Genomic DNA, 144,179 nt, shown 5'->3' with positions numbered 1-144,179 from the left:
ACTCCAGAGGTACGCGGAGATCAGCGCCTCCAAAGGAGACGATGCCTGACTCCTCGTGAAACTTGATAGGAGTCCCAGGATTCCTGTGGCACTTGGAAAGGGACACTTGGTCTCCCGCCTCAGCTGGAGAGGCGTCCCAATTGCCCTGCCAAGCCTCGAGGAGAATCCAGAGTTGTCCCTCGCAACTAGGCAGGAGTACTGACGTCGCTGAAGAAACACGTGGGTGGAAGGGCCATCCCCGTCGTAACTCGAGAATATACCCCAGGTTCCCGCCGCAACTCGAGAAAAACCATGAGACTTCCCACTCGCCGCGAGATGAGGCCCGATTCCCCTGCACTGCGTGCAGAGCAATTCCGTGTTGCACATCACACATGAAAGGAGCCTTGATTTCCTTGATGGCACTCCAGAGAAACCCCAAGAACACTGTTTCAAGGCTAGAGGGATCCTGAGGTCACTGTAGCAACACGAAAGAGCTCCGTGGGCCAAAAATCAACTCGAGATGAGAGGTTAGTCCCTGGCTTCGACTCCAGAGGAATACCACCTTACCACAAGCACCTCAAGAGGAGGCTTCTCTCAGCTCTAGGTATGTGAGAGGGACCCTGAGTTTGCGGCCTCAAGTGGAATGGACACCGCGATGCCCTGACTCGAAATAAGGCCGGATATCCCTGCAGTGACTTGAATGCAGGCTCGTCTTGCATCTCCCAAGAAGAAAGGATGTCTGAATCCCCTGTGGAGACCACAGAGAAACACCTAGTTCCCCACCTCATCGCGACCGGAGGCCTCACATCCTTTGAAAACTCCAGAGGTACGCGGAGATCAGTGCCTCCAAAGGAGACGATGCCTGACTCCTCGTGAAACTTGATAGGAGTCCCAGGATTCTTGTGGCACGTGGAAAGGGACCCTTGGTCTCCCGCCTCAGCTGGAGAGGCGTTCCAATTGCCGTGCCAAGCCTCGAGGAGAATCCCGAGTTGTCCCTCGCAACTAGGCAGGAGTCCTGACGTGGCTGAACAAACACGTGGGTGGAAGGGCCATCCCCGTCGTAACTCGAGAATATACCCCAGGTTCCCGCCGCAACTCGAGAAAAACCATGAGACTTCCCCCTCGATGCGAGATGAGGCCCGATTCCCCTGTACTGCGTGCAGAGCAATTCCGTCTTGCACATCACATATGAAAGGAGCCTTGATTTCCTTCATGGCACTCCAGAGAAACCCCAAGAACACTGTTTCAAGGATAGAGGGATCCTGAGGTCACTGTAGCAACACGAAAGAACTCTGTGGACCAAAAATCAAGTCGAAAAGAGAGGTTAGTCCCTGGATTCGTCTCCAGAGGAATACCACCTTACCACAAGCACCTCAAGAGGAGGCTTCTCTCAGCTCTAGGTATGTGAGAGGGACCCTGAGTTTGCGGCCTCAAGTGGAATGGACACCGCGATGCCCTGACTCGAAATAAGGACGGATATCCCTGCAGTGACTGGAATGCAGGCTCGTCTTGCATCTCCCAAGACGAAAGGATGTCTGAATCCCCTGTGGAGACCACAGAGAAACACCTAGTTCCCCACCTCATCACGACCCGATGCCTCACATCCTTTGAAAACTCCAGAGGTACGCGGAGATCAGCGCCTCCAAAGGAGACGATGCCTGACTCCTCGTGAAACTTGATAGGAGTCCCAGGATTCCTGTGGCACTTGGAAAGGGACACTTGGTCTCCCGCCTCAGCTGGAGAGGCGTCCCAATTGCCCTGCCAAGCCTCGAGGAGAATCCAGAGTTGTCCCTCGCAACTAGGCAGGAGTACTGACGTCGCTGAAGAAACACGTGGGTGGAAGGGCCATCCCCGTCGTAACTCGAGAATATACCCCAGGTTCCCGCCGCAACTCGAGAAAAACCATGAGACTTCCCACTCGCCGCGAGATGAGGCCCGATTCCCCTGCACTGCGTGCAGAGCAATTCCATGTTGCACATCACACATGAAAGGAGCCTTGATTTCCTTGATGGCACTCCAGAGAAACCCCAAGAACACTGTTTCAAGGCTAGAGGGATCCTGAGGTCACTGTAGCAACACGAAAGAGCTCCGTGGGCCAAAAATCAACTCGAGATGAGAGGTTAGTCCCTGGCTTCGACTCCAGAGGAATACCACCTTACCACAAGCACCTCAAGAGGAGGCTTCTCTCAGCTCTAGGTATGTGAGAGGGACCCTGAGTTTGCGGCCTCAAGTGGAATGGACACCGCGATGCCCTGACTCGAAATAAGGCCGGATATCCCTGCAGTGACTTGAATGCAGGCTCGTCTTGCATCTCCCAAGAAGAAAGGATGTCTGAATCCCCTGTGGAGACCACAGAGAAACACCTAGTTCCCCACCTCATCGCGACCGGAGGCCTCACTTCCTTTGAAAACTCCAGAGGTACGCGGAGATCAGTGCCTCCAAAGGAGACGATGCCTGACTCCTCGTGAAACTTGATAGGAGTCCCAGGATTCTTGTGGCACGTGGAAAGGGAACCTTGGTCTCCCGCCTCAGCTGGAGAGGCGTTCCAATTGCCGTGCCAAGCCTCGAGGAGAATCCCGAGTTGTCCCTCGCAACTAGGCAGGAGTCCTGACGTGGCTGAACAAACACGTGGGTGGAAGGGCCATCCCCGTCGTAACTCGAGAATATACCCCAGGTTCCCGCCGCAACTCGAGAAAAACCATGAGACTTCCCCCTCGATGCGAGATGAGGCCCGATTCCCCTGTACTGCGTGCAGAGCAATTCCGTCTTGCACATCACACATGAAAGGAGCCTTGATTTCCTTCATGGCACTCCAGAGAAACCCCAAGAACACTGTTTCAAGGATAGAGGGATCCTGAGGTCACTGTAGCAACACGAAAGAACTCTGTGGACCAAAAATCAAGTCGAAAAGAGAGGTTAGTCCCTGGATTCGTCTCCAGAGGTATACCACCTTACCACAAGCACCTCAAGAGGAGGCTTCTCTCAGCTCTAGGTATGTGAGAGGGACCCTGAGTTTGCGGCCTCAAGTGGAATGGACACCGCGATGCCCTGACTCGAAATAAGGCTGGATATCCCTGCAGTGACTTCAATGCAGGCTCGTCTTGCATCTCCCAAGACGAAAGGATGTCTGAATCCCCTGTGGATAGCACAGAGAAAGACTTAGTTCCCCACCTCATCGCGACCGATAGCCTCACATCCTTTGAAAACTCCAGAGGTACGCGGAGATCAGTGCCTCCAAAGGAGACGATGCCTGACTCCTCGTGAAACTTGATAGGAGTCCCAGGATTCCTGTGGCACTTGGAAAGGGACACTTGGTCTCCCGCCTCAGCTGGAGAGGCGTCCCAATTGCCCTGCCAAGCCTCGAGGAGAATCCAGAGTTGTCCCTCGCAACTAGGCAGGAGTCCTGACGTCGCTGAAGAAACACGTGGGTGGAAGGGCCATCCCCGTCGTAACTCGAGAATATACCCCAGGTTCCCGCCGCAACTCGAGAAAAACCATGAGACTTCCCACTCGCCGCGAGATGAGGCCCGATTCCCCTGCACTGCGTGCAGAGCAATTCCGTGTTGCACATCACACATGAAAGGAGCCTTGATTTCCTTGATGGCACTCCAGAGAAACCCCAAGAACACTGTTTCAAGGCTAGAGGGATCCTGAGGTCACTGTAGCAACACGAAAGAGCTCCGTGGGCCAAAAATCAACTCGAGATGAGAGGTTAGTCCCTGGCTTCGACTCCAGAGGAATACCGCCTTACCACAAGCACCTCAAGAGGAGGCTTCTCTCAGCTCTAGGTATGTGAGAGGGACCCTGAGTTTGCGGCCTCAAGTGGAATGGACACCGCGATGCCCTGACTCGAAATAAGGCCGGATATCCCTGCAGTGACTTGAATGCAGGCTCGTCTTGCATCTCCCAAGAAGAAAGGATGTCTGAATCCCCTGTGGAGACCACAGAGAAACACCTAGTTCCCCACCTCATCGCGACCGGAGGCCTCACATCCTTTGAAAACTCCAGAGGTACGCGGAGATCAGTGCCTCCAAAGGAGACGATGCCTGACTCCTCGTGAAACTTGATAGGAGTCCCAGGATTCTTGTGGCACGTGGAAAGGGACCCTTGGTCTCCCGCCTCAGCTGGAGAGGCGTTCCAATTGCCGTGCCAAGCCTCGAGGAGAATCCCGAGTTGTCCCTCGCAACTAGGCAGGAGTCCTGACGTGGCTGAACAAACACGTGGGTGGAAGGGCCATCCCCGTCGTAACTCGAGAATATACCCCAGGTTCCCGCCGCAACTCGAGAAAAACCATGAGACTTCCCCCTCGATGCGAGATGAGGCCCGATTCCACTGTACTGCGTGCAGAGCAATTCCGTCTTGCACATCACATATGAAAGGAGCCTTGATTTCCTTCATGGCACTCCAGAGAAACCCCAAGAACACTGTTTCAAGGATAGAGGGATCCTGAGGTCACTGTAGCAACACGAAAGAACTCTGTGGACCAAAAATCAAGTCGAAAAGAGAGGTTAGTCCCTGGATTCGTCTCCAGAGGAATACCACCTTACCACAAGCACCTCAAGAGGAGGCTTCTCTCAGCTCTAGGTATGTGAGAGGGACCCTGAGTTTGCGGCCTCAAGTGGAATGGACACCGCGATGCCCTGACTCGAAATAAGGACGGATATCCCTGCAGTGACTGGAATGCAGGCTCGTCTTGCATCTCCCAAGACGAAAGGATGTCTGAATCCCCTGTGGAGACCACAGAGAAACACCTAGTTCCCCACCTCATCGCGACCCGATGCCTCACATCCTTTGAAAACTCCAGAGGTACGCGGAGATCAGCGCCTCCAAAGGAGACGATGCCTGACTCCTCGTGAAACTTGATAGGAGACCCAGGATTCCTGTGGCACGTGGAAAGGGACCCTTGGTCTCCCGTCTCAGCTGGAGAGGCGTCCCAATTGCCCTGCAAAGCCTCGAGGAGAATCCCGAGTTGTCCCTCGCAACTAGGCAGGAGTCCTGACGTCGCTGAAGAAACACGTGGGTGGAAGGGCCATCCCCGTCGTAACTCGAGAATATACCCCAGGTTCCCGCCGCAACTCGAGAAAAACCATGCGACTTCCCCCTCGCCGCGAGATGAGGCCCGATTCCCCTGCACTGCGTGCAGAGCAATTCCGTGTTGCACATCACACATGAAAGGAGCCTTGATTTCCTTGATGGCACTCCAGAGAAACCCCAAGAACACTGTTTCAAGGCTAGAGGGATCCTGAGGTCACTGTAGCAACACGAAAGAGCTCCGTGGGCCAAAAATCAACTCGAGATGAGAGGTTAGTCCCTGGCTTCGACTCCAGAGGAATACCACCTTACCACAAGCACCTCAAGAGGAGGCTTCTCTCAGCTCTAGGTATGTGAGAGGGACCCTGAGTTTGCGGCCTCAAGTGGAATGGACACCGCGATGCCCTGACTCGAAATAAGGCCGGATATCCCTGCAGTGACTTGAATGCAGGCTCGTCTTGCATCTCCCAAGAAGAAAGGATGTCTGAATCCCCTGTGGAGACCACAGAGAAACACCTAGTTCCCCACCTCATCGCGACGGGGGCCTCACATCCTTTGAAAACTCCAGAGGTACGCGGAGATCAGTGCCTCCAAAGGAGACGATACCTGACTCCTCGTGAAACTTGATAGGAGTCCCAGGATTCTTGTGGCACGTGGAAAGGGACCCTTGGTCTCCCGCCTCAGCTGGAGAGGCGTTCCAATTGCCGTGCCAAGCCTCGAGGAGAATCCCGAGTTGTCCCTCGCAACTAGGCAGGAGTCCTGACGTGGCTGAACAAACACGTGGGTGGAAGGGCCATCCCCGTCGTAACTCGAGAATATACCCCAGGTTCCCGCCGCAACTCGAGAAAAACCATGAGACTTCCCCCTCGATGCGAGATGAGGCCCGATTCCCCTGTACTGCGTGCAGAGCAATTCCGTCTTGCACATCACACATGAAAGGAGCCTTGATTTCCTTCATGGCACTCCAGAGAAACCCCAAGAACACTGTTTCAAGGATAGAGGGATCCTGAGGTCACTGTAGCAACACGAAAGAACTCTGTGGACCAAAAATCAAGTCGAAAAGAGAGGTTAGTCCCTGGATTCGTCTCCAGAGGTATACCACCTTACCACAAGCACCTCAAGAGGAGGCTTCTCTCAGCTCTAGGTATGTGAGAGGGACCCTGAGTTTGCGGCCTCAAGTGGAATGGACACCGCGATGCCCTGACTCGAAATAAGGCTGGATATCCCTGCAGTGACTTCAATGCAGGCTCGTCTTGCATCTCCCAAGACGAAAGGATGTCTGAATCCCCTGTGGAGACCACAGAGAAACACCTAGTTCCCCACCTCATCGCGACCCGATGCCTCACATCCTTTGAAAACTCCAGAGGTACGCGGAGATCAGCGCCTCCAAAGGAGACGATGCCTGACTCCTCGTGAAACTTGATAGGAGTCCCAGGATTCCTGTGGCACTTGGAAAGGGACACTTGGTCTCCCGCCTCAGCTGGAGAGGCGTCCCAATTGCCCTGCCAAGCCTCGAGGAGAATCCAGAGTTGTCCCTCGCAACTAGGCAGGAGTACTGACGTCGCTGAAGAAACACGTGGGTGGAAGGGCCATCCCCGTCGTAACTCGAGAATATACCCCAGGTTCCCGCCGCAACTCGAGAAAAACCATGAGACTTCCCACTCGCCGCGAGATGAGGCCCGATTCCCCTGCACTGCGTGCAGAGCAATTCCGTGTTGCACATCACACATGAAAGGAGCCTTGATTTCCTTGATGGCACTCCAGAGAAACCCCAAGAACACTGTTTCAAGGCTAGAGGGATCCTGAGGTCACTGTAGCAACACGAAAGAGCTCCGTGGGCCAAAAATCAACTCGAGATGAGAGGTTAGTCCCTGGCTTCGACTCCAGAGGAATACCACCTTACCACAAGCACCTCAAGAGGAGGCTTCTCTCAGCTCTAGGTATGTGAGAGGGACCCTGAGTTTGCGGCCTCAAGTGGAATGGACACCGCGATGCCCTGACTCGAAATAAGGCCGGATATCCCTGCAGTGACTTGAATGCAGGCTCGTCTTGCATCTCCCAAGAAGAAAGGATGTCTGAATCCCCTGTGGAGACCACAGAGAAACACCTAGTTCCCCACCTCATCGCGACCGGAGGCCTCACATCCTTTGAAAACTCCAGAGGTACGCGGAGATCAGTGCCTCCAAAGGAGACGATGCCTGACTCCTCGTGAAACTTGATAGGAGTCCCAGGATTCTTGTGGCACGTGGAAAGGGACCCTTGGTCTCCCGCCTCAGCTGGAGAGGCGTTCCAATTGCCGTGCCAAGCCTCGAGGAGAATCCCGAGTTGTCCCTCGCAACTAGGCAGGAGTCCTGACGTGGCTGAACAAACACGTGGGTGGAAGGGCCATCCCCGTCGTAACTCGAGAATATACCCCAGGTTCCCGCCGCAACTCGAGAAAAACCATGAGACTTCCCCCTCGATGCGAGATGAGGCCCGATTCCCCTGTACTGCGTGCAGAGCAATTCCGTCTTGCACATCACATATGAAAGGAGCCTTGATTTCCTTCATGGCACTCCAGAGAAACCCCAAGAACACTGTTTCAAGGATAGAGGGATCCTGAGGTCACTGTAGCAACACGAAAGAACTCTGTGGACCAAAAATCAAGTCGAAAAGAGAGGTTAGTCCCTGGATTCGTCTCCAGAGGAATACCACCTTACCACAAGCACCTCAAGAGGAGGCTTCTCTCAGCTCTAGGTATGTGAGAGGGACCCTGAGTTTGCGGCCTCAAGTGGAATGGACACCGCGATGCCCTGACTCGAAATAAGGACGGATATCCCTGCAGTGACTGGAATGCAGGCTCGTCTTGCATCTCCCAAGACGAAAGGATGTCTGAATCCCCTGTGGAGACCACAGAGAAACACCTAGTTCCCCACCTCATCACGACCCGATGCCTCACATCCTTTGAAAACTCCAGAGGTACGCGGAGATCAGCGCCTCCAAAGGAGACGATGCCTGACTCCTCGTGAAACTTGATAGGAGTCCCAGGATTCCTGTGGCACTTGGAAAGGGACACTTGGTCTCCCGCCTCAGCTGGAGAGGCGTCCCAATTGCCCTGCCAAGCCTCGAGGAGAATCCAGAGTTGTCCCTCGCAACTAGGCAGGAGTACTGACGTCGCTGAAGAAACACGTGGGTGGAAGGGCCATCCCCGTCGTAACTCGAGAATATACCCCAGGTTCCCGCCGCAACTCGAGAAAAACCATGAGACTTCCCACTCGCCGCGAGATGAGGCCCGATTCCCCTGCACTGCGTGCAGAGCAATTCCATGTTGCACATCACACATGAAAGGAGCCTTGATTTCCTTGATGGCACTCCAGAGAAACCCCAAGAACACTGTTTCAAGGCTAGAGGGATCCTGAGGTCACTGTAGCAACACGAAAGAGCTCCGTGGGCCAAAAATCAACTCGAGATGAGAGGTTAGTCCCTGGCTTCGACTCCAGAGGAATACCACCTTACCACAAGCACCTCAAGAGGAGGCTTCTCTCAGCTCTAGGTATGTGAGAGGGACCCTGAGTTTGCGGCCTCAAGTGGAATGGACACCGCGATGCCCTGACTCGAAATAAGGCCGGATATCCCTGCAGTGACTTGAATGCAGGCTCGTCTTGCATCTCCCAAGAAGAAAGGATGTCTGAATCCCCTGTGGAGACCACAGAGAAACACCTAGTTCCCCACCTCATCGCGACCGGAGGCCTCACATCCTTTGAAAACTCCAGAGGTACGCGGAGATCAGTGCCTCCAAAGGAGACGATGCCTGACTCCTCGTGAAACTTGATAGGAGTCCCAGGATTCTTGTGGCACGTGGAAAGGGAACCTTGGTCTCCCGCCTCAGCTGGAGAGGCGTTCCAATTGCCGTGCCAAGCCTCGAGGAGAATCCCGAGTTGTCCCTCGCAACTAGGCAGGAGTCCTGACGTGGCTGAACAAACACGTGGGTGGAAGGGCCATCCCCGTCGTAACTCGAGAATATACCCCAGGTTCCCGCCGCAACTCGAGAAAAACCATGAGACTTCCCCCTCGATGCGAGATGAGGCCCGATTCCCCTGTACTGCATGCAGAGCAATTCCGTCTTGCACATCACATATGAAAGGAGCCTTGATTTCCTTCATGGCACTCCAGAGAAACCCCAAGAACACTGTTTCAAGGATAGAGGGATCCTGAGGTCACTGTAGCAACACGAAAGAACTCTGTGGACCAAAAATCAAGTCGAAAAGAGAGGTTAGTCCCTGGATTCGTCTCCAGAGGAATACCACCTTACCACAAGCACCTCAAGAGGAGGCTTCTCTCAGCTCTAGGTATGTGAGAGGGACCCTGAGTTTGCGGCCTCAAGTGGAATGGACACCGCGATGCCCTGACTCGAAATAAGGACGGATATCCCTGCAGTGACTTCAATGCAGGCTCGTCTTGCATCTCCCAAGACGAAAGGATGTCTGAATCCCCTGTGGAGACCACAGAGAAACACCTAGTTCCCCACCTCATCACGACCCGATGCCTCACATCCTTTGAAAACTCCAGAGGTACGCGGAGATCAGCGCCTCCAAAGGAGACGATGCCTGACTCCTCGTGAAACTTGATAGGAGACCCAGGATTCCTGTGGCACGTGGAAAGGGACCCTTGGTCTCCCGTCTCAGCTGGAGAGGCGTCCCAATTGCCCTGCAAAGCCTCGAGGAGAATCCCGAGTTGTCCCTCGCAACTAGGCAGGAGTCCTGAAGTCGCTGAAGAAACACGTGGGTGGAAGGGCCATCCCCGTCGTAACTCGAGAATATACCCCAGGTTCCCGCCGCAACTCGAGAAAAACCATGAGACTTCCCCCTCGCCGCGAGATGAGGCCCGATTCCCCTGCACTGCGTGCAGAGCAATTCCGTGTTGCACATCACACATGAAAGGAGCCTTGATTTCCTTGATGGCACTCCAGAGAAACCCCAAGAACACTGTTTCAAGGCTAGAGGGATCCTGAGGTCACTGTAGCAACACGAAAGAGCTCCGTGGGCCAAAAATCAACTCGAGATGAGAGGTTAGTCCCTGGCTTCGACTCCAGAGGAATACCACCTTACCACAAGCACCTCAAGAGGAGGCTTCTCTCAGCTCTAGGTATGTGAGAGGGACCCTGAGTTTGCGGCCTCAAGTGGAATGGACACCGCGATGCCCTGACTCGAAATAAGGCCGGATATCCCTGCAGTGACTTGAATGCAGGCTCGTCTTGCATCTCCCAAGAAGAAAGGATGTCTGAATCCCCTGTGGAGACCACAGAGAAACACCTAGTTCCCCACCTCATCGCGACCGGAGGCCTCACATCCTTTGAAAACTCCAGAGGTACGCGGAGATCAGTGCCTCCAAAGGAGACGATGCCTGACTCCTCGTGAAACTTGATAGGAGTCCCAGGATTCTTGTGGCACGTGGAAAGGGACCCTTGGTCTCCCGCCTCAGCTGGAGAGGCGTTCCAATTGCCGTGCCAAGCCTCGAGGAGAATCCCGAGTTGTCCCTCGCAACTAGGCAGGAGTCCTGACGTGGCTGAACAAACACGTGGGTGGAAGGGCCATCCCCGTCGTAACTCGAGAATATACCCCAGGTTCCCGCCGCAACTCGAGAAAAACCATGAGACTTCCCCCTCGATGCGAGATGAGGCCCGATTCCACTGTACTGCATGCAGAGCAATTCCGTCTTGCACATCACATATGAAAGGAGCCTTGATTTCCTTGATGGCACTCCAGAGAAACCCCAAGAACACTGTTTCAAGGATAGAGGGATCCTGAGGTCACTGTAGCAACACGAAAGAACTCTGTGGACCAAAAATCAAGTCGAAAAGAGAGGTTAGTCCCTGGATTCGTCTCCAGAGGAATACCACCTTACCACAAGCACCTCAAGAGGAGGCTTCTCTCAGCTCTAGGTATGTGAGAGGGACCCTGAGTTTGCGGCCTCAAGTGGAATGGACACCGCGATGCCCTGACTCGAAATAAGGACGGATATCCCTGCAGTGACTGGAATGCAGGCTCGTCTTGCATCTCCCAAGACGAAAGGATGTCTGAATCCCCTGTGGAGACCACAGAGAAACACCTAGTTCCCCACCTCATCACGACCCGATGCCTCACATCCTTTGAAAACTCCAGAGGTACGCGGAGATCAGCGCCTCCAAAGGAGACGATGCCTGACTCCTCGTGAAACTTGATAGGAGACCCAGGATTCCTGTGGCACGTGGAAAGGGACCCTTGGTCTCCCGTCTCAGCTGGAGAGGCGTCCCAATTGCCCTGCAAAGCCTCGAGGAGAATCCCGAGTTGTCCCTCGCAACTAGGCAGGAGTACTGACGTCGCTGAAGAAACACGTGGGTGGAAGGGCCATCCCCGTCGTAACTCGAGAATATACCCCAGGTTCCCGCCGCAACTCGAGAAAAACCATGAGACTTCCCCCTCGCCGCGAGATGAGGCCCGATTCCCCTGCACTGCGTGCAGAGCAATTCCGTGTTGCACATCACACATGAAAGGAGCCTTGATTTCCTTGATGGCACTCCAGAGAAACCCCAAGAACACTGTTTCAAGGCTAGAGGGATCCTGAGGTCACTGTAGCAACACGAAAGAGCTCCGTGGGCCAAAAATCAACTCGAGATGAGAGGTTAGTCCCTGGCTTCGACTCCAGAGGAATACCACCTTACCACAAGCACCTCAAGAGGAGGCTTCTCTCAGCTCTAGGTATGTGAGAGGGACCCTGAGTTTGCGGCCTCAAGTGGAATGGACACCGCGATGCCCTGACTCGAAATAAGGCCGGATATCCCTGCAGTGACTTGAATGCAGGCTCGTCTTGCATCTCCCAAGAAGAAAGGATGTCTGAATCCCCTGTGGAGACCACAGAGAAACACCTAGTTCCCCACCTCATCGCGACGGGGGCCTCACATCCTTTGAAAACTCCAGAGGTACGCGGAGATCAGTGCCTCCAAAGGAGACGATGCCTGACTCCTCGTGAAACTTGATAGGAGTCCCAGGATTCTTGTGGCACGTGGAAAGGGACCCTTGGTCTCCCGCCTCAGCTGGAGAGGCGTTCCAATTGCCGTGCCAAGCCTCGAGGAGAATCCCGAGTTGTCCCTCGCAACTAGGCAGGAGTCCTGACGTGGCTGAACAAACACGTGGGTGGAAGGGCCATCCCCGTCGTAACTCGAGAATATACCCCAGGTTCCCGCCGCAACTCGAGAAAAACCATGAGACTTCCCCCTCGATGTGAGATGAGGCCCGATTCCACTGTACTGCGTGCAGAGCAATTCCGTCTTGCACATCACATATGAAAGGAGCCTTGATTTCCTTCATGGCACTCCAGAGAAACCCCAAGAACACTGTTTCAAGGATAGAGGGATCCTGAGGTCACTGTAGCAACACGAAAGAACTCTGTGGACCAAAAATCAAGTCGAAAAGAGAGGTTAGTCCCTGGATTTGTCTCCAGAGGAATACCACCTTACCACAAGCACCTCAAGAGGAGGCTTCTCTCAGCTCTAGGTATGTGAGAGGGACCCTGAGTTTGCGGCCTCAAGTGGAATGGACACCGCGATGCCCTGACTCGAAATAAGGACGGATATCCCTGCAGTGACTGGAATGCAGGCTCGTCTTGCATTTCCCAAGACGAAAGGATGTCTGAATCCCCTGTGGAGACCACAGAGAAACACCTAGTTCCCCACCTCATCGCGACCCGATGCCTCACATCCTTTGAAAACTCCAGAGGTACGCGGAGATCAGCGCCTCCAAAGGAGACGATGCCTGACTCCTCGTGAAACTTGATAGGAGACCCAGGATTCCTGTGGCACGTGGAAAGGGACCCTTGGTCTCCCGTCTCAGCTGGAGAGGCGTCCCAATTGCCCTGCAAAGCCTCGAGGAGAATCCCGAGTTGTCCCTCGCAACTAGGCAGGAGTCCTGACGTCGCTGAAGAAACACGTGGGTGGAAGGGCCATCCCCGTCGTAACTCGAGAATATACCCCAGGTTCCCGCCGCAACTCGAGAAAAACCATGAGACTTCCCCCTCGCCGCGAGATGAGGCCCGATTCCCCTGCACTGCGTGCAGAGCAATTCCGTGTTGCACATCACACATGAAAGGAGCCTTGATTTCCTTGATGGCACTCCAGAGAAACCCCAAGAACACTGTTTCAAGGCTAGAGGGATCCTGAGGTCACTGTAGTAACACGAAAGAGCTCCGTGGGCCAAAAATCAACTCGAGATGAGAGGTTAGTCCCTGGCTTCGACTCCAGAGGAATACCACCTTACCACAAGCACCTCAAGAGGAGGCTTCTCTCAGCTCTAGGTATGTGAGAGGGACCCTGAGTTTGCGGCCTCAAGTGGAATGGACACCGCGATGCCCTGACTCGAAATAAGGCCGGATATCCCTGCAGTGACTTGAATGCAGGCTCGTCTTGCATCTCCCAAGAAGAAAGGATGTCTGAATCCCCTGTGGAGACCACAGAGAAACACCTAGTTCCCCACCTCATCGCGACGGGGGCCTCACATCCTTTGAAAACTCCAGAGGTACGCGGAGATCAGTGCCTCCAAAGGAGATGATACCTGACTCCTCGTGAAACTTGATAGGAGTCCCAGGATTCTTGTGGCACGTGGAAAGGGACCCTTGGTCTCCCGCCTCAGCTGGAGAGGCGTTCCAATTGCCGTGCCAAGCCTCGAGGAGAATCCCGAGTTGTCCCTCGCAACTAGGCAGGAGTCCTGACGTGGCTGAACAAACACGTGGGTGGAAGGGCCATCCCCGTCGTAACTCGAGAATATACCCCAGGTTCCCGCCGCAACTCGAGAAAAACCATGAGACTTCCCCCTCGATGCGAGATGAGGCCCGATTCCCCTGTACTGCGTGCAGAGCAATTCCGTCTTGCACATCACACATGAAAGGAGCCTTGATTTCCTTCATGGCACTCCAGAGAAACCCCAAGAACACTGTTTCAAGGATAGAGGGATCCTGAGGTCACTGTAGCAACACGAAAGAACTCTGTGGACCAAAAATCAAGTCGAAAAGAGAGGTTAGTCCCTGGATTCGTCTCCAAAGGTATACCACCTTACCACAAGCACCTCAAGAGGAGGCTTCTCTCAGCTCTAGGTATGTGAGAGGGACCCTGAGTTTGCGGCCTCAAGTGGAATGGACACCGCGATGCCCTGACTCGAAATAAGGCTGGATATCCCTGCAGTGACTTCAATGCAGGCTCGTCTTGCATTTCCCAGGACGAAAGGATGTCTGAATCCCCTGTGGATAGCACAGAGAAAGACTTAGTTCCCCACCTCATCGCGACCGATAGCCTCACATCCTTTGAAAACTCCAGAGGTACGCGGAGATCAGTGCCTCCAAAGGAGACGATGCCTGACTCCTCGTGAAATTTGATAGGAGTCCCAGGATTCCTGTGGCACTTGGAAAGGGACACTTGGTCTCCCGCCTCAGCTGGAGAGGCGTCCCAATTGCCCTGCCAAGCCTCGAGGAGAATCCAGAGTTGTCCCTCGCAACTAGGCAGGAGTCCTGACGTCGCTGAAGAAACACGTGGGTGGAAGGGCCATCCCGGTCGTATCTCGAGAATATACCCCAGGTTCCCGCCGCAACTCGAGAAAAACCATGAGACTTCCCCCTCGCCGCGAGATGAGGCCCGATTCCCCTGCACTGCGTGCAGAGCAATTCCGTGTTGCACATCACACATGAAAGGAGCCTTGATTTCCTTGATGGCACTCCAGAGAAACCCCAAGAACACTGTTTCAAGGCTAGAGGTATCCTGAGGTCACTGTAGCAACACGAAAGAGCTCCGTGGGCCAAAAATCAACTCGAGATGAGAGGTTAGTCCCTGGCTTCGACTCCAGAGGAATACCACCTTACCACAAGCACCTCAAGAGGAGGCTTCTCTCAGCTCTAGGTATGTGAGAGGGACCCTGAGTTTGCGGCCTCAAGTGGAATGGACACCGCGATGCCCTGACTCGAAATAAGGACGGATATACCTGCAGTGACTGGAATGCAGGCTCGTCTTGCATCTCCCAAGAAGAAAGGATGTCTGAATCCCCTGTGGAGACAACAGAGAAACACCTAGTTCCCCACCTCATCGCGACCGGAGGCCTCACATCCTTTGAAAACTCCAGAGGTACGCGGAGATCAGTGCCTCCAAAGGAGACGATGCCTGACTCCTCGTGAAACTTGATAGGAGTCCCAGGATTCTTGTGGCACGTGGAAAGGGACACTTGGTCTCCCGCCTCAGCTGGAGAGGCGTTCCAATTGCCGTGCCAAGCCTCGAGGAGAATCCCGAGTTGTCCCTCGCAACTAGGCAGGAGTCCTGACGTGGCTGAACAAACACGTGGGTGGAAGGGCCATCCCCGTCGTAACTCGAGAATATACCCCAGGTTCCCGCCGCAACTCGAGAAAAACCATGAGACTTCCCCCTCGATGCGAGATGAGGCCCGATTCACCTGCACTGCGTGCAGAGCAATTCCGTCTTGCACATCACATATGAAAGGAGCCTTGATTTCCTTCATGGCACTCCAGAGAAACCCCAAGAACACTGTTTCAAGGCTAGAGGGATCCTGAGGTCCCTGTAGCAACACGAAAGAGCTCCGTGGACCAAAAATCAACGCGAGATGAGAGGTTAGTCCCTGGCTTCGACTACAGAGGAATACCACCTTACCATAAGCACCTCAAGAGGAGGCTTCTCTCAGCTCTAGGTATGTGAGAGGGACCCTGAGTTTGCGGCCTCAAGTGGAATGGACACCGCGATGACCTGACTCGAAATAAGGCTGGATATCCCTGCAGTGACTGGAATGCAGGCTCGTCTTGCATCTCCCAAGATGAAAGGATGTCTGAATCCCCTGTGGAGACCACAGAGAAAGACCTAGTTCCCCACCTCATCGCGACCGGAGGCCTCACATCCTTTGAAAACTCCAGAGGTAGGCGGAGATCAGAGCCTCCAAAGGAGACGATGCCTGACTCCTCGTGAAACTTGATAGGAGTCCCAGGATTCCTGTGGCACGTGGAAAGGGACCCTTGGTCTCCCGTCTCAGCTGGAGAGGCGTCCCAATTGCCCTGCAAAGCCTCGAGGAGAATCCCGAGTTGTCCCTCGCAACTAGGCAGGAGTCCTGACATGGCTGAACACACACGTGTGTGGAAGGGCCATCCCCGTTGTAACTCGAGAATATACCCCAGGTTCCCGCCGCAACTCGAGAAAAACCATGAGACTTCCCCCTCGCCGCGAGATGAGGCCCGATTCCCCTGCACTGCGTGCAGAGCAATTCCGTGTTGCACATCACACATGAAAGTAGCCTTGATTTCCTTGATGGCACTCCAGAGAAACCCCAAGAACACTGTTTCAAGGCTAGAGGGATCCTGAAGTCACTGTAGCAACACGAAAGAGCTCCGTGAACCAAGAATCAACACGAGATGAGAGGTTAGTCCCTGGCTTCGACTCCTGAGGAATACCACCTTACCACAAGCACCTCAAGAGGAGGCTTCTCTCAGCTCTAGGTATGTGAGAGGGACCCTGAGTTTGCGGCCTCAAATGGAATGGACACCGCGATGCCCTGACTCGAAATAAGGCCGGATATCCCTGCAGTGACTTCAATGCAGGCTCGTCTTGCATCTTCCAGGACGAAAGGATGTCTGAATCCCCTGTGGAAAGCACAGAGATAGACTTAGTTCCCCACCTCATCGCGACCGATAGCCTCACATCCTTTGAAAACTCCAGAGGTACGCGGAGATCAGTGCCTCCAAAGGAGACGATGCCTGACTCCTCGTGAAACTTGATAGGAGACCAAGGATACCTGTGGCACTTGGAAAGGGACACTTGGTCTCCCGCCTCAGCTGGAGAGGCGTCCCAATTGCCCTGCCAAGCCTCGAGGAGAATCCAGAGTTGTTCCTCGCAACTAGGCAGGAGTCCTGACGTCGCTGAAGAAACACGTGGGTGGAAGGGCCATCCCCGTCGTAACTCGAGAATATACCCCAGGTTCCCGCCGCAACTCGAGAAAAACCATGAGACTTCCCCCTCGCCGCGAGATGAGGCCCGATTCCCCTGCACTGCGTGCCGAGCAATTCCGTGTTGCACATCACACATGAAAGGAGCCTTGATTTCCTTGATGGCACTCCAGAGAAACCCCAAGAACACTGTTTCAAGGATAGAGGGATCCTGAGGTCACTGTAGCAACACCAAAGAACTCTGTGGACCAAAAATCAACTCGAAAGGAGAGGTTAGTCCCTGGATTCGTCTCCAGAGGAATACCACCTTACCACAAGCACCTCAAGAGGAGGCTTCTCTCAGCTCTAGGTATGTGAGAGGGACCCTGAGTTTGCGGCCTCAAGTGGAATGGACACCGCGATGCCCTGACTCGAAATAAGGCCGGTTATCCCTGCAGTGACTTCAATGCAGGCTCGTCTTGCATCTCCCAGGACGAAAGGATGTCTGAATCCCCTGTGGAAAGCATAGAGAAAGACTTAGTTCCCCACCTCATCGCGACCGATAGCCTCACATCCTTTGAAAACTCCAGAGGTACGCGGAGATCAGTGCCTCCAAAGGAGACGATGCCTGACTCCTCGTGAAACTTGATAGGAGTCCCAGGATTCCTGTGGCACGTGGAAAGGGACACCTGGTCTCCCGCCTCAGCTGGAGAGGCGTCCCAATTGCCTTGCCAAGCCTCGAGGAGAATCCCGAGTTGTGTCTCGCAACTAGGCAAGAGTCCTGACGTGGCTGAACAAACACGTGTGTGGAAGGGCCATCCCCGTCGTAACTCGAGAATATACCCCAGGTTCCCGCCGCAACTCGAGAAAAACCATGAGACTTCCCCCTCGCCGCGAGATGAGGCCCGATTTCCCTGCATTGCGTGCAGAGCAATTCTGTGTTGCACATCACACATGAAAGGAGCCTTGATTTCCTTCATGGCACTCCAGAGAAACCCCAAGAACACTGTTTCAAGGCTAGAGGGATCCTGAGGTCACTGTAGCAACACGAAAGAGCTCCGTGGGCCAAAAATCAACTCGAGATGAGAGGTTAGTCCCTGGCTTCGACTCCAGAGGAATACCACCTTACCACAAGCACCTCAAGAGGAGGCTTCTCTCAGCTCTAGGTATGTGAGAGGGACCCTGAGTTTGCGGCCTCAAGTGGAATGGACACCGCGATGCCCTGACTCGAAATAAGGCTGGATATCCCTGCACTGACTTGAATGCAGGCTCGTCTTGCATCTACCAAGATGAAAGGATGTCTGAATCCCCTGTGGAGACCACAGAGAAAGACCTAGTTCCCCACCTCATCGCGACCGGAGGCCTCACATCCTTTGAAAACTCCAGATGTACGCGGAGATCAGTGCCTCCAAAGGAGACGATGCCTGACTCCTCGTGAAACTTGATAGGAGTCCCAGGATTCCTGTGGCACGTGGAAAGGGACCCTTGGTCACACGCCTCAGCTGGAGAGGCGTCCCAATTGCCTTGCCAAGCCTCGAGGAGAATCCCGAGTTGTGTCTCGCAACTAGGCAAGAGTCCTGACGTGGCTGAACAAACACGTGTGTGGAAAGGCCATCCCCGTCGTAACTCGAGAATATACCCCAGGTTCCCGCCGCAACTCGAGAAAAACCATGAGATTTCCCCTCGCGCGAGATGAGGCCCGATTCCCCTGCACTGCGAGCAGACCAATTCTGTGTTGCACATCACACATGAAAGGAGCCTTGATTTCCTTCATGGCACTCCAGAGAAACCCCAAGAACACTGTTTCAAGGATAGAGGGATCCTGAGGTCACTGTAGCAACACGAAAGAGCTCCGTGGACCAAGAATCAAAACGAGATGAGAGGTTAGTCCCTGGCTTCGACTCCAGAGGAATACCACCTTACCACAAGCACCTCAAGAGGAGGCTTCTCTCAGCTGTAGGTATGTGAGAGGGATCCTGAGTTTGCGGCCTCAAGAGGAATGGACACCGCGATGCCCTGACGCGAAATAAGGCCGGATATCCCTGCAGTGACTTGAATACAGGCTCGTCTTGCATCTCCCAAGAAGAAAGGATGTCTGAATCCCCTGTGGAGACCACAGAGAAACACCTAGTTCCCCACCTCATCGCGACCGGAGGCCTCACATCCTTTGAAAACTCCAGAGGTACGCGGAGATCAGTGCCTCCAAAGGAGACGATGCCTGACTCCTCGTGAAACTTGATAGGAGTCCCAGGATTCTTGTGGCACGTGGAAAGGGACCCTTGGTCTCCCGCCTCAGCTGGAGAGGCGTTCCAATTGCCCTGCCAAGCCTCGAGGAGAATCCCGAGTTGTCCGTCGCAACTAGGCAGGAGTCCTGACGAGGCTGAACAAACACGTGGGTGGAAGGGCCATCCCCGTCGTAACTCGAGAATATACCCCAGGTTCCCGCCGCAACTCTAGAAAAACCATGAGACTTCCCCCTCGATGCGAGATGAGGCCCGATTCCCCTGTACTGCGTGCAGAGCAATTCCGTCTTGCACATCACACATGAAAGGAGCCTTGATTTCCTTGATGGCACTCCAGAGAAACCCCAAGAACACTGTTTCAAGGCTAGAGGGATCCTGAGGTCACTGTAGCAACACGAAAGAGCTCCGTGGACCAAAAATCAACTCGAGATGAGAGGTTAGTCCCTGGCTTCGACTCCAGAGGAATACCACCTTACCACAAGCACCTCAAGAGGAGGCTTCTCTCAGCTCTAGGTATGTGAGAGGGACCCTGAGCTTGCGGCCTCAAGTGGAATGGACACCGCGATGCCCTGACTCGAAATAAGGCCGGATATCCCTGCAGTGACTTCAATGCAGGCTCGTCTTGCATCTCCCAAGACGAAAGGGTGTCTGAATCCCCTGTGGAGACCACAGAGAAAGACCTAGTTGCCCACCTCATCGCGACCGCAGGCCTCACATCCTTTGAAAACTCCAGAGGTACGCGGAGATCAGTGCCTCCAAAGGAGACGATGCCTGACTCCTCGTGAAACTTGATAGGAGTCCCAGGATTCTTGTGGCACTTGGAAAGGGACCCTTGGTCTCCCGCCTCAGCTGGAGAGGCGTTCCAATTGCCCTGCCAAGCCTCGAGGAGAATCCCGAGTTGTCCCTCGCAACTAGGCAGGAGTCCTGACGTGGCTGAACAAACACGTGGGTGGAAGGGCCATCCCCGTCGTAACTCGAGAATATACCCCCGTTTCCCGCCGCAACTTGAGAAAAACCATGAGACTTCCCCCTCGATGCGAGATGAGGCCCGATTCCCCTGTACTGCGTGCAGAGCAATTCCGTGTTGCACATCACACATGAAAGGACCCTTGATTTCCTTGATGGCACTCCAGAGAAACCCCAAGAACACTGTTTCAAGGATAGAGGGATCCTGAGGTCACTGTAGCAACACGAAAGAACTCTGTGGACCAAAAATCAACTCGAAAAGAGAGGTTAGTCCCTGGATTCGTCTCCAGAGGAATACCACCTTACCACAAGCACCTCAAGAGGAGGCTTCTCTCAGCTCTAGGTATGTGAGAGGGACCCTGAGTTTGCGGCCTCAAGTGGAATGGACACCACGATGCCCTGACTCGAAATAAGGCCGGATATCCCTGCAGTGACTTGAATGCAGGCTCGTCTTGCATCTCCCAAGACGAAAGGGTGTCTGAATCCCCTGTGGAGACCACAGAGAAAGACCTAGTTCCCCACCTCATCGCGACAGGAGGCCTCCAATCCTTTGAAAACTCCAGAGGTATGCGGAGATCAGTGCCTCCAAAGGAGACGATGCCTGACTCCTCGCGAAACTTGATAGGAGACCCAGGATTCCTGTGACAAGTGGAAAGGGACCCTTGGTCTCCCGTCTCAGCTGGAGGGGCGTCCCAATTGCCCTGCAAAGCCTCGAGGAGAATCCCGAGATGTCCCTCGCAACTAGGCAGGAGTCCTGACGTGGCTGAACAAACACGTGGGTGGAAGGGCCATCCCCGTCGTAACTCGAGAATATACCCCAGGTTCCCGCCGCAACTCGAGAAAAACCATGAGACTTCCCCCTCGCCGCGAGATGAGGCCCGATTCCCCTGCACTGCGTGCAGAGCAATTCCGTGTTGCACATCACACATGAAAGTAGCCTTGATTTCCTTGATGGCACTCCAGAGAAACCCCAAGAACACTGTTTCAAGGCTAGAGGGATCCTGAAGTCACTGTAGCAACACGAAAGAGCTCCGTGGACCAAGAATCAACACGAGATGAGAGGTTAGTCCCTGGCTTCGACTCCTGAGGAATACCACCTTACCACAAGCACCTCAAGAGGAGGCTTCTCTCAGCTCTAGGTATGTGAGAGGGACCCTGAGTTTGCGGCCTCAAATGGAATGGACACCGCGATGCCCTGACTCGAAATAAGGCCGGATATCCCTGCAGTGACTTCAATGCAGGCTCGTCTTGCATCTCCCAGGACGAAAGGATGTCTGAATCCCCTGTGGAAAGCACAGAGATAGACTTAGTTCCCCACCTCATCGCGACCGATAGCCTCACATCCTTTGAAAACTCCAGAGGTACGCGGAGATCAGTGCCTCCAAAGGAGACGATGCCTGACTCCTCGTGAAACTTGATAGGAGACCAAGGATACCTGTGGCACTTGGAAAGGGACACTTGGTCTCCCGCCTCAGCTGGAGAGGCGTCCCAATTGCCCTGCCAAGCCTCGAGGAGAATCCAGAGTTGTTCCTCGCAACTAGGCAGGAGTCCTGACGTCGCTGAAGAAACACGTGGGTGGAAGGGCCATCCCCGTCGTAACTCGAGAATATACCCCAGGTTCCCGCCGCAACTCGAGAAAAACCATGAGACTTCCCCCTCGCCGCGAGATGAGGCCCGATTCCCCTGCACTGCGTGCCGAGCAATTCCGTGTTGCACATCACACATGAAAGGAGCCTTGATTTCCTTGATGGCACTCCAGAGAAACCCCAAGAACACTGTTTCAAGGATAGAGGGATCCTGAGGTCACTGTAGCAACACGAAAGAACTCTGTGGACCAAAAATCAACTCGAAAAGAGAGGTTAGTCCCTGGATTCGTCTCCAGAGGAATACCACCTTACCACAAGCACCTCAAGAGGAGGCTTCTCTCAGCTCTAGGTATGTGAGAGGGACCCTGAGTTTGCGGCCTCAAGTGGAATGGACACCGCGATGCCCTGACTCGAAATAAGGCCGGTTATCCCTGCAGTGACTTCAATGCAGGCTCGTCTTGCATCTCCCAGGACGAAAGGATGTCTGAATCCCCTGTGGAAAGCACAGAGAAAGACTTAGTTCCCCACCTCATCGCGACCGATAGCCTCACATCCTTTGAAAACTCCAGAGGTACGCGGAGATCAGTGCCTCCAAAGGAGACGATGCCTGACTCCTCGTGAAACTTGATAGGAGTCCCAGGATTCCTGTGGCACGTGGAAAGGGACACCTGGTCTCCCGCCTCAGCTGGAGAGGCGTCCCAATTGCCTTGCCAAGCCTCGAGGAGAATCCCGAGTTGTGTCTCGCAACTAGGCAAGAGTCCTGACGTGGCTGAACAAACACGTGTGTGGAAGGGCCATCCCCGTCGTAACTCGAGAATATACCCCAGGTTCCCGCCGCAACTCGAGAAAAACCATGAGACTTCCCCCTCGCCGCGAGATGAGGCCCGATTTCCCTGCATTGCGTGCAGAGCAATTCTGTGTTGCACATCACACATGAAAGGAGCCTTGATTTCCTTCATGGCACTCCAGAGAAACCCCAAGAACACTGTTTCAAGGCTAGAGGGATCCTGAGGTCACTGTAGCAACACGAAAGAGCTCCGTGGGCCAAAAATCAACTCGAGATGAGAGGTTAGTCCCTGGCTTCGACTCCAGAGGAATACCACCTTACCACAAGCACCTCAAGAGGAGGCTTCTCTCAGCTCTAGGTATGTGAGAGGGACCCTGAGTTTGCGGCCTCAAGTGGAATGGACACCGCGATGCCCTGACTCGAAATAAGGCTGGATATCCCTGCACTGACTTGAATGCAGGCTCGTCTTGCATCTACCAAGATGAAAGGATGTCTGAATCCCCTGTGGAGACCACAGAGAAAGACCTAGTTCCCCACCTCATCGCGACCGGAGGCCTCACATCCTTTGAAAACTCCAGATGTACGCGGAGATCAGTGCCTCCAAAGGAGACGATGCCTGACTCCTCGTGAAACTTGATAGGAGTCCCAGGATTCCTGTGGCACGTGGAAAGGGACCCTTGGTCACACGCCTCAGCTGGAGAGGCTTCCCAATTGCCTTGCCAAGCCTCGAGGAGAATCCCGAGTTGTGTCTCGCAACTAGGCAAGAGTCCTGACGTGGCTGAACAAACACGTGTGTGGAAAGGCCATCCCCGTCGTAACTCGAGAATATACCCCAGGTTCCCGCCGCAACTCGAGAAAAACCATGAGATTTCCCCTCGCGCGAGATGAGGCCCGATTCCCCTGCACTGCGAGCAGACCAATTCTGTGTTGCACATCACACATGAAAGGAGCCTTGATTTCCTTCATGGCACTCCAGAGAAACCCCAAGAACACTGTTTCAAGGATAGAGGGATCCTGAGGTCACTGTAGCAACACGAAAGAGCTCCGTGGACCAAGAATCAAAACGAGATGAGAGGTTAGTCCCTGGCTTCGACTCCAGAGGAATACCACCTTACCACAAGCACCTCAAGAGGAGGCTTCTCTCAGCTGTAGGTATGTGAGAGGGATCCTGAGTTTGCGGCCTCAAGAGGAATGGACACCGCGATGCCCTGACGCGAAATAAGGCCGGATATCCCTGCAGTGACTTGAATACAGGCTCGTCTTGCATCTCCCAAGAAGAAAGGATGTCTGAATCCCCTGTGGAGACCACAGAGAAACACCTAGTTCCCCACCTCATCGCGACCGCAGGCCTCACATCCTTTGAAATCTCCAGAGGTACGCGGAGATCAGTGCCTCCAAAGGAGACGATGCCTGACTCCTCGTGAAACTTGATAGGAGTCCCAGGATTCTTGTGGCACGTGGAAAGGGACCCTTGGTCTCCCGCCTCAGCTGGAGAGGCGTTCCAATTGCCCTGCCAAGCCTCGAGGAGAATCCCGAGTTGTCCGTCGCAACTAGGCAGGAGTCCTGACGAGGCTGAACAAACACGTGGGTGGAAGGGCCATCCCCGTCGTAACTCGAGAATATACCCCAGGTTCCCGCCGCAACTCGAGAAAAACCATGAGACTTCCCCCTCGATGCGAGATGAGGCCCGATTCCCCTGTACTGCGTGCAGAGCAATTCCGTCTTGCACATCACACATGAAAGGAGCCTTGATTTCCTTGATGGCACTCCAGAGAAACCCCAAGAACACTGTTTCAAGGCTAGAGGGATCCTGAGGTCACTGTAGCAACACGAAAGAGCTCCGTGGACCAAAAATCAACTCGAGATGAGAGGTTAGTCCCTGGCTTCGACTCCAGAGGAATACCACCTTACCACAAGCACCTCAAGAGGAGGCTTCTCTCAGCTCTAGGTATGTGAGAGGGACCCTGAGCTTGCGGCCTCAAGTGGAATGGACACCGCGATGCCCTGACTCGAAATAAGGCCGGATATCCCTGCAGTGACTGGAATGCAGGCTCGTCTTGCATCTCCCAAGACGAAAGGGTGTCTGAATCCCCTGTGGAGACCACAGAGAAAGACCTAGTTGCCCACCTCATCGCGACCGCAGGCCTCACATCCTTTGAAAACTCCAGAGGTACGCGGAGATCAGTGCCTCCAAAGGAGACGATGCCTGACTCCTCGTGAAACTTGATAGGAGTCCCAGGATTCTTGTGGCACTTGGAAAGGGACCCTTGGTCTCCCGCCTCAGCTGGAGAGGCGTTCCAATTGCCCTGCCAAGCCTCGAGGAGAATCCCGAGTTGTCCCTCGCAACTAGGCAGGAGTCCTGACGTGGCTGAACAAACACGTGGGTGGAAGGGCCATCCCCGTCGTAACTCGAGAATATACCCCCGTTTCCCGCCGCAACTTGAGAAAAACCATGAGACTTCCCCCTCGATGCGAGATGAGGCCCGATTCCCCTGTACTGCGTGCAGAGCAATTCCGTGTTGCACATCACACATGAAAGGAGCCTTGATTTCCTTGATGGCACTCCAGAGAAACCCCAAGAACACTGTTTCAAGGATAGAGGGATCCTGAGGTCACTGTAGCAACACGAAAGAACTCTGTGGACCAAAAATCAACTCGAAAAGAGAGGTTAGTCCCTGGATTCGTCTCCAGAGGAATACCACCTGACCACAAGCACCTCAAGAGGAGGCTTCTCTCAGCTCTAGGTATGTGAGAGGGACCCTGAGTTTGCGGCCTCAAGTGGAATGGACACCACGATGCCCTGACTCGAAATAAGGCCGGATATCCCTGCAGTGACTTGAATGCAGGCTCGTCTTGCATCTCCCAAGACGAAAGGGTGTCTGAATCCCCTGTGGAGACCACAGAGAAAGACCTAGTTCCCCACCTCATCGCGACAGGAGGCCTCCAATCCTTTGAAAACTCCAGAGGTATGCGGAGATCAGTGCCTCCAAAGGAGACGATGCCTGACTCCTCGCGAAACTTGATAGGAGACCCAGGATTCCTGTGACAAGTGGAAAGGGACCCTTGGTCTCCCGTCTCAGCTGGAGGGGCGTCCCAATTGCCCTGCAAAGCCTCGAGGAGAATCCCGAGATGTCCCTCGCAACTAGGCAGGAGTCCTGACGTGGCTGAACAAACACGTGGGTGGAAGGGCCATCCCCGTCGTAACTCGAGAATATACCCCAGGTTCCCGCCGCAACTCGAGAAAAACCATGAGACTTCCCCCTCGCCGCGAGATGAGGCCCGATTCCCCTGCACTGCGTGCAGAGCAATTCTGTGTTGCACATCACACATGAAAGGAGCCTTGATTTCCTTCATGGCACTCCAGAGAAACCCCAAGAACACTGTTTCAAGGCTAGAGGGATCCTGAGGTCACTGTAGCAACACGAAAGAGCTCCGTGGACCAAAAATCAACTCGAGATGAGAGGTTAGTCCCTGGCTTCAACTCCAGAGGAATACCACCTTACCACAAGCACCTCAAGAGGAGGCTTCTCTCAGCTCTAGGTATGTGAGAGGGACCCTGAGTTTGCGGCCTCAAGTGGAATGGACACCGCGATGCCCTGACTCGAAATAAGGCCGGATATCCCTGCAGTGACTTCAATGCAGGCTCGTCTTGCATCTCCCAGGACGAAAGGATGTCTGAATCCCCTGTGGAAAGCACAGAGAAAGATTTAGTTCCCCACCTCATCGCGACCGGAGGCCTCACATCCTTTGAAAACTCCAGAGGTACGCGGAGATCAGTGCCTCCAAAGGAGCCGACGCCTGACTCCTCGTGAAACTTGATAGGAGTCCCAGGATTCCTGTGGCACTTGGAAAGGGACCCTTTGTCTCCCGCCTCAGCTGGAGAGGCGTCCCAATTGCCCTGCCAAGCCTCGAGGAGAATCCAGAGTTGTCCCTCGCAACTAGGCAGGAGTCCTGACGTCACTGAAGAAACACGTGGGTGGAAGGGCCATCCCCGTCGTAACTCGAGAATATACCCCAGGTTCCCGCCGCAACTCGAGAAAAACCATGAGACTTCCCCCTCGCCACGAGATGAGGCCCGATTCCCCTGCACTGCGTGCAGAGCAATTCCGTGTTGCACATCACACATGAAAGGAGCCTTGATTTCCTTGATGGCACTCCAGAGAAACCCCAAGAACACTGTTTCAAGGCTAGAGGGATCCTGAGGTCACTGTAGCAACACGAAAGAGCTCCGTGGGCCAAAAATCAACTCGAGATGAGAGGTTAGTCCCTGGCTTCGACTCCAGAGGAATACCACCTTACCACAAGCACCTCAAGAGGAGGCTTCTCTCAGCTCTAGGTATGTGAGAGGGACCCTGAGTTTGCGGCCTCAAGTGGAATGGACACCGCGATGCCCTGACGCGAAATAAGGCTGGATATCCCTGCAGTGACTTGAATGCAGGCTCGTCTTGCATCTCCCAAGAAGAAAGGATGTCTGAATCCCCTGTGGAGACCACAGAGAGACACCTAGTTCCCCACCTCATCGCGACCGGAGGCCTCACATCCTTTGAAAACTCCAGAGGTACGCGGAGATCAGTTCCTCCAAAGGAGACGATGCCTGACTCCTCGTGAAACTTGATAGGAGTCCCAGGATTCTTGTGGCACGTGGAAAGGGACCCTTGGTCTCCCGCCTCAGCTGGAGAGGCGTTCCAATTGCCCTGCCAAGCCTCGAGGAGAATCCCGAGTTGTCCCTCGCAACTAGGCAGAAGTCCTGACATGGCTGAACAAACACGTGGGTGGAAGGGCCATCCCCGTCGTAACTCGAGAATATACCCCAGGTTCCCGCCGCAACTCGAGAAAAACCATGAGACTTCCCCATCTCCGCGAGATTAGGCCCGATTCCCCTGTACTGCGTGCAGAGCAATTCCGTCTTGCACATCACACATGAAAGGAGCCTTGATTTCCTTGATGGCACTCCAGAGAAACCCCAAGAACACTGTTTCAAGGCTAGAGGGATCCTGAGGTCACTGTATCAACATGAAAGAGCTCCGTGGACCAAAATTCAACTCGAGATGAGAGGTTAGTCCCTGGCTTCGACTCCAGAGGAATACCACCTTACCACAAGCACCTCAAGAGGAGGCTTCTCTCAGCTCTAGGTATGTGAGAGGGACCCTGAGTTTGCGGCCTCAAGTGGAATGGACACCGCGATGCCCTGACTCGAAATAAGGCCGGATATCCCTGCAGTGACTGGAATGCAGGCTCGTCTTGCATCTCCCAAGACAAAAGGGTGTCTGAATCCCCTATGGAGACCACAGAGAAAGACCTAGTTCCCCACCTAATCGCGACAGGAGGCCTCAAATCCTTTGAAAACTCCAGAGGTATGCGGAGATCAGTGCCTCCAAAGGAGACGATGCCTGACTCCTCGTGAAACTTGATAGGAGACCCAGGATTCCTGTGGCACGTGGAAAGGGACCCTTGGTCTCCCGTCTCAGCTGGAGAGGCGTCCCAATTGCCCTGCAAAGCCTCGAGGAGAATCCCGAGTTGTCCCTCGCAACTAGGCAGGAGTCCTGACATGGCTGAACATACACGTGGGTGGAAGGGCCATCCCCGTCGTAACTCGAGAATATACCCCAGGTTCCCGCCGCAACTCGAGAAAAAACATGAGACTTCCCCCTCGCCGCGAGATGAGGCCCGATTCCCCTGCACTGCGTGCAGAGCAATTCTGTGTTGCACATCACACATGAAAGGAGCCTTGATTTCCTTCATGGCACTCCAGAGAAACCCCAAGAACACTGTTTCAAGGCTAGAGGGATCCTGAGGTCACTGTAGCAACACGAAAGAGCTCCGTGGACCAAGAATCAACACGAGATGAGAGGTTAGTCCCTGGCTTCGACTCCTGAGGAATACCACCTTACCACAAGCACCTCAAGAGGAGGCTTCTCTCAGCTCTAGGTATGTGAGAGGGATCCTGAGTTTGCGGCCTCAAGTTGAATGGACACCGCGATGCCCTGACTCGAAATAAGGCCGGATATCCCTGCAGTGACTTGAATGCAGGCTCGTCTTGCATCTCCCAAGAAGAAAGGATGTCTGAATCCCCTGTGGAGACCACAGAGAGACACCTAGTTCCCCACCTCATCGCGACCGGAGGCCTCACATCCTTTGAAAACTCCAGAGGTACGCGGAGATCAGTGCCTCCAAAGGAGACGATGCCTGACTCCTCGTGAAACTTGATAGGAGTCCCAGGATTCTTGTGGCACGTGGAAAGGGACACTTGGTCTCCCGCCTCAGCTGGAGAGGCGTTCCAATTGCCCTGCCAAGCCTCGAGGAGAATCCCGAGTTGTCCCTCGCAACTAGGCAGAAGTCCTGACATGGCTGAACAAACACGTGGGTGGAAGGGCCATCCCCGTCGTAACTCGAGAATATACCCCAGGTTCCCGCCGTAACTCGAGAAAAACCATGAGACTTCCCCATCGCCGCGAGATGAGGCCCGATTCCCCTCTACTGCGTGCAGAGCAATTCCGTCTTGCACATCACACATGAAAAGAGCCTTGATTTCCTTGATAGCACTCCAGAGAAACCCCAAGAACACTGTTTCAAGGATAGAGGGATCCTGAGGTCACTGTAGCAACACGAAAGAACTCTGTGGACCAAAAATTAACTCGAAAAGAGAGGTGAGTCCCTGTATTCGTCTCCAGAGGAATACCACCTTACCACAAGCACCTCAAGAGGAGGCTTCTCTCAGCTCTAGGTATGTGAGAGGGACCCTGAGTTTGCGGCCTCAAGTGGAATGGACACCGCGATGCCCTGACTCGAAATAAGGCCGGATATCCCTGCAGTGACTTCAATGCAGGCTCGTCTTGCATCTCCCAGGACGAAAGGATGTCTGAATCCCCTGTGCAAAGCACAGAGAAAGACTTAGTTCCCCACCTAATCGCGACCGATAGCCTCACATCCTTTGAAAACTCCAGAGGTACGCGGAGATCAGTGCCTCCAAAGGAGACGATGCCTGACTCCTCGTGAAACTTGATAGGAGTCCCAGGATTCCTGTGGCACTTGGAAAGGGACACTTGGTCTCCCGCCTCAGCTGGAGAGGCGTCCCAATTGCCCTGCCAAGCCTCGAGGAGAATCCAGAGTTGTCCCTCGCAACTAGGCAGGAGTCCTGACGTGGCTGAACAAACACGTGGGTGGAAGGGCCATGCCCGTCGTAACTCGAGAATATACCCTAGGTTCCCGCCGCAACTCGAGAAAAACCATGAGACTTCCCCCTCGCCGCGAGATGAGGCCCGATTCCCCTGCACTCCGTGCAGAGCAATTCCGTGTTGCACATCACACATGAAAGGAGCCTTGATTTCCTTCATGGCACTCCAGAGAAACCCCAAGAACACTGTTTCAAGGCTAGAGGGATCCTGAGGTCACTGTAGCAACAAGAAAGAGCTCCGTGGACCAAAAATCAACTCGAGATGAGAGGTTAGTCCCTGGCTTCGACTCCAGAGGAATACCACCTTACCACAAGCACCTCAAGAGGAGGCTTCTCTCAGCTCTAGGTATGTGAGAGGGACCCTGAGTTTGCGGCCTCAAGTGGAATGGACACCGCGATGCCCTGACTCGAAATAAGGACGGATATCCCTGCAGTGACTTGAATGCAGGCTCGTCTTGCATCTCCCAAGACGAAAGGGTGTCTGAATCCCCTGTGGAGACCACAGAGAAAGACCTAGTTCCCCACCTCATCGCGACAGGAGGCCTCAAATCCGTTGAAAACTCCAGAGGTATGCGGAGATCAGTGCCTCCAAAGGAAACGATGCCTGACTCCTCGTGAAACTTGATAGGAGACCCAGGATTCCTGTGGCACGTGGAAAGGGACCCTTGGTCTCCCGTCTCAGCTGGAGAGGCGTCCCAATTGCCCTGCAAAGCCTCGAGGAGAATCCCGAGTTGTCCCTCGCAACTAGGCAGGAGTCCTGACATGGCTGAACACACACGTGTGTGCAAGGGCCATCCCCGTCGTAACTCGAGAATATACCCCAGGTTCTCGCCGCAACTCGAGAAAAACCATGAGACTTCCCCCTCGCCGCGAGATGAGGCCCGATTCCCCTGCACTGCGTGCAGAGCAATTCCGTGTTGCCCCTCACACATGAAAGGAGCCTTGATTTCCTTGATGGCACTTCAGAGAAACCCGAAGAACACTGTTTCAAGGCTAGAGGGATCCTGAGGTCACTGTAGCAACACGAAAGAGCTCCGTGGACCAAAAATCAACTCGAGATGAGAGGTTAGTCCCTGGCTTCGACTCCAGAGGAATACCACCTTACCACAAGCACCTCAAGAGGAGGCTTCTCTCAGCTCTAGGTATGTGAGAGGGACCCTGAGTTTGCGGCCTCAAGTGGAATGGACACCGCGATGCCCTGACTCGAAATAAGGCCGGATATCCCTGCAGTGACTGGAATGCAGGCTCGTCTTGCATCTCCCAAGACAAAAGGGTGTCTGAATCCCCTGTGGAGACCACAGAGAAAGACCTAGTTCCCCACCTAATCGCGACAGGAGGCCTCAAATCCTTTGAAAACTCCAGAGGTATGCGGAGATCAGTGCCTCCAAAGGAGACGATGCCTGACTCCTCGTGAAACTTGATAGGAGACCCAGGATTCCTGTGGCACGTGGAAAGGGACCCTTGGTCTCCCGCCTCAGCTGGAGAGGCGTTCCAATTGCCCTGCCAAGCCTCGAGGAGAATCCCGAGTTGTCCCTCGCAACTAGGCAGAGGTCCTGACGTGGCTGAACAAACACGTGGGTGGAAGGGCCATCCCCGTCGTAACTCGAGAATATACCCCAGGTTCCCGCCGCAACTCGAGAAAAACCATGAGACTTCCCCCTCGCCGCGAGATGAGGCCCGATTCCCCTGCACTGCGTGCAGAGCAATTCCGTGTTGCACATCACACATGAAAGGAGCCTTGATTTCCTTGATGGCACTCCAGAGAAACCCCAAGAACACTGTTTCAAGGCTAGAGGGATCCTGAGGTCACTGTAGCAACACGAAAGAGCTCCGTGGGCCAAAAATCAACTCGAGATGAGAGGTTAGTCCCTGGCTTCGACTCCAGAGGAATACCACCTTACCACAAGCACCTCAAGAGGAGGCTTCTCTCAGCTCTAGGTATGTGAGAGGGACCCTGAGTTTGCGGCCTCAAGTGGAATGGACACCGCGATGCCCTGACGCGAAATAAGGCTGGATATCCCTGCAGTGACTTGAATGCAGGCTCGTCTTGCATCTCCCAAGATGAAAGGATGTCTGAATCCCCTATGGAGACCACAGAGAAAGACCTAGTTCCCCACCACATCGCGACCGGAGGCCTCACATCCTTTGAAAACTCCAGAGGTACGCGGAGATCAGTGCCTCCAAAGGAGACGATGCCTGACTCCTCGTGAAACTTGATAGGAGTCCCAGGATTCCTGTGGCACGTGGAAAGGGACCCTTGGTCTCTCGCCTCAGCTGGAGAGGCGTCCCAATTGCCTTGCCAAGCCTCGAGGAGAATCCCGAGTTGTGTCTCGCAACTAGGCAGGAGTCCTGACGTGGCTGAACAAACACGTGTGTGGAAGGGCCATCCCCGTCGTAACTCGAGAATATACCCCAGGTTCCCGCCGCAACTCGAGAAAAACCATGAGACTTCCCCCTCGCCGCGAGATGAGGCCCGATTCCCCTGCACTGCGTGCACAGCAATTCTGTGTTGCACATCACACATGAAAGGAGCCTTGATTTCCTTCATGGCACTCCAGAGAAACCCCAAGAAAACTGTTTCAAGGCTAGAGGGATCCTGAGGTCACTGTAGCAACACGAAAGAACTCTGTGGACCAAAAATCAACTCGAGATGAGAGGTAAGTCCCTGGCTTCGACTGCAGAGGAATACCACCTTACCAGAAGCACCTCAAGAGGAGGCTTCTCTCAGCTCTAGGTATGTGAGAGGGACCCTGAGTTTGCGGCCTCGAGTGGAATGGACACCGCGATGCTCTGACTCGAAATAAGGCCGGATATCCCTGCAGTGACTGGAATGCAGGCTCGTCTTGCATCTCCCAAGACGAAAGGGTGTCTGAATCCCCTGTGGAGACCACAGAGAAAGACCTAGTTCCACACCTCATCGCGACAGGAGGCCTCAAATCCTTTGAAAACTCCAGAGGTATGCGGAGATCAGTGCCTCCAAAGGAGACGATGCCTGACTCCTCGTGAAACTTGATAGGAGACCCAGGATTGCTGTGGCACGTGGAAAGGGACCCTTGGTCTCCCGCCTCAGCTGGAGAGGCGTTCCAATTGCCCTGCCAAGCCTCGAGGAGAATCCCGAGTTGTCCCTCACAACTAGGCAGAGGTCCTGACGTGGCTGAACAAACACGTGGGTGGAAGGCCCATCCCCGTCGTAACTCGAGAATATACCCCAGGTTCCCGCCGCAACTCGAGAAAAACCATGAGACTTCCCCCTCGCCGCGAGATGTGGCCCGTTTCCCCTGCACTGCGTGCAGAGCAATTCCGTGTTGCACATCACACATGAAAGGAGCCTTGATTTCCTTGATGGCACTCCAGAGAAACCCCAAGAACACTGTTTCAAGGCTAGAGGGATCCTGAGGTCACTGTAGAAACACGAAAGAGCTCCGTGGACCAAGAATCAACACGAGATGAGAGGTTAGTCCCTGGCTTCGACTCCTGAGGAATACCACCTTAGCACAAGCACCTCAAGAGGAGGCTTCTCTCAGCTCTAGGTATGTGAGAGGGATCCTGAGTTTGCGGCCTCAAGTGGAATGGACACCGCGATGCCCTTGAGAGGGTAACAGGCAGGAAGGCCAGGGGTCTCCAAATGGAGGAAAGAGGCTGTAAGTGCCAGACATTTTTATCTCTCTTAAATGGCAAGAAGAAACAAACCAGCGATCTGTTTTTCATTCTCTATACAAATTTAAAAGTAGGTTTCTCTTAACATTCTGTGTTGCCATGACACCTGGTCTCACCTAAAGCTAACTACTCTCAAACTTTGAGTTAACCAATACATTCCTTTTTCGTATGGAAATGTTGTCTTAAGCTATGTTAATGAACCCCAGACTCAATCTTCAAGTTGGTTCCGCCAAACGGCCTAACTTACTTCCTCAGGTATTGTTCTCCTAATCTATGTAATCGGAACTATTTGTTGGTATTCTGCCCTTCTAAAAGATTCAAGTCAATCGTTTTATGGCCTGGGATAAATTATCTGATGCCATTCTAAATTTTATGACATTCCTTTCATTTCATTAACAGACTGTGAGTGACTATATAACATACAGCTAAAGACTAGGAGGGGGGTACTCTTTTGCCCCCTTCTGATGCCTATGTCAGAAGCTTTCCCTATCTCCTTTATACTTTAATAAAACTTTATTACACAAAAGCTCTGAGCGATCCAGCCTCGTCTCTGGCCCCGGATTGAATTCGTCTCCTCCGGAGGCCAAGAATCCCGCGTCTTATCGTTCAGCAACAACCTTTCATCTTGGGGGCTCGTCCGGGATCCTTCAGGACAAGGTAAGGATGCTTGGAGCTCTAGTTCTTTGTTCTCCTAGCGAACACGTTTTCCGCTGTACTTTACTAACTCTATGGTGTGCTTGTGTGAATAAATGAAACGCCCTGCGCGAAGCAAGTGAGGAGCCCTGCTCTGTGGTCCCGCGGTGACCTCATAAGGCTATGGCAAAAACCTGTCGGGGGTTTATACCGACCTGCCAATGCCAAGAGGCAACCAATGTCTCCTTCGGGAACTAACCAGAAACGGGCAAAGCGTGTGGACCGAACTCTCCTTTCTCGGTCAAACTTTTCGGTCTCTTTGACCATTTCATAGCTCCTTGGGAATTAGAAGTACTAACCTTATCTATCGGATCATAGACTTTCAAGGGACTTGTGACCTGTGTTGCTGCTATACTGTGGTATAGGTCTCAAACTTGGATTGGTAGTCTGGAAGCTCCTAGCCTCGCTAGGCATGGAAAGTTCGGAAGCTAGATGGAGCTCTAACTCCCAGAGCATCTCTGAGGTTAAAGGTTACTTGGATTGGAACTGCAATGGTTTTTTCCTTTGGTAACACTGGCTCTTAGTGGACCAGAGGAGGCTCTTATACTGGTGTGGTGACGCTTGGAAGGAACATCTCAGTTTCATGTTTGTATCGGTCTTATTGCAGTCAGAAATGTACTCAGGGTCGTGCACAGGCACTCAGGTGATGAATGTGTCCCCCAGAGGTCTTAGCTTGGGAAGCATTCCGGAAGGTTACTCTGATTGCGCCCCGGGTGGCATCAGAGGCAAGCGAGGTGAAGAGCTGGACGTCAGTCAGGGATGCCATCAGGTCTACCCCTGGTGCATCCCCACCCCGTCTCGGTGGTAGAACCGGGAGGGACGAATGTGACGCCTGCGTCGGTAAGAGACAGACTAAGTCCGACCAGGAAGGAAAAGCTTTTGGTGTAACGTCTGTCTACACCCCCATCTAGAGCAGGGAGGGACGCCTCCGGTAGAAAAAATGGCGCTGGTCGCTTTTTTTCTCTCTTACAGATGGGAGCTAACAATTCCAGCCTCACTCCTTTGAACTGTATCCTGAAAAACTGGGATAGATTTGATCCCCAGGGCTTAAAGAAGACACACCTGGTCTTCCTATGTGATACTGCATGGCCGCGGTACCCACTGGAGGACGGCGAACGGTGGCCAGTTGGAGGGTCTCTTAAGTATAACACTGTTTTACAATTAGACCGGTTCTGTAAAAAGCAAGGGAAATGGGTAGAAGTAGCGTATGTGTTGCCCTTTTTCTCTCTGCGAAATATGCCAGACTTATGTCCTAAGGGTGTAGATTTGGGTGTGAAACCTTCCGCTCCCCCCTGTCCTCCTACTTTGCCCCCGTATCCGGGTCTCCAAGCTGAGGCTCAAACTGCTTTGGTCTCAGTGGAAACACAAACTGAGACTCAAACTGCCTCGGTCTCAGTGGAAACACAAACTGAGACTCAAACTGCTTTGGTCTCAGTAGAAACACAAACTGAGACTCAAACTGCCTCGGTCTCAGTGGGAACCCAAATTGAGATTCGAATTGCTCACGTAGAGGTCCAAACAACTCCTGTCTCAGTACGACTTCAGACTACTCTGGTTTCAGTAGAAACTCAGACCATCGAAGTAAGAGATGAGATGGAAGACAGGAGGCAAAGAGATAAAGAAAAGCAGGTTTCTCCAATCTACCCCTGGGATATGTCCAGAGCAGCCAGAGAGACTGAGGGACAGCCACTCATGCTGTTGCCTCTTCACGAAGTACCCACCGGGAGAAATTATCAGTCTATGAGAGTTAATAAGCCTTTTTCTTATCAAGAGATACAAAGAATTAAAGAGGACCTGGGAGACTATTTAGAGGACCCAGAAAAATATATTAGAGCTTTTAAAGGTGTTACTCTGCATTATGACCTCACTTGGAAGGATGTGATGTATATCTTGGGACAAACGCTGACTCCCGACTCAAAGGCTCGAGTTTTGGGGAAAGCGGTTGCTTATGGTGATGAGTGGCTTGGTAATGAATCAGTGGGAAAGAGGGAGGACGAGATAACTGCCCTCCCCACTGGGAGTCAGGCGGTCCCAGCTACAGAACCAGACTGGGACTATAACACTGCTAAAGGAAGATGGGATCAGAGTCATTTTGTCAGATGTATTCTTGAAGGACTCAGACAGGCGCGTTCTAAGCCTTTAAACTATGGCAAACTGGCAGACATAGAACAAGAGGAGAAGGAAGCTCCTGGTAAATTCCTAGATAGACTGAGAGAAGCCCTTCGCAGATTCACTGAGATTGATCCCGAAAGTGAAGAAGGCAAAGTGATCTTAAAAGATAAATTTCTCACTCAGTCGGCTCCAGATATTCGCCGTAAGTTATCAAAACGGGCGTATGGACCAAATCAGTCTTTAGATAATCTGTTACAACTGGCTCAGACAGTCTATTATGGTAGGGAATATGAGGAAAAGAAAGAAAGGCAGAGAAAGACGAAGGAAAAGGCGGAAGCCCTCGCAATGGCTATGAAAACCGTTCTTAAGCAGCCTGAGAAAAATGCCCAGAGGGACCCAGGTGAAAAGGGATGGGCTTGCTATTGCTGTGGAAAGGAGGGGCATCTCAAGCGGGATTGCCCTCAGGCATCTAAGCCGCCCCCGGCTCCATGTCCGGTCTGCAAGGGACCACACTGGAGGAGAGACTGCCCCCAGAGGCGTAGGTCTCAGGGGTCTGACTCTCAAGACAATCAGGACTGAAGGTGCCCGGGGGTCCCCACACAAGCTCCCGTCCTAATTACACCTGAGGAACCCCGGGTATTAATAACAGTGGGAGGCCAATCCGTCAATTTCCTTTTAGATACTGGGGCAACTTACTCCGTGCTTACTGAAGCCCCTGGCCCACTTTCTTCCCGATCCGCTTCCATAATGGGACTGTCTGGACGAGCCAAAAGGTATTACTTCAGTTATTCTCTATCATGCAACTGGGATTCTGTGCTATTTTCACACGAGTTTCTTATCGTGCCAGAATCACCCTCACCCCTTTTGGGGAGGGATATACTGAGCAAGGTCCATGCCTCTGTTTTCATGAATATGGAGCCTTCCCTTTCTCTCCCTTTAGTTGAACAAAATGTGAATCCTAGAGTATGGGCTGATGGAAAATCTGTGGGTCGAGCACAAAATGCTATTCCTGTGGTTGTCAAGCTCAAAGACCCACACTTATTCCCACATAAGAAGCAGTATCCACTGAAACCTGAGGTTAAGGAAGGGTTAAAACCCATCATTGAAAATTTAAAGGAACAGGGACTATTAGTTCCCTGTAACAGTCCATGCAACACTCCTATTTTGGGTGTAAAAAAATCAAATGATAAATGGAGATTAGTTCAAGATTTACGAATAATAAATGAGGCTGTGGTTCCTTTACACCCCGTGGTGCCTAATCCTTATACTCTATTGTCTGAAATTCCTGAACGAGCCAAATATTTTTCAGTAATTGATTTGAAAGATGCCTTCTATTCAGTGCCTTTGGCAGAGGAAAGTCAATTTCTATTTGCCTTTGAAGACCCTACACAGCCAGCTTCCCAGTTAACCTGGACAGTTTTGCCGCAGGGATTTCGTGACAGTCCTCACTTATTTGGACAGAGTTTGTCACGAGATCTACAAAACTTTAATAGCTCTGAAGCGGTAGTGTTACAATATGTAGATGATATTTTGCTCTGTGCTGAGACAGAGGAAGCTTGTTCACGAGCCTCAGAAGATTTCTTAAACTTTCTGGCAGGCTGCGGTTACAAGGCATCAAGAAAAAAGGCTCAGCTTTGTCAACAATCTGTTAGATATCTGGGCCTAATCATCTCAGAAGGGACTAGGGCCATAGGCCCTGAGAGAATTAAACCTATACTAAACCATCCCCTACCTATGACTTTAAGACAATTGAGAGGATTTTTGGGAATCACAGGCTACTGTCGTATTTGGATTCCGAGCTATGGGGAACTTGCCCGGCCTTTATATAAACTTATAGCTGAAACTCAGCAAGCCCAAACCAACAAACTGGTTTGGTCTCCAGATACTCAAAAGGCTTTTGAGGTTCTTCAGACTGCTCTCCTGCAAGCTCCGGCTTTGAGTTTGCCCACAGGGTCAGAATTTAACCTGTTTGTCACTGAAAGAAAAGGTATGGCCTTGGGAGTTTTGACACAACCCCGGGGGCCTCACCAGCAACCTATTGCTTATCTAAGCAAAGAATTAGATGTAATTGCACGTGGGTGGCCCCACTGCCTAAGAGTAATTGGGGCAACGGCTTTATTAGCACCTGAAGCTTTAAAAATAATTAATGGGCGAAACCTTACCGTACTGACTTCTCATGATGTGAGTGGAATCTTAAATTCTAAGGTTAATATTTGGATGACAGACAGTAGACTTCTTAAATATCAGTCACTGTTGTTAGAAGGACCAGTAACTAAGCTTAAAGTTTGTGGAAATTTAAATCCTGCCACTTTCCTTCCTGAGAAGGAAGATGAAACACCTGATCACGATTGTTCCCAATTCCTAACTTTAAACTATGCAGCTCGGGAGGATCTAATGGATACCCCATTAGACAATCCTGACATGGAAATATTTACAGACGGCAGTTCTTTTGTTCGGGATGGAAAGCGCAAAGCAGGTTACGCTGTGGTGACTGCTGAACAGGTTTTAGAAGCAAAATCTCTCCCCCAGGGAACCAGTGCTCAGTTAGCGGAGCTTGTGGCTCTGACCCGAGCTCTAGAGTTAAGCAAAGGGCAACGAGTGAATATCTACACTGATTCTAAGTATGCTTATTTGATTTTACATGCTCATGCTGCAATATGGAAAGAAAGACAGTTTAAAACAGCAACAGGAGAACCTATTAAGCATTTCAGAGAGATTGAGAGACTTTTAACTGCTATCTATTGTCCTAAAGAAGTAGCGGTTATGCATTGCAAAGGGCACAACAGGGATGGGAGTAAAGTAGCTGCCGGTAACCTGCTGGCTGATTCTCAAGCCAAAAAAGCGGCACTTTACGAAACCCCCTCCCTACAGACGCCTTTGATCTGGACAGGTCCTGTGGAACAGGAAAAACCACAATATACTGAGGAAGAATTAGAAAGATATGAGAAAAGAGGAGCAAAGATTACTGATAAAGGATGGTTACAGTCCGAGGATGGACGATTAATAATTCCTGAAAATGCTCAGTGGAAAATTCTTAAGGGTTTACACCAGAGTTTTCATTTGGGTGTAGAAAGTACTTACCAGATGGCTTCTCGTTTGTTTGAAGGTAAAAATATAATGAAAACTTTAAAGAACATTATCAAACGGTGTGAGGTATGTCAGAAAAATAACCCAAAGACTGAAAAGCTAGCAAAATCTGGATTACAACGAAAGGGAAAGTATCCTGGAGAAGACTGGGAAATTGATTTTACTCATATGCCAAAAGCTAATGGATATTCTTGCTTACAAGTTTGGGTGGATACTTTTACTGGATGGATTGAGGCGTTCCCCTGTCGTAGTGAACAAGCTAAAGAGGTTATAAAGATTTTAATCCATGAAATTATCCCCAGGTTTGGGCTGCCACGGAGCCTTCAGAGTGACAATGGCTCCGCCTTTAAAGCTGCTGTAACTCAGGGGGTGTCTAAAGCTCTAGAAATAGAGTATCACTTACACTGTTCCTGGAGACCCCAATCCTCAGGAAAGGTTGAAAAAGCTAATGACATTATCAAAAGACATCTGCGAAAATTAACTCAAGAAACGCAGGACAACTGGATTAAAGTCCTACCCATAGCTTTAATGAGGGCTCGAACTGCCCCAAAAAAGGAGGGACTGTCCCCCTTTAAATGTATTTATGGAAGGCCTTTCTTACGCACAGACATTGTTATAGATCCTGAGGCCTTAGAGTTAACTAATTATGTAACTCAACTCTCAGCTTTTCAACAGGCATTAAAAGAACTCCGGGAGACGACTCCTGACCCAGCCTCTGAATCCAGCAAGCCTCTATTTGAGCCAGGAACCGAGGTCCTCATAAAAACATTGGGATCTGGGGGCTCATCCCTCGAGCCCCTCTGGGAAGGCCCTTACCAGGTTATTCTTTCTTCTCCCACAGCTGTCAAAGTCCCAGGAATTGATTCATGGGTACATCACACTCGAGTCAAGAGGTGGCACCCTGACCAGAACTAAGTGATGTCATTTTATGTTTTTACTTTCTATGCTCTGACTTTGTATGTTTCAGATGGGCCTGATAATCTATGTGAGCCTACTTCTGCTGACTCCAGAAATCCTGAGTCTGCCCTTTGATCCTCAAGACAATGCCTTCCTGTCCTGGGCTCACTCCTATGCTGCATTCCACAATCGGTCTAACTGCTGGGTCTGCGGAGCACTCCCCTCTTCATCAGTGGAAGGCTTCCCGTGGTGGACATCTCCACTTCAAGGAAAAGACTTTCTCCAAGTCTGCAAATACCTTCGACAACAATCACATGTGATGCCTCTTCTTCGTCTGATGACATCTAACAACCCTAGAATGGACTGGTGCAATACTTTGTACCTTAACTATGGACATAACGTGACTTTTAATTCTGATTGTTTTGTTTTTGCTGTTTGCTCCCTGCATCTGTAACTGTGTAACTGGATTTGTTTCTAGTCGCATGAAAGCTTTTAAGTTACAAATGGTTGCTCAAACTCCTGCTATCACTGCAGCTTCTTCCGACTACTATTTGGGGCCCCTGGATCAGACATCCTCATTATGAGGATTAGGATAATATGTTGCCTCACCAATTTAGAGACAACGCCCCTTGTCAGCTCGGAAGCAGTTATGGAATGGAAACGACGCCCCTTTTCCCTAGGCAACATAATTCTCCTAAAAGAAAAGGGGGGAATGAGAGGGTAACAGGCAGGAAGGCCAGGGGTCTCCAAATGGAGGAAAGAGGCTGTAAGTGCCAGACATTTTTATCTCTCTTAAATGGCAAGAAGAAACAAACCAGCGATCTGTTTTTCATTCTCTATACAAATTTAAAAGTAGGTTTCTCTTAACATTCTGTGTTGCCATGACACCTGGTCTCACCTAAAGCTAACTACTCTCAAACTTTGAGTTAACCAATACATTCCTTTTTCGTATGGAAATGTTGTCTTAAGCTATGTTAATGAACCCCAGACTCAATCTTCAAGTTGGTTCCGCCAAACGGCCTAACTTACTTCCTCAGGTATTGTTCTCCTAATCTATGTAATCGGAACTATTTGTTGGTATTCTGCCCTTCTAAAAGATTCAAGTCAATCGTTTTATGGCCTGGGATAAATTATCTGATGCCATTCTAAATTTTATGACATTCCTTTCATTTCATTAACAGACTGTGAGTGACTATATAACATACAGCTAAAGACTAGGAGGGGGGTACTCTTTTGCCCCCTTCTGATGCCTATGTCAGAAGCTTTCCCTATCTCCTTTATACTTTAATAAAACTTTATTACACAAAAGCTCTGAGCGATCCAGCCTCGTCTCTGGCCCCGGATTGAATTCGTCTCCTCCGGAGGCCAAGAATCCCGCGTCTTATCGTTCAGCAACAACCTTTCACCCTGACTAGAAATAAGGCCTGATATCCCTGCAGTGACTTGAATGCAGGCTCGCCTTGCATCTCCCAAGAAGAAAGGATGTCTGAATCCCCTGTGGAGACCACAGAGAAACACCTAGTTCCCCACCTCATCGCGACCGGAGGCCTCACATCCTTTGAAAACTCCAGAGGTACGTGGAGATCAGTGCCTGCAAAGGAGACGATGCCTGACTCCTCGTGAAACTTGATAGGAGTCCCAGGATTCTTGTGGCACGTGGAAAGGGACCCTTGGTCTCCCGCCTCAGCTGGAGAGGCGTTCCAAATGCCCTGCCAAGCCTCGAGGAGAATCCCGAGTTGTCCCTCGCAACTAGGCAGGAGTCCTGACGTGGCTGAACAAACACGTGGGTGGAAGGGCCATCCCTGTCGTAACTCGAGAATATACCCCAGGTTCCCGCCGCAACTCGAGAAAAACCATGAGACTTCCCCCTCGATGCGAGATGAGGCCCGATTCCCCTGTACTGCGTGCAGAGCAATTCCGTCTTGCACATCACACATGAAAGGAGCCTTGATTTCCTTGATGGCACTCCAGAGAAACCCCAAGAACACTGTTTCAAGGCTAGAGGGATCCTGAGGTCACTGTAGCAACACGAAAGAGCTCCGTGGGCCAAAAATCAACTCGAGATGAGAGGTTAGTCCCTGGCTTCGACTCCTGAGGAATACCACCTTACCACAAGCACCTCAAGAGGAGGCTTCTCTCAGCTCTAGGTATGTGAGAGGGACCCTGAGTTTGCGGCCTCAAGTGGAATGGACACCGCGATGCCCTGACGCGAAATAAGGCTGGATATCCCTGCAGTGACTTGAATGCAGGCTCGTCTTGCATCTCCCAAGATGAAAGGATGTCTGAATCCCCTGTGGAGACCACAGAGAAAGAACTAGTTCCCCACCTCATCGCGACCGGAGGCCTCACATCCTTTGAAAACTTCAGAGGTACGCGGAGATCAGTGCCTCCAAAGGAGACGATGCCTGACTCCTCGTGAAACTTGATAGGAGTCCCAGGATTCCTGTGGCACGTGGAAAGGGACCCTTGGTCTCCCGCCTCAGCTGGAGAGGCGTCCCAATTGCCTTGCCAAGCCTCGAGGAGAATCCCGAGTTGTGTCTCGCAACTAGGCAAGAGTCCTGACGTGGCTGAACAAACACGTGTGTGGAAGGGCCATCCCCGTCGTAACTCGAGAATATACCCCAGGTTCCCGCCGCAACTCGAGAAAAACCATGAGACTTCCCCCTCGCCGCGAGATGAGGCACGATTGCCCTGCACTGCGTGCAGAGCAATTCTGTGTTGCACATCACACATGAAAGGAGCCTTGATTTCCTTCATGGCACTCCAGAGAAACCCCAAGAACACTGTTTCAAGGCTAGAGGGATCCTGAGGTCACTGTAGCAACATGAAAGAGCTCCGTGGACCAAAAATCAACTCGAGATGAGAGGTTAGTCCCTGGTTTCGACTCCAGAGGAATACCACCTTACCACAAGCACCTCAAGAGGAGCCTTCTCTCAGCTCTAGGTATGTGAGAGGGATCCTGAGTATGTGGCCTCAAGTGGAATGGACACCGTGATGCCCTGACTCGAAATAAGGCCGGATATCCCTGCAGTGACTGGAATGCAGGCTCGTCTTGCATCTCCCAAGAAAAGGGTGTCTGAATCCCCTGTGGAGACCACAGAGAAAGACCTAGTTCCCCACCTCATCGCGACAGGAGGCCTCACATCCTTTGAAAATTCCAGAGGTACGCGGAGATCAGTGCCTCCAAAGGAGACGATGCCTGACTCCTCGTGAAACTTGATAGGAGTCCCAGGATTCTTGTGGCACGTGGAAAGGGACCCTTGGTCTCCCGCCTCAGCTGGAGAGGCGTTCCAAATGCCCTGCCAAGCCTCGAGGAGAATCCCGAGTTGTCCCTCGCAACTAGGCAGGAGTCCTGACATCGCTGAAGAAACACGTGGGTGGAAGGGCCATCCCTGTCGTAACTCGAGAATATACCCCAGGTTCCCGCCGCAACTCGAGAAAAACCATGAGACTTCCCCCTCGATGCGAGATGAGGCCCGATTCCCCTGCACTGCGTGCAGAGCAATTCCGTCTTGCACATCACACATGAAAGGAGCCTTGATTTCCTTCATGGCACTCCAGAGAAACCCCAAGAACACTGTTTCAAGGCTAGAGGGATCGTGAAGTCACTGTAGCAACACGAAAGAGCTCCGTGGGCCAAAAATCAACTCGAGATGAGAGGTTAGTCCCTGGCTTCGACTCCTGAGGAATACCACCTTACCACAAGCACCTCAAGAGGAGGCTTCTCTCAGCTCTAGGTATGTGAGAGGGACCCTGAGTTTGCGGCCTCAAGTGGAATGGACACCGCGATGCCCTGACGCGAAATAAGGCTGGATATCCCTGCAGTGACTTGAATGCAGGCTCGTCTTGCATCTCCCAAGATGAAAGGATGTCTGAATCCCCTGTGGAGACCACAGAGAAAGAACTAGTTCCCCACCTCATCGCGACCGGAGGCCTCACATCCTTTGAAAACTCCAGAGGTACGCGGAGATCAGTGCCTCCAAAGGAGACGATGCCTGACTCCTCGTGAAACTTGATAGGAGTCCCAGGATTCCTGTGGCACGTGGAAAGGGACCCTTGGTCTCCCGCCTCAGCTGGAGAGGCGTCCCAATTGCCTTGCCAAGCCTCGAGGAGAATCCCGAGTTGTGTCTCGCAACTAGGCAAGAGTCCTGACGTGGCTGAACAAACACGTGTGTGGAAGGGCCATCCCCGTCGGAACTCGAGAATATACCCCAGGTTCCCGCCGCAACTCGAGAAAAACCATGAGACTTCCCCCTCGCCGCGAGATGAGGCCCGATTGCCCTGCACTGCGTGCAGAGCAATTCTGTGTTGCACATCACACATGAAAGGAGCCTTGATTTCCTTCATGGCACTCCAGAGAAACCCCAAGAACACTGTTTCAAGGCTAGAGGGATCCTGAGGTCACTGTAGCAACATGAAAGAGCTCCGTGGACCAAAAATCAACTCGAGATGAGAGGTTAGTCCCTGGTTTCGACTCCAGAGGAATACCACCTTACCACAAGCACCTCAAGAGGAGCCTTCTCTCAGCTCTAGGTATGTGAGAGGGATCCTGAGTATGTGGCCTCAAGTGGAATGGACACCGTGATGCCCTGACTCGAAATAAGGCCGGATATCCCTGCAGTGACTGGAATGCAGGCTCGTCTTGCATCTCCCAAGAAAAGGGTGTCTGAATCCCCTGTGGAGACCACAGAGAAAGACCTAGTTCCCCACCTCATCGCGACAGGAGGCCTCAAATCCTTTGAAAACTCCAGAGGTATGCGGAGATCAGTGCCTCCAAAGGAGACGATGCCTGACTCCTCGTGAAACTTGATAGGAGACCCAGGATTCCTGTGGCACGTGGAAAGGGACACTTGGTCTCCCGTCTCAGCTGGAGAGGCGTCCCAATTGCCCTGCAAAGCCTCGAGGAGAATCCCGAGTTGTCCCTCGCAACTAGGCAGGAGTCCTGACGTCGCTGAAGAAACACGTGGGTGGAAGGGCCATTCCCGTCGTAACTCGAGAATATACCCTAGGTTCCCGCTGCAACTCGAGAAAAACCATGAGACTTCCCCCTCGCCGCGAGATGAGGCCCGATTCCCCTGCACTGCGTGCAGAGCAATTCCGTGTTGCACATCACACATGAAAGGAGCCTTGATTTCCTTCATGGCACTCCAGAGAAACCCCAAGAACACTGTTTCAAGGCTAGAGGGATCCTGAGGTCACTGTAGCAACACGAAAGAGCTCCGTGGGCCACAAATCAACTCGAGATGAGAGGTTAGTCCCTGGATTCGTCTCCAGAGGAATACCACCTTACCACAAGCACCTCAAGAGAAGGCTTCTCTCATCTCTAGGTATGTGAGAGGGATCCTGAGTTTGCGGCCTCAAGTGGAATGGACACCGCGATGCCCTGACTCGAAATAAGGCCGGATATCCCTGCAGTGACTGGAATGCAGGCTCGTCTTGGATCTCCCAAGAAGAGAGGATGTCTGAATCCCCTGTGGAGACCACAGAGAAAGACCTAGTTCCCCACCTCATCGCGACCGGAGGCCTCACATCCTTTGAAAACTCCAGAGGTACGCGGAGATCAGTGCCTCCAAAGGAGACGATGCCTGACTCCTCGTGAATCTTGATAGGAGTCCCAGGATTCTTGTGGCACGTGGAAAGGGACCCTTGGTCTCCCGCCTCAGCTGGAGAGGCGTTCCAATTGCCCTGCCAAGCCTCGAGGAGAATCCCGAGTTGTCCCTCGCAACTAGGCAGGAGTCCTGACGTGGCTGAACAAACACGTGGGTGGAAGGGCCATCCCCGTCGTAACTCGAGAATATACCCCAGGTTCCCGCCGCAACTCGAGAAAAACCATGAGACTTCCCCCTCGATGCGAGATGAGGCCCGATTCCTCTGTACTGCGTGCAGAGCAATTCCGTGTTGCACATCACACATGACAGGAGCCTTGATTTCCTTGATGGCACTCCAGAGAAACCCCAAGAACACTGTTTCAAGGCTAGAGGGATCCTGAGGTCACTGTAGCAACACAAAAGAACTCTGTGGACCAAAAATCAACACGAAAAGAGAGGTTAGTCCCTGGATTCGTCTCGAGAGGAATACCACCTTACCACAAGCACCTCAAGAGGAGGCTTCTCTCAGCTCTAGGTATGTGAGAGGGACCCTGAGTTTGCGGCCTCAAGTGGAATGGACACCGTGATGCCCTGACTCGAAACAAGGCCGGATATATCTGCAGTGACTTCAATGCAGGCTCGTCTTGCATCTCCCAAGACGAAAGGATGTCTGAATCCCCTGTGGAAAGCACAGAGAAAGACTTAGTTCCCCACCTCATCGCGGCCGGAGGCCTCACATCCTTTGAAAACTCCAGAGGTACGCGGAGATCAGTGCCTCCAAAGGAGACGATGCCTGACTTCTCGTGAAACTTGATAGGAGTCCCACGTTTCCTGTGGCACTTGGAAAGGGACACTTGGTCTCCTGCCTCAGCTGGAGAGGCGTCCCAATTGCCCTGCCAAGCCTCGAGGAGAATCCCGAGTTGTCCCTCGCAACTAGGCAGGAGTCCTGACGTCGCTGAAGAAACATGTGGGTGGAAAGGCCATCCCCGTCGTTACTCGAGAATATACCCCAGGTTCCCGCCGCAACTCGAGAAAAACCATGAGACTTCCCCCTCGCTGCGAGATGAGGCCCGATTCCCCTGCACTGTGTGCAGAGCAATTCCGTGTTGCACATCACACATGAAAGGAGCCTTGATTTCCTTGATGGCACTCCAGAGAAACCCCAAGAACACTGTTTCAAGGCTAGAGGGATCCTGAGGTCACTGTAGCAACACGAAAGAGCTCCATGGGCCAAAAATCAACTCGAGATGAGAGGTTAGTCCCTGGCTTCGACTCCCGAGGAATACCACCTTACCACAAGCACCTCAAGAGGAGGCTTCTCTCAGCTCTAGGTATGTGAGAGGGACCCAGAGTTTGCGGCCTCAAGTGGAATGGACACCGCGATGCCCTGACGCGAAATAAGGCTGGATATCCCTGCAGTGACTTGAATGCAGGCTCGTCTTGCATCTCCCAAGATGAAAGGATGTCTGAATCCCCTGTGGAGACCACAGAGAAAGACCTAGTTCCCCACCTCATCGCGACCGGAGGCCTCACATCCTTTGAAAACTCCAGAGGTACGCGGAGATCAGTGCCTCCAAAGGAGACGATGCCTGACTCCTCGTGAAACTTGATAGGAGACCCAGGATTCCTGTGGCACGTGGAAAGGGACCCTTAGTCTCCCGCCTCAGCTGGAGAGGCGTCCCAATTGCCTTGCCAAGCCTCGAGGAGAATCCCGAGTTGTGTCTCGCAACTAGGCAAGAGTCCTGACGTGGCTGAACAAACACGTGTGTGGAAGGGCCATCCCCGTCGTAACTCGAGAATATACCCCAGGTTCCCGCCGCAACTCGAGAAAAACCATGAGACTTCCCCCTCGACGCCAGATGAGGCCCGATTCCCCTGCACTGCGTGCACAGCAATTCTCTGTTGCACATCACACATGACAGGAGCCTTGATTTCCTTCATGGCACTCCAGAGAAACCCCAAGAACACTGTTTCAAGGCTAGAGGGATCCTGAGGTCACTGTAGCAACATGAAAGAGCTCCGTGGACCAAAAATCAACTCGAGATGAGAGGTTAGTCCCTGGTTTCGACTCCAGAGGAATACCACCTTACCACAAGCACCTCAAGAGGAGCCTTCTCTCAGCTCTAGGTATGTGAGAGGGACCCTGAGTATGTGGCCTCAAGTGGAATGGACACCGTGATGCCCTGACTCGAAATAAGGCCGGATATCCCTGCAGTGACTGGAATGCAGGCTCGTCTTGCATCTCCCAAGAAAAGGGTGTCTGAATCCCCTGTGGAGACCACAGAGAAAGACCTAGTTCCCCACCTCATCGCGACAGGAGGCCTCAAATCCTTTGAAAACTCCAGAGGTATGCGCAGATCAGTGCCTCCAAAGGAGACGATGCCTGACTCCTCTTGAAACTTGATAGGAGACCCAGGATTCTTGTGGCACGTGGAAAGGGACACTTGGTCTCCCGTCTCAGCTGGAGAGTCGTCCCAATTGCCCTGCAAAGCCTCGAGGAGAATCCCGAGTTGTCCCTCGCAACTAGGCAGGAGTCCTGACGTCGCTGAAGAAACACGTGGGTGGAAGGGCCATTCCCGTCGTAACTCGAGAATATAACCTAGGTTCCCGCCGCAACTCGAGAAAAACCATGAGACTTCCCCCTCGCCGCTAGATGAGGCCCGATTCCCCTGCACTGCGTGCAGAGCAATTCCGTGTTGCACATCACACATGAAAGGAGCCTTGATTTCCTTCATGGCACTCCAGAGAAACCCCAAGAACACTGTTTCAAGGCTAGAGGGATCCTGAGGTCACTGTAGCAACACGAAAGAGCTCCGTGGACCAAGAATCAACACGAGATGAGAGGTTAGTCCCTGGCTTCGACTCCTGAGGAATACCACCTTACCACAAGCACCTCAAGAGGAGGCTTCTCTCAGCTCTAGGTATGTGAGAGGGATCCTGAGTTTGCGGCCTCAAGTGGAATGGACACCGCGATGCCCTGACTCGAAATAAGGCCGGATATCCCTGCAGTGACTGGAATGCAGGCTCGTCTTGCATCTCCCAAGAAGAAAGGATGTCTGAATCCCCTGTGGAGACCACAGAGAAAGACCTAGTTCCCCACCTCCTCGCGACCGGAGGCCTCCCATCCTTTGAAAACTCCAGAGGTACGCGGAGATCAGTGCCTCCAAAGGAGACGATGCCTGACTCCTCGTGAATCTTGATAGGAGTCCCAGGATTCTTGTGGCACGTGGAAAGGGACACTTGGTCTCCCGCCTCAGATGGAGAGGCGTTCCAATTGCCCTGCCAAGCCTCGAGGAGAATCCCGAGTTGTCCCTCGCAACTAGGCAGGAGTCCTGACGTGGCTGAACAAACACGTGGGTGGAAGGGCCATCCCCGTCGTAACTCGAGAATATACCCCAGGTTCCCGCCGCAACTCGAGAAAAACCATGAGACTTCCCCCTCGATGCGAGATGAGGCCCGATTCCCCTGTACTGCGTGCAGAGCAATTCCGTGTTGCACATCACACATGAAAGGAGCCTTGATTTCCTTGATGGCACTCCAGAGAAACCCCAAGAACACTGTTTCAAGGCTAGAGGGATCCTGAGGTCACTGTAGCAACACAAAAGAACTCTGTGGACCAAAAATCAACACGAAAAGAGAGGTTAGTCCCTGGATTCGTCTCGAGAGGAATACCACCTTACCACAAGCACCTCAAGAGGAGGCTTCTCTCAGCTCTAGGTATGTGAGAGGGACCCTGAGTTTGCGGCCTCAAGTGGAATGGACACCGTGATGCCCTGACTCGAAATAAGGCCGGATATCCCTGCAGTGACTTCAATGCAGGCTCGTCTTGCATCTCCCAAGACGAAAGGATGTCTGAATCCCCTGTGGAAAGCACAGAGAAAGACTTAGTTCCCCACCTCATCACGGCCGGAGGCCTCACATCCTTTGAAAACTCCAGAGGTATGCGGAGATCAGTGCCTCCAAAGGAGACGATGCCTGACTTCTCGTGAAACTTGATAGGAGTCCCACGTTTCCTGTGGCACTTGGAAAGGGACACTTGGTCTCCCGCCTCAGCTGAAGAGGCGTCCCAATTGCCCTGCCAAGCGTCGAGGAGAATCCCGAGTTGTCCCTCGCAACTAGGCAGGAGTCCTGACGTCGCTGAAGAAACATGTGGGTGGAAAGGCCATCCCCGTCGTAACTCGAGAATATACCCCAGGTTCCCGCCGCAACTCGAGAAAAACCATGAGACTTCCCCCTCGCTGCGAGATGAGGCCCGATTCCCCTGCACTGCGTGCAGAGCAATTCCGTGTTGCACATCACACATGAAAGGAGCCTTGATTTCCTTGATGGCACTCCAGAGAAACCCCAAGAACACTGTTTCAAGGATAGAGGGATCCTGAGGTCACTGTAGCAACACGAAAGAGCTCCATGGGCCAAAAATCAACTTGAGATGAGAGGTTAGTCCCTGGCTTCGACTCCAGAGGAATACCACCTTACCACAAGCACCTCAAGAGGAGGCTTCTCTCAGCTCTAGGTATGTGAGAGGGACCCTGAGTTTGCGGCCTCAAGTGGAATGGACACCGCGATGCCCTGACGCGAAATAAGGCTGGATATCCCTGCAGTGACTTGAATGCAGGCTCGTCTTGCATCTCCCAAGATGAAAGGATGTCTGAATCCCCTGTGGAGACCACAGAGAAAGACCTAGTTCCCCACCTCATCGCGACCGGAGGCCTCACATCCTTTGAAAACTCCAGAGGTACGCGGAGATCAGTGCCTCCAAAGGAGACGATGCCTGACTCCTCGTGAAACTTGATAGGAGTCCCAGGATTCCTGTGGCACGTGGAAAGGGACCCTTGGTCTCCCGCCTCAGCTGGAGAGGCGTCCCAATTGCCTTGCCAAGCCTCAAGGAGAATCCCGAGTTGTGTCTCGCAACTAGGCAAGAGTCCTGACGTGGCTGAACAAACACGTGTGTGGAAGGGCCATCCCCGTCGTAACTCGAGAATATACCCCAGGTTCCCGCCGCAACTCGAGAAAAACCATGAGACTTCCCCCTCGCCGCCAGATGAGGCCCGATTCCCCTGCACTGCGTGCACAGCAATTCTCTGTTGCACATCACACATGACAGGAGCCTTGATTTCCTTCATGGCACTCCAGAGAAACCCCAAGAACACTGTTTCAAGGCTAGAGGGATCCTGAGGTCACTGTAGCAACACGAAAGAGCTCCGTGGACCAAGAATCAACACGAGATGAGAGGTTAGTCCCTGGCTTCGACTCCTGAGCAATACCACCTTACCACAAGCTCCTCAAGAGGAGGCTTCTCTCAGCTCTAGGTATGTGAGAGGGATCCTGAGTTTGCGGCCTCAAGTGGAATGGACACCGCGGTGCCCTGACTCGAAATAAGGCCGGATATCCCTGCAGTGACTTGAATGCAGGCTCGTCTTGCATCTCCCAAGAAGAAAGGATGTCTGAATCCCCTGTGGAGACCACAGAGAAACACCTAGGTCCCCACCTCATCGCGACCGCAGGCCTCACATCCTTTGAAAACTCCAGAGGTACGCGGAGATCAGTGCCTCCAAAGGAGACGATGCCTGACTCCTCGTGAAACTTGATAGGAGTCCCAGGATTCTTGTGGCACGTGGAAAGGGACCCTTGGTCTCCCGCCTCAGCTGGAGAGGCGTTCCAATTGCCCTGCCAAGCCTCGAGGAGAATCCCGAGTTGTCCCTCGCAACTAGGCAGGAGTCCTGACGTGGCTGAACAAACACGTGGGTGGAAAGGCCATCCCCGTCGTAACTCGAGAATATACCCCAGGTTCCCGCCGCAACTCGAGAAAAACCATGAGACTTCCCACTCGACGGGAGATGAGGCCCGATTCCCCTGTACTGCGTGCAGAGCAATTCCGTCTTGCACATCACACATGAAAGGAGCCTTGATTTCCTTGATGGCACTCCAGAGAAACCCCAAGAACACTGTTTCAAGGCTAGAGGGATCCTGAGGTCACTGTAGCAACACGAAAGAACTCTGTGGACCAAAAATCAACTCGAAAAGAGAGGTTAGTCTCTGGATTCGTCTCCAGAGGAATACCACCTTACCACAAGCACCTCAAGAGGAGGCTTCTCTCAGCTCTAGGTATGTGAGAGGGATCCTGAGTTTGCGGCCTCAAGTGGAATGGACACCGTGATGCCCTGACTCGAAATAAGGCCGGATATCCCTGCAGTGACTTGAATGCAGGCTCGTCTTGCATCTCCCAAGAAGAAAGGATGTCTGAATCCCCTGTGGAGACCACAGAGAAACACCTAGTTCCCCACCTCATCGCGACCGGAGGCCTCACATCCTTTGAAAACTCCAGAGGTACGCGGAGATCATTGCCTCCAATGGAGACGACGCCTGACTCCTCGTGAATCTTGATAGGAGTCCCAGGATTCCTGTGGCACTTGGAAAGGGACACTTGGTCTCCCGCCTCAGCTGGAGAGGCGTCCCAATTGCCCTGCCAAGCCTCGAGGAGAATCCCGAGTTGTCCCTCGCAACTAGGCAGGAGTCCTGACGTCGCTGAAGAAACACGTGGGTGGAAGGGCCATCCCCGTCGTAACTCGAGAATATACCCCAGGTTCCCGCCGCAACTCGAGGAAAACCATGAGACTTCCCCCTTGCCGCGAGATGAGGCCCGATTCCCCTGCACTGCGTGCAGAGCAATTCTGTGTTGCACATCACACATGAAAGGAGCCTTGATTTCCTTGATGGCACTCCAGAGAAACCCCAAGAACACTGTTTCAATGCTAGAGGGATCCTGAGGTCACTGTAGCAACACGAAAGAGCTCCGTGGACCAAGAATCAACACGAGATGAGAGGTTAGTCCCTGGCTTCGACTCCTGAGGAATACCACCTTACCACAAGCACCTCAAGAGGAGGCTTCTCTCAGCTCTAGGTATGTGAGAGGGACCCTGAGTTTGCGGCCTCAAGTGGAAAGGACACCGCGATGCCCTGACTCGAAATAAGGCCGGATATCCCTGCAGTGACTTCAATGGAGGCTCGTCTTGCATCTCCCAGGACGAAAGGATGTCTGAATCCCCTGTGGAAAGCACAGAGAAAGACTTAGTTCCCCACCTCATCGCGACCGGAGGCCTCACATCCTTTGAAAACTCCAGAGGTACGCGGAGATCATTGCCTCCAAAGGAGACGACGCCTGACTCCTCGTGAATCTTGATAGGAGTCCCAGGATTCCTGTGGCACTTGGAAAGGGACACTTGGTCTCCCGCCTCAGCTGGAGAGGCGTCCCAATTGCCCTGCCAAGCCTCGAGGAGAATCCCGAGTTGTCCGTCGCAACTAGGCAGGAGTCCTGACGTCGCTGAAGAAACACGTGGGTGGAAGGGCCATCCCCGGCGTAACTCGAGAATATACCCCAGGTTCCCGCCGCAACTCGGGAAAAACCATGAGATTTCCCCCTCGCCGCGAGATGAGGCCCGATTCCCCTGCACTGCGTGCAGAGCAATTCCGTGTTGCACATCACACATGAAAGGAGCCTTGATTTCCTTCATGGCACTCCAGAGAAACCCCAAGAATACTGTTTCAAGGCTAGAGGGATCCTGAGGTCACTGTAGCAACACGAAAGAGCTCCGTGGGCCAAAAATCAACTCGAGATGAGAGGTTAGTCCCTGGTTTCGACTCCAGAGGAATACCACCTTACCACAAGCACCTCAAGAGGAGGCTTCTCTCAGCTCTAGGTATGTGAGAGGGACCCTGAGTTTGCGGCCTCAAGTGGAATGGACACCGCGATGCCCTGACGCGAAATAAGGCTGGATATCCCTGCAGTGACTTGAATGCAGGCTCGTCTTGCATCTCCCAAGATGAAAGGATGTCTGAATCCCCTGTGGAGACCACAGAGAAAGACCTAGTTCCCCACCTCATCGCGACCTGAGGCCTCACATCCTTTGAAAACTCCAGAGGTACGCGGAGATCAGTGCCTCCAAAGGAGACGATGCCTGACTCCTCGTGAAAATTGATAGGAGTCCCAGGATTCCTGTGGCACGTGGAAAGGGACCCTTGGTCTCCCGCCTCAGCTGGAGAGGCGTCCCAATTGCCTTGTCAAGCCTCGAGGAGAATCCCGAGTTGTGTCTCGCAACTAGGCAGGAGTCCTGACGTGGCTGAACAAACACGTGGGTGGAAGGGCCATCCCCGTCGTAACTCGAGAACATACCCCAGGTTCCCGCCGCAACTCGAGAAAAACCATGAGACTTCCCACTCGACGCGAGATGAGGCCCGATTCCCCTGTACTGCGTGCAGAGCAATTCCGTCTTGCACATCACACATGAAAGGAGCCTTGATTTCCTTGATGGCACTCCAGAGAAACCCCAAGAACACTGTTTCAAGGCTAGAGGGATCCTGAGGTCACTGTAGCAACACGAAAGAATTCTGTGGACCAAAAATCAACTCGAAAAGAGAGGTTAGTCCCTGGATTCGTCTCCAGAGGAATACCACCTTACCACAAGCACCTCAAGAGGAGGCTTCTCTCAGCTCTAGGTATGTGAGAGGGACCCTGAATTTGCGGCCTCAAGTGGAATGGACACCGCGATGCCCTGACTCGAAATAAGGCCGGATATCCCTGCAGTGACTTCAATGCAGGCTCGTCTTGCATCTACCAGGACGAAAGGATGTCTGAATCCCCTGTGGAAAGCACAGAGAAAGACTTTGTTCCCCTCCTCATTGCGACCGATAGCCTCACATCCTTTGAAAACTCCAGAGGTACGCGAAGATCAGTGCCTCCAAAGGAGAAGATGCCTGACTCCTCGTGCAACTTGATAGGAGTCCCAGGATTCCTGTGGCACTTGGAAAGGGACACTTGGTCTCCCGCCTCAGCTGGAGAGGCGTCCCAATTGCCCTGCCAAGCCTCGAGGAGAATCCAGAGTTGTCCCTCGCAACTAGGCAGGAGTCCTGACGTCGCTGAAGAAACACGTGGGTGGAAGGGCCATCCCCGTCGTAACTCGAGAATATACCCCAGGTTCCCGCCGCAACTCGAGAAAAACCATGAGACTTCCCCCTCGCCGCCAGATGAGGCCCGATTCCCCTGCACTGCGTGCAGAGCAATTCCATGTTGCACATCACACATGAAAGGAGCCTTGATTTCCTTGATGGCACTCCAGAGAAACCCCAAGAACACTGTTTCAAGGCTAGAGGGATCCTGAGGTCACTGTAGCAACACGAAAGAGCTCCATGGGCCAAAAATCAACTCGAGATGAGAGGTTAGTCCCTGGCTTCGACTCCAGAGGAATACCACCTTACCACAAGCACCTCAAGAGGAGGCTTCTCTCAGCTCTAGGTATGTGAGAGGGACCCTGAGTTTGCGGCCTCAAGTGGAATGGACACCGCGATGCCCTGACGCGAAATAAGGCTGGATATCCCTGCAGTGACTTGAATGCAGGCTCGTCTTGCATCTCCCAAGATGAAAGGATGTCTGAATCCCCTGTGGAGACCACAGAGAAAGACCTAGTTCCCCACCTCATCGCGACCGGAGGCCTCACATCCTTTGAAAACTCCAGAGGTACGCGGAGATCAGTGCCTCCAAAGGAGACGATGCCTGACTCCTCGTGAAACTTGATAGGAGTCCCAGGATTCCTGTGGCACGTGGAAAGGGACCCTTGGTCTCCCGCCTCAGCTGGAGAGGCGTCCCAATTGCCTTGCCAAGCCTCGAGGAGAATCCCGAGTTGTGTCTCGCAACTAGGCAAGAGTCCTGACGTGGCTGAACAAACACGTGTGTGGAAGGGCCATCCCCGTCGTAACTCGAGAATATACCCCAGGTTCCCGCCGCAACTCGAGAAAAACCATGAGACTTCCCCCTCGCCGCCAGATGAGGCCCGATTCCCCTGCACTGCGTGCACAGCAATTCTCTGTTGCACATCACACATGACAGGAGCCTTGATTTCCTTCATGGCACTCCAGAGAAACCCCAAGAACACTGTTTCAAGGCTAGAGGGATCCTGAGGTCACTGTAGCAACACGAAAGAGCTCCGTGGACCAAAAATCAACTCGAGATGAGAGGTTAGTCCCTGGCTTCGACTCCAGAGGAATACCACCTTACCACAAGCACCTCAAGAGGAGGCTTCTCTCAGCTCTAGGTATGTGAGAGGGACCCTGAGTTTGCGGCCTCAAGTGGAATGGACACCGCGATGCCCTGACTCGAAATAAGGCCGGATATCCCTGCAGTGACTGGAATGCAGGCTCGTCTTGCATCTCCCAAGACGAAAGGGTGTCTGAATCCCCTGTGGAGACCACAGCGAAAGACCTAGTTCCCGACCTCATCGCGACAGGAGGCCTCACATCCTTTGAAAACTCCAGAGGTATGCGGAGATCAGTGCCTCCAAAGGAGACGATGCCTGACTCCTCGTGAAACTTGATAGGAGTCCGAGGATTCCTGTGGCACTTGGAAAGGGACCCTTGGTCTCCCGTCTCAGCTGGAGAGGCGTCCCAATTGCCCTGCAAAGCTTCGAGGAGAATCCCGAGTTGTCCCTAGCAACTAGGCAGGAGTCCTGACATGGCTGAACACACACGTGTGTGGAAGGGCCATCCCCGTCGTAACTCGAGAATATACCCCAGGTTCCCGCCGCAACTCTAGAAAAACCATGAGACTTCCCCCTCGCCGCGAGATGAGGCCCGATTCCCCTGCACTGCGTGCAGAGCAATTCCGTGTTGCACATCACACATGAAAGGAGCCTTGATTTCCTTCATGGCACTCCAGAGAAACCCCAAGAACACTGTTTCAAGGCTAGAGGGATCCTGAGGTCACTGTAGCAACACGAAAGAGCTCCGTGGATCAAGAATCAACACGAGATGAGAAGTTAGTCCCTGGCTTCCACTCCTGAGGAATACCACTTTACCACAAGCACCTCAAGAGGAGGCTTCTCTCAGCTCTAGGTATGTGAGAGGGATCCTGAGTTTGCGGCCTCAAGTGGAATGGACACCGCGATGCCCTGACTCGAAATAAGGCCGGATATCCCTGCAGTGACTTGAATGCAGGCTCGTCTTGCATCTCCCAAGAAGAAAGGATGTCTGAATCCCCTGTGGAGACCACAGAGAAACACCTAGTTCCCCACCTCATCGCGACCGCAGGCCTCACATCCTTTGAAAACTCCAGAGGTACGCGGAGATCAGTGCCTCCAAAGGAGACGATGCCTGACTCCTCGTGAAACTTGATAGGAGTCCCAGGATTCCTGTGGCACGTGGAAAGGGACCCTTGGTCTCCCGCCTCAGCTGGAGAGGCGTTCCAATTGCCCTGCCAAGCCTCGAGGAGAATCCCGAGTTGTCCCTCGCAACTAGGCAGGAGTCCTGACGTGGCTGAACATACACGTGGGTGGAAGGGCCATCCCCGTCGTAACTCGAGAATATACCCCAGGTTCCCGCCGCAACTCGAGAAAAACCATGAGACTTCCCCCTCGCCGCGAGATGAGGCCCGATTCCCCTGCACTGCGTGCAGAGCAATTCCGTGTTGCACATCACACATGAAAGGAGCCTTGATTTCCTTGATGGCACTCCAGAGAAACCCCAAGAACACTGTTTCAAGGCTAGAGGGATCCTGAGGTCACTGTAGCAACACGAAAGAGCTCCGTGGACCAAAAATCAACTCGAGATGAGAGGTTAGTCCCTGGCTTCGACTCCAGAGGAATACCACCTTACCACAAGCACCTCAAGAGGAGGCTTCTCTCAGATCTAGGTATGTGAGAGGGACCCTGAGTTTGCGACCTCAAGTGGGATGGACACCGCGATGCCCTGACTCGAAATAAGGCTGGATATCCCTGCAGTGACTTGAATGCAGGCTCGTCTTGCATCTCCCAAGATGAAAGGATGTCTGAATCCCCTGTGGAGACCACAGAGAAAGACCTAGTTCCCCACCTCATCGCGACCGGAGGCCTCACATCCTTTGAAAACTCCAGAGGTACGCGGAGATCAGTGCCTCCAAAGGAGACGATGCCTGACTCCTCGTGAAAATTGATAGGAGTCCCAGGATTCCTGTGGCACGTGGAAAGGGACCCTTGGTCTCCCGCCTCAGCTGAAGAGGCGTCCCAATTGCCTTGCCAAGCCTCGAGGAGAATCCCGAGTTGTGTCTCGCAACTAGGCAGGAGTCCTGACGTGGCTGAACAAACACGTGTGTGGAAGGGCCATCCCCGTCGTTACTCGAGAATATAACCCAGGTTCCCGCCGCAACTCTAGAAAAACCATGAGACTTCCCCCTCGCCGCGAGATGAGGCCCGATTCCCCTGCACTGCGTGCAGAGCAATTCCGTGTTGCACATCACACATGAAAGGAGCCTTGATTTCCTTGATGGCACTCCAGAGAAACCCCAAGAACACTGTTTCAAGGCTAGAGGGATCCTGAGGTCACTGTAGCAACACGAAAGAGCTCCGTGGACCAAGAATCAACACGAGATGAGAGGTTAGTCCCTGGCTTCGACTCCTGAGGAATACCACCTTACCACAAGCACCTCAAGAGGAGGCTTCTCTCAGCTCTAGGTATGTGAGAGGGATCCTGAGTTTGCGGCCTCAAGTGGAATGGACACCGCGGTGCCCTGACTCGAAATAAGGCCGGATATCCCTGCAGTGACTTGAATGCAGGCTCGTCTTGCATCTCCCAAGAAGAAAGGATGTCTGAATCCCCTGTGGAGACCACAGAGAAACACCTAGGTCCCCACCTCATCGCGACCGGAGGCCTCACATCCTTTGAAAACTCCAGAGGTACGCGGAGATCAGTGCCTCCAAAGGAGACGATGCCTGACTCCTCGTGAAACTTGATAGGAGTCCCAGGATTCTTGTGGCACGTGGAAAGGGACCCTTGGTCTCCCGCCTCAGCTGGAGAGGCGTTCCAATTGCCCTGCCAAGCCTCGAGGAGAATCCCGAGTTGTCCCTCGCAACTAGGCAGGAGTCCTGACGTGGCTGAACAAACACGTGGGTGGAAAGGCCATCCCCGTCGTAACTCGAGAATATACCCCAGGTTCCCGCCGCAACTCGAGAAAAACCATGAGACTTCCCACTCGACGGGAGATGAGGCCCGATTCCCCTGTACTGCGTGCAGAGCAATTCCGTCTTGCACATCACACATGAAAGGAGCATTGATTTCCTTGATGGCACTCCAGAGAAACCCCAAGAACACTGTTTCAAGGCTAGAGCGATCCTGAGGTCACTGTAGCAACACGAAAGAACTCTGTGGACCAAAAATCAACTCGAAAAGAGAGGTTAGTCCCTGGATTCGTCTCCAGAGGAATACCACCTTACCACAAGCACCTCAAGAGGAGGCTTCTCTCAGCTCTAGGTATGTGAGAGGGATCCTGAGTTTGCGGCCTCAAGTGGAATGGACACCGTGATGCCCTGACTCGAAATAAGGCCGGATATCCCTGCAGTGACTTGAATGCAGGCTCGTCTTGCATCTCCCAAGAAGAAAGGATGTCTGAATCCGCTGTGGAGACCACAGAGAAACACCTAGTTCCCCACCTCATCGCGACCGGAGGCCTCACATCCTTTGAAAACTCCAGAGGTACGCGGAGATCATTGCCTCCAAAGGAGACGACGCCTGACTCCTCGTGAATCTTGATAGGAGTCCCAGGATTCCTGTGGCACTTGGAAAGGGACACTTGGTCTCCCGCCTCAGCTGGAGAGGCGTCCCAATTGCCCTGCCAAGCCTCGAGGAGAATCCCGAGTTGTCCCTCGCAACTAGGCAGGAGTCCTGACGTCGCTGAAGAAACACGTGGGTGGAAGGGCCATCCCCGTCGTAACTCGAGAATATACCCCAGGTTCCCGCCGCAACTCGAGGAAAACCATGAGACTTCCCCCTCGCCGCGAGATGAGGCCCGATTCCCCTGCACTGCGTGCAGAGCAATTCTGTGTTGCACATCACACATGAAAGGAGCCTTGATTTCCTTGATGGCACTCCAGAGAAACCCCAAGAACACTGTTTCAATGCTAGAGGGATCCTGAGGTCACTGTAGCAACACGAAAGAGCTCCGTGGACCAAGAATCAACACGAGATGAGAGGTTAGTCCCTGGCTTCGACTCCTGAGGAATACCACCTTACCACAAGCACCTCAAGAGGAGGCTTCTCTCAGCTCTAGGTATGTGAGAGGGACCCTGAGTTTGCGGCCTCAAGTGGAATGGACACCGCGATGCCCTGACTCGAAATAAGGCCGGATATCCCTGCAGTGACTTCAATGGAGGCTCGTCTTGCATCTCCCAGGACGAAAGGATGTCTGAATCCCCTGTGGAAAGCACAGAGAAAGACTTAGTTCCCCACCTCCTCGCGACCGGAGGCCTCACATCCTTTGAAAACTCCAGAGGTACGCGGAGATCATTGCCTCCAAAGGAGACGATGCCTGACTCCTCGTGAATCTTGATAGGAGTCCCAGGATTCCTGTGGCACTTGGAAAGGGACACTTGGTCTCCCGCCTCAGCTGGAGAGGCGTCCCAATTGCCCTGCCAAGCCTCGAGGAGAATCCCGAGTTGTTCGTCGCAACTAGGCAGGAGTCCTGACGTCGCTGAAGAAACACGTGGGTGGAAGGGCCATCCCCGGCGTAACTCGAGAATATACCCCAGGTTCCCGCCGCAACTCGGGAAAAACCATGAGATTTCCCCCTCGCCGCGAGATGAGGCCCGATTCCCCTGCACTGCGTGCAGAGCAATTCCGTGTTGCACATCACACATGAAAGGAGCCTTGATTTCCTTCATGGCACTCCAGAGAAACCCCAAGAATACTGTTTCAAGGCTAGAGGGATCCTGAGGTCACTGTAGCAACACGAAAGAGCTCCGTGGGCCAAAAATCAACTCGAGATGAGAGGTTAGTCCCTGGCTTCGACTCCAGAGGAATACCACCTTACCACAAGCACCTCAAGAGGAGGCTTCTCTCAGCTCTAGGTATGTGAGAGGGACCCTGAGTTTGCGGCCTCAAGTGGAATGGACACCGCGATGCCCTGACGCGAAATAAGGCTGGATATCCCTGCAGTGACTTGAATGCAGGCTCGTCTTGCATCTCCCAAGATGAAAGGATGTCTGAATCCCCTGTGGAGACCACAGAGAAAGACCTAGTTCCCCACCTCATCGCGACCGGAGGCCTCACATCCTTTGAAAACTCCAGAGGTACGCGGAGATCAGTGCCTCCAAAGGAGACGATGCCTGACTCCTCGTGAAAATTGATAGGAGTCCCAGGATTCCTGTGGCACGTGGAAAGGGACCCTTGGTCTCCCGCCTCAGCTGGAGAGGCGTCCCAATTGCCTTGTCAAGCCTCGAGGAGAATCCCGAGTTGTGTCTCGCAACTAGGCAGGAGTCCTGACGTGGCTGAACAAACACGTGGGTGGAAGGGCCATCCCCGTCGTAACTCGAGAACATACCCCAGGTTCCCGCCGCAACTCGAGAAAAACCATGAGACTTCCCACTCGACGCGAGATGAGGCCCGATTCCCCTGTACTGCGTGCAGAGCAATTCCGTCTTGCACATCACACATGAAAGGAGCCTTGATTTCCTTGGTGGCACTCCAGAGAAACCCCAAGAACACTGTTTCAAGGCTAGAGGGATCCTGAGGTCACTGTAGCAACACGAAAGAATTCTGTGGACCAAAAATCAACTCGAAAAGAGAGGTTAGTCCCTGGATTCGTCTCCAGAGGAATACCACCTTACCACAAGCACCTCAAGAGGAGGCTTCTCTCAGCTCTAGGTATGTGAGAGGGACCCTGAATTTGCGGCCTCAAGTGGAATGGACACCGCGATGCCCTGACTCGAAATAAGGCCGGATATCCCTGCAGTGACTTCAATGCAGGCTCGTCTTGCATCTACCAGGACGAAAGGATGTCTGAATCCCCTGTGGAAAGCACAGAGAAAGACTTTGTTCCCCTCCTCATTGCGACCGATAGCCTCACCTCCTTTGAAAACTCCAGAGGTACGCGAAGATCAGTGCCTCCAAAGGAGACGATGCCTGACTCCTCGTGCAACTTGATAGGAGTCCCAGGATTCCTGTGGCACTTGGAAAGGGACACTTGGTCTCCCGCCTCAGCTGGAGAGGCGTCCCAATTGCCCTGCCAAGCCTCGAGGAGAATCCAGAGTTGTCCCTCGCAACTAGGCAGGAGTCCTGACGTCGCTGAAGAAACACGTGGGTGGAAGGGCCATCCCCGTCGTAACTCGAGAATATACCCCAGGTTCCCGCCGCAACTCGAGAAAAACCATGAGACTTCCCCCTCGCCGCCAGATGAGGCCCGATTCCCCTGCACTGCGTGCAGAGCAATTCCATGTTGCACATCACACATGAAAGGAGCCTTGATTTCCTTGATGGCACTCCAGAGAAAACCCAAGAACACTGTTTCAAGGCTAGAGGGATCCTGAGGTCACTGTAGCAACACGAAAGAGCTCCATGGGCCAAAAATCAACTCGAGATGAGAGGTTAGTCCCTGGCTTCGACTCCAGAGGAATACCACCTTACCACAAGCACCTCAAGAGGAGGCTTCTCTCAGCTCTAGGTATGTGAGAGGGACCCTGAGTTTGCGGCCTCAAGTGGAATGGACACCGCGATGCCCTGACGCGAAATAAGGCTGGATATCCCTGCAGTGACTTGAATGCAGGCTCGTCTTGCATCTCCCAAGATGAAAGGATGTCTGAATCCCCTGTGGAGACCACAGAGAAAGACCTAGTTCCCCACCTCATCGCGACCGGAGGCCTCACATCCTTTGAAAACTCCAGAGGTACGCGGAGATCAGTGCCTCCAAAGGAGACGATGCCTGACTCCTCGTGAAACTTGATAGGAGTCCCAGGATTCCTGTGGCACGTGGAAAGGGACCCTTGGTCTCCCGCCTCAGCTGGAGAGGCGTCCCAATTGCCTTGCCAAGCCTCGAGGAGAATCCCGAGTTGTGTCTCGCAACTAGGCAAGAGTCCTGACGTGGCTGAACAAACACGTGTGTGGAAGGGCCATCCCCGTCGTAACTCGAGAATATACCCCAGGTTCCCGCCGCAACTCGAGAAAAACCATGAGACTTCCCCCTCGCCGCCAGATGAGGCCCGATTCCCCTGCACTGCGTGCACAGCAATTCTCTGTTGCACATCACACATGACAGGAGCCTTGATTTCCTTCATGGCACTCCAGAGAAACCCCAAGAACACTGTTTCAAGGCTAGAGGGATCCTGAGGTCACTGTAGCAACACGAAAGAGCTCCGTGGACCAAAAATCAACTCGAGATGAGAGGTTAGTCCCTGGCTTCGACTCCAGAGGAATACCACCTTACCACAAGCACCTCAAGAGGAGGCTTCTCTCAGCTCTAGGTATGTGAGAGGGACCCTGAGTTTGCGGCCTCAAGTGGAATGGACACCGCGATGCCCTGACTCGAAATAAGGCCGGATATCCCTGCAGTGACTGGAATGCAGGCTCGTCTTGCATCTCCCAAGACGAAAGGGTGTCTGAATCCCCTGTGGAGACCACAGCGAAAGACCTAGTTCCCGACCTCATCGCGACAGGAGGCCTCACATCCTTTGAAAACTCCAGAGGTATGCGGAGATCAGTGCCTCCAAAGGAGACGATGCCTGACTCCTCGTGAAACTTGATAGGAGTCCGAGGATTCCTGTGGCACTTGGAAAGGGACCCTTGGTCTCCCGTCTCAGCTCGAGAGGCGTCCCAATTGCCCTGCAAAGCTTCGAGGAGAATCCCGAGTTGTCCCTAGCAACTAGCCAGGAGTCCTGACATGGCTGAACACACACGTGTGTGGAAGGGCCATCCCCGTCGTAACTCGAGAATATACCCCAGGTTCCCGCCGCAACTCTAGAAAAACCATGAGACTTCCCCCTCGCCGCGAGATGAGGCCCGATTCCCCTGCACTGCGTGCAGAGCAATTCCGTGTTGCACATCACACATGAAAGGAGCCTTGATTTCCTTCATGGCACTCCAGAGAAACCCCAAGAACACTGTTTCAAGGCTAGAGGGATCCTGAGGTCACTGTAGCAACACGAAAGAGCTCCGTGGGCCAAGAATCAACACGAGATGAGAAGTTAGTCCCTGGCTTCCACTCCTGAGGAATACCACTTTACCACAAGCACCTCAAGAGGAGGCTTCTCTCAGCTCTAGGTATGTGAGAGGGATCCTGAGTTTGCGGCCTCAAGTGGAATGGACACCGCGATGCCCTGACTCGAAATAAGGCCGGATATCCCTGCAGTGACTTGAATGCAGGCTCGTCTTGCATCTCCCAAGAAGAAAGGATGTCTGAATCCCCTGTGGAGACGACAGAGAAACACCTAGTTCCCCACCTCATCGCGACCGCAGGCCTCACATCCTTTGAAAACTCCAGAGGTACGCGGAGATCAGTGCCTCCAAAGGAGACGATGCCTGACTCCTCGTGAAACTTGATAGGAGTCCCAGGATTCCTGTGGCACGTGGAAAGGGACCCTTGGTCTCCCGCCTCAGCTGGAGAGGCGTTCCAATTGCCCTGCCAAGCCTCGAGGAGAATCCCGAGTTGTCCCTCGCAACTAGGCAGGAGTCCTGACGTGGCTGAACAAACACGTGGGTGGAAGGGCCATCCCCGTCGTAACTCGAGAATATACCCCAGGTTCCCGCCGCAACTCGAGAAAAACCATGAGACTTCCCCCTCGCCGCGAGATGAGGCCCGATTCCCCTGCACTGCGTGCAGAGCAATTCCGTGTTGCACATCACACATGAAAGGAGCCTTGATTTCCTTGATGGCACTCCAGAGAAACCCCAAGAACACTGTTTCAAGGCTAGAGGGATCCTGAGGTCACTGTAGCAACACGAAAGAGCTCCGTGGACCAAAAATCAACTCGAGATGAGAGGTTAGTCCCTGGCTTCGACTCCAGAGGAATACCACCTTACCACAAGCACCTCAAGAGGAGGCTTCTCTCAGCTCTAGGTATGTGAGAGGGACCCTGAGTTTGCGACCTCAAGTGGAATGGACACCGCGATGCCCTGACTCGAAATAAGGCTGGATATCCCTGCAGTGACTTGAATGCAGGCTCGTCTTGCATCTCCCAAGATGAAAGGATGTCTGAATCCCCTGTGGAGACCACAGAGAAAGACCTAGTTCCCCACCTCATCGCGACCGGAGGCCTCACATCCTTTGAAAACTCCAGAGGTACGCGGAGATCAGTGCCTCCAAAGGAGACGATGCCTGACTCCTCGTGAAAATTGATAGGAGTCCCAGGATTCCTGTGGCACGTGGAAAGGGACCCTTGGTCTCCCGCCTCAGCTGAAGAGGCGTCCCAATTGCCTTGCCAAGCCTCGAGGAGAATCCCGAGTTGTGTCTCGCAACTAGGCAGGAGTCCTGACGTGGCTGAACAAACACGTGTGTGGAAGCGCCATCCCCGTCGTTACTCGAGAATATAACCCAGGTTCCCGCCGCAACTCGAGAAAAACCATGAGACTTCCCCCTCGCCGCGAGATGAGGCCCGATTCCCCTGCACTGCGTGCAGAGCAATTCCGTGTTGCACATCACACATGAAAGGAGCCTTGATTTCCTTGATGGCACTCCAGAGAAACCCCAAGAACACTGTTTCAAGGCTAGAGGGATCCTGAGGTCACTGTAGCAACACGAAAGAGCTCCGTGGACCAAGAATCAACACGAGATGAGAGGTTAGTCCCTGGCTTCGACTCCTGAGGAATACCACCTTACCACAAGCACCTCAAGAGGAGGCTTCTCTCAGCTCTAGGTATGTGAGAGGGATCCTGAGTTTGCGGCCTCAAGTGGAATGGACACCGCGGTGCCCTGACTCGAAATAAGGCCGGATATCCCTGCAGTGACTTGAATGCAGGCTCGTCTTGCATCTCCCAAGAAGAAAGGATGTCTGAATCCCCTGTGGAGACCACAGAGAAACACCTAGGTCCCCACCTCATCGCGACCGCAGGCCTCACATCCTTTGAAAACTCCAGAGGTACGCGGAGATCAGTGCCTCCAAAGGAGACGATGCCTGACTCCTCGTGAAACTTGATAGGAGTCCCAGGATTCTTGTGGCACGTGGAAAGGGACCCTTGGTATCCCGCCTCAGCTGGAGAGGCGTTCCAATTGCCCTGCCAAGCCTCGAGGAGAATCCCGAGTTGTCCCTCGCAACTAGGCAGGAGTCCTGACGTGGCTGAACAAACACGTGGGTGGAAAGGCCATCCCCGTCGTAACTCGAGAATATACCCCAGGTTCCCGCCGCAACTCGAGAAAAACCATGAGACTTCCCACTCGACGGGAGATGAGGCCCGATTCCCCTGTACTGCGTGCAGAGCAATTCCGTCTTGCACATCACACATGAAAGGAGCCTTGATTTCCTTGATGGCACTCCAGAGAAACCCCAAGAACACTGTTTCAAGGCTAGAGGGATCCTGAGGTCACTGTAGCAACACGAAAGAACTCTGTGGACCAAAAATCAACTCGAAAAGAGAGGTTAGTCCCTGGATTCCTCTCCAGAGGAATACCACCTTACCACAAGCACCTCAAGAGGAGGCTTCTCTCAGCTCTAGGTATGTGAGAGGGATCCTGAGTTTGCGGCCTCAAGTGGAATGTACACCGTGATGCCCTGACTCGAAATAAGGCCGGATATCCCTGCAGTGACTTGAATGCAGGCTCGTCTTGCATCTCCCAAGAAGAAAGGATGTCTGAATCCCCTGTGGAGACCACAGAGAAACACCTAGTTCCCCACCTCATCGCGACCGGAGGCCTCACATCCTTTGAAAACTCCAGAGGTACGCGGAGATCATTGCCTCCAAAGGAGACGACGCCTGACTCCTCGTGAATCTTGATAGGAGTCCCAGGATTCCTGTGGCACTTGGAAAGGGACACTTGGTCTCCCGCCTCAGCTGGAGAGGCGTCCCAATTGCCCTGCCAAGCCTCGAGGAGAATCCCGAGTTGTCCCTCGCAACTAGGCAGGAGTCCTGACGTCGCTGAAGAAACACGTGGGTGGAAGGGCCATCCCCGTCGTAACTCGAGAATATACCCCAGGTTCCCGCCGCAACTCGAGGAAAACCATGAGACTTCCCCCTCGCCGCGAGATGAGGCCCGATTCCCCTGCACTGCGTGCACAGCAATTCTCTGTTGCACATCACACATGAAAGGAGCCTTGATTTCCTTCATGGCACTCCAGAGAAACCCCAAGAACACTGTTTCAAGGCTAGAGGGATCCTGAGGTCACTGTAGCAACACGAAAGAGCTCCGTGGACCAAAAATCAACTCGAGATGAGAGGTTAGTCCCTGGCTTCGACTCCAGAGGAATACCACCTTACCACAAGCACCTCAAGAGGAGGCTTCTCTCAGCTCTAGGTATGTGAGAGGGACCCTGAGTTTGCGGCCTCAAGTGGAATGGACACCGCGATGCCCTGACTCGAAATAAGGCCGGATATCCCTGCAGTGACTGGAATGCAGGCTCGTCTTGCATCTCCCAAGACGAAAGGGTGTCTGAATCCCCTGTGGAGACCACAGCGAAAGACCTAGTTCCCGACCTCATCGCGACAGGAGGCTTCACATCCTTTGAAAACTCCAGAGGTATGCGGAGATTAGTGCCTCCAAAGGAGACGATGCCTGACTCCTCGTGAAACTTGATAGGAGTCCGAGGATTCCTGTGGCACTTGGAAAGGGACCCTTGGTCTCCCGTCTCAGCTGGAGAGGCGTCCCAATTGCCCTGCAAAGCTTCGAGGAGAATCCCGAGTTGTCCCTAGCAACTAGGCAGGAGTCCTGACATGGCTGAACACACACGTGTGTGGAAGGGCCATCCCCGTCGTAACTCGAGAATATACCCCAGGTTCCCGCCGCAACTCTAGAAAAACCATGAGACTTCCCCCTCGCCGCGAGATGAGGCCCGATTCCCCTGCACTGCGTGCAGAGCAATTCCGTGTTGCACATCACACATGAAAGGAGCCTTGATTTCCTTCATGGCACTCCAGAGAAACCCCAAGAACACTGTTTCAAGGATAGAGGGATCCTGAGGTCACTGTAGCAACACGAAAGAGCTCCGTGGACCAAGAATCAACACGAGATGAGAGGTTAGTCCCTGGCTTCGACTCCTGAGGAATACCACTTTACCACAAGCACCTCAAGAGGAGGCTTCTCTCAGCTCTAGGTATGTGAGAGGGATCCTGAGTTTGCGGCCTCAAGTGGAATGGACACCGCGATGCCCTGACTCGAAATAAGGCCGGATATCCCTGCAGTGACTGGAATGCAGGCTCGTCTTGCATCTCCCTAGAAGAAAGGATGTCTGAATCCCCTGTGGAGACCACAGAGAAAAACCTAGTTCCCCACCTCCTCGCGACCGGAGGCCTCACATCCTTTGAAAACTCCAGAGGTACGCGGAGATCAGTGCCTCCAAAGGAGACGATGCCTGACTCCTCGTGAATCTTGATAGGAGTCCCAGGATTCTTGTGGCACGTGGAAAGGGACACTTGGTCTCCCGCCTCAGCTGGAGAGGCGTTCCAATTGCCCTGCCAAGCCTCGAGGAGAATCCCGAGTTGTCCCTCGCAACTAGGCAGGAGTCCTGACGTGGCTGAACAAACACGTGGGTGGAAGGGCCATCCCCGTCGTAACTCGAGAATATACCCCAGGTTCCCGCCGCAACTCGAGAAAAACCATGAGACTTCCCCCTCGATGCGAGATGAGGCCCGATTCCCCTGTACTGCGTGCAGAGCAATTCCGTGTTGCACATCGCACATGAAAGGAGCCTTGATTTCCTTGATGGCACTCCAGAGAAACCCCAAGAACACTGTTTCAAGGCTAGAGGGATCCTGAGGTCACTGTAGCAACACAAAATAACTCTGTGGACCAAAAATCAACACGAAAAGAGAGGTTAGTCCCTGGATTCGTCTCGAGAGGAATACCACCTTACCACAAGCACCTCAAGAGGAGGCTTCTCTCAGCTCTAGGTATGTGAGAGGGACCCTGAGTTTGCGGCCTCAAGTGGAATGGACACCGTGATGCCCTGACTCGAAATAAGGCCGGATATCCCTGCAGTGACTTCAATGCAGGCTCGTCTTGCATCTCCCAAGACGAAAGGATGTCTGAATCCCCTGTGGAAAGCACAGAGAAAGACTTAGTTCCCCACCTCATCGCGACCGGAGGCCTCACATCCTTTGAAAACTCCAGAGGTACGCGGAGATCAGTGCCTCCAAAGGAGACGATGCCTGACTTCTCGTGAAACTTGATAGGAGTCCCACGTTTCCTGTGGCACTTGGAAAGGGACACTTGGTCTCCCGCCTCAGCTGAAGAGGCGTCCCAATTGCCCTGCCAAGCGTCGAGGAGAATCCCGAGTTGTCCCTCGCAACTAGGCAGGAGTCCTGACGTCGCTGAAGAAACATGTGGGTGGAAAGGCCATCCTCGTCGTAACTCGAGAATATACCCCAGGTTCCCGCCGCAACTCGAGAAAAACCATGAGACTTCCCCCTCGCTGCGAGATGAGGCCCGATTCCCCTGCACTGTGTGCAGAGCAATTCCGTGTTGCACATCACACATGAAAGGAGCCTTGATTTCCTTGATGGCACTCCAGAGAAACCCCAAGAACACTGTTTCAAGGCTAGAGGGATCCTGAGGTCACTGTAGCAACACGAAAGAGCTCCATGGGCCAAAAATCAACTCGAGATGAGAGGTTAGTCCCTGGCTTCGACTCCAGAGGAATACCACCTTACCACAAGCACCTCAAGAGGAGGCTTCTCTCAGCTCTAGGTATGTGAGAGGGACCCTGAGTTTGCCGCCTCAAGTGGAATGGACACCGCGATGCCCTGACGCGAAATAAGGCTGGATATCCCTGCAGTGACTTGAATGCAGGCTCGTCTTGCATCTCCCAAGATGAAAGGATGTCTGAATCCCCTGTGGAGACCACAGAGAAAGACCTAGTTCCCCACCTCATCGCGACCGGAGGCCTCAAATCCTTTGAAAACTCCAGAGGTACGCGGAGATCAGTGCCTCCAAAGGAGACGATGCCTGACTCCTCGTGAAACTTGATAGGAGTCCCAGGATTCCTGTGGCACGTGGAAAGGGACCCTTGGTCTCCCGCCTCAGCTGGAGAGGCGTCCCAATTGCCTTGCCAAGCCTCGAGGAGAATCACGAGTTGTGTCTCGCAACTAGGCAAGAGTCCTGACGTGGCTGAACAAACACGTGTGTGGAAGGGCCATCCCCGTCGTAACTCGAGAATATACCCCAGGTTCCCGCCGCAACTCGAGAAAAACCATGAGACTTCCCCCTCGCCGCCAGATGAGGCCCGATTCCCCTGCACTGCGTGCACAGCAATTCTCTGTTGCACATCACACATGACAGGAGCCTTGATTTCCTTCATGGCACTCCAGAGAAACCCCAAGAACACTGTTTCAAGGCTAGAGCGATCCTGAGGTCACTGTAGCAACACGAAAGAACTCTGTGGACCAAAAATCAACTCGAAAAGAGAGGTTAGTCCCTGGATTCGTCTCCAGAGGAATACCACCTTACCACAAGCACCTCAAGAGGAGGCTTCTCTCAGCTCTAGGTATGTGAGAGGGATCCTGAGTTTGCGGCCTCAAGTGGAATGGACACCGTGATGCCCTGACTCGAAATAAGGCCGGATATCCCTGCAGTGACTTGAATGCAGGCTCGTCTTGCATCTCCCAAGAAGAAAGGATGTCTGAATCCGCTGTGGAGACCACAGAGAAACACCTAGTTCCCCACCTCATCGCGACCGGAGGCCTCACATCCTTTGAAAACTCCAGAGGTACGCGGAGATCATTGCCTCCAAAGGAGACGACGCCTGACTCCTCGTGAATCTTGATAGGAGTCCCAGGATTCCTGTGGCACTTGGAAAGGGACACTTGGTCTCCCGCCTCAGCTGGAGAGGCGTCCCAATTGCCCTGCCAAGCCTCGAGGAGAATCCCGAGTTGTCCCTCGCAACTAGGCAGGAGTCCTGACGTCGCTGAAGAAACACGTGGGTGGAAGGGCCATCCCCGTCGTAACTCGAGAATATACCCCAGGTTCCCGCCGCAACTCGAGGAAAACCATGAGACTTCCCCCTCGCCGCGAGATGAGGCCCGATTCCCCTGCACTGCGTGCAGAGCAATTCTGTGTTGCACATCACACATGAAAGGAGCCTTGATTTCCTTGATGGCACTCCAGAGAAACCCCAAGAACACTGTTTCAATGCTAGAGGGATCCTGAGGTCACTGTAGCAACACGAAAGAGCTCCGTGGACCAAGAATCAACACGAGATGAGACGTTAGTCCCTGGCTTCGACTCCTGAGGAATACCACCTTACCACAAGCACCTCAAGAGGAGGCTTCTCTCAGCTCTAGGTATGTGAGAGGGACCCTGAGTTTGCGGCCTCAAGTGGAATGGACACCGCGATGCCCTGACTCGAAATAAGGCCGGATATCCCTGCAGTGACTTCAATGGAGGCTCGTCTTGCATCTCCCAGGACGAAAGGATGTCTGAATCCCCTGTGGAAAGCACAGAGAAAGACTTAGTTCCCCACCTCCTCGCGACCGGAGGCCTCACATCCTTTGAAAACTCCAGAGGTACGCGGAGATCATTGCCTCCAAAGGAGACGATGCCTGACTCCTCGTGAATCTTGATAGGAGTCCCAGGATTCCTGTGGCACTTGGAAAGGGACACTTGGTCTCCCGCCTCAGCTGGAGAGGCGTCCCAATTGCCCTGCCAAGCCTCGAGGAGAATCCCGAGTTGTTCGTCGCAACTAGGCAGGAGTCCTGACGTCGCTGAAGAAACACGTGGGTGGAAGGGCCATCCCCGGCGTAACTCGAGAATATACCCCAGGTTCCCGCCGCAACTCGGGAAAAACCATGAGATTTCCCCCTCGCCGCGAGATGAGGCCCGATTCCCCTGCACTGCGTGCAGAGCAATTCCGTGTTGCACATCACACATGAAAGGAGCCTTGATTTCCTTCATGGCACTCCAGAGAAACCCCAAGAATACTGTTTCAAGGCTAGAGGGATCCTGAGGTCACTGTAGCAACACGAAAGAGCTCCGTGGGCCAAAAATCAACTCGAGATGAGAGGTTAGTCCCTGGCTTCGACTCCAGAGGAATACCACCTTACCACAAGCACCTCAAGAGGAGGCTTCTCTCAGCTCTAGGTATGTGAGAGGGATCCTGAGTTTGCGGCCTCAAGTGGAATGGACACCGCGATGCCCTGACTCGAAATAAGGCCGGATATCCCTGCAGTGACTGGAATGCAGGCTCGTCTTGCATCTCCCTAGAAGAAAGGATGTCTGAATCCCCTGTGGAGACCACAGAGAAAAACCTAGTTCCCCACCTCCTCGCGACCGGAGGCCTCACATCCTTTGAAAACTCCAGAGGTACGCGGAGATCAGTGCCTCCAAAGGAGACGATGCCTGACTCCTCGTGAATCTTGATAGGAGTCCCAGGATTCTTGTGGCACGTGGAAAGGGACACTTGGTCTCCCGCCTCAGCTGGAGAGGCGTTCCAATTGCCCTGCCAAGCCTCGAGGAGAATCCCGAGTTGTCCCTCGCAACTAGGCAGGAGTCCTGACGTGGCTGAACAAACACGTGGGTGGAAGGGCCATCCCCGTCGTAACTCGAGAATATACCCCAGGTTCCCGCCGCAACTCGAGAAAAACCATGAGACTTCCCCCTCGATGCGAGATGAGGCCCGATTCCCCTGTACTGCGTGCAGAGCAATTCCGTGTTGCACATCGCACATGAAAGGAGCCTTGATTTCCTTGATGGCACTCCAGAGAAACCCCAAGAACACTGTTTCAAGGCTAGAGGGATCCTGAGGTCACTGTAGCAACACAAAATAACTCTGTGGACCAAAAATCAACACGAAAAGAGAGGTTAGTCCCTGGATTCGTCTCGAGAGGAATACCACCTTACCACAAGCACCTCAAGAGGAGGCTTCTCTCAGCTCTAGGTATGTGAGAGGGACCCTGAGTTTGCGGCCTCAAGTGGAATGGACACCGTGATGCCCTGACTCGAAATAAGGCCGGATATCCCTGCAGTGACTTCAATGCAGGCTCGTCTTGCATCTCCCAAGACGAAAGGATGTCTGAATCCCCTGTGGAAAGCACAGAGAAAGACTTAGTTCCCCACCTCATCGCGACCGGAGGCCTCACATCCTTTGAAAACTCCAGAGGTACGCGGAGATCAGTGCCTCCAAAGGAGACGATGCCTGACTTCTCGTGAAACTTGATAGGAGTCCCACGTTTCCTGTGGCACTTGGAAAGGGACACTTGGTCTCCCGCCTCAGCTGAAGAGGCGTCCCAATTGCCCTGCCAAGCGTCGAGGAGAATCCCGAGTTGTCCCTCGCAACTAGGCAGGAGTCCTGACGTCGCTGAAGAAACATGTGGGTGGAAAGGCCATCCTCGTCGTAACTCGAGAATATACCCCAGGTTCCCGCCGCAACTCGAGAAAAACCATGAGACTTCCCCCTCGCTGCGAGATGAGGCCCGATTCCCCTGCACTGTGTGCAGAGCAATTCCGTGTTGCACATCACACATGAAAGGAGCCTTGATTTCCTTCATGGCACTCCAGAGAAACCCCAAGAACACTGTTTCAAGGCTAGAGGGATCCTGAGGTCACTGTAGCAACACGAAAGAGCTCCATGGGCCAAAAATCAACTCGAGATGAGAGGTTAGTCCCTGGCTTCGACTCCAGAGGAATACCACCTTACCACAAGCACCTCAAGAGGAGGCTTCTCTCAGCTCTAGGTATGTGAGAGGGACCCTGAGTTTGCCGCCTCAAGTGGAATGGACACCGCGATGCCCTGACGCGAAATAAGGCTGGATATCCCTGCAGTGACTTGAATGCAGGCTCGTCTTGCATCTCCCAAGATGAAAGGATGTCTGAATCCCCTGTGGAGACCACAGAGAAAGACCTAGTTCCCCACCTCATCGCGACCGGAGGCCTCAAATCCTTTGAAAACTCCAGAGGTACGCGGAGATCAGTGCCTCCAAAGGAGACGATGCCTGACTCCTCGTGAAACTTGATAGGAGTCCCAGGATTCCTGTGGCACGTGGAAAGGGACCCTTGGTCTCCCGCCTCAGCTGGAGAGGCGTCCCAATTGCCTTGCCAAGCCTCGAGGAGAATCACGAGTTGTGTCTCGCAACTAGGCAAGAGTCCTGACGTGGCTGAACAAACACGTGTGTGGAAGGGCCATCCCCGTCGTAACTCGAGAATATACCCCAGGTTCCCGCCGCAACTCGAGAAAAACCATGAGACTTCCCCCTCGCCGCCAGATGAGGCCCGATTCCCCTGCACTGCGTGCACAGCAATTCTCTGTTGCACATCACACATGACAGGAGCCTTGATTTCCTTCATGGCACTCCAGAGAAACCCCAAGAACACTGTTTCAAGGCTAGAGCGATCCTGAGGTCACTGTAGCAACACGAAAGAACTCTGTGGACCAAAAATCAACTCGAAAAGAGAGGTTAGTCCCTGGATTCGTCTCCAGAGGAATACCACCTTACCACAAGCACCTCAAGAGGAGGCTTCTCTCAGCTCTAGGTATGTGAGAGGGATCCTGAGTTTGCGGCCTCAAGTGGAATGGACACCGTGATGCCCTGACTCGAAATAAGGCCGGATATCCCTGCAGTGACTTGAATGCAGGCTCGTCTTGCATCTCCCAAGAAGAAAGGATGTCTGAATCCGCTGTGGAGACCACAGAGAAACACCTAGTTCCCCACCTCATCGCGACCGGAGGCCTCACATCCTTTGAAAACTCCAGAGGTACGCGGAGATCATTGCCTCCAAAGGAGACGACGCCTGACTCCTCGTGAATCTTGATAGGAGTCCCAGGATTCCTGTGGCACTTGGAAAGGGACACTTGGTCTCCCGCCTCAGCTGGAGAGGCGTCCCAATTGCCCTGCCAAGCCTCGAGGAGAATCCCGAGTTGTCCCTCGCAACTAGGCAGGAGTCCTGACGTCGCTGAAGAAACACGTGGGTGGAAGGGCCATCCCCGTCGTAACTCGAGAATATACCCCAGGTTCCCGCCGCAACTCGAGGAAAACCATGAGACTTCCCCCTCGCCGCGAGATGAGGCCCGATTCCCCTGCACTGCGTGCAGAGCAATTCTGTGTTGCACATCACACATGAAAGGAGCCTTGATTTCCTTGATGGCACTCCAGAGAAACCCCAAGAACACTGTTTCAATGCTAGAGGGATCCTGAGGTCACTGTAGCAACACGAAAGAGCTCCGTGGACCAAGAATCAACACGAGATGAGACGTTAGTCCCTGGCTTCGACTCCTGAGGAATACCACCTTACCACAAGCACCTCAAGAGGAGGCTTCTCTCAGCTCTAGGTATGTGAGAGGGACCCTGAGTTTGCGGCCTCAAGTGGAATGGACACCGCGATGCCCTGACTCGAAATAAGGCCGGATATCCCTGCAGTGACTTCAATGGAGGCTCGTCTTGCATCTCCCAGGACGAAAGGATGTCTGAATCCCCTGTGGAAAGCACAGAGAAAGACTTAGTTCCCCACCTCCTCGCGACCGGAGGCCTCACATCCTTTGAAAACTCCAGAGGTACGCGGAGATCAGTGCCTCCAAAGGAGACGATGCCTGACTCCTCGTGAATCTTGATAGGAGTCCCAGGATTCCTGTGGCACTTGGAAAGGGACACTTGGTCTCCCGCCTCAGCTGGAGAGGCGTCCCAATTGCCCTGCCAAGCCTCGAGGAGAATCCCGAGTTGTTCGTCGCAACTAGGCAGGAGTCCTGACGTCGCTGAAGAAACACGTGGGTGGAAGGGCCATCCCCGGCGTAACTCGAGAATATACCCCAGGTTCCCGCCGCAACTCGGGAAAAACCATGAGATTTCCCCCTCGCCGCGAGATGAGGCCCGATTCCCCTGCACTGCGTGCAGAGCAATTCCGTGTTGCACATCACACATGAAAGGAGCCTTGATTTCCTTCATGGCACTCCAGAGAAACCCCAAGAATACTGTTTCAAGGCTAGAGGGATCCTGAGGTCACTGTAGCAACACGAAAGAGCTCCGTGGGCCAAAAATCAACTCGAGATGAGAGGTTAGTCCCTGGCTTCGACTCCAGAGGAATACCACCTTACCACAAGCACCTCAAGAGGAGGCTTCTCTCAGCTCTAGGTATGTGAGAGGGACCCTGAGTTTGCGGCCTCAAGTGGAATGGACACCGCGATGCCCTGACGCGAAATAAGGCTGGATATCCCTGCAGTGACTTGAATGCAGGCTCGTCTTGCATCTCCCAAGATGAAAGGATGTCTGAATCCCCTGTGGAGACCACAGAGAAAGACCTAGTTCCCCACCTCATCGCGACCGGAGGCCTCACATCCTTTGAAAACTCCAGAGGTACGCGGAGATCAGTGCCTCCAAAGGAGACGATGCCTGACTCCTCGTGAAAATTGATAGGAGTCCCAGGATTCCTGTGGCACGTGGAAAGGGACCCTTGGTCTCCCGCCTCAGCTGGAGAGGCGTCCCAATTGCCTTGTCAAGCCTCGAGGAGAATCCCGAGTTGTGTCTCGCAACTAGGCAGGAGTCCTGACGTGGCTGAACAAACACGTGGGTGGAAGGGCCATCCCCGTCGTAACTCGAGAACATACCCCAGGTTCCCGCCGCAACTCGAGAAAAACCATGAGACTTCCCCCTCGCCGCCAGATGAGGCCCGATTCCCCTGTACTGCGTGCAGAGCAATTCCGTCTTGCACATCACACATGAAAGGAGCCTTGATTTCCTTGGTGGCACTCCAGAGAAACCCCAAGAACACTGTTTCAAGGCTAGAGGGATCCTGAGGTCACTGTAGCAACACGAAAGAATTCTGTGGACCAAAAATCAACTCGAAAAGAGAGGTTAGTCCCTGGATTCGTCTCCAGAGGAATACCACCTTACCACAAGCACCTCAAGAGGAGGCTTCTCTCAGCTCTAGGTATGTGAGAGGGACCCTGAATTTGCGGCCTCAAGTGGAATGGACACCGCGATGCCCTGACTCGAAATAAGGCCGGATATCCCTGCAGTGACTTCAATGCAGGCTCGTCTTGCATCTACCAGGACGAAAGGATGTCTGAATCCCCTGTGGAAAGCACAGAGAAAGACTTTGTTCCCCTCCTCATTGCGACCGATAGCCTCACATCCTTTGAAAACTCCAGAGGTACGCGAAGATCAGTGCCTCCAAAGGAGACGATGCCTGACTCCTCGTGCAACTTGATAGGAGTCCCAGGATTCCTGTGGCACTTGGAAAGGGACACTTGGTCTCCCGCCTCAGCTGGAGAGGCGTCCCAATTGCCCTGCCAAGCCTCGAGGAGAATCCAGAGTTGTCCCTCGCAACTAGGCAGGAGTCCTGACGTCGCTGAAGAAACACGTGGGTGGAAGGGCCATCCCCGTCGTAACTCGAGAATATACCCCAGGTTCCCGCCGCAACTCGAGAAAAACCATGAGACTTCCCCCTCGCCGCCAGATGAGGCCCGATTCCCCTGCACTGCGTGCAGAGCAATTCCATGTTGCACATCACACATGAAAGGAGCCTTGATTTCCTTGATGGCACTCCAGAGAAAACCCAAGAACACTGTTTCAAGGCTAGAGGGATCCTGAGGTCACTGTAGCAACACGAAAGAGCTCCATGGGCCAAAAATCAACTCGAGATGAGAGGTTAGTCCCTGGCTTCGACTCCAGAGGAATACCACCTTACCACAAGCACCTCAAGAGGAGGCTTCTCTCAGCTCTAGGTATGTGAGAGGGACCCTGAGTTTGCGGCCTCAAGTGGAATGGACACCGCGATGCCCTGACGCGAAATAAGGCTGGATATCCCTGCAGTGACTTGAATGCAGGCTCGTCTTGCATCTCCCAAGATGAAAGGATGTCTGAATCCCCTGTGGAGACCACAGAGAAAGACCTAGTTCCCCACCTCATCGCGACCGGAGGCCTCACATCCTTTGAAAACTCCAGAGGTACGCGGAGATCAGTGCCTCCAAAGGAGACGATGCCTGACTCCTCGTGAAACTTGATAGGAGTCCCAGGATTCCTGTGGCACGTGGAAAGGGACCCTTGGTCTCCCGCCTCAGCTGGAGAGGCGTCCCAATTGCCTTGCCAAGCCTCGAGGAGAATCCCGAGTTGTGTCTCGCAACTAGGCAAGAGTCCTGACGTGGCTGAACAAACACGTGTGTGGAAGGGCCATCCCCGTCGTAACTCGAGAATATACCCCAGGTTCCCGCCGCAACTCGAGAAAAACCATGAGACTTCCCCCTCGCCGCCAGATGAGGCCCGATTCCCCTGCACTGCGTGCACAGCAATTCTCTGTTGCACATCACACATGACAGGAGCCTTGATTTCCTTCATGGCACTCCAGAGAAACCCCAAGAACACTGTTTCAAGGCTAGAGGGATCCTGAGGTCACTGTAGCAACACGAAAGAGCTCCGTGGACCAAAAATCAACTCGAGATGAGAGGTTAGTCCCTGGCTTCGACTCCAGAGGAATACCACCTTACCACAAGCACCTCAAGAGGAGGCTTCTCTCAGCTCTAGGTATGTGAGAGGGACCCTGAGTTTGCGGCCTCAAGTGGAATGGACACCGCGATGCCCTGACTCGAAATAAGGCCGGATATCCCTGCAGTGACTGGAATGCAGGCTCGTCTTGCATCTCCCAAGACGAAAGGGTGTCTGAATCCCCTGTGGAGACCACAGCGAAAGACCTAGTTCCCGACCTCATCGCGACAGGAGGCCTCACATCCTTTGAAAACTCCAGAGGTATGCGGAGATCAGTGCCTCCAAAGGAGACGATGCCTGACTCCTCGTGAAACTTGATAGGAGTCCGAGGATTCCTGTGGCACTTGGAAAGGGACCCTTGGTCTCCCGTCTCAGCTCGAGAGGCGTCCCAATTGCCCTGCAAAGCTTCGAGGAGAATCCCGAGTTGTCCCTAGCAACTAGCCAGGAGTCCTGACATGGCTGAACACACACGTGTGTGGAAGGGCCATCCCCGTCGTAACTCGAGAATATACCCCAGGTTCCCGCCGCAACTCTAGAAAAACCATGAGACTTCCCCCTCGCCGCGAGATGAGGCCCGATTCCCCTGCACTGCGTGCAGAGCAATTCCGTGTTGCACATCACACATGAAAGGAGCCTTGATTTCCTTCATGGCACTCCAGAGAAACCCCAAGAACACTGTTTCAAGGCTAGAGGGATCCTGAGGTCACTGTAGCAACACGAAAGAGCTCCGTGGGCCAAGAATCAACACGAGATGAGAAGTTAGTCCCTGGCTTCCACTCCTGAGGAATACCACTTTACCACAAGCACCTCAAGAGGAGGCTTCTCTCAGCTCTAGGTATGTGAGAGGGATCCTGAGTTTGCGGCCTCAAGTGGAATGGACACCGCGATGCCCTGACTCGAAATAAGGCCGGATATCCCTGCAGTGACTTGAATGCAGGCTCGTCTTGCATCTCCCAAGAAGAAAGGATGTCTGAATCCCCTGTGGAGACGACAGAGAAACACCTAGTTCCCCACCTCATCGCGACCGCAGGCCTCACATCCTTTGAAAACTCCAGAGGTACGCGGAGATCAGTGCCTCCAAAGGAGACGATGCCTGACTCCTCGTGAAACTTGATAGGAGTCCCAGGATTCCTGTGGCACGTGGAAAGGGACCCTTGGTCTCCCGCCTCAGCTGGAGAGGCGTTCCAATTGCCCTGCCAAGCCTCGAGGAGAATCCCGAGTTGTCCCTCGCAACTAGGCAGGAGTCCTGACGTGGCTGAACAAACACGTGGGTGGAAGGGCCATCCCCGTCGTAACTCGAGAATATACCCCAGGTTCCCGCCGCAACTCGAGAAAAACCATGAGACTTCCCCCTCGCCGCGAGATGAGGCCCGATTCCCCTGCACTGCGTGCAGAGCAATTCCGTGTTGCACATCACACATGAAAGGAGCCTTGATTTCCTTGATGGCACTCCAGAGAAACCCCAAGAACACTGTTTCAAGGCTAGAGGGATCCTGAGGTCACTGTAGCAACACGAAAGAGCTCCGTGGACCAAAAATCAACTCGAGATGAGAGGTTAGTCCCTGGCTTCGACTCCAGAGGAATACCACCTTACCACAAGCACCTCAAGAGGAGGCTTCTCTCAGCTCTAGGTATGTGAGAGGGACCCTGAGTTTGCGACCTCAAGTGGAATGGACACCGCGATGCCCTGACTCGAAATAAGGCTGGATATCCCTGCAGTGACTTGAATGCAGGCTCGTCTTGCATCTCCCAAGATGAAAGGATGTCTGAATCCCCTGTGGAGACCACAGAGAAAGACCTAGTTCCCCACCTCATCGCGACCGGAGGCCTCACATCCTTTGAAAACTCCAGAGGTACGCGGAGATCAGTGCCTCCAAAGGAGACGATGCCTGACTCCTCGTGAAAATTGATAGGAGTCCCAGGATTCCTGTGGCACGTGGAAAGGGACCCTTGGTCTCCCGCCTCAGCTGAAGAGGCGTCCCAATTGCCTTGCCAAGCCTCGAGGAGAATCCCGAGTTGTGTCTCGCAACTAGGCAGGAGTCCTGACGTGGCTGAACAAACACGTGTGTGGAAGCGCCATCCCCGTCGTTACTCGAGAATATAACCCAGGTTCCCGCCGCAACTCGAGAAAAACCATGAGACTTCCCCCTCGCCGCGAGATGAGGCCCGATTCCCCTGCACTGCGTGCAGAGCAATTCCGTGTTGCACATCACACATGAAAGGAGCCTTGATTTCCTTGATGGCACTCCAGAGAAACCCCAAGAACACTGTTTCAAGGCTAGAGGGATCCTGAGGTCACTGTAGCAACACGAAAGAGCTCCGTGGACCAAGAATCAACACGAGATGAGAGGTTAGTCCCTGGCTTCGACTCCTGAGGAATACCACCTTACCACAAGCACCTCAAGAGGAGGCTTCTCTCAGCTCTAGGTATGTGAGAGGGATCCTGAGTTTGCGGCCTCAAGTGGAATGGACACCGCGGTGCCCTGACTCGAAATAAGGCCGGATATCCCTGCAGTGACTTGAATGCAGGCTCGTCTTGCATCTCCCAAGAAGAAAGGATGTCTGAATCCCCTGTGGAGACCACAGAGAAACACCTAGGTCCCCACCTCATCGCGACCGCAGGCCTCACATCCTTTGAAAACTCCAGAGGTACGCGGAGATCAGTGCCTCCAAAGGAGACGATGCCTGACTCCTCGTGAAACTTGATAGGAGTCCCAGGATTCTTGTGGCACGTGGAAAGGGACCCTTGGTATCCCGCCTCAGCTGGAGAGGCGTTCCAATTGCCCTGCCAAGCCTCGAGGAGAATCCCGAGTTGTCCCTCGCAACTAGGCAGGAGTCCTGACGTGGCTGAACAAACACGTGGGTGGAAAGGCCATCCCCGTCGTAACTCGAGAATATACCCCAGGTTCCCGCCGCAACTCGAGAAAAACCATGAGACTTCCCACTCGACGGGAGATGAGGCCCGATTCCCCTGTACTGCGTGCAGAGCAATTCCGTCTTGCACATCACACATGAAAGGAGCCTTGATTTCCTTGATGGCACTCCAGAGAAACCCCAAGAACACTGTTTCAAGGCTAGAGGGATCCTGAGGTCACTGTAGCAACACGAAAGAACTCTGTGGACCAAAAATCAACTCGAAAAGAGAGGTTAGTCCCTGGATTCCTCTCCAGAGGAATACCACCTTACCACAAGCACCTCAAGAGGAGGCTTCTCTCAGCTCTAGGTATGTGAGAGGGATCCTGAGTTTGCGGCCTCAAGTGGAATGTACACCGTGATGCCCTGACTCGAAATAAGGCCGGATATCCCTGCAGTGACTTGAATGCAGGCTCGTCTTGCATCTCCCAAGAAGAAAGGATGTCTGAATCCCCTGTGGAGACCACAGAGAAACACCTAGTTCCCCACCTCATCGCGACCGGAGGCCTCACATCCTTTGAAAACTCCAGAGGTACGCGGAGATCATTGCCTCCAAAGGAGACGACGCCTGACTCCTCGTGAATCTTGATAGGAGTCCCAGGATTCCTGTGGCACTTGGAAAGGGACACTTGGTCTCCCGCCTCAGCTGGAGAGGCGTCCCAATTGCCCTGCCAAGCCTCGAGGAGAATCCCGAGTTGTCCCTCGCAACTAGGCAGGAGTCCTGACGTCGCTGAAGAAACACGTGGGTGGAAGGGCCATCCCCGTCGTAACTCGAGAATATACCCCAGGTTCCCGCCGCAACTCGAGGAAAACCATGAGACTTCCCCCTCGCCGCGAGATGAGGCCCGATTCCCCTGCACTGCGTGCACAGCAATTCTCTGTTGCACATCACACATGAAAGGAGCCTTGATTTCCTTCATGGCACTCCAGAGAAACCCCAAGAACACTGTTTCAAGGCTAGAGGGATCCTGAGGTCACTGTAGCAACACGAAAGAGCTCCGTGGACCAAAAATCAACTCGAGATGAGAGGTTAGTCCCTGGCTTCGACTCCAGAGGAATACCACCTTACCACAAGCACCTCAAGAGGAGGCTTCTCTCAGCTCTAGGTATGTGAGAGGGACCCTGAGTTTGCGGCCTCAAGTGGAATGGACACCGCGATGCCCTGACTCGAAATAAGGCCGGATATCCCTGCAGTGACTGGAATGCAGGCTCGTCTTGCATCTCCCAAGACGAAAGGGTGTCTGAATCCCCTGTGGAGACCACAGCGAAAGACCTAGTTCCCGACCTCATCGCGACAGGAGGCTTCACATCCTTTGAAAACTCCAGAGGTATGCGGAGATTAGTGCCTCCAAAGGAGACGATGCCTGACTCCTCGTGAAACTTGATAGGAGTCCGAGGATTCCTGTGGCACTTGGAAAGGGACCCTTGGTCTCCCGTCTCAGCTGGAGAGGCGTCCCAATTGCCCTGCAAAGCTTCGAGGAGAATCCCGAGTTGTCCCTAGCAACTAGGCAGGAGTCCTGACATGGCTGAACACACACGTGTGTGGAAGGGCCATCCCCGTCGTAACTCGAGAATATACCCCAGGTTCCCGCCGCAACTCTAGAAAAACCATGAGACTTCCCCCTCGCCGCGAGATGAGGCCCGATTCCCCTGCACTGCGTGCAGAGCAATTCCGTGTTGCACATCACACATGAAAGGAGCCTTGATTTCCTTCATGGCACTCCAGAGAAACCCCAAGAACACTGTTTCAAGGATAGAGGGATCCTGAGGTCACTGTAGCAACACGAAAGAGCTCCGTGGACCAAGAATCAACACGAGATGAGAGGTTAGTCCCTGGCTTCGACTCCTGAGGAATACCACTTTACCACAAGCACCTCAAGAGGAGGCTTCTCTCAGCTCTAGGTATGTGAGAGGGATCCTGAGTTTGCGGCCTCAAGTGGAATGGACACCGCGATGCCCTGACTCGAAATAAGGCCGGATATCCCTGCAGTGACTGGAATGCAGGCTCGTCTTGCATCTCCCTAGAAGAAAGGATGTCTGAATCCCCTGTGGAGACCACAGAGAAAAACCTAGTTCCCCACCTCCTCGCGACCGGAGGCCTCACATCCTTTGAAAACTCCAGAGGTACGCGGAGATCAGTGCCTCCAAAGGAGACGATGCCTGACTCCTCGTGAATCTTGATAGGAGTCCCAGGATTCTTGTGGCACGTGGAAAGGGACACTTGGTCTCCCGCCTCAGCTGGAGAGGCGTTCCAATTGCCCTGCCAAGCCTCGAGGAGAATCCCGAGTTGTCCCTCGCAACTAGGCAGGAGTCCTGACGTGGCTGAACAAACACGTGGGTGGAAGGGCCATCCCCGTCGTAACTCGAGAATATACCCCAGGTTCCCGCCGCAACTCGAGAAAAACCATGAGACTTCCCCCTCGATGCGAGATGAGGCCCGATTCCCCTGTACTGCGTGCAGAGCAATTCCGTGTTGCACATCGCACATGAAAGGAGCCTTGATTTCCTTGATGGCACTCCAGAGAAACCCCAAGAACACTGTTTCAAGGCTAGAGGGATCCTGAGGTCACTGTAGCAACACAAAATAACTCTGTGGACCAAAAATCAACACGAAAAGAGAGGTTAGTCCCTGGATTCGTCTCGAGAGGAATACCACCTTACCACAAGCACCTCAAGAGGAGGCTTCTCTCAGCTCTAGGTATGTGAGAGGGACCCTGAGTTTGCGGCCTCAAGTGGAATGGACACCGTGATGCCCTGACTCGAAATAAGGCCGGATATCCCTGCAGTGACTTCAATGCAGGCTCGTCTTGCATCTCCCAAGACGAAAGGATGTCTGAATCCCCTGTGGAAAGCACAGAGAAAGACTTAGTTCCCCACCTCATCGCGACCGGAGGCCTCACATCCTTTGAAAACTCCAGAGGTACGCGGAGATCAGTGCCTCCAAAGGAGACGATGCCTGACTTCTCGTGAAACTTGATAGGAGTCCCACGTTTCCTGTGGCACTTGGAAAGGGACACTTGGTCTCCCGCCTCAGCTGAAGAGGCGTCCCAATTGCCCTGCCAAGCGTCGAGGAGAATCCCGAGTTGTCCCTCGCAACTAGGCAGGAGTCCTGACGTCGCTGAAGAAACATGTGGGTGGAAAGGCCATCCTCGTCGTAACTCGAGAATATACCCCAGGTTCCCGCCGCAACTCGAGAAAAACCATGAGACTTCCCCCTCGCTGCGAGATGAGGCCCGATTCCCCTGCACTGTGTGCAGAGCAATTCCGTGTTGCACATCACACATGAAAGGAGCCTTGATTTCCTTGATGGCACTCCAGAGAAACCCCAAGAACACTGTTTCAAGGCTAGAGGGATCCTGAGGTCACTGTAGCAACACGAAAGAGCTCCATGGGCCAAAAATCAACTCGAGATGAGAGGTTAGTCCCTGGCTTCGACTCCAGAGGAATACCACCTTACCACAAGCACCTCAAGAGGAGGCTTCTCTCAGCTCTAGGTATGTGAGAGGGACCCTGAGTTTGCCGCCTCAAGTGGAATGGACACCGCGATGCCCTGACGCGAAATAAGGCTGGATATCCCTGCAGTGACTTGAATGCAGGCTCGTCTTGCATCTCCCAAGATGAAAGGATGTCTGAATCCCCTGTGGAGACCACAGAGAAAGACCTAGTTCCCCACCTCATCGCGACCGGAGGCCTCAAATCCTTTGAAAACTCCAGAGGTACGCGGAGATCAGTGCCTCCAAAGGAGACGATGCCTGACTCCTCGTGAAACTTGATAGGAGTCCCAGGATTCCTGTGGCACGTGGAAAGGGACCCTTGGTCTCCCGCCTCAGCTGGAGAGGCGTCCCAATTGCCTTGCCAAGCCTCGAGGAGAATCACGAGTTGTGTCTCGCAACTAGGCAAGAGTCCTGACGTGGCTGAACAAACACGTGTGTGGAAGGGCCATCCCCGTCGTAACTCGAGAATATACCCCAGGTTCCCGCCGCAACTCGAGAAAAACCATGAGACTTCCCCCTCGCCGCCAGATGAGGCCCGATTCCCCTGCACTGCGTGCACAGCAATTCTCTGTTGCACATCACACATGACAGGAGCCTTGATTTCCTTCATGGCACTCCAGAGAAACCCCAAGAACACTGTTTCAAGGCTAGAGGGATCCTGAGGTCACTGTAGCAACACGAAAGAGCTCCGTGGACCAAAAATCAACTCGAGATGAGAGGTTAGTCCCTGGCTTCGACTCCAGAGGAATACCACCTTACCACAAGCACCTCAAGAGGAGGCTTCTCTCAGCTCTAGGTATGTGAGAGGGACCCTGAGTTTGCGGCCTCAAGTGGAATGGACACCGCGATGCCCTGACTCGAAATAAGGCCGGATATCCCTGCAGTGACTGGAATGCAGGCTCGTCTTGCATCTCCCAAGACGAAAGGGTGTCTGAATCCCCTGTGGAGACCACAGCGAAAGACCTAGTTCCCGACCTCATCGCGACAGGAGGCCTCACATCCTTTGAAAACTCCAGAGGTATGCGGAGATCAGTGCCTCCAAAGGAGACGATGCCTGACTCCTCGTGAAACTTGATAGGAGTCCGAGGATTCCTGTGGCACTTGGAAAGGGACCCTTGGTCTCCCGTCTCAGCTCGAGAGGCGTCCCAATTGCCCTGCAAAGCTTCGAGGAGAATCCCGAGTTGTCCCTAGCAACTAGCCAGGAGTCCTGACATGGCTGAACACACACGTGTGTGGAAGGGCCATCCCCGTCGTAACTCGAGAATATACCCCAGGTTCCCGCCGCAACTCTAGAAAAACCATGAGACTTCCCCCTCGCCGCGAGATGAGGCCCGATTCCCCTGCACTGCGTGCAGAGCAATTCCGTGTTGCACATCACACATGAAAGGAGCCTTGATTTCCTTCATGGCACTCCAGAGAAACCCCAAGAACACTGTTTCAAGGCTAGAGGGATCCTGAGGTCACTGTAGCAACACGAAAGAGCTCCGTGGACCAAGAATCAACACGAGATGAGAAGTTAGTCCCTGGCTTCCACTCCTGAGGAATACCACTTTACCACAAGCACCTCAAGAGGAGGCTTCTCTCAGCTCTAGGTATGTGAGAGGGATCCTGAGTTTGCGGCCTCAAGTGGAATGGACACCGCGATGCCCTGACTCGAAATAAGGCCGGATATCCCTGCAGTGACTTGAATGCAGGCTCGTCTTGCATCTCCCAAGAAGAAAGGATGTCTGAATCCCCTGTGGAGACGACAGAGAAACACCTAGTTCCCCACCTCATCGCGACCGCAGGCCTCACATCCTTTGAAAACTCCAGAGGTACGCGGAGATCAGTGCCTCCAAAGGAGACGATGCCTGACTCCTCGTGAAAATTGATAGGAGTCCCAGGATTCCTGTGGCACGTGGAAAGGGACCCTTGGTCTCCCGCCTCAGCTGGAGAGGCGTCCCAATTGCCTTGCCAAGCCTCGAGGAGAATCCCGAGTTGTGTCTCGCAACTAGGCAGGAGTCCTGACGTGGCTGAACAAACACGTGTGTGGAAGGGCCATCCCCGTCGTTACTCGAGAATATAACCCAGGTTCCCGCCGCAACTCGAGAAAAACCATGAGACTTCCCCCTCGCCGCCAGATGAGGCCCGATTACCCTGCACTGCGTGCAGAGCAATTCCGTGTTGCACATCACACATGAAAGGAGCCTTGATTTCCTTGATGGCACTCCAGAGAAACCCCAAGAACACTGTTTCAAGGCTAGAGGGATCCTGAGGTCACTGTAGCAACACGAAAGAGCTCCGTGGACCAAGAATCAACACGAGATGAGAGGTTAGTCCCTGGCTTCGACTCCTGAGGAATACCACCTTACCACAAGCACCTCAAGAGGAGGCTTCTCTCAGCTCTAGGTATGTGAGAGGGATCCTGAGTTTGCGGCCTCAAGTGGAATGGACACCGCGGTGCCCTGACTCGAAATAAGGCCGGATATCCCTGCAGTGACTTGAATGCAGGCTCGTCTTGCATCTCCCAAGAAGAAAGGATGTCTGAATCCCCTGTGGAGACCACAGAGAAACACCTAGGTCCCCACCTCATCGCGACCGGAGGCCTCAAATCCTTTGAAAACTCCAGAGGTACGCGGAGATCAGTGCCTCCAAAGGAGACGATGCCTGACTCCTCGTGAAACTTGATAGGAGTCCCAGGATTCCTGTGGCACGTGGAAAGGGACCCTTGGTCTCCCGCCTCAGCTGGAGAGGCGTCCCAATTGCCTTGCCAAGCCTCGAGGAGAATCCCGAGTTGTGTCTCGCAACTAGGAAAGAGTCCTGACGTGGCTGAACAAACACGTGTGTGGAAGGGCCATCCCCGTCGTAACTCGAGAATATACCCCAGGTTCCCGCCGCAACTCGAGAAAAACCATGAGACTTCCCCCTCGCCGCCAGATGAGGCCCGATTCCCCTGCACTGCGTGCACAGCAATTCTCTGTTGCACATCACACATGACAGGAGCCTTGATTTCCTTCATGGCACTCCAGAGAAACCCCAAGAACACTGTTTCAAGGCTAGAGGGATCCTGAGGTCACTGTAGCAACACGAAAGAGCTCCGTGGACCAAAAATCAACTCGAGATGAGAGGTTAGTCCCTGGCTTCGACTCCAGAGGAATACCACCTTACCACAAGCACCTCAAGAGGAGGCTTCTCTCAGCTCTAGGTATGTGAGAGGGACCCTGAGTTTGCGGCCTCAAGTGGAATGGACACCGCGATGCCCTGACTCGAAATAAGGCCGGATATCCCTGCAGTGACTGGAATGCAGGCTCGTCTTGCATCTCCCAAGACGAAAGGGTGTCTGAATCCCCTGTGGAGACCACAGCGAAAGACCTAGTTCCCGACCTCATCGCGACAGGAGGCCTCACATCCTTTGAAAACTCCAGAGGTATGCGGAGATCAGTGCCTCCAAAGGAGACGATGCCTGACTCCTCGTGAAACTTGATAGGAGTCCGAGGATTCCTGTGGCACTTGGAAAGGGACCCTTGGTCTCCCGTCTCAGCTCGAGAGGCGTCCCAATTGCCCTGCAAAGCTTCGAGGAGAATCCCGAGTTGTCCCTAGCAACTAGCCAGGAGTCCTGACATGGCTGAACACACACGTGTGTGGAAGGGCCATCCCCGTCGTAACTCGAGAATATACCCCAGGTTCCCGCCGCAACTCTAGAAAAACCATGAGACTTCCCCCTCGCCGCGAGATGAGGCCCGATTCCCCTGCACTGCGTGCAGAGCAATTCCGTGTTGCACATCACACATGAAAGGAGCCTTGATTTCCTTCATGGCACTCCAGAGAAACCCCAAGAACACTGTTTCAAGGCTAGAGGGATCCTGAGGTCACTGTAGCAACACGAAAGAGCTCCGTGGACCAAGAATCAACACGAGATGAGAAGTTAGTCCCTGGCTTCCACTCCTGAGGAATACCACTTTACCACAAGCACCTCAAGAGGAGGCTTCTCTCAGCTCTAGGTATGTAAGAGGGATCCTGAGTTTGCGGCCTCAAGTGGAATGGACACCGCGATGCCCTGACTCGAAATAAGGCCGGATATCCCTGCAGTGACTTGAATGCAGGCTCGTCTTGCATCTCCCAAGAAGAAAGGATGTCTGAATCCCCTGTGGAGACGACAGAGAAACACCTAGTTCCCCACCTCATCGCGACCGCAGGCCTCACATCCTTTGAAAACTCCAGAGGTACGCGGAGATCAGTGCCTCCAAAGGAGACGATGCCTGACTCCTCGTGAAAATTGATAGGAGTCCCAGGATTCCTGTGGCACGTGGAAAGGGACCCTTGGTCTCCCGCCTCAGCTGGAGAGGCGTCCCAATTGCCTTGCCAAGCCTCGAGGAGAATCCCGAGTTGTGTCTCGCAACTAGGCAGGAGTCCTGACGTGGCTGAACAAACACGTGTGTGGAAGGGCCATCCCCGTCGTTACTCGAGAATATAACCCAGGTTCCCGCCGCAACTCGAGAAAAACCATGAGACTTCCCCCTCGCCGCCAGATGAGGCCCGATTACCCTGCACTGCGTGCAGAGCAATTCCGTGTTGCACATCACACATGAAAGGAGCCTTGATTTCCTTGATGGCACTCCAGAGAAACCCCAAGAACACTGTTTCAAGGCTAGAGGGATCCTGAGGTCACTGTAGCAACACGAAAGAGCTCCGTGGACCAAGAATCAACACGAGATGAGAGGTTAGTCCCTGGCTTCGACTCCTGAGGAATACCACCTTACCACAAGCACCTCAAGAGGAGGCTTCTCTCAGCTCTAGGTATGTGAGAGGGATCCTGAGTTTGCGGCCTCAAGTGGAATGGACACCGCGGTGCCCTGACTCGAAATAAGGCCGGATATCCCTGCAGTGACTTGAATGCAGGCTCGTCTTGCATCTCCCAAGAAGAAAGGATGTCTGAATCCCCTGTGGAGACCACAGAGAAACACCTAGGTCCCCACCTCATCGCGACCGCAGGCCTCACATCCTTTGAAAACTCCAGAGGTACGCGGAAATCAGTGCCTCCAAAGGAGACGATGCCTGACTCCTCGTGAAACTTGATAGGAGTCCCAGGATTCTTGTGGCACGTGGAAAGGGACCCTTGGTCTCCCGCCTCAGCTGGAGAGGCGTTCCAATTGCCCTGCCAAGCCTCGAGGAGAATCCCGAGTTGTCCCTCGCAACTAGGCAGGAGTCCTGACGTGGCTGAACAAACACGTGGGTGGAAAGGCCATCCCCGTCGTAACTCGATAATATACCCCAGGTTCCCGCCGCAACTCGAGAAAAACCATGAGACTTCCCACTCGACGGGAGATGAGGCCCGATTCCCCTGTACTGCGTGCAGAGCAATTCCGTCTTGCACATCACACATGAAAGGAGCCTTGATTTCCTTGATGGCACTCCAGAGAAACCCCAAGAACACTGTTTCAAGGCTAGAGGGATCCTGAGGTCACTGTAGCAACACGAAAGAACTCTGTGGACCAAAAATCAACTCGAAAAGAGAGGTTAGTCCCTGGATTCGTCTCCAGAGGAATACCACCTTACCACAAGCACCTCAAGAGGAGGCTTCTCTCAGCTCTAGGTATGTGAGAGGGATCCTGAGTTTGCGGCCTCAAGTGGAATGGACACCGTGATGCCCTGACTCGAAATAAGGCCGGATATCCCTGCAGTGACTTGAATGCAGGCTCGTCTTGCATCTCCCAAGAAGAAAGGATGTCTGAATCCCCTGTGGAGACCACAGAGAAACACCTAGTTCCCCACCTCATCGCGACCGGAGGCCTCACATCCTTTGAAAACTCCAGAGGTACGCGGAGATCATTGCCTCCAAAGGAGACGACGCCTGACTCCTCGTGAATCTTGATAGGAGTCCCAGGATTCCTGTGGCACTTGGAAAGGGACACTTGGTCTCCCGCCTCAGCTGGAGAGGCGTCCCAATTGCCCTGCCAAGCCTCGAGGAGAATCCCGAGTTGTCCCTCGCAACTAGGCAGGAGTCCTGACGTCGCTGAAGAAACACGTGGGTGGAAGGGCCATCCCCGTCGTAACTCGAGAATATACCCCAGGTTCCCGCCGCAACTCGAGAAAAACCATGAGACTTCCCCCTCGCCGCGAGATGAGGCCCGATTCCCCTGCACTGCGTGCAGAGCAATTCTGTGTTGCACATCACACATGAAAGGAGCCTTGATTTCCTTGATGGCACTCCAGAGAAACCCCAAGAACACTGTTTCAATGCTAGAGGGATCCTGAGGTCACTGTAGCAACACGAAAGAGCTCCGTGGACCAAGAATCAACACGAGATGAGAGGTTAGTCCCTGGCTTCGACTCCTGAGGAATACCACCTTACCACAAGCACCTCAAGAGGAGGCTTCTCTCAGCTCTAGGTATGTGAGAGGGACCCTGAGTTTGCGGCCTCAAGTGGAATGGACACCGCGATGCCCTGACTCGAAATAAGGCCGGATATCCCTGCAGTGACTTCAATGGAGGCTCGTCTTGCATCTCCCAGGACGAAAGGATGTCTGAATCCCCTGTGGAAAGCACAGAGAAAGACTTAGTTCCCCACCTCATCGCGACCGGAGGCCTCACATCCTTTGAAAACTCCAGAGGTACGCGGAGATCATTGCCTCCAAAGGAGACGACGCCTGACTCCTCGTGAATCTTGATAGGAGTCCCAGGATTTCTGTGGCACTTGGAAAGGGACACTTGGTCTCCCGCCTCAGCTGGAGAGGCGTCCCAATTGCCCTGCCAAGCCTCGAGTAGAATCCCGAGTTGTCCCTCGCAACTAGGCAGGAGTCCTGACGTCGCTGAAGAAACACGTGGGTGGAAGGGCCATCCCCGGCGTAACTCGAGAATATACCCCAGGTTCCCGCCGCAACTCGGGAAAAACCATGAGATTTCCCCCTCGCCGCGAGATGAGGCCCGATTCCCCTGCACTGCGTGCAGAGCAATTCCGTGTTGCACATCACACATGAAAGGAGCCTTGATTTCCTTGATGGCACTCCAGAGAAACCCCAAGAATACTGTTTCAAGGCTAGAGGGATCCTGAGGTCACTGTAGCAACACGAAAGAGCTCCGTGGGCCAAAAATCAACTCGAGATGAGAGGTTAGTCCCTGGCTTCGACTCCAGAGGAATACCACCTTACCACAAGCACCTCAAGAGGAGGCTTCTCTCAGCTCTAGGTATGTGAGAGGGACCCTGAGTTTGCGGCCTCAAGTGGAATGGACACCGCGATGCCCTGACGCGAAATAAGGCTGGATATCCCTGCAGTGACTTGAATGCAGGCTCGTCTTGCATCTCCCAAGATGAAAGGATGTCTGAATCCCCTGTGGAGACCACAGAGAAAGACCTAGTTCCCCACCTCATCGCGACCGGAGGCCTCACATCCTTTGAAAACTCCAGAGGTACGCGGAGATCAGTGCCTCCAAAGGAGACGATGCCTGACTCCTCGTGAAAATTGATAGGAGTCCCAGGATTCCTGTGGCACGTGGAAAGGGACCCTTGGTCTCCCGCCTCAGCTGGAGAGGCGTCCCAATTGCCTTGTCAAGCCTCGAGGAGAATCCCGAGTTGTGTCTCGCAACTAGGCAGGAGTCCTGACGTGGCTGAACAAACACGTGGGTGGAAGGGCCATCCCCGTCGTAACTCGAGAACATACCCCAGGTTCCCGCCGCAACTCGAGAAAAACCATGAGACTTCCCACTCGACGCGAGATGAGGCCCGATTCCCCTGCACTGCGTGCAGAACAATTCCGTCTTGCACATCACACATGAAAGGAGCCTTGATTTCCTTGATGGCACTCCAGAGAAACCCCAAGAACACTGTTTCAAGGCTAGAGGGATCCTGAGGTCACTGTAGCAACACGAAAGAATTCTGTGGACCAAAAATCAACTCGAAAAGAGAGGTTAGTCCCTGGATTCGTCTCCAGAGGAATACCACCTTACCACAAGCACCTCAAGAGGAGGCTTCTCCCAGCTCTAGGTATGTGAGAGGGACCCTGAATTTGCGGCCTCAAGTGGAATGGACACCGCGATGCCCTGACTCGAAATAAGGCCGGATATCCCTGCAGTGACTTCAATGCAGGCTCGTCTTGCATCTACCAGGACGAAAGGATGTCTGAATCCCCTGTGGAAAGCACAGAGAAAGACTTTGTTCCCCTCCTCATCGCGACCGATAGCCTCACATCCTTTGAAAACTCCAGAGGTACGCGAAGATCAGTGCCTCCAAAGGAGACGATGCCTGACTCCTCGTGCAACTTGATAGGAGTCCCAGGATTCCTGTGGCACTTGGAAAGGGACACTTGGTCTCCCGCCTCAGCTGGAGAGGCGTCCCAATTGCCTTGCCAAGCCTCGAGGAGAATCCAGAGTTGTCCCTCGCAACTAGGCAGGAGTCCTGACGTCGCTGAAGAAACACGTGGGTGGAAGGGCCATCCCCGTCGTAACTCGAGAATATACCCCAGGTTCCCGCCACAACTCGAGAAAAACCATGAGACTTCCCCCTCGCCGCCAGATGAGGCCCGATTCCCCTGCACTGCGTGCAGAGCAATTCCATGTTGCACATCACACATGAAAGGAGCCTTGATTTCCTTGATGGCACTCCAGAGAAACCCCAAGAACACTGTTTCAAGGCTAGAGGGATCCTGAGGTCACTGTAGCAACACGAAAGAGCTCCATGGGCCAAAAATCAACTCGAGATGAGAGGTTAGTCCCTGGCTTCGACTCCAGAGGAATACCACTTTACCACAAGCACCTCAAGAGGAGGCTTCTCTCAGCTCTAGGTATCTGAGAGGGACCCTGAGTTTGCGGCCTCAAGTGGAATGGACACCGTGAGGCCCTGACGCGAAATAAGGCTGGATATCCCTGCAGTGACTTGAATGCAGGCTCGTCTTGCATCTCCGAAGATGAAAGGATGTCTGAATCCCCTGTGGAAACCACAGAGAAAGACCTAGTTCCCCACCTCATCGCGACCGGAGGCCTCACATCCTTTGAAAACTTCAGAGGTACGCGGAGATCAGTGCCTTCAAAGGAGACGATGCCTCACTCCTCGTGAAACTTGATAGGAGACCCAGGATTCCTGTGGCACGTGGAAAGGGACCCTTGGTCTCCCGCCTCAGCTGGAGAGGCGTCCCAATTGCCCTGCAAAGCCTCGAGGAGAATCCCGAGTTGTCCCTCGCAACTAGGCAGGAGTCCTGACATGGCTGAACACACACGTGTGTGGAAGGGCCATCCCCGTCGTAACTCGAGAATATACCCCAGGTTCCCGCCGCAACTCGAGAAAAACCATAAGACTTCCCCCTCGCCGCGAGATGAGGCTCGATTCCCCTGCACTGCGTGCAGAGCAATTCTGTGTTGCACATCACACATGAAAGGAGCCTTGATTTCCTTGATGGCACTCCAGAGAAACCCCAAGAACACTGTTTCAAGGCTAGAGGGATCCTGAGGTCACTGTAGCAACACGAAAGAGCTCCGTGGACCAAGAATCAACACGAGATGAGAGGTTAGTCCCTGGCTTCGACTCCTGAGGAATACCACCTTACCACAAGCACCTCAAGAGGAGGCTTCTCTCAGCTCTAGGTATGTGAGAGGGATCCTGAGTTTGCGGCCTCAAGTGGAATGGACACCGCGATGCCCTGACTCGAAATAAGGCCGGATATCCCTGCAGTGACTTGAATGCAGGCTCGTCTTGCATCTCCCAAGAAGAAAGGATGTCTGAATCCCCTGTGGAGACCACAGAGAAACACCTAGTTCCCCACCTCATCGCGACCGGAGGCCTCACATCCTTTGAAAACTCCAGAGGTACGCGGAGATCAGTGCCTCCAAAGGAGACGATGCCTGACTCCTCGTGAAACTTGATACGAGTCCCAGGATTCTTGTGGCACGTGGAAAGGGACCCTTGGTCTCCCGCCTCAGCTGGAGAGGCGTTCCAATTGCCCTGCCAAGCCTCGAGTAGAATCCCGAGTTGTCCCTCGCAACTAGGCAGGAGTCCTGACGTCGCTGAAGAAACACGTGGGTGGAAGGGCCATCCCCGTCGTAACTCGAGAATATACCCCAGGTTCCCGCCGCAACTCGAGAAAAACCATGAGATTTCCCCCTCACCGCGAGATGAGGCCCGATTCCCCTGCACTGCGTGCAGAGCAATTCCGTGTTGCACATCACACATGAAAGGAGCCTTGATTTCCTTGATGGCACTCCAGAGAAACCCCAAGAACACTGTTTCAAGGCTAGAGGGATCCTGAGGTCACTGTAGCAACACGAAAGATCTCCGTGGGCCAAAAATCAACTCGAGATGAGAGGTTAGTCCCTGGCTTCGACTCCAGAGGAATACCACCTTACCACAAGCACCTCAAGAGGAGGCTTCTCTCAGCTCTAGGTATGTGAGAGGGACCCTGAGTTTGCGGCCTCAAGTGGAATGGACACCACGATGCCCTGACTCGAAATAAGGCAGGATATCCCTGCAGTGACTGGAATGCAGGCTCGTCTTGCATCTCCCAAGACGAAAGGGTGTCTGAATCCCCTGTGGAGACCACAGAGAAAGACCTAGTTCCCCACCTCATCGCGACAGGAGGCCTCAAATACTTTGAAAACTCCAGAGGTATGCGTAGATCAGTGCCTCCAAAGGAGACGATGCCTGACTCCTCGTGAAACTTGATAGGAGACCCAGGATTCCTGTGGCACGTGGAAAGGGACCCTTGGTCTCCCGTCTCAGCTGGAGAGGCGTCCCAATTGCCCTGCAAAGCCTCGAGGAGAATCCCGAGTTGTCCCTCGCAACTAGGCAGGAGTCCTGACGTCGCTGAAGAAACACGTGGGTGGAAGGGCCATCCCCGCCGTAACTCGAGAATATACCCCAGGTTCCCGCCGCAACTCGAGAAAAACCATGAGACTTCCCCCTCGCCGTGAGATGAGGCCCGATTCCCCTGCACTGCGTGCAGAGCAATTCCGTGTTACACATCACACATGAAAGGAGCCTTGATTTCCTTGATGGCACTCCAGAGAAAACCCAAGAACACTGTTTCAAGGCTAGAGGGATCCTGAGGTCACTGTAGCAACACAAAAGAGCTGCGTGGACCAAGAATCAACACGAGATGAGAGGTTAGTCCTTGGCTTCGATTCCTGAGGAATACCACCTTACCACAAGCACCTCAAGAGGAGGCTTCTCTCAGCTCTAGGTATGTGAGAGGGATCCTGAGTTTGCGGCCTCAAGTGGAATGGACACCGCGATGCCCTGACTCGAAATAAGGCCGGATATCCCTGCAGTGACTTGAATGCAGGCTCGTCTTGCATCTCCCAAGAAGAAAGGATGTCTGAATCCCCTGTGGAGACCACAGAGAAACACCTAGTTCCCCACCTCATCGCGACCGGAGGCCTCACATCCTTTGAAAACCCCAGAGGTACGCGGAGATCAGTGCCTCCAAATGAGACGATGCCTGACTCCTCGTGAAACTTGATAGGAGTCCCAGGATTCTTGTGGCACGTGGAAAGGGACCCTTGGTCTCCCGCCTCAGCTGGAGAGGCGTTCCAATTGCCATGCCAAGCCTCGAGGAGAATCCCGAGTTGTCCCTCGCAACTAGGCAGGAGTCCTGATGTGGCTGAACAAACACGTGGGTGGAAGAGCCATCCCCGTCGTAACCCGAAAATATACCCCAGGTTCCCGCCGCAACTCGAGAAAAACCATGAGACTTCCCCCTCGATGCGAGATGAGGCCCGATTCCCCTGTACTGCGTGCAGAGCAATTCCGTCTTGCAAATCACACATGAAAGGAGCCTTGATTTCCTTGATGGCACTCCAGAGAAACCCCAAGAACACTGTTTCAAGGCTAGAGGGATCCTGAGGTCACTGTAGCAACACGAAAGAACTCTGTGGACCAAAAATCAACTCGAAAAGAGAGGTTAGTCCCTGGATTCGTCTCCAGAGGAATACCACCTTACCACAAGCACCTCAAGAGGAGGCTTCTCTCAGCTCTAGGTATGTGAGAGGGACCCTGAGTTTGCGGCCTCAAGTGGAATGGACACCGCGATGCCCTGACTCGAAATAAGGCCGGATATCCCTGCAGTGACTTCAATGCAGGCTCGTCTTGCATCTCCCAGGACGAAAGGATGTCTGAATCCCCTGTGGAAAGCACAGAGAAAGACTTAGTTCCCCACCTCATCGCGACCGATAGCCTCACATCCTTTGAAAACTCCAGAGGTACGCGGAGATCAGTGCCTCCAAAGGAGACGATGCCTGACTCCTCGTGAAACTTGATAGGAGTCCCAGGATTCCTGTGGCACGTGGAAAGGGACCCTTGGTCTCCCGCCTCAGCTGGAGAGGCGTCCCAATTGCCCTGCCAAGCCTCGAGGAGAATCCAGAGTTGTCCCTCGCAACTAGGCAGGAGTCCTGACGTCGCTGAAGAAACACGTGGGTGGAAGGGCCATCCCCGTCGTAACTCGAGAATATACCCCAGGTTCCCGCCGCAACTCGAGAAAAACCATGAGACTTCCCCCTCGCCGTGAGATGAGGCCCGATTCCCCTGCACTGCGTGCAGAGCAATTCCGTGTTGCACATCACACATGAAAGGAGCCTTGATTTCCTTGATGGCACTCCAGAGAAACCCCAAGAACACTGTTTCAAGGCTAGAGGGATCCTGAGGTCACTGTAGCAACACGAAAGAGCTCCGTGGACCACGAATCAACACGAGATGAGAGGTTAGTCCCTGGCTTCGACTCCTGAGGAATACCACCTTACCACAAGCACCTCAAGAGGAGGCTTCTCTCAGCTCTAGGTATGTGAGAGGGATCCTGAGTTTGCGGCCTCAAGTGGAATGGACACCGCGATGCCCTGACTCGAAATAAGGCCGGATATCCCTGCAGTGACTTGAATGCAGGCTCGTCTTGCATCTCCCAAGAAGAAAGGATGTCTGAATCCCCTGTGGAGACCACAGAGAAACACCTAGTTCCCCACCTTATCGCGACCGGAGGCCTCACATCCTTTGAAAACTCCAGAGGTACGCGGAGATCAGTGCCTCCAAAGGAGACGATGCCTGACTCCTCGTGAAACTTGATACGAGTCCCAGGATTCTTGTGGCACGTGGAAAGGGACCCTTGGTCTCCCGCCTCAGCTGGAGAGGCGTTCCAATTGCCCTGCCAAACCTCGAGTAGAATCCCGAGTTGTCCCTCGCAACTAGGCAGGAGTCCTGACGTCGCTGAAGAAACACGTGGGTTGAAGGGCCATCCCTGTCGTAACTCGAGAATATACCCCAGGTTCCCGCCGCAACTCGAGAAAAACCATGAGATTTCCCCCTCGCCGCGAGATGAGGCCCGATTCCCCTGCACTGCGTGCAGAGCAATTCCGTGTTGCACATCACACATGAAAGGAGCCTTGATTTCCTTGATGGCACTCCAGAGAAACCCCAAGAACACTGTTTCAAGGCTAGAGGGATCCTGAGGTCACTGTAGCAACACGAAAGAGCTCCGTGGGCCACAAATCAACTCGAGATGAGAGGTTAGTCCCTGGCTTCGACTCCAGAGGAATACCACCTTACCACAAGCACCTCAAGAGGAGGCTTCTCTCAGCTCTAGGTATGTGAGAGGGACCCTGAGTTTGCGGCCTCAAGTGGAATGGACACCGCGATGCCCTGACGCGAAATAAGGCTGGATATCCCTGCAGTGACTTGAATGCAGGCTCGTCTTGCATCTCCCAAGATGAAAGGATGTCTGAATCCCCTGTGGAGACCACAGAGAAAGACCTAGTTCCCCACCTCATCGCGACCGGAGGCCTCACATCCTTTGAAAATTCCAGAGGTACGCGGAGATCAGTGGCTCCAAAGGAGACGATGCCTGACTCCTCGTGAAAATTGATAGGAGTCCCAGGATTCCTGTGGCACTTGGAAAGGGACCCTTGGTCTCCCGCCTCAGCTGGAGAGGCGTCCAAATTGCCTTGCCAAGCCTCGAGGAGAATCCCGAGTTGTGTCTCGCAACTAGGCAGGAGTCCTGACGTGGCTGAACACACACGTGTGTGGAAGGGCCATCCCCGTCGTTACTCGAGAATATACCCCAGGTTCCCGCCGCAACTCGAGAAAAACTATGAGACTTCCCCCTCGCCGCGAGATGAGGCCCGATTCCCCTGCACTGCGTGCAGAGCAATTCCGTGTTGCACATCACACATGAAAGGAGCCTTGATTTCCTTGATGGCACTCCAGAGAAACCCCAAGAACACTGTTTCAATGCTAGAGGGATCCTGAGGTCACTGTAGCAACACGAAAGAGCTCCGTGGACCAAGAATCAACACGAAATGAGAGGTTAGTCCCTGGCTTCGACTCCTGAGGAATACCACCTTACCACAAGCACCTCAAGAGGAGGCTTCTCTCAGCTCTAGGTATGTGAGAGGGATCCTGAGTTTGCGGCCTCAAGTGGAATGGACACCGCGGTGCCCTGACTCGAAATAAGGCCGGATATCCCTGCAGTGACTTGAATGCAGGCTCGTCTTGCATCTCCCAAGAAGAAAGGATGTCTGAATCCCCTGTGGAGACCACAGAGAAACACCTAGTTCCCCACCTCATCGCGACCGGAGGCCTCACATCCTTTGAAAACTGCAGAGGTACGCGGAGATCGGTGCCTCCAAAGGAGACGATGCCTGACTCCTCGTGAAACTTGATAGGAGTCCCAGGATTCTTGTGGCACGTGGAAAGGGACCCTTGGTCTCCCGCCTCAGCTGGAGAGGCGTTCCAATTGCCCTGCCAAGCCTCGAGGAGAATCCCGAGTTGTCCCTCGCAACTAGACAGGAGTCCTGACGTGGCTGAACAAACACGTGGGTGGAAAGGCCATCCCCGTCGTAACTCGAGAATATACCCCAGGTTCCCGCCGCAACTCGAGAAAAACCATGAGACTTCCCACTCGACGGGAGATGAGGCCCGATTCCTCTGTACTGCGTGCAGAGCAATTCCGTCTTGCACATCACACATGAAAGGAGCCTTGATTTCCTTGATGGCACTCCAGAGAAACCCCAAGAACACTGTTTCAAGGCTAGAGGGTCCTGAGGTCACTGTAGCAACACGAAAGAACTCTGTGGACCAAAAATCAACTCGAAAAGAGAGGTTATTCCCTGAATTCGTCTCCAGAGGAATACCACCTTACCACAAGCACCTCAAGAGGAGGCTTCTCTCAGCTCTAGGTATGTGAGAGGGATCCTGAGTTTGCGGCCTCAAGTGGAATGGACACCGCGATGCCCTGACTCGAAATAAGGCCGGATATCCCTGCAGTAACTTCAATGCAGGCTCGTCTTGCATCTCCCAGGACGAAAGGATGTCTGAATCCCCTGTGGAAAGCACAGAGAAAGACTTAGTTCCCCTCCTCATCGCGACCGATAGCCTCACATCCTTTGAAAACTCCAGAGGTACGCGGAGATCAGTGCCTCCAAAGGAGACGATGCCTGACTCCTCGTGCAACTTGATTGGAGTCCCAGGATTCCTGTGGCACTTGGAAAGGGACACTTGGTCTCCCGCCTCAGCTGGAGAGGCGTCCCAATTGCCCTGCCAAGCCTCGAGGAGAATCCAGAGTTGTCCCTCGCAACTAGGCAGGAGTCCTGACGTCGCTGAAGAAACACGTGTGTGGAAGGGCCATCCCCGTCGTAACTCGAGAATATACCCCAGGTTCCCGCCGCAACTCGAGAAAAACCATGAGACTTCCCCCTCGCCGCGAGATGAGGCCCGATTCCCCTGCACTGCGTGCAGAGCAATTCCTTGTTGCACATCACACATGAAAGGAGCCTTGATTTCCTTGATGGCACTCCAGAGAAACACCAAGAACACTGTTTCAAGGCTAGAGGGATCCTGAGGTCACTGTAGCAACACGAAAGAGCTCCGTGGGCCAAAAATCAACTCGAGATGAGAGGTTAGTCCCTGGTTTCGACTCCTGAGGAATACCACCTTACCACAAGCACCTCAAGAGGAGGCTTCTCTCAGCTCTAGGTATGTGAGAGGGACCCTGAGTTTGCGGCCTCAAGTGGAATGGACACCGTGATGCCCTGACTCGAAATAAGGCCGGATATCCCTGCAGTGACTTGAATGCAGGCTCGTCTTGCATCTCCCAAGACGAAAGGGTGTCTGAATCCCCTGTGGAGACCACAGAGAAAGACCTAGTTCCCCACCTCATCGCGACCGGAGGCCTCACATCCTTTGAAAACTCCAGAGGTACGCGGAGATCAGTGCCTCCAAAGGAGACGATGCCTGACTCCTCGTGAAACTTGACAGGAGTCCCAGGATTCCTGTGGCACGTGGAAATGGACCCTTGGTCTCCCGCCTCAGCTAGAGAGGCGTCCCAATTGCCTTGCCAAGCCTCGAAGAGAATCCCGAGTTGTGTCTCGCAACTAGGCAGGAGTCCTGACGTGGCTGAACAAACACGTGGGTGGAAGGGCCATCCCCGTCGTAACTCGAGAATATACCCCAGGTTCCCGCCGCAACTCGAGAAAAACCATGAGACTTCCCCCTCGCCGCGAGATGAGGCCCGATTCCCCTGCACTGCGTGCAGAGCAATTCTGTGTTGCACATCACACATGAAAGGAGCCTTGATTTCCTTGATGGCACTCCAGAGAAACCCCAAGAACACTGTTTCAATGCTAGAGGGATCCTGAGGTCACTGTAGCAACACGAAAGAGCTCCGTGGACCAAGAATCAACACGAGATGAGAGGTTAGTCCCTGGCTTCGACTCCTGAGGAATACCACCTTACCACAAGCACCTCAAGAGGAGGCTTCTCTCAGCTCTAGGTATGTGAGAGGGATCCTGAGTTTGCGGCCTCAAGTGGAATGGACACCGCGATGCCCTGACTCGAAATAAGGCCGGATATCCCTGCAGTGACTTGAATGCAGGCTCGTCTTGCATCTCCCAAGAAGAAAGGATGTCTGAATCCCCTGTGGAGACCACAGAGAAACACCTAGTTCCCCACCTCATCGCGACCGGAGGCCTCACATCCTTTGAAAACTCCAGAGGTACGCGGAGATCAGTGCCTCCAAATGAGACGATGCCTGACTCCTCGTGAAACTTGATAGGAGTCCCAGGATTCTTGTGGCACGTGGAAAGGGACCCTTGGTCTCCCGCCTCAGCTGGAGAGGCGTTCCAATTGCCATACCAAGCCTCGAGGAGAATCCCGAGTTGTCCCTCGCAACTAGGCAGGAGTCCTGATGTGGCTGAACAAACACGTGGGTGGAGGAGCCATCCCCGTCGTAACCCGAAAATATACCCCAGGTTCCCGCCGCAACTCGAGAAAAACCATGAGACTTCCCCCTCGATGCGAGATGAGGCCCGATTCCCCTGTACTGCGTGCAGAGCAATTCCGTCTTGCAAATCACACATGAAAGGAGCCTTGATTTCCTTGATGGCACTCCAGAGAAACCCCAAGAACACTGTTTCAAGGCTAGAGGGATCCTGAGGTCACTGTAACAACAGGAAAGAACTCTGTGGACCAAAAATCAACTCGAAAAGAGAGGTTAGTCCCTGGATTCGTCTCCAGAGGAATACCACCTTACCACAAGCACCTCAAGAGGAGGCTTCTCTCAGCTCTAGGTATGTGAGAGGGACCCTGAGTTTGCGGCCTCAAGTGGAATGGACACCGCGATGCCCTGACTCGAAATAAGGCCGGATATCCCTGCAGTGACTTCAATGCAGGCTCGTCTTGCATCTCCCAGGACGAAAGGATGTCTGAATCCCCTGTGCAAAGCACAGAGAAAGACTTAGTTCCGCACCTCATCGCGACCGATAGCCTCACATCCTTTGAAAACTCCAGAGGTACGCGGAGATCAGTGCCTCCAAAGGAGACGATGCCTGACTCCTCGTGAAACTTGATAGGAGTCCCAGGATTCCTGTGGCACGTGGAAAGGGACACTTGGTCTCCCGCCTCAGCTGGAGAGGCGTCCCAATTGCCCTGCCAAGCCTCGAGGAGAATGCAGAGTTGTCCCTCGCAACTAGGCAGGAGTCCTGAAGTCGCTGAACAAACACGTGGGTGGAAGGGCCATCCCCGTCGTAACTCGAGAATATACCCCAGGTTCCCGCCGCAACTTGAGAAAAACCATGAGACTTCCCCCTCGCCGCGAGATGAGGCCCGATTCCCCTGCACTGCGTGCAGAGCAATTCCGTGTTGCACATCACACATGAAAGGAGCCTTGATTTCCTTGATGGCACTCCAGAGAAACCCCAAGAACACTGTTTCAAGGCTAGAGGGATCCTGAGGTCACTGTAGCAACACGAAAGAGCTCCGTGGACCAAAAATCAACTCGAGATGAGAGGTTAGTCCCTGGCTTCGACTCCAGAGGAATACCACCTTACCACAAGCACCTCAAGAGGAGGCTTCTCTCAGCTCTAGGTATGTGAGAGGGACCCTGAGTTTGCGGCCTCAAGTGGAATGGACACCGCGATGCCCTGACGTGAAATAAGGCTGGATATCCCTGCAGTGACTTGAATGCAGGCTCGTCTTGCATCTCCCAAGATGAAAGGATGTCTGAATCCCCTGTAGAGACCACAGAGAAAGACCTAGTTCCCCACCTCATCGCGACCGGAGGCCTCACATCCTTTGAAAACTCCAGAGGTACGCGGAGATCAGTGCCTCCAAAGGAGACGATGCCTGACTCCTCGTGAAACTTGATAGGAGTCCCAGGATTCCTGTGGCACGTGGAAAGGGACCCTTGGTCTCCCGCCTCAGCTGGAGAGGCGTCCCAATTGCCTTGTCAAGCCTCGAGGAGAATCCCCAGTTGTGTCTCGCAACTAGGCAGGAGTCCTGACGTGGCTGAACAAACACGTGTGTGGAAGGGCCATCCCCGTCGTAACTCGAGAATATACCCCAGGTTCCCGCCGCAACTCGAGAAAAACCATGAGACTTCCCCCTCGCCGCGAGATGAGGCCCGATTCCCCTGCACTGCGTGCAGAGCAATTCCGTGTTGCACATCACACATGAAAGTAGCCTTGATTTCCTTGATGGCACTCCAGAGAAACCCCAAGAACACTGTTTCAAGGATAGAGGGATCCTGAGGTCACTGTAGCAACACGAAAGAGCTCCGTGGGCCAAAAATCAACTCGAGATGAGAGGTTAGTCCCTGGCTTCGACTCCAGAGGAATACCACCTTACCACAAGCACCTCAAGAGGAGGCTTCTCTCAGCTCTAGGTATGTGAGAGGGACCCTGAGTTTGCGGCCTCAAGTGGAATGGACACCGCGATGCCCTGACGTGAAATAAGGCTGGATATCCCTGCAGTGACTTGAATGCAATCTCGTCTTGCATCTCCCAAGATGAAAGGATGTCTGAATCCCCTGTGGAGACCACAGAGAAAGACCTAGTTCCCCACCTCATCGCGACCGGAGGCCTCACATCCTTTGAAAACTCCAGAGGTACGCGGAGATCAGTGGCTCCAAAGGAGACGATGCCTGACTCCTCGTGAAAATTGATAGGAGTCCCAGGATTCCTGTGGCACTTGGAAAGGGACCCTTGGTCTCCCGCCTCAGCTGGAGAGGCGTCCCAATTGCCTTGCCAAGCCTCGAGGAGAATCCCGAGTTGTGTCTCGCAACTAGGCAGGAGTCCTGACGTGGCTGAACACACACGTGTGTGGAAGGGCCATCCCCGTCGTTAATCGAGAATATAACCCAGGTTCCCGCCGCAACTCGAGAAAAACCATGAGACTTCCCCCTCGCCGCGAGATGAGGCCCGATTCCCCTGCACTGCGTGCAGAGCAATTCCGTGTTGCACATCACACATGAAAGGAGCCTTGATTTCCTTGATGGCACTCCAGAGAAACCCCAAGAACACTGTTTCAATGCTAGAGGGATCCTGAGGTCACTGTAGCAACACGAAAGAGCTCCGTGGACCAAGAATCAACACGAGATGAGAGGTTAGTCCCTGGCTTCGACTCCTGAGGAATACCACCTTACAACAAGCACCTCAAGAGGAGGCTTCTCTCAGCTCTAGGTATGTGAGAGGGATCCTGAGTTTGCGGCCTCAAGTGGAATGGACACCGCGGTGCCCTGACTCGAAATAAGGCCGGATATCCCTGCAGTGACTTGAATGCAGGCTCGTCTTGCATCTCCCAAGAAGAAAGGATGTCTGAATCCCCTGTGGAGAACACAGAGAAACACCTAGGTCCCCACCTCATCGAGACCGGAGGCCTCACATCCTTTGAAAACTCCAGAGGTACGCGGAGATCAGTGCCTCCAAAGGAGACGATGCCTGACTCCTCGTGAAACTTGATAGGAGTCCCAGGATTCCTGTGGCACGTGGAAAGGGACCCTTGGTCTCCCGCCTCAGCTGGAGAGGCGTCCCAATTGCCCTGCCAAGCCTCGAGGCGAATCCAGAGTTGTCCCTCGCAACTAGGCAAGAGTCCTGACGTCGCTGAAGAAACACGTGGGTGGAAAGGATATCCCCGTCGTAACTCGAGAATATACCCCAGGTTCCCGCCGCAACTCGAGAAAAACCATGAGACTTCCCCCTCGCCGCGAGATGAGGCCCGATTCCCCTGCACTGCGTGCAGAGCAATTCCGTGTTGCACATCACACATGAAAGGAGCCTTGATTTCCTTGATGGCACTCCAGAGAAACCCCAAGAACACTGTTTCAAGGATAGAGGGATCCTGAGGTCACTGTAGCAACACGAAAGAACTCTGTGGACCAAAAATCAACTCGAAAAGAGAGGTTAGTCCCTGGATTCGTCTCCAGAGGAATACCACCTTACAACAAGCACCTCAAGAGGAGGCTTCTCTCAGCTCTAGGTATGTGAGAGGGATCCTGAGTTTGCGGCCTCAAGTGGAATGGACACCGCGATGCCCTGACTCGAAATAAGGCCGGATATCCCTGCAGTGACTTCAATGCAGGCTCGTCTTGCATCTCCCAGGACGAAAGGATGTCTGAATCCCCTGTGGAAAGCACAGAGAAAGACTTAGTTCCCCTCCTCATCGCGACCGATAGCCTCACATCCTTTGAAAACTCCAGAGGAACGCGGAGATCAGTGCCTCCAAAGGAGACGATGCCTGACTCCTCGTGCAACTTGATAGGAGTCCCAGGATTCCTGTGGCACTTGGAAAAGGACACTTGGTCTCCCGCCTCAGCTGGAGAGGCGTCCCAATTGCCCTGCCAAGCCTCGAGGAGAATCCAGAGTTGTCCCTCGCAACTAGGCAGGAGTCCTGACGTCGCTGAAGAAACACGTGGGTGGAAGGGCCATCCCCGTCGTAACTCGAGAATATACCCCAGGTTCCCGCCGCAACTCGAGAAAAACCATGAGACTTCCCCCTCGATGCGAGATGAGGCCCGATTCCCCTGCACTGCATGCAGAGCAATTCCGTGTTGCACATCACACATGAAAGGAGCCTTGATTTCCTTGATGGCACTCCAGAGAAACCCCAAGAACACTGTTTCAAGGCTAGAGGGATCCTGAGGTCACTGTAGCAACACGAAAGAGCTCCGTGGGCCAAAAATCAACTCGAGATGAGAGGTTAGTCCCTGGTTTCGACTCCTGAGGAATACCACCTTACCACAAGCACCTCAAGAGGAGGCTTCTCTCAGCTCTAGGTATGTGAGAGGGACCCTGAGTTTGCGGCCTCAAGTGGAATGGACACCACGATGCCCTGACTCGAAATAAGGCCGGATATCCCTGCAGTGACTGGAATGCAGGCTCGTCTTGCATCTCCCAAGACGAAAGGGTGTCTGAATCCCCTGTGGAGACCACAGAGAAAGACCTAGTTCCCCACCTTATCGCGACCGGAGGCCTCACATCTTTTGAAAACTCCAGAGGTACGCGGAGATCAGTGCCTCCAAAGGAGACGATGCCTGACTCCTCGTGAAACTTGATAGGAGTCCCAGGATTCTTGTGGCACGTGGAAAGGGACCCTTGGTCTCCCGCCTCAGCTGGAGAGGCGTTCCAATTGCCATGCCAAGCCTCGAGGAGAATCCCGAGTTGTCCCTCGCAACTAGGCAGGAGTCCTGATGTGGCTGAACAAACACGTGGGTGGAAGAGCCATCCCCGTCGTAACCCGAAAATATACCCCAGGTTCCCGCCGCAACTCGAGAAAAACCATGAGACTTCCCCCTCGATGCGAGATGAGGCCCGATTCCCCTGTACTGCGTGCAGAGCAATTCCGTCTTGCACATCACACATGAAAGGAGCCTTGATTTCCTTGATGGCACTCCAGAGAAACCCCAAGAACACTGTTTCAAGGATAGAGGGATCCTGAGGTCACTGTAGCAACACGAAAGAACTCTGTGGACCAAAAATCACCTCGAAAAGAGAGGTTAGTCCCTGGATTCGTCTCCAGAGGAATACCACCTTACCACAAGCACCTCAAGAGGAGGCTTCTCTCAGCTCTAGGTATGTGAGAGGGACCCTGAGTTTGCGGCCTCAAGTGGAATGGACACCGCGATTCCCTGACTCAAAATAAGGCCTGATATCCCTGCAGTGACTTCAATGCAGGCTCGTCTTGCATCTCCCAGGACGAAAGGATGTCTGAATCCCCTGTGGAAAGCACAGAGAAAGACTTAGTTCCCCACCTCCTCGCGACCGATAGCCTCACATCCTTTGAAAACTCCAGAGGTACGCGGAGATCAGTGCCTCCAAAGGAGACGATGCCTGACTCCTCGTGAAACTTGATAGGAGTCCCAGGATTCCTGTGGCACGTGGAAAGGGACACTTGGTCTCCCGCCTCAGCTGGAGAGGCGTCCCAATTGCCCTGCCACGCCTCGAGGAGAATCCAGAGTTGTCCCTCACAACTAGGCAGGAGTCCTGACGTCGCTGAAGAAACACGTGGGTGGAAGGGCCATCCCCGTCGTAACTCGAGAATATACCCCAGGTTCCCGCCGCAACTCGAGAAAAACCATGAGACTTCCCCCTCGCCGCGAGATGAGGCCCGATTCCCCTGCACTGCGTGCAGAGCAATTCCGTGTTGCACATCACACATGAAAGGAGCCTTGATTTCCTTGATGGCACTCCAGAGAAACCCCAAGAACACTGTTTCAAGGATAGAGGGATCCTGAGGTCACTGTAGCAACACGAAAGAACTCTGTGGACCAAAAATCAACTCGAAAAGAGAGGTTAGTCCCTGGATTCGTCTCCAGAGGAATACCACCTTACCACAAGCACCTCAAGAGGAGGCTTCTCTCAGCTCTAGGTATGTGAGAGGGACCCTGAGTTTGCGGCCTCAAGTGGAATGGACACCGCGATGCCCTGACTCGAAATAAGGCCGGATATCCCTGCAGTGACTGGAATGCAGGCTCGTCTTGCATCTCCCAAGACAAAAGGGTGTCTGAATCCCCTGTGGAGACCACAGAGAAAGACCTAGTTCCCCACCTCATCGCGACAGGAGGCCTCAAATCCTTTGAAAACTCCAGAGGTATGCGGAGATCAGTGCCTCCAAAGGAGACGATGCCTGACTCCTCGTGAAACTTGATAGGAGACCCAGGATTCCTGTGGCACGTGGAAAGGGACCCTTGGTCTCCCGCCTCAGTTGGAGAGGCGTCACAATTGCCCTGCCAAGCCTCGAGGAGAATCCCGAGTTGTCCCTCGCAACTAGGCAGAGGTCCTGACGTGGCTGAACAAACACGTGGGTGGAAGGGCCATCCCCGTCGTAACTCGAGAATATACCCCAGGTTCCCGCCGCAACTCGAGAAAATCCATGAGACTTCCCCCTCGATGCGAGATGAGGCCCGATTCCCCTGTACTGCGTGCAGAGCAATTCCGTGTTGCACATCACACATGAAAGGAGCCTTGATTTCCTTGATGGCACTCCAGAGAAACCCCAAGAACACTGTTTCAAGGATAGAGGGATCCTGAGGTCACTGTAGCAACACGAAAGAACTCTGTGGACCAAAAATCAACTCGAAAAGAGAGGTTAGTCCCTGGATTCGTCTCCAGAGGAATACCACCTTACCACAAGCACCTCAAGAGGAGGCTTCTCTCAGCTCTAGGTATGTGAGAGGGACCCTGAGTTTGCGGCCTCAAGTGGAATGGACACGGCGATGCCCTGACTCGAAATAAGGCCGGATATCCCTGCAGTGACTTCAATGCAGGCTCGTCTTGCATCTCCCAGGACGAAAGGATGTCTGAATCCCCTGTGGAAAGCACAGAGAAAGACTTAGTTCCCCACCTCATCGCGACCGATAGCCTCACATCCTTTGAAAACTCCAGAGGTACGCGGAGATCAGTGCCTCCAAAGGAGACGATGCCTGGCTCCTCGTGAAACTTGATAGGAGTCCCAGGATTCCTGTGGCACTTGGAAAGGGACACTTGGTCTCCCGCCTCAGCTGGAGAGGCGTCCCAATTGCCCTGCCAAGCCTCGAGGAGAATCCAGAGTTGTCCCTCGCAACTAAGCAGGAGTCCTGACGTCGCTGAAAAAAAACGTGGGTGGAAGGGCCATCCCGGTCGGAACTCGAGAATATACCCCAGGTTCCCGCCGCATCTCGAGAAAAACCATGAGACTTCCCCCTCGCCCCGAGATGAGGCCCGATTCCCCTGCACTGCGTGCAGAGCAATTCCGTGTTGCACATCACACATGAAAGGAGCCTTGATTTCCTTGATGGCACTCAAGAGAAACCCCAAGAACACTGTTTCAAGGCTAGAGGGATCCTGAGGTCACTGTAGCAACACGAAAGAGCTCCGTGGACCAAGAATCAACACGAGATGAGAGGTTAGTCCCTGGCTTCGACTCCTGAGGAATACCACCTTACCACAAGCACCTCAAGGGGAGGCTTCTCTCAGCTCTAGGTATGTGAGAGGGATCCTGAGTTTGCGGCCTCAAGTGGAATGGACACCGCGATGCCCTGACTCGAAATAAGGCCGGATATCCCTGCAGTGACTTCAATGCAGGCTCGTCTTGCATCTCCCAGGACGAAAGGATGTCTGAATCCCCTGTGGAAAGCACAGAGAAAGACTTAGTTCCCCACCTCATCGCGACCGATAGCCTCACATCCTTTGAAAACTCCAGAGGTACGCGGAGATCAGTGCCTCCAAAGGAGACGATGCCTGACTCCTCGTGAAACTTGATAGGAGTCCCAGGATTCCTGTGGCACTTGGAAAGGGACACTTGGTCTCCCGCCTCAGCTGGAGAGGCGTCCCAATTGCCTTGCCAAGCCTCGAGGAGAATCCCGAGTTGTGTCTCGCAACTAGGCAAGAGTCCTGACGTGGCTGAACAAACACGTGTGTGGAAGGGCCATCCCCGTCGTAACTCGAGAATATACCCCAGGTTCCCGCCGCAACTCGAGAAAAACCATGAGACTTCCCCCTCGATGCGAGATGAGGCCCGATTCCCCTGCACTGCGTGCAGAGCAATTCCGTGTTGCACATCACACATGAAAGGAGCCTTGATTTCCTTGATGGCACTCCAGAGAAACCCCAAGAACACTGTTTCAAGGCTAGAGGGAGTCTGAGGTCACTGTAGCAACATGAAAGAGCTCCGTGGACCGAAAATCAACTCGAGATGAGAGGTTAGTCCCTGGCTTCGACTCCAGAGGAATACCACCTTACCACAAGCACCTCAAGAGGAGGCTTCTCTCAGCTCTAGGTATGTGAGAGGGACCCTGAGTTTGCGGCCTCAAGTGGAATGGACACGGCGATGCCCTGACTCGAAATAAGGCCGGATATCCCTGCAGTGACTGGAATGCAGGCTCGTCTTGCATCTCCCAAGACGAAAGGGTGTCTGAATCCCCTGTGGAGACCACAGAGAAAGACCTAGTTTCCCACCTCATCGCGACAGGAGGCCTCATATCCTTTGAAAACTCCAGAGGTACGCGGAGATCAGTGCCTCCAAAGGAGACGATGCCTGACTCCTCGTGAAACTTGATAGGAGTCCCAGGATTCTTGTGGCACGTGGAAAGGGACCCTTGGTCTCCCGCCTCAGCTGGAGAGGCGTTCCAATTGCCCTGCCAAGCCTCGAGGAGAATCCCGAGTTGTCCCTCGCAACTAGGCAGGAGTCCTGACGTGGCTGAGCAAACACGTGGGTGGAAGGGCCATCCTCGTCGAAACTCGAGAATATACCCCAGGTTCCCGCCGCAACTCGAGAAAAACCATGAGACTTCCCCCTCGCCGCGAGATGAGGCCCGATTCCCCTGCACTGCGTGCAGAGCAGTTCCGTGTTGCACATCACACATGAAAGGAGCCTTGATTTCCTTGATGGCACTCCAGAGAAACCCCAAGAACACTGTTTCAAGGATAGAGGGATCCTGAGGTCACTGTAGCAACACGACAAAGCTCCGTAGGCCAAAAATCAACTCGAGATGAGAGGTTAGTCCCTGGCTTCAACTCCAGAGGAATACCACCTTACCACAAGCACCTCAAGAGGAGGCTTCTCTCAGCTGTAGGTATGTGACAGGGACCCTGAGTTTGCGGCCTCAAGTGGAATGGACACGGCGATGCCCTGATGCGAAATAAGGCTGGATATCCATGCAGTGACTTGAATGCAGGCTCGTCTTGCATCTCCCAAGATGAAAGGGTGTCTGAATCGCCTGTGGAGACCACAGAGAAAGACCTAGTTCCCCACCTCATCGCGACCGGAGGCCTCACATCCTTTGAAAACTCCAGAGGTACGCGGAGATCAGTGCCTCCAAAGGAGACGATGCCTGACTCCTCGTGAAACTTGATAGGAGTCCCAGGATTCCTGTGGCACGTGGAAAGGGTCCCTTGGTCTCCCGCCTCAGCTGGAGAGGCGTCCCAATTGCCTTGCCAAGCCTCGAGAAGAATCCCAAGTTGTGTCTCGCAACTAGGCAAGAGTCCTGACGTGGCTGAACAAACACGTGTGTGGAAGGGCCATCCCCGTCGTAACTCGAGAATATACCCCAGGTTCCCGCCGCAACTCGAGAAAAACCATGAGACTTCCCCCTCGCCGCGAGATGAGGCCCGATTCCCCTGCACTGCGTGCAGAGCAATTCTGTGTTGCACATCACACATGAAAGGAGCCTTGATTTCCTTCATGGCACTCCAGAGAAACCCCAAGAACACTGTTTCAAGGCTAGAGGGATCCTGAGGTCACCGTAGCAACACGAAAGAGCTCCGTGGACCCAAAATCAACTCGAGATGAGAGGTTAGTCCCTGGCTTCGACTCCAGAGGAATACCACCTTACCACAAGCACCTCAAGCGGAGGCTTCTCTCAGCTCTAGGTATGTGAGAGGGACCCTGAGTTTGCGGCCTCAAGTGGAATGGACACCGCGATGCCCTGACTCGAAATAAGGCCGGATATCCCTGCAGTGACTGGAATGCAGGCTCGTCTTGCATCTCCCAAGACGAAAGGGTGTCTGAATCCCCTGTGGAGACCACAGAGAAAGACCTAGTTCCCCACCTCATCGCGACAGGAGGCCTCAAATCCTTTGAAAACTCCAGAGGTATGCGGAGATCAGTGCCTCCAAAGGAGACGATGCCTGACTCCTCGTGAAACTTGATAGGAGACCCAGGATTCCTGTGGCACGTGGAAAGGGACCCTTGGTCTCCCGTCTCAGCTGGAGAGGCGTCCCAATTGCCCTGCAAAGCCTCGAGGAGAATCCCGAGTTGTCCCTCGCAACTAGGCAGGAGTCCTGACGTCGCTGAAGAAACACGTGGGTGGAAGGGCCATCCCCGTCGTAACTCGAGAATATACCCCAGGTTCCCGCCGCACCTCGAGAAAAACCATGAGACTTCCCCCTCTCCGCGAGATGAGGCCCTATTCCCCTGTACTGCGTGCAGAGCAATTCCGTCTTGCACATCACACATGAAAGGAGCCTTGATTTCCTTGATGGCACTCCAGAGAAACCCCAAGAACACTGTTTCAAGGCTAGAGGGATCCTGAGGTCACTGTAGCAACACGAAAGAGCTCCGTGGACCAAAAATCAACTCGAGATGAGAGGTTAGTCCCTGGCTTCGACTCCTGAGGAATACCACCTTACCACAAGCACCACAAGAGGAGGCTTCTCTCAGCTCTAGGTATGTGAGAGGGACCCTGAGTTTGCGGCCTCAATTGGAATGGACACCGCGATGCCCTGACTCGAAATAAGGCCGGATATCCTTGCAGTGACTGGAATGCAGGCTCGTCTTGCATCTCACAAGACGAAACGGTGTCTGAATCCCCTGTGGAGACCACAGAGAAAGACCTAGTTCCCAACCTCATCGCGACTGGAGGCCTCACATCCTTTGAAAACTCCAGAGGTACGCGGAGATCAGTGCCTCCAAAGGAGACGATGCCTGACTCCTCGTGAAACTTGATAGGAGTCCCAGGATTCTTGTGGCACGTGGGAAGGGACCCTTGGTCTCCCGCCTCAGCTGGAGAGGCGTTCCAATTGCCCTGCCAAGCCTCGAGGAGAATCCCGAGTTGTCCCTCGCAACTAGGCAAGAGTCCTGACGTGGCTGAACAAACACGTGGGTGGAAGGGCCATCCCCGTCGTAACTCGAGAATATACCCCAGGTTCCCGCCGCAACTCGAGAAAAACCATGAGACTTCCCCCTCGATGCGAGATGAGGCCCGATTCCCCTGTACTGCGTGCAGAGCAATTCCGTCTTGCACATCACACATGAAAGGAGCCTTGATTTCCTTGATGGCACTCCAGAGAAACCCCAAGAACACTGTTTCAAGGATAGAGGGATCCTGAGGTCACTGTAGCAACACGAAAGACCTCTGTGGGCCAAAAATCAACTCGAAAAGAGAGGTTAGTCCCTGGATTCGTCTCCAGAGGAATACCACCTTACCACAAGCACCACAAGAGGAGGCTTCTCTCAGCTCTAGGTATGTGAGAGGGATCCTGAGTTTGCGGCCTCAAGTGGAATGGACACCGCGATGCCCTGACTCGAAATAAGGCCGGATATCCCTGCAGTGACTTCAATGCAGGCTCGTCTTGCCTCTCCCAGGACGAAAGGATGTCTGAATCCCCTGTGGAAAGCACAGAGAAAGACTTAGTTCCCCACCTCATCGCGACCCAAAGCCTCACATCCTTTGAAAACTCCAGAGGTACGCGGAGATCAGTGCCTCCAAAGGAGACGATGCCTGACTCCTCGTGAAACTTGATAGGAGTCCCAGGATTCCTGTGGCACTTGGAAAGGGACACTTGGTCTCCCGCCTCAGCTGGAGAGGCGTCCCAATTGCCCTGCCAAGCCTCGAGGAGAATCCAGAGTTGTCCCTCGCAACTAGGCAGGAGTCCTGACGTTGCTGAAGAAACACGTGGGTGGAAGGGCCATCCCCGTCGTAACTCGAGAATATACCCCAGGTTCCCGCCGCAACTCGAGAAAAACCATGAGACTTCCCCCTCGCCGCGAGATGAGGCCCGATTCCCCTGCACTGCGTGCAGAGCAATTCCGTCTTGCACATCACACATGAAAGGAGCCTTGATTTCCTTTATGGCACTCCAGAGAAACCCCAAGAACACTGTTTCAAGGCTAGAGGGATCCTGAGGTCACTGTAGCAACACGAAAGAGCTCCGTGGGCCAAAAATCAACTCGAGATGAGAGGTTAGTCCCTGGCTTCAACTCCAGAGGAATACCACCTTACCACAAGCACCTCAAGAGGAGGCTTCTCTCAGCTCTAGGTATGTGAGAGGGACCCTGAGTTTGCGGCCTCAAGTGGAATGGACACCGCGATGCCCTGACGCGAAATAAGGCTGGATATCCCTGCAGTGACTTGAATGCAGGCTCGTCTTGCATCTCCCGAGATGAAAGGATGTCTGAATCCCCTGTGGAGACCACAGAGAAAGACCTAGTTCCCCACCTCATGGCGACCGGGGGCCTCACATCCTTTGAAAACTCCAGAGGTACGCGGAGATCAGTGCCTCCAAAGGAGACGATGCCTGACTCCTCGTGAAACTTGATAGGAGTCCCAGGATTCCTGTGGCACTTGGAAAGGGACCCTTGGTCTCCCGCCTCAGCTGGAGAGGCATCCCAATTGCCCTGCCAAGCCTCGAGGAGAATCCCGAGTTGTGTCTCGCAACTAGGCAAGAGTCCTGACGTGGCTGAACACACACGTGTGTGGAAGGGCCATCCCCGTCGTAACTCGAGAATATACCCCAGGTTCCCGCCGCAACTCGAGAAAAACCATGAGACTTCCCCCTCGCCGCGAGATGAGGCCCGATTCCCCTGCACTGCGTGCAGAGCAATTCCGTCTTGCACATCACACATGAAAGGAGCCTTGATTTCCTTCATGGCACTCCAGAGAAAACCCAAGAACACTGTTTCAAGGCTAGAGGGATCCTGAGGTCACTGTAGCAACAGGAAAGAACTCTGTGGGCCAAAAATCAACTCGAGATGAGAGGTTAGTCCCTGGCTTCGACTCCAGAGGAATACCACCTTACCACAAGCACCTCAAGAGGAGGCTTCTCTCAGCTCTAGGTATGTGAGAGGGACCCTGAGTTTGCGGCCTCAAGTGGAATGGACACCGCGATGCCCTGACTCGAAATAAGGCCGAATATCCCTGCAGTGACTTGAATGCAGACTCGTCTTGCATCTCCCAAGACGAAAGGGTGTCTGAATCCCCTGTGGAGACCACAGAGAAAGACCTAGTTCCCCACCTCATCGCGACAGGAGGCCTCAAATCCTTTGAAAACTCCAGAGGTATGCAGAGATCAGTGCCTCCAAAGGAGACGATGCCTGACTCCTCGTGAAACTTGATAGGAGACCCAGGATTCCTGTGGCACGTGGAAAGGGACCCTTGGTCTCCCGTCTCACCTGGAGAGGCGTCCCAATTGCCCTGCAAAGCCTCGAGGAGAATCCCGAGTTGTCCCTCGCAACTAGGCAGGAGTCCTGACATGGCTGAACACACACGTGTGTGGAAGGGCCATCCCCGTCGTAACTCGAGAATATAACCCAGGTTCCCGCCGCAACTCGAGAAAAACCATGAGACTTCCCCCTCGCTGCGAGATGAGGCCCGATTCCCCTGCACTGCGTGCAGAGCAATTCTGTGTTGCACATCACACATGAAAGGAGCCTTGATTTCCTTGATGGCACTCCAGAGAAACCCCAAGATCACTGTTTCAAGGATAGAGGGATCCTGAGGTCACTGTAGCAACACGAAAGAACTCTGTGGACCAAAAATCAACTCGAAAAGAGAGGTTAGTCCCTGGATTCGTCTCCAGAGGAATACCACCTTACCACAAGCACCTCAAGAGGAGGCTTCTCTCAGCTCTAGGTATGTGAGAGGGACCCTGAGTTTGCGGCCTCAAGTGGAATGGACACCGCGATGCCCTGACTCGAAATAAGGCCGGATATCCCTGCAGTGACTGGAATGCAGGCTCGTCTTGCATCTCACAAGACGAAACGGTGTCTGAATCCCCTGTGGAGACCACATAGAAAGACCTAGTTCCCAACCTCATCGCGACAGGAGGCCTTAAATCCTTTGAGAACTCCAGAGGTATGCGGAGATCAGTGTCTCCGAAGGAGACGATGCCTGACTCCTCGTGAAACTTGATAGGAGACCCAGGATTCCTGTGGCACGTGGAAAGGGACCCTTGGTCTCCCGTCTCAGCTGGAGAGGCGTCCCAATTGCCCTGCAAAGCCTCGAGGAGAATCCCGAGTTGTCCCTCGCAACTAGGCAGAAGTCCTGACATGGCTGAACACACACGTGGGTGGAAGGGCCATCCCCGTCGTAACTCGAGAATATACCCCAGGTTCTCGCCGCAACTCGAGAAAAACCATGAGACTTCCCCCTCGCCGCGAGATGAGGCCCGATTCCCCTGCACTGCGTGCAGAGCAATTCCGTGTTGCACATCACACATGAAAGGAGCCTTGATTTCCTTCACGGCACTCCAGAGAAACCCCAAGAACACTGTTTCAAGGATAGAGGGATCCTGAGGTCACTGTAGCAACACGAAAGAACTCTGTGGACCAAAAATCAACTCGAAAAGAGAGGTTAGTCCCTGGATTCGTCTCCAGAGGAATACCACCTTACCACAAGCACCTCAAGAGGAGGCTTCTCTCAGCTCTAGGTATGTGAGAGGGATCCTGAGTTTGTGGCCTCAAGTGGAATGGACACCGCGATGCCCTGACTCGAAATAAGGCCGGATATCCCTGCAGTGACTTCAATGCAGGCTCGTCTTGCATCTCCCAGGACAAAAGGATGTCTGAATCCCCTGTGGAAAGCACAGAGAAAGACTTAGTTCCCCACCTCATCGCGACCGATAGCCTCACATCCTTTGAAAACTCCAGAGGTACGCGGAGATCAGTGCTTCTAAAGGAGACGATGCCTGACTCCTCGTGAAACTTGATAGGAGTCCCAGGATTCCTGTGGCACTTGGAAAGGGACACTTGGTCTCCCGCCTCAGCTGGAGAGGCGTCCCAATTGCCCTGCCAAGCCTCGAGGAGAATCCAGAGTTGTCCCTCGCAACTAGGCAGGAGTCCTGACGTTGCTGAAGAAACACGTGTGTGGAAGGGCCATCCCCGTCGTAACTCGAGAATATACCCCAGGTTCCCGCCGCAACTCGAGAAAAACCATGAGACTTCCCCCTCGCCGCGAGATGAGGCCCGATTCCCCTGCACTGCGTGCAGAGCAATTCCGTCTTGCACATCACACATGAAAGGAGCCTTGATTTCCTTCATGGCACTCCAGAGAAACCCCAAGAACACTGTTTCAAGGCTAGAGGGATCCTGAGGTCACTGTAGCAACACGAAAGAGCTCCGTGGGCCAAAAATCAACTCGAGATGAGAGGTTAGTCCCTGGCTTCAACTCCAGAGGAATACCACCTTACCACAAGCACCTCAAGAGGAGGCTTCTCTCAGCTCTAGGTATGTGAGAGGGACCCTGAGTTTGCGGCCTCAAGTGGAATGGACACCGCGATGCCCTGACGCGAAATAAGGCTGGATATCCCTGCAGTGACTTGAATGCAGGCTCGTCTTGCATCTCCGGATATGAAAGGATGTCTGAATCCCCTGTGGAGACCACAGAGAAAGACCTAGTTCCCCACCTCATCGCGACCGGAGGCCTCACATCCTTTGAAAACTCCAGAGGTACGCGGAGATCAGTGCCTCCAAAGGAGACGATGCCTGACTCCTCGTGAAACTTGATAGGAGTCCCAGGATTCCTGTGGCACGTGGAAAGGGACCCTTGGTCTCCCGCCTCAGCTGGAGAGGCGTCTCAATTGCCTTGCCAAGCCTCGAGGAGAATCCCGAGTTGTCCCTCGCAACTAGGCAGGAGTCCTGACGTGGCTGAACAAACACGTGGGTGGAAGGGCCATCCCCGTCGTAACTCGAGAATATACCCCAGGTTCCCGCCGCAACTCGAGCAAAACCATGAGACTTCCCCCTCGCCGCGAGATGAGGCCCGATTCCCCTGCACTGCATGCAGAGCAATTCTGTGTTGCATATCACACATGAAAGGAGCATTGATTTCCTTCATGCCACTCCAGAGAAACCCCAAGAACACTGTTTCAAGGCTAGAGGGATCCTGAGGTCACTGTAGCAACACGAAAGAGCTCCGTGAACCAAAAATCAACTCGAGATGAGAGGTTAGTCCCTGGCTTCGACTCCACAGGAATACCACCTTACCACAAGCACCTCAAGAGGAGGCTTCTCTCAGCTCTAGGTATGTGAGAGGGACCCTGAGTTTGCGGCCTCAAGTGGAATGGACACCGCGATGCCCTGACTCGAAATAAGGCCGGATATTCCTGCAGTGACTTCAATGCAGGCTCGTCTTGCATCTCCCAGGACGAAAGGATGTCTGAATCCCCTGTGGATAGCACAGAGAAAGAATTAGTTCCCCACCTCATCGCGACCGATAGCCTCACATCCTTTGAAAACTCCTGAGGTACGCGGAGATCAGTGCCTCCAAAGGAGACGATGCCTGACACCTCGGGAAACTTGATAGGAGACCCAGGATTCCTGTGGCACGTGGAAAGGGACCCTTGGTCTCCCGTCTCAGCTGGAGAGGCGTCCCAATTGCCCTGCAAAGCCTCGAGGAGAATCCCGAGTTGTCCCTCGCAACTAGGCAGGAGTCCTGACGTCGCTGAACACACACGTGTGTGGAAGGGCCATCCCCGTCGTAACTCGAGAATATACCCCAGGTTCCCGCCGCAACTCGAGAAAAACCATGAGACTTCCCCCTCGCCGCGAGATGAGGCCCGATTCCCCTGCACTGCGTGCAGAGCAATTCCGTGTTGCACATCACACATGAAAGTAGCCTTGATTTCCTTGATGGCACTCCAGAGAAACCCCAAGAACACTGTTTCAAGGCTAGAGGGATCCTGAGGTCACTGTAGCAACACAAAAGAGCTCCGTGGACCAAGAATCAACACGAGATGAGAGGTTATTCCCTGGCTTCGACTCCTGAGGAATACCACCTTACCACAAGCACCTCAAGAGGAGGCTTCTCTCAGCTCTAGGTATGTGAGAGGGACCCTGAGTTTGCGGCCTCAAGTGGAATGGACACCGCAATGCCCTGACGCGAAATAAGGCTGGATATCCCTGCAGTGACTTGAATGCAGGCTCGTCTTGCATCTCCCAAGATGAAAGGATGTCTGAATCCCCTGTGGAGACCACAGAGAAAGACTTAGTTCCCCACCTCATCGCGACCGGAGGCCTCACATCCTTTGAAAACTCCAGAGGTACGCGGAGATCAGTGCCTCCAAAGGAGACGATGCCTGACTCCTCGTGAAACTTGATAGGAGCCCCAGGATTCCTGTGGCACGTGGAAAGGGACACTTGGTCTCCCGCCTCAGCTGGAGAGGCGTCCCAATTGCCCTGCCAAGCCTCGAGGAGAATCCCGAGTAGTGTCTCGCAACTAGGCAAGAGTCCTGACGTGGCTGAACAAACACGTGTGTGGAAGGGCCATCCCCGTCGTAACTCGAAAATATACCCCAGGTTCCCGCCGCAACTCGAGAAAAACCATGAGACTTCCCCCTCGCCGCGAGATGAGGCCCGATTCCCCTGCACTGCGTGCAGAGCAATTCCGTCTTGCACATCACACATGAAAGGAGCCTTGATTTCCTTTATGGCACTCCAGAGAAACCCCAAGAACACTGTTTCAAGGCTAGAGGGATCCTGAGGTCACTGTAGCAACACGAAAGAGCTCCGTGGGCCAAAAATCAACTCGAGATGAGAGGTTAGTCCCTGGCTTCAACTCCAGAGGAATACCACCTTACCACAAGCACCTCAAGAGGAGGCTTCTCTCAGCTCTAGGTATGTGAGAGGGACCCTGAGTTTGCGGCCTCAAGTGGAATGGACACCGCGATGCCCTGACGCGAAATAAGGCTGGATATCCCTGCAGTGACTTGAATGCAGGCTCGTCTTGCATCTCCCGAGATGAAAGGATGTCTGAATCCCCTGTGGAGACCACAGAGAAAGACCTAGTTCCCCACCTCATGGCGACCGGGGGCCTCACATCCTTTGAAAACTCCAGAGGTACGCGGAGATCAGTGCCTCCAAAGGAGACGATGCCTGACTCCTCGTGAAACTTGATAGGAGTCCCAGGATTCCTGTGGCACTTGGAAAGGGACCCTTGGTCTCCCGCCTCAGCTGGAGAGGCATCCCAATTGCCCTGCCAAGCCTCGAGGAGAATCCCGAGTTGTGTCTCGCAACTAGGCAAGAGTCCTGACGTGGCTGAACACACACGTGTGTGGAAGGGCCATCCCCGTCGTAACTCGAGAATATACCCCAGGTTCCCGCCGCAACTCGAGAAAAACCATGAGACTTCCCCCTCGCCGCGAGATGAGGCCCGATTCCCCTGCACTGCGTGCAGAGCAATTCCGTCTTGCACATCACACATGAAAGGAGCCTTGATTTCCTTCATGGCACTCCAGAGAAAACCCAAGAACACTGTTTCAAGGCTAGAGGGATCCTGAGGTCACTGTAGCAACAGGAAAGAACTCTGTGGGCCAAAAATCAACTCGAGATGAGAGGTTAGTCCCTGGCTTCGACTCCAGAGGAATACCACCTTACCACAAGCACCTCAAGAGGAGGCTTCTCTCAGCTCTAGGTATGTGAGAGGGACCCTGAGTTTGCGGCCTCAAGTGGAATGGACACCGCGATGCCCTGACTCGAAATAAGGCCGAATATCCCTGCAGTGACTTGAATGCAGACTCGTCTTGCATCTCCCAAGACGAAAGGGTGTCTGAATCCCCTGTGGAGACCACAGAGAAAGACCTAGTTCCCCACCTCATCGCGACAGGAGGCCTCAAATCCTTTGAAAACTCCAGAGGTATGCAGAGATCAGTGCCTCCAAAGGAGACGATGCCTGACTCCTCGTGAAACTTGATAGGAGACCCAGGATTCCTGTGGCACGTGGAAAGGGACCCTTGGTCTCCCGTCTCACCTGGAGAGGCGTCCCAATTGCCCTGCAAAGCCTCGAGGAGAATCCCGAGTTGTCCCTCGCAACTAGGCAGGAGTCCTGACATGGCTGAACACACACGTGTGTGGAAGGGCCATCCCCGTCGTAACTCGAGAATATAACCCAGGTTCCCGCCGCAACTCGAGAAAAACCATGAGACTTCCCCCTCTCCGCGAGATGAGGCCCGATTCCCCTGCACTGCGTGCAGAGCAATTCTGTGTTGCACATCACACATGAAAGGAGCCTTGATTTCCTTGATGGCACTCCAGAGAAACCCCAAGATCACTGTTTCAAGGATAGAGGGATCCTGAGGTCACTGTAGCAACACGAAAGAACTCTGTGGACCAAAAATCAACTCGAAAAGAGAGGTTAGTCCCTGGATTCGTCTCCAGAGGAATACCACCTTACCACAAGCACCTCAAGAGGAGGCTTCTCTCAGCTCTAGGTATGTGAGAGGGACCCTGAGTTTGCGGCCTCAAGTGGAATGGACACCGCGATGCCCTGACTCGAAATAAGGCCGGATATCCCTGCAGTGACTGGAATGCAGGCTCGTCTTGCATCTCACAAGACGAAACGGTGTCTGAATCCCCTGTGGAGACCACATAGAAAGACCTAGTTCCCAACCTCATCGCGACAGGAGGCCTTAAATCCTTTGAGAACTCCAGAGGTATGCGGAGATCAGTGTCTCCGAAGGAGACGATGCCTGACTCCTCGTGAAACTTGATAGGAGACCCAGGATTCCTGTGGCACGTGGAAAGGGACCCTTGGTCTCCCGTCTCAGCTGGAGAGGCGTCCCAATTGCCCTGCAAAGCCTCGAGGAGAATCCCGAGTTGTCCCTCGCAACTAGGCAGAAGTCCTGACATGGCTGAACACACACGTGGGTGGAAGGGCCATCCCCGTCGTAACTCGAGAATATACCCCAGGTTCTCGCCGCAACTCGAGAAAAACCATGAGACTTCCCCCTCGCCGCGAGATGAGGCCCGATTCCCCTGCACTGCGTGCAGAGCAATTCCGTGTTGCACATCACACATGAAAGGAGCCTTGATTTCCTTCACGGCACTCCAGAGAAACCCCAAGAACACTGTTTCAAGGATAGAGGGATCCTGAGGTCACTGTAGCAACACGAAAGAACTCTGTGGACCAAAAATCAACTCGAAAAGAGAGGTTAGTCCCTGGATTCGTCTCCAGAGGAATACCACCTTACCACAAGCACCTCAAGAGGAGGCTTCTCTCAGCTCTAGGTATGTGAGAGGGATCCTGAGTTTGTGGCCTCAAGTGGAATGGACACCGCGATGCCCTGACTCGAAATAAAGCCGGATATCCCTGCAGTGACTTCAATGCAGGCTCGTCTTGCATCTCCCAGGACAAAAGGATGTCTGAATCCCCTGTGGAAAGCACAGAGAAAGACTTAGTTCCCCACCTCATCGCGACCGATAGCCTCACATCCTTTGAAAACTCCAGAGGTACGCGGAGATCAGTGCTTCTAAAGGAGACGATGCCTGACTCCTCGTGAAACTTGATAGGAGTCCCAGGATTCCTGTGGCACTTGGAAAGGGACACTTGGTCTCCCGCCTCAGCTGGAGAGGCGTCCCAATTGCCCTGCCAAGCCTCGAGGAGAATCCAGAGTTGTCCCTCGCAACTAGGCAGGAGTCCTGACGTTGCTGAAGAAACACGTGTGTGGAAGGGCCATCCCCGTCGTAACTCGAGAATATACCCCAGGTTCCCGCCGCAACTCGAGAAAAACCATGAGACTTCCCCCTCGCCGCGAGATGAGGCCCGATTCCCCTGCACTGCGTGCAGAGCAATTCCGTCTTGCACATCACACATGAAAGGAGCCTTGATTTCCTTCATGGCACTCCAGAGAAACCCCAAGAACACTGTTTCAAGGCTAGAGGGATCCTGAGGTCACTGTAGCAACACGAAAGAGCTCCGTGGGCCAAAAATCAACTCGAGATGAGAGGTTAGTCCCTGGCTTCAACTCCAGAGGAATACCACCTTACCACAAGCACCTCAAGAGGAGGCTTCTCTCAGCTCTAGGTATGTGAGAGGGACCCTGAGTTTGCGGCCTCAAGTGGAATGGACACCGCGATGCCCTGACGCGAAATAAGGCTGGATATCCCTGCAGTGACTTGAATGCAGGCTCGTCTTGCATCTCCGGATATGAAAGGATGTCTGAATCCCCTGTGGAGACCACAGAGAAAGACCTAGTTCCCCACCTCATCGCGACCGGAGGCCTCACATCCTTTGAAAACTCCAGAGGTACGCGGAGATCAGTGCCTCCAAAGGAGACGATGCCTGACTCCTCGTGAAACTTGATAGGAGTCCCAGGATTCCTGTGGCACGTGGAAAGGGACCCTTGGTCTCCCGCCTCAGCTGGAGAGGCGTCTCAATTGCCTTGCCAAGCCTCGAGGAGAATCCCGAGTTGTCCCTCGCAACTAGGCAGGAGTCCTGACGTGGCTGAACAAACACGTGGGTGGAAGGGCCATCCCCGTCGTAACTCGAGAATATACCCCAGGTTCCCGCCGCAACTCGAGCAAAACCATGAGACTTCCCCCTCGCCGCGAGATGAGGCCCGATTCCCCTGCACTGCATGCAGAGCAATTCTGTGTTGCACATCACACATGAAAGGAGCATTGATTTCCTTCATGCCACTCCAGAGAAACCCCAAGAACACTGTTTCAAGGCTAGAGGGATCCTGAGGTCACTGTAGCAACACGAAAGAGCTCCGTGAACCAAAAATCAACTCGAGATGAGAGGTTAGTCCCTGGCTTCGACTCCACAGGAATACCACCTTACCACAAGCACCTCAAGAGGAGGCTTCTCTCAGCTCTAGGTATGTGAGAGGGACCCTGAGTTTGCGGCCTCAAGTGGAATGGACACCGCGATGCCCTGACTCGAAATAAGGCCGGATATTCCTGCAGTGACTTCAATGCAGGCTCGTCTTGCATCTCCCAGGACGAAAGGATGTCTGAATCCCCTGTGGATAGCACAGAGAAAGAATTAGTTCCCCACCTCATCGCGACCGATAGCCTCACATCCTTTGAAAACTCCTGAGGTACGCGGAGATCAGTGCCTCCAAAGGAGACGATGCCTGACACCTCGGGAAACTTGATAGGAGACCCAGGATTCCTGTGGCACGTGGAAAGGGACCCTTGGTCTCCCGTCTCAGCTGGAGAGGCGTCCCAATTGCCCTGCAAAGCCTCGAGGAGAATCCCGAGTTGTCCCTCGCAACTAGGCAGGAGTCCTGACGTCGCTGAACACACACGTGTGTGGAAGGGCCATCCCCGTCGTAACTCGAGAATATACCCCAGGTTCCCGCCGCAACTCGAGAAAAACCATGAGACTTCCCCCTCGCCGCGAGATGAGGCCCGATTCCCCTGCACTGCGTGCAGAGCAATTCCGTGTTGCACATCACACATGAAAGTAGCCTTGATTTCCTTGATGGCACTCCAGAGAAACCCCAAGAACACTGTTTCAAGGCTAGAGGGATCCTGAGGTCACTGTAGCAACACAAAAGAGCTCCGTGGACCAAGAATCAACACGAGATGAGAGGTTATTCCCTGGCTTCGACTCCTGAGGAATACCACCTTACCACAAGCACCTCAAGAGGAGGCTTCTCTCAGCTCTAGGTATGTGAGAGGGACCCTGAGTTTGCGGCCTCAAGTGGAATGGACACCGCAATGCCCTGACGCGAAATAAGGCTGGATATCCCTGCAGTGACTTGAATGCAGGCTCGTCTTGCATCTCCCAAGATGAAAGGATGTCTGAATCCCCTGTGGAGACCACAGAGAAAGACTTAGTTCCCCACCTCATCGCGACCGGAGGCCTCACATCCTTTGAAAACTCCAGAGGTACGCGGAGATCAGTGCCTCCAAAGGAGACGATGCCTGACTCCTCGTGAAACTTGATAGGAGCCCCAGGATTCCTGTGGCACGTGGAAAGGGACACTTGGTCTCCCGCCTCAGCTGGAGAGGCGTCCCAATTGCCCTGCCAAGCCTCGAGGAGAATCCCGAGTAGTGTCTCGCAACTAGGCAAGAGTCCTGACGTGGCTGAACAAACACGTGTGTGGAAGGGCCATCCCCGTCGTAACTCGAAAATATACCCCAGGTTCCCGCCGCAACTCGAGAAAAACCATGAGACTTCCCCCTCGCCGCGAGATGAGGCCCGATTCCCCTGCACTGCGTGCAGAGCAATTCCGTCTTGCACATCACACATGAAAGGAGACTTGATTTCCTTGATGGTACTCCAGAGAAACCCCAAGAACACTGTTTCAAGGCTAGAGGGATCCTGAGGTCACTGTAGCAACACGAAAGAGCTCGGTGGACCAAGAATCAACACGACATGAGAGGTCAGTCCCTGGCTTCGACTCCAGAGGAATACCACCTTACCACAAGCACCTCAAGAGGAGGCTTCTCTCAGCTCTAGGTATGTGAGAGGGATCCTGAGTTTGCGGCCTCAAGTGGAATGGACACCGCGATGCCCTGACTCGAAATAAGGCCGGATATCCCTGCAGTGACTTGAATGCAGGCTCGTCTTGCATCTCCCAAGAAGAAAGGATGTCTGAATCCTCTGTGGAGACCACAGAGAAACACCTAGTTCCCCACCTCATCGCGACCGATAGCCTCACATCCTTTGAAAACTCCAGAGGTACACGGAGATCAGTGCCTCCAAAGGAGACGATGCCTGACTCCTCGTGAAACTTGATAGGAGTCCCAGGATTCCTGTGGCACGTGGAAAGGGACCTTTGGTCTCCCGCCTCAGCTGGAGAGGCGTTCCAATTGCCCTGCCAAGCCTCGAGGAGAATCCCGAGTTGTCCCTCGCAACTAGGCAGGAGACCTGACGTGGCTGAACAAACACGTGGGTGGAAGGGCCATCCCCGTCGTAACTCGAGAATATACCCCAGGTTCCCGCCGCCACTCGAGAAAAACCATGAGAATTCCCCCTCGATGCGAGATGAGGCCCGATTCCCCTGTACTGCGTGCAGAGCAATTCCGTCTTGCACATCACACATGAAAGGAGCCTTGATTTCCTTGATGGCACTCCAGAGAAACCCCAAGAACACTGTTTCAAGGCTAGAGGGTTCCTGAGGTCACTGTAGTAACACGAAAGAACTCTGTGGACCAAAAATCAACTCGAAAAGAGAGGTTAGTCCCTGGATTCGTCTCCAGAGGAATACCACCTTACCACAAGCACCTCAAGAGGAGGCTTCTCTCAGCTCTAGGTATGTGAGAGGGACCCTGAGTTTGCGGCCTCAAGTGGAATGGACACCGCGATGCCCTGACGCGAAATAAGGCTGGATATCCCTGCAGTGACTTGAATGCAGGCTCGTCTTGCATCTCCCAAGACGAAAGGATGTCTGAATCCCCTGTGGAGACCACAGAGAAAGACCTAGTTCCTCACCTCATCGCGACCGGAGGCCTCACATCCTTTGAAAACTCCAGAGGTACGCGGAGATCAGTGCCTCCAAAGGAGACGATGCCTGACTCCTCGTGAAACTTGATAGGAGTCCCAGGATTCCTGTGGCACGTGGAAAGGGACCCTTGGTCTCCCGCCTCAGCTGGAGAGGCGTCCCAATTGCCCTGCCAAGCCTCGAGGAGAATCCCGAGTTGTGTCTCGCAACTAGGCAGGAGTCCTGACGTGGCTGAACACACACGTGTGTGGAAGGGCTATCCCCGTCGTAACTCGAGAATATACCCCAGGTTCCCGCCGCAACTCGAGAAAAACCATGAGACTTCCCCCTCGCCGCGAGATGAGGCCCGATTCCCCTGCACTGCGTGCAGAGCAATTCCGTGTTGCACATCACACATGAAAGGAGCCTTGATTTCCTTGATGGCACTCCATAGAAACCCCAAGAACACTGTTTCAAGGCTAGAGGGATCCTGAGGTCACTGTAGCAACAGGAAAGAGCTCCGTGGACCAAGAATCAACACGAGATGAGAGGTTAGTCCCTGGCTTCGACTCCTGAGGAATACCACCTTACCACAAGCACCTCAAGAGGAGGCTTCTCTCAGCTCTATGTATGTGAGAGGGACCCTGAGTTTGCGGCCTCAAGTGAAATGGACACCGCGATGCCCTGACTCGAAATAAGGCCGGATATCCCTGCAGTGACTGGAATGCAGGCTCGTCTTGCCTCTCCCAGGACGAAAGGATGTCTGAATCCCCTGTGGAGACCACAGAGAAAGACTTAGTTCCCCACCTCATCGCGACCGATAGCCTCACATTCTTTGAAAACTCCAGAGGTACGCGGAGATCAGTGCCTCCAAAGGAGACGATGCCTGACTCCTCGTGAAACTTGATAAGAGTCCCAGGATTCCTGTGGCACGTGGAAAGGGACCCTTGGTCTCCCGCCTCAGCTGGAGAGGCGTTCCAATTGCCCTGCCAAGCCTCGAGGACAATCCCGAGTTGTCCCTGGCAGCTAGGCAGGAGTCCTGACGTGGCTGAACAAACACGTGGGTGGAAGGGCCATCCCCGTCGTAACTCGAGAATATACCCCAGGTTCCCGCCGCAACTCGAGAAAAACCATGAGACTTCCCCCTCGATGCGAGATGAGGCCCGATTCCCCTGTACTGCGTGCAGAGCAATTCCGTCTTGCACATCACACATGAAAGGAGCCTTGATTTCCTTGATGGCACTCCAGAGAAACCCCAAGAACACTGTTTCAAGGATAAAGGGATCCTGAGGTCACTGTAGCAACACGAAAGAACTCTATGGACCAAAAATCAACTCAAAAAGAGAGGTTAGTCCCTGGATTCGTCTCCAGAGGAATACCACCTTACCACAAGCACCTCAAGAGGAGGCTTCTCTCAGCTCTAGGTATGTGAGAGGGACCCTGAGTTTGCGGCCTCAAGTGGAATGGACATCGCGATGCCCTGACTCGAAATAAGGCCGGATATCCCTGCAGTGACTTCAATGCAGGCTCGTCTTGCCTCTCCCAGGACGAAGGGATGTCTGAATCACCTGTGGAAAGCACAGAGAAAGACTTAGTTCCCCACCTCATCGCGACCGATAGCCTCACATCCTTTGAAAACTCCAGAGGTACACGGAGATCAGTGCCTCCAAAGGAGACGATGCCTGACTCCTCGTGAAACTTGATAGGAGTCCCAGGATTCCTGTGGCACGTGGAAAGGGACCCTTGGTCTCCCGCCTCAGCTGGAGAGGCGTCCCAATTGCCCTGCCAAGCCTCGAGGAGAATCCAGAGTTGTCCCTCGCAACTAGGCAGGAGTCCTGACGTCGCTGAAGAAATACGTGTGTGGAAGGGCCATCCCCATCGTAACTCGAGAATATACCCCAGGTTCCCGCCGCAACTCGAGAAAAACCATGAGACTTCCCCCTCGCCGCGAGATGAGGCCCGATTCCCCTGCACTGCGTGCAGAGCAATTCCGTGTTGCATATCACACATGAAAGGAGCCTTGATTTCCTTCATGGCACTCCAGAGAAACCCCAAGAACACTGTTTCAAGGCTAGAGGGATCCTGAGGTCACTGTAGCAACACGAAAGAGCTCCGTGGGCCAAAAATCAACTCGAGATGAGAGGTTAGTCCCTGGCTTCGACTCCAGAGGAATACCACCTTACCACAAGCACCTCAAGAGGAGGCTTCTCTCAGCTCTAGGTATGTGAGAGGGACCCTGAGTTTGCGGCCTCAAGTGGAATGGACACCGCGATGCCCTGACGCGAAATAAGGCTGGATATCCCTGCAGTGACTTGAATGCAGGCTCGTCTTGCATCTCCCAAGACGAAAGGATGTCTGAATCCCCTGTGGAGACCACAGAGAAAGACCTAGTTCCCCACCTCATCGCGACCGGAGGCCTCACATCCTTTGAAAACTCCAGAGGTACGCGGAGATCAGTGCCTCCAAAGGAGACGATGCCTGACTCCTCGTGAAACTTGATAGGAGTCCCAGGATTCCTGTGGCACGTGGAAAGGGACCCTTGGTCTCCCGCCTCAGCTGGAGAGGCGTCCCAATTGCCTTGCCAAGCCTCGAGGAGAATCCCGAGTTGTGTCTCGCAACTAGGCAAGAGTCCTGACGTGGCTGAACAAACACGTGTGTGGAAGGGCCATCCCCGTCGTAACTCGAGAATATACCCCAGGTTCCCGCCGCAACTCGAGAAAAACCATGAGACTTCCCCCTCGCCGCGAGATGAGGCCCGATTCCCCTGCACTGCGTGCAGAGCAATTCCGTGTTGCACATCACACATGAAAGGAGCCTTGATTTCCTTGATGGCACTCCAGAGAAACCCCAAGAACACTCTTTCAAGGCTAGAGGGATCCTGAGGTCACTGTAGCAACACGAAAGAGCTCCGTGGACCAAAAATCAACTCGAGATGAGAGGTTAGTCCCTGGCTTCGACTCCTGAGGAATACCACCTTACCACAAGCACCTCAAGAGGAGGCTTCTCTCAGCTCTAGGTATGTGAGAGGGATCCTGAGTTTGCGGCCTCAAGTGGAATGGACACCGCGATGCCCTGACTCGAAATAAGGCCGGATATCCCTGCAGTGACTGGAATGCAGGCTCGTCTTGCCTCTCCCAGGACGAAAGGATGTCTGAATCCCCTGTGGAGACCACAGAGAAAGACTTAGTTCCCCACCTCATCGCGACCGATAGCCTCACATTCTTTGAAAACTCCAGAGGTACGCGGAGATCAGTGCCTCCAAAGGAGACGATGCCTGACTCCTCGTGAAACTTGATAGGAGTCCCAGGATTCCTGTGGCACGTGGAAAGGGACCCTTGGTCTCCCGCCTCAGCTGGAGAGGCGTTCCAATTGCCCTGCCAAGCCTCGAGGACAATCCTGAGTTGTCCCTGGCAACTAGGCAGGAGTCCTGACGTGGCTGAACAAACACGTGGGTGGAAGGGCCATCCCCGTCGTAACTCGAGATTATACCCCAGGTTCCCGCCGCAACTCGAGAAAAACCATGAGACTTCCCCCTCGATGCGAGATGAGGCCCGATTCCCCTGTACTGCGTGCAGTGCAATTCCGTCTTGCACATCACACATGAAAGGAGCCTTGATTTCCTTGATGGCACTCCAGAGAAACCCCAAGAACACTGTTTCAAGGATAAAGGGATCCTGAGGTCACTGTAGCAACACGTAAGAACTCTGTGGACCAAAAATCAACTCGAAAAGAGAGGTTAGTCCCTGGATTCGTCTCCAGAGGAATACCACCTTACCACAAGCACCTCAAGAGGAGGCTTCTCTCAGCTCTAGGTATGTGAGAGGGACCCTGAGTTTGCGGCCTCAAGTGGAATGGACACCGCGATGCCCTGACTCGAAATAAGGCCGGATATCCCTGCAGTGACTTCAATGCAGGCTCGTCTTGCCTCTCCCAGGACGAAAGGATGTCTGAATCCCCTGTGGAAAGCACAGAGAAAGACTTAGTTCCCCACCTCATCGCGACCGATAGCCTCACATCCTTTGAAAACTCCAGAGGTACACGGAGATCAGTGCCTCCAAAGGAGACGATGCCTGACTCCTCGTGAAACTTGATAGGAGTCCCAGGATTCCTGTGGCACGTGGAAAGGGACCCTTGGTCTCCCGCCTCAGCTGGAGAGGCGTCCCAATTGCCCTGCCAAGCCTCGAGGAGAATCCAGAGTTGTCCCTCGCAACTAGGCAGGAGTCCTGACGTCGCTGAAGAAACACGTGGGTGGAAGGGCCATCCCCGTCGTAACTCGAGAATATACCCCAGGTTCCCGCCGCAACTCGAGAAAAACCATGAGACTTCCCCCTCGCCGCGAGATGAGGCCCGATTCCCCTGCACTGCGTGCAGAGCAATTCCGTCTTGCACATCACACATGAAAGGAGCCTTGATTTCCTTGATGGCACTCCAGAGAAACCCCAAGAACACTGTTTCAAGGCTAGAGGGTTCCTGAGGTCACTGTAGTAACACGAAAGAACTCTGTGGACCAAAAATCAACTCGAAAAGAGAGGTTAGTCCCTGGATTCGTCTCCAGAGGAATACCACCTTACCACAAGCACCTCAAGAGGAGGCTTCTCTCAGCTCTAGGTATGTGAGAGGGACCCTGAGTTTGCGGCCTCAAGTGGAATGGACACCGCGATGCCCTGACGCGAAATAAGGCTGGATATCCCTGCAGTGACTTGAATGCAGGCTCGTCTTGCATCTCCCAAGACGAAAGGATGTCTGAATCCCCTGTGGAGACCACAGAGAAAGACCTAGTTCCTCACCTCATCGCGACCGGAGGCCTCACATCCTTTGAAAACTCCAGAGGTACGCGGAGATCAGTGCCTCCAAAGGAGACGATGCCTGACTCCTCGTGAAACTTGATAGGAGTCCCAGGATTCCTGTGGCACGTGGAAAGGGACCCTTGGTCTCCCGCCTCAGCTGGAGAGGCGTCCCAATTGCCCTGCCAAGCCTCGAGGAGAATCCCGAGTTGTGTCTCGCAACTAGGCAGGAGTCCTGACGTGGCTGAACAAACACGTGTGTGGAAGGGCCATCCCCGTCGTAACTCGAGAATATACCCCAGGTTCCCGCCGCAACTCGAGAAAAACCATGAGACTTCCCCCTCGCCACGAGATGAGGCCCGATTCCCCTGCACTGCGTGCAGAGCAATTCCGTGTTGCACATCACACATGAAAGGAGCCTTGATTTCCTTGATGGCACTCCAGAGAAACCCCAAGAACACTCTTTCAAGGCTAGAGGGATCCTGAGGTCACTGTAGCAACACGAAAGGGCTCCGTGGACCAAAAATCAACTCGAGATGAGAGGTTAGTCCCTGGCTTCGACTCCTGAGGAATACCACCTTACCACAAGCACCTCAAGAGGAGGCTTCTCTCAGCTCTAGGTATGTGAGAGGGATCCTGAGTTTGCGGCCTCAAGTGGAATGGACACCGCGATGCCCTGACTCGAAATAAGGCCGGATATCCCTGCAGTGACTGGAATGCAGGCTCGTCTTGCATCTCCCAGGACGAAAGGGTATCTGAATCCCCTGTGGAGACCACAGAGAAAGACCTAGTTCCCCACCTCATCGCGACAGGAGGCCTCAAATCCTTTGAAAACTCCAGAGGTATGCGGAGATCAGTGCCTCCAAAGGAGACGATGCCTAACTCCTCGTGAAACTTGATAGGAGACCCAGGATTCCTGTGGCACGTGGAAAGGGACCCTTGGGTTCCCGTCTCAGCTGGAGCGGCGTCCCAATTGCCCTGCAAATCCTCGAGGAGAATCCCGAGTTGTCCCTCGCAACTAGGCAGGAGTCCTGCCATGGCTGAACACACACGTGTGTGGAAGGGCTATCCCCGTCGTAACTCGAGAATATACCCCAGGTTCCCGCCGCAACTCGAGAAAAACCATGAGACTTCCCCCTCGCCGCGAGATGAGGCCCGATTCCCCTGCACTGCGTGCAGAGCAATTCCGTGTTGCACATCACACATGAAAGGAGCCTTGATTTCCTTGATGGCACTCCATAGAAACCCCAAGAACACTGTTTCAAGGCTAGAGGGATCCTGAGGTCACTGTAGCAACAGGAAAGAGCTCCGTGGACCAAGAATCAACACGAGATGAGAGGTTAGTCCCTGGCTTCGACTCCTGAGGAATACCACCTTACCACAAGCACCTCAAGAGGAGGCTTCTCTCAGCTCTATGTATGTGAGAGGGACCCTGAGTTTGCGGCCTCAAGTGAAATGGACACCGCGAAGCCCTGACTCGAAATAAGGCCGGATATCCCTGCAGTGACTGGAATGCAGGCTCGTCTTGCCTCTCCCAGGACGAAAGGATGTCTGAATCCCCTGTGGAGACCACAGAGAAAGACTTAGTTCCCCACCTCATCGCGACCGATAGCCTCACATCCTTTGAAAACTCCAGAGGTACGCGGAGATCAGTGCCTCCAAAGGAGACGATGCCTGACTCCTCGTGAAACTTGATAAGAGTCCCAGGATTCCTGTGGCACGTGGAAAGGGACCCTTGGTCTCCCGCCTCAGCTGGAGAGGCGTTCCAATTGCCCTGCCAAGCCTCGAGGACAATCCCGAGTTGTCCCTGGCAGCTAGGCAGGAGTCCTGACGTGGCTGAACAAACACGTGGGTGGAAGGGCCATCCCCGTCGTAACTCGAGAATATACCCCAGGTTCCCGCCGCAACTCGAGAAAAACCATGAGACTTCCCCCTCGATGCGAGATGAGGCCCGATTCCCCTGTACTGCGTGCAGAGCAATTCCGTCTTGCACATCACACATGAAAGGAGCCTTGATTTCCTTGATGGCACTCCAGAGAAACCCCAAGAACACTGTTTCAAGGATAAAGGGATCCTGAGGTCACTGTAGCAACACGAAAGAACTCTGTGGACCAAAAATCAACTCAAAAAGAGAGGTTAGTCCCTGGATTCGTCTCCAGAGGAATACCACCTTACCACAAGCACCTCAAGAGGAGGCTTCTCTCAGCTCTAGGTATGTGAGAGGGACCCTGAGTTTGCGGCCTCAAGTGGAATGGACATCGCGATGCCCTGACTCGAAATAAGGCCGGATATCCCTGCAGTGACTTCAATGCAGGCTCGTCTTGCCTCTCCCAGGACGAAGGGATGTCTGAATCCCCTGTGGAAAGCACAGAGAAAGACTTAGTTCCCCACCTCATCGCGACCGATAGCCTCACATCCTTTGAAAACTCCAGAGGTACACGGAGATCAGTGCCTCCAAAGGAGACGATGCCTGACTCCTCGTGAAACTTGATAGGAGTCCCAGGATTCCTGTGGCACGTGGAAAGGGACCCTTGGTCTCCCGCCTCAGCTGGAGAGGCGTCCCAATTGCCCTGCCAAGCCTCGAGGAGAATCCAGAGTTGTCCCTCGCAACTAGGCAGGAGTCCTGACGTCGCTGAAGAAATACGTGTGTGGAAGGGGCATCCCCGTCGTAACTCGAGAATATACCCCAGGTTCCCGCCGCAACTCGAGAAAAACCATGAGACTTCCCCCTCGATGCGAGATGAGGCCCGATTCCCCTGTACTGCGTGCAGAGCAATTCCGTCTTGCACATCACACATGAAAGGAGCCTTGATTTCCTTGATGGCACTCCAGAGAAACCCCAAGAACACTGTTTCAAGGATAAAGGGATCCTGAGGTCACTGTAGCAACACGAAAGAACTCTATGGACCAAAAATCAACTCAAAAAGAGAGGTTAGTCCCTGGATTCGTCTCCAGAGGAATACCACCTTACCACAAGCACCTCAAGAGGAGGCTTCTCTCAGCTCTAGGTATGTGAGAGGGACCCTGAGTTTGCGGCCTCAAGTGGAATGGACATCGCGATGCCCTGACTCGAAATAAGGCCGGATATCCCTGCAGTGACTTCAATGCAGGCTCGTCTTGCCTCTCCCAGGACGAAGGGATGTCTGAATCACCTGTGGAAAGCACAGAGAAAGACTTAGTTCCCCACCTCATCGCGACCGATAGCCTCACATCCTTTGAAAACTCCAGAGGTACACGGAGATCAGTGCCTCCAAAGGAGACGATGCCTGACTCCTCGTGAAACTTGATAGGAGTCCCAGGATTCCTGTGGCACGTGGAAAGGGACCCTTGGTCTCCCGCCTCAGCTGGAGAGGCGTCCCAATTGCCCTGCCAAGCCTCGAGGAGAATCCAGAGTTGTCCCTCGCAACTAGGCAGGAGTCCTGACGTCGCTGAAGAAATACGTGTGTGGAAGGGCCATCCCCATCGTAACTCGAGAATATACCCCAGGTTCCCGCCGCAACTCGAGAAAAACCATGAGACTTCCCCCTCGCCGCGAGATGAGGCCCGATTCCCCTGCACTGCGTGCAGAGCAATTCCGTGTTGCATATCACACATGAAAGGAGCCTTGATTTCCTTCATGGCACTCCAGAGAAACCCCAAGAACACTGTTTCAAGGCTAGAGGGATCCTGAGGTCACTGTAGCAACACGAAAGAGCTCCGTGGGCCAAAAATCAACTCGAGATGAGAGGTTAGTCCCTGGCTTCGACTCCAGAGGAATACCACCTTACCACAAGCACCTCAAGAGGAGGCTTCTCTCAGCTCTAGGTATGTGAGAGGGACCCTGAGTTTGCGGCCTCAAGTGGAATGGACACCGCGATGCCCTGACGCGAAATAAGGCTGGATATCCCTGCAGTGACTTGAATGCAGGCTCGTCTTGCATCTCCCAAGACGAAAGGATGTCTGAATCCCCTGTGGAGACCACAGAGAAAGACCTAGTTCCCCACCTCATCGCGACCGGAGGCCTCACATCCTTTGAAAACTCCAGAGGTACGCGGAGATCAGTGCCTCCAAAGGAGACGATGCCTGACTCCTCGTGAAACTTGATAGGAGTCCCAGGATTCCTGTGGCACGTGGAAAGGGACCCTTGGTCTCCCGCCTCAGCTGGAGAGGCGTCCCAATTGCCTTGCCAAGCCTCGAGGAGAATCCCGAGTTGTGTCTCGCAACTAGGCAAGAGTCCTGACGTGGCTGAACAAACACGTGTGTGGAAGGGCCATCCCCGTCGTAACTCGAGAATATACCCCAGGTTCCCGCCGCAACTCGAGAAAAACCATGAGACTTCCCCCTCGCCGCGAGATGAGGCCCGATTCCCCTGCACTGCGTGCAGAGCAATTCCGTGTTGCACATCACACATGAAAGGAGCCTTGATTTCCTTGATGGCACTCCAGAGAAACCCCAAGAACACTCTTTCAAGGCTAGAGGGATCCTGAGGTCACTGTAGCAACACGAAAGAGCTCCGTGGACCAAAAATCAACTCGAGATGAGAGGTTAGTCCCTGGCTTCGACTCCTGAGGAATACCACCTTACCACAAGCACCTCAAGAGGAGGCTTCTCTCAGCTCTAGGTATGTGAGAGGGATCCTGAGTTTGCGGCCTCAAGTGGAATGGACACCGCGATGCCCTGACTCGAAATAAGGCCGGATATCCCTGCAGTGACTGGAATGCAGGCTCGTCTTGCCTCTCCCAGGACGAAAGGATGTCTGAATCCCCTGTGGAGACCACAGAGAAAGACTTAGTTCCCCACCTCATCGCGACCGATAGCCTCACATTCTTTGAAAACTCCAGAGGTACGCGGAGATCAGTGCCTCCAAAGGAGACGATGCCTGACTCCTCGTGAAACTTGATAGGAGTCCCAGGATTCCTGTGGCACGTGGAAAGGGACCCTTGGTCTCCCGCCTCAGCTGGAGAGGCGTTCCAATTGCCCTGCCAAGCCTCGAGGACAATCCCGAGTTGTCCCTGGCAACTAGGCAGGAGTCCTGACGTGGCTGAACAAACACGTGGGTGGAAGGGCCATCCCCGTCGTAACTCGAGAATATACCCCAGGTTCCCGCCGCAACTCGAGAAAAACCATGAGACTTCCCCCTCGATGCGAGATGAGGCCCGATTCCCCTGTACTGCGTGCAGTGCAATTCCGTCTTGCACATCACACATGAAAGGAGCCTTGATTTCCTTGATGGCACTCCAGAGAAACCCCAAGAACACTGTTTCAAGGATAAAGGGATCCTGAGGTCACTGTAGCAACACGTAAGAACTCTGTGGACCAAAAATCAACTCGAAAAGAGAGGTTAGTCCCTGGATTCGTCTCCAGAGGAATACCACCTTACCACAAGCACCTCAAGAGGAGGCTTCTCTCAGCTCTAGGTATGTGAGAGGGACCCTGAGTTTGCGGCCTCAAGTGGAATGGACACCGCGATGCCCTGACTCGAAATAAGGCCGGATATCCCTGCAGTGACTTCAATGCAGGCTCGTCTTGCCTCTCCCAGGACGAAAGGATGTCTGAATCCCCTGTGGAAAGCACAGAGAAAGACTTAGTTCCCCACCTCATCGCGACCGATAGCCTCACATCCTTTGAAAACTCCAGAGGTACACGGAGATCAGTGCCTCCAAAGGAGACGATGCCTGACTCCTCGTGAAACTTGATAGGAGTCCCAGGATTCCTGTGGCACGTGGAAAGGGACCCTTGGTCTCCCGCCTCAGCTGGAGAGGCGTCCCAATTGCCCTGCCAAGCCTCGAGGAGAATCCAGAGTTGTCCCTCGCAACTAGGCAGGAGTCCTGACGTCGCTGAAGAAACACGTGGGTGGAAGGGCCATCCCCGTCGTAACTCGAGAATATACCCCAGGTTCCCGCCGCAACTCGAGAAAAACCATGAGACTTCCCCCTCGCCGCGAGATGAGGCCCGATTCCCCTGCACTGCGTGCAGAGCAATTCCGTCTTGCACATCACACATGAAAGGAGCCTTGATTTCCTTGATGGCACTCCAGAGAAACCCCAAGAACACTGTTTCAAGGCTAGAGGGTTCCTGAGGTCACTGTAGTAACACGAAAGAACTCTGTGGACCAAAAATCAACTCGAAAAGAGAGGTTAGTCCCTGGATTCGTCTCCAGAGGAATACCACCTTACCACAAGCACCTCAAGAGGAGGCTTCTCTCAGCTCTAGGTATGTGAGAGGGACCCTGAGTTTGCGGCCTCAAGTGGAATGGACACCGCGATGCCCTGACGCGAAATAAGGCTGGATATCCCTGCAGTGACTTGAATGCAGGCTCGTCTTGCATCTCCCAAGACGAAAGGATGTCTGAATCCCCTGTGGAGACCACAGAGAAAGACCTAGTTCCTCACCTCATCGCGACCGGAGGCCTCACATCCTTTGAAAACTCCAGAGGTACGCGGAGATCAGTGCCTCCAAAGGAGACGATGCCTGACTCCTCGTGAAACTTGATAGGAGTCCCAGGATTCCTGTGGCACGTGGAAAGGGACCCTTGGTCTCCCGCCTCAGCTGGAGAGGCGTCCCAATTGCCCTGCCAAGCCTCGAGGAGAATCCCGAGTTGTGTCTCGCAACTAGGCAGGAGTCCTGACGTGGCTGAACAAACACGTGTGTGGAAGGGCCATCCCCGTCGTAACTCGAGAATATACCCCAGGTTCCCGCCGCAACTCGAGAAAAACCATGAGACTTCCCCCTCGCCACGAGATGAGGCCCGATTCCCCTGCACTGCGTGCAGAGCAATTCCGTGTTGCACATCACACATGAAAGGAGCCTTGATTTCCTTGATGGCACTCCAGAGAAACCCCAAGAACACTCTTTCAAGGCTAGAGGGATCCTGAGGTCACTGTAGCAACACGAAAGGGCTCCGTGGACCAAAAATCAACTCGAGATGAGAGGTTAGTCCCTGGCTTCGACTCCTGAGGAATACCACCTTACCACAAGCACCTCAAGAGGAGGCTTCTCTCAGCTCTAGGTATGTGAGAGGGATCCTGAGTTTGCGGCCTCAAGTGGAATGGACACCGCGATGCCCTGACTCGAAATAAGGCCGGATATCCCTGCAGTGACTGGAATGCAGGCTCGTCTTGCATCTCCCAGGACGAAAGGGTATCTGAATCCCCTGTGGAGACCACAGAGAAAGACCTAGTTCCCCACCTCATCGCGACAGGAGGCCTCAAATCCTTTGAAAACTCCAGAGGTATGCGGAGATCAGTGCCTCCAAAGGAGACGATGCCTAACTCCTCGTGAAACTTGATAGGAGACCCAGGATTCCTGTGGCACGTGGAAAGGGACCCTTGGGTTCCCGTCTCAGCTGGAGCGGCGTCCCAATTGCCCTGCAAATCCTCGAGGAGAATCCCGAGTTGTCCCTCGCAACTAGGCAGGAGTCCTGCCATGGCTGAACACACACGTGTGTGGAAGGGCTATCCCCGTCGTAACTCGAGAATATACCCCAGGTTCCCGCCGCAACTCGAGAAAAACCATGAGACTTCCCCCTCGCCGCGAGATGAGGCCCGATTCCCCTGCACTGCGTGCAGAGCAATTCCGTGTTGCACATCACACATGAAAGGAGCCTTGATTTCCTTGATGGCACTCCATAGAAACCCCAAGAACACTGTTTCAAGGCTAGAGGGATCCTGAGGTCACTGTAGCAACAGGAAAGAGCTCCGTGGACCAAGAATCAACACGAGATGAGAGGTTAGTCCCTGGCTTCGACTCCTGAGGAATACCACCTTACCACAAGCACCTCAAGAGGAGGCTTCTCTCAGCTCTATGTATGTGAGAGGGACCCTGAGTTTGCGGCCTCAAGTGAAATGGACACCGCGATGCCCTGACTCGAAATAAGGCCGGATATCCCTGCAGTGACTGGAATGCAGGCTCGTCTTGCCTCTCCCAGGACGAAAGGATGTCTGAATCCCCTGTGGAGACCACAGAGAAAGACTTAGTTCCCCACCTCATCGCGACCGATAGCCTCACATCCTTTGAAAACTCCAGAGGTACGCGGAGATCAGTGCCTCCAAAGGAGACGATGCCTGACTCCTCGTGAAACTTGATAAGAGTCCCAGGATTCCTGTGGCACGTGGAAAGGGACCCTTGGTCTCCCGCCTCAGCTGGAGAGGCGTTCCAATTGCCCTGCCAAGCCTCGAGGACAATCCCGAGTTGTCCCTGGCAGCTAGGCAGGAGTCCTGACGTGGCTGAACAAACACGTGGGTGGAAGGGCCATCCCCGTCGTAACTCGAGAATATACCCCAGGTTCCCGCCGCAACTCGAGAAAAACCATGAGACTTCCCCCTCGATGCGAGATGAGGCCCGATTCCCCTGTACTGCGTGCAGAGCAATTCCGTCTTGCACATCACACATGAAAGGAGCCTTGATTTCCTTGATGGCACTCCAGAGAAACCCCAAGAACACTGTTTCAAGGATAAAGGGATCCTGAGGTCACTGTAGCAACACGAAAGAACTCTGTGGACCAAAAATCAACTCAAAAAGAGAGGTTAGTCCCTGGATTCGTCTCCAGAGGAATACCACCTTACCACAAGCACCTCAAGAGGAGGCTTCTCTCAGCTCTAGGTATGTGAGAGGGACCCTGAGTTTGCGGCCTCAAGTGGAATGGACATCGCGATGCCCTGACTCGAAATAAGGCCGGATATCCCTGCAGTGACTTCAATGCAGGCTCGTCTTGCCTCTCCCAGGACGAAGGGATGTCTGAATCCCCTGTGGAAAGCACAGAGAAAGACTTAGTTCCCCACCTCATCGCGACCGATAGCCTCACATCCTTTGAAAACTCCAGAGGTACACGGAGATCAGTGCCTCCAAAGGAGACGATGCCTGACTCCTCGTGAAACTTGATAGGAGTCCCAGGATTCCTGTGGCACGTGGAAAGGGACCCTTGGTCTCCCGCCTCAGCTGGAGAGGCGTCCCAATTGCCCTGCCAAGCCTCGAGGAGAATCCAGAGTTGTCCCTCGCAACTAGGCAGGAGTCCTGACGTCGCTGAAGAAATACGTGTGTGGAAGGGGCATCCCCGTCGTAACTCGAGAATATACCCCAGGTTCCCGCCGCAACTCGAGAAAAACCATGAGACTTCCCCCTCGCCGCGAGATGAGGCCCGATTCCCCTGCACTGCGTGCAGAGCAATTCCGTGTTGCATATCACACATGAAAGGAGCCTTGATTTCCTTCATGGCACTCCAGAGAAACCCCAAGAACACTGTTTCAAGGCTAGAGGGATCCTGAGGTCACTGTAGCAACACGAAAGAGCTCCGTGGGCCAAAAATCAACTCGAGATGAGAGGTTAGTCCCTGGCTTCGACTCCAGAGGAATACCACCTTACCACAAGCACCTCAAGAGGAGGCTTCTCTCAGCTCTAGGTATGTGAGAGGGACCCTGAGTTTGCGGCCTCAAGTGGAATGGACACCGCGATGCCCTGACGCGAAATAAGGCTGGATATCCCTGCAGTGACTTGAATGCAGGCTCGTCTTGCATCTCCCAAGACGAAAGGATGTCTGAATCCCCTGTGGAGACCACAGAGAAAGACCTAGTTCCCCACCTCATCGCGACCGGAGGCCTCACATCCTTTGAAAACTCCAGAGGTACGCGGAGATCAGTGCCTCCAAAGGAGACGATGCCTGACTCCTCGTGAAACTTGATAGGAGTCCCAGGATTCCTGTGGCACGTGGAAAGGGACCCTTGGTCTCCCGCCTCAGCTGGAGAGGCGTCCCAATTGCCTTGCCAAGCCTCGAGGAGAATCCCGAGTTGTGTCTCGCAACTAGGCAAGAGTCCTGACGTGGCTGAACAAACACGTGTGTGGAAGGGCCATCCCCGTCGTAACTCGAGAATATACCCCAGGTTCCCGCCGCAACTCGAGAAAAACCATGAGACTTCCCCCTCGCCGCGAGATGAGGCCCGATTCCCCTGCACTGCGTGCAGAGCAATTCCGTGTTGCACATCACACATGAAAGGAGCCTTGATTTCCTTGATGGCACTCCAGAGAAACCCCAAGAACACTCTTTCAAGGCTAGAGGGATCCTGAGGTCACTGTAGCAACACGAAAGAGCTCCGTGGACCAAAAATCAACTCGAGATGAGAGGTTAGTCCCTGGCTTCGACTCCTGAGGAATACCACCTTACCACAAGCACCTCAAGAGGAGGCTTCTCTCAGCTCTAGGTATGTGAGAGGGATCCTGAGTTTGCGGCCTCAAGTGGAATGGACACCGCGATGCCCTGACTCGAAATAAGGCCGGATATCCCTGCAGTGACTGGAATGCAGGCTCGTCTTGCCTCTCCCAGGACGAAAGGATGTCTGAATCCCCTGTGGAGACCACAGAGAAAGACTTAGTTCCCCACCTCATCGCGACCGATAGCCTCACATTCTTTGAAAACTCCAGAGGTACGCGGAGATCAGTGCCTCCAAAGGAGACGATGCCTGACTCCTCGTGAAACTTGATAGGAGTCCCAGGATTCCTGTGGCACGTGGAAAGGGACCCTTGGTCTCCCGCCTCAGCTGGAGAGGCGTTCCAATTGCCCTGCCAAGCCTCGAGGACAATCCCGAGTTGTCCCTGGCAACTAGGCAGGAGTCCTGACGTGGCTGAACAAACACGTGGGTGGAAGGGCCATCCCCGTCGTAACTCGAGAATATACCCCAGGTTCCCGCCGCAACTCGAGAAAAACCATGAGACTTCCCCCTCGATGCGAGATGAGGCCCGATTCCCCTGTACTGCGTGCAGTGCAATTCCGTCTTGCACATCACACATGAAAGGAGCCTTGATTTCCTTGATGGCACTCCAGAGAAACCCCAAGAACACTGTTTCAAGGATAAAGGGATCCTGAGGTCACTGTAGCAACACGAAAGAACTCTGTGGACCAAAAATCAACTCGAAAAGAGAGGTTAGTCCCTGGATTCGTCTCCAGAGGAATACCACCTTACCACAAGCACCTCAAGAGGAGGCTTCTCTCAGCTCTAGGTATGTGAGAGGGACCCTGAGTTTGCGGCCTCAAGTGGAATGGACACCGCGATGCCCTGACTCGAAATAAGGCCGGATATCCCTGCAGTGACTTCAATGCAGGCTCGTCTTGCATCTCCCAGGACGAAAGGATGTCTGAATCCCCTGTGGAAAGCACAGAGAAAGACTTAGTTCCCCACCTCATCGCGACCGATAGCCTCACATCCTTTGAAAACTCCAGAGGTACACGGAGATCAGTGCCTCCAAAGGAGACGATGCCTGACTCCTCGTGAAACTTGATAGGAGTCCCAGGATTCCTGTGGCACGTGGAAAGGGACCCTTGGTCTCCCGCCTCAGCTGGAGAGGCGTCCCAATTGCCCTGCCAAGCCTCGAGGAGAATCCAGAGTTGTCCCTCGCAACTAGGCAGGAGTCCTGACGTCGCTGAAGAAACACGTGGGTGGAAGGGCCATCCCCGTCGTAACTCGAGAATATACCCCAGGTTCCCGCCGCAACTCGAGAAAAACCATGAGACTTCCCCCTCGCCGCGAGATGAGGCCCGATTCCCCTGCACTGCGTGCAGAGCAATTCCGTGTTGCACATCACACATGAAAGGAGCCTTGATTTCCTTGATGGCACTCCAGAGAAACCCCAAGAACACTGTTTCAAGGCTAGAGGGATCCTGAGGTCACTGTAGCAACACGAAAGAGCTCCGTGGGCCAAAAATCAACTCGAGATGAGAGGTTAGTCCCTGGCTTCGACTCCAGAGGAATACCACCTTACCACAAGCACCTCAAGAGGAGGCTTCTCTCAGCTCTAGGTATATGAGAGGGACCCTGAGTTTGCGGCCTCAAGTGGAATGGACACCGCGATGCCCTGACGCGAAATAAGGCTGGATATCCCTGCAGTGACTTGAATGCAGGCTCGTCTTGCATCTCCCAAGACGAAAGGATGTCTGAATCCCCTGTGGAGACCACAGAGAAAGACCTAGTTCCCCACCTCATCGCGACCGGAGGCCTCACATCCTTTGAAAACTCCAGAGGTACGCGGAGATCAGTGCCTCCAAAGGAGACGATGCCTGACTCCTCGTGAAACTTGATAGGAGTCCCAGGATTCCTGTGGCACGTGGAAAGGGACCCTTGGTCTCCCGCCTCAGCTGGAGAGGCGTCCCAATTGCCTTGCCAAGCCTCGAGGAGAATCCCGAGTTGTGTCTCGCAACTAGGCAAGAGTCCTGACGTGGCTGAACAAACACGTGTGTGGAAGGGCCATCCCCGTCGTAACTCGAGAATATACCCCAGGTTCCCGCCGCAACTCGAGAAAAACCATGAGACTTCCCCCTCGATGCGAGATGAGGCCCGATTCCCCTGCACTGCGTGCAGAGCAATTCCGTGTTGCACATCACACATGAAAGGAGCCTTGATTTCCTTGATGGCACTCCAGAGAAACCCCAAGAACACTCTTTCAAGGCTAGAGGGATCCTGAGGTCACTGTAGCAACACGAAAGAGCTCCGTGGACCAAAAATCAACTCGAGATGAGAGGTTAGTCCCTGGCTTCGACTCCTGAGGAATACCACCTTACCACAAGCACCTCAAGAGGAGGCTTCTCTCAGCTCTAGGTATGTGAGAGGGATCCTGAGTTTGCGGCCTCAAGTGGAATGGACACCGCGATGCCCTGACTCGAAATAAGGCCGGATATCCCTGCAGTGACTGGAATGCAGGCTCGTCTTGCATCTCCCAAGAGGAAAGGGTATCTGAATCCCCTGTGGAGACCACAGAGAAAGACCTAGTTCCCCACCTCATCGCGACAGGAGGCCTCAAATCCTTTGAAAACTCCAGAGGTATGCGGAGATCAGTGCCTCCAAAGGAGACGATGCCTGACTCCTCGTGAAACTTGATAGGAGACCCAGGATTCCTGTGGCACGTGGAAAGGGACCCTTGGGTTCCCGTCTCAGCTGGAGCGGCGTCCCAATTGCCCTGCAAATCCTCGAGGAGAATCCCGAGTTGTCCCTCGCAACTAGGCAGGAGTCCTGCCATGGCTGAACACACACGTGTGTGGAAGGGCTATCCCCGTCGTAACTCGAGAATATACCCCAGGTTCCCGCCGCAACTCGAGAAAAACCATGAGACTTCCCCCTCGCCGCGAGATGAGGCCCGATTCCCCTGCACTGCGTGCAGAGCAATTCCGTGTTGCACATCACACATGAAAGGAGCCTTGATTTCCTTGATGGCACTCCAGAGAAACCCCAAGAACACTGTTTCAAGGCTAGAGGTATCCTGAGGTCACTGTAGCAACAGGAAAGAGCTCCGTGGACCAAGAATCAACACGAGATGAGAGGTTAGTCCCTGGCTTCGACTCCTGAGGAATACCACCTTACCACAAGCACCTCAAGAGGAGGCTTCTCTCAGCTCTAGGTATGTGAGAGGGACCCTGAGTT

The sequence above is a fragment of the Cervus elaphus genome, chromosome 18, assembly GCF_910594005.1.
Source record: "Cervus elaphus chromosome 18, mCerEla1.1, whole genome shotgun sequence".
In the NCBI taxonomy this organism is placed as follows: Eukaryota; Metazoa; Chordata; class Mammalia; order Artiodactyla; family Cervidae; genus Cervus; species Cervus elaphus.
Note: the sequence above shows the minus strand (reverse complement) of the source record.